Source organism: Gorilla gorilla, chromosome 12 (assembly GCF_029281585.2).
Source record: "Gorilla gorilla gorilla isolate KB3781 chromosome 12, NHGRI_mGorGor1-v2.1_pri, whole genome shotgun sequence".
Classification (NCBI taxonomy): domain Eukaryota; kingdom Metazoa; phylum Chordata; class Mammalia; order Primates; family Hominidae; genus Gorilla; species Gorilla gorilla.
In genome coordinates, this window is record NC_073236.2 from 51,973,272 (window position 1) to 52,095,298 (window position 122,027).

At 42.4% G+C, this 122,027-nt stretch overlaps 1 protein-coding gene and 1 long non-coding RNA gene across 6 annotated transcripts; one reads left to right on the plus strand and one right to left on the minus strand.

Annotated features, from left to right (window-relative positions):
• Positions 1 to 20,471: 20,471 nt before the first annotated feature.
• On the minus strand, positions 20,472 to 82,826 carry RPIA (ribose 5-phosphate isomerase A). 5 transcript variants are annotated; one of them, XM_063695723.1, is made up of 10 exons: positions 82,492 to 82,817; positions 75,982 to 76,042; positions 74,459 to 74,514; positions 39,027 to 39,086; positions 36,803 to 36,867; positions 35,682 to 35,750; positions 34,743 to 34,884; positions 33,341 to 33,440; positions 25,518 to 25,648; positions 20,472 to 21,422 (listed from the first exon to the last, which is right to left on the minus strand). In XM_063695723.1, exons 1-10 carry the CDS (start codon positions 82,774 to 82,776, stop codon positions 21,351 to 21,353), a joined length of 1,041 nt encoding a protein of 346 aa, XP_063551793.1. In that variant the 5' UTR covers positions 82,777 to 82,817; the 3' UTR covers positions 20,472 to 21,350. The 5 variants fall into 5 exon arrangements, with proteins under 5 accessions (XP_063551793.1, XP_004031424.1, XP_063551795.1 ...); XM_063695724.1 differs by lacking the exon at positions 20,472 to 21,422 and adding an exon at positions 21,440 to 22,049; XM_004031376.5 differs by lacking the exon at positions 25,518 to 25,648 and having other exon boundaries at positions 82,492 to 82,826.
• Positions 82,827 to 82,968: 142 nt separating this feature from the next.
• On the plus strand, positions 82,969 to 87,484 carry LOC129531664 (uncharacterized). The gene is made up of 3 exons (XR_008676973.2): positions 82,969 to 83,711; positions 86,149 to 86,312; positions 86,931 to 87,484. It is a non-coding gene; the product is annotated as an uncharacterized lncRNA (long non-coding RNA).
• The last annotated feature ends 34,543 nt before the right edge of the window (positions 87,485 to 122,027 follow it).

Consider the following 122,027-nt stretch of genomic DNA (forward strand, 5'->3'; position numbering starts at 1 on the left):
CAATGGCTATTTCATCAAAAACAGCATTTTTTTAAAGAAAACCACCAATGTTTTGATATCCAAGTGCATCCCAGTTAACTAACAAACATGAATGAAGCACATATCATTGATGTGTAACCCCTATAGAGAGAAGAAATGAGTTCTTGTGGTTTCCTGCTGTTCTTCTACCCTCTACTTCCAGTAAGCTCCAAAGCAGCAATAATTTAATCTTCTCTTTGAGTGGGAATATACTGAGTCTACATAAAGTGAGTTCCCTCAAGTTTCCTCATCAGAAACCTCCAAATTACCTAGCCAGCTACTTTCTTAATTTACACCATCCCACCTCACATTTTTTTGTAAATCTAATGTCCATTTCTCAACAATGAATATTATATTTTGATCTACAAGTTTAAATGTTCATCAAAGTTTTAATAAAAAATGTTTAAATTAAATTATATTTACTATTAAAAATTAATAAATTATATGTATAATTTAATTAAAATTAGGTGTATAATTTAATTAAAATTAGGCTTAAAATTTAATGTAATTTAACAATTAATTTCAAATTTATTTTAAATTATATTTAAATTAGTTATATTTATTTTCAAAAATTTTATTAAAGCATAGAAAATTATTCAGCTATATTCACTACCTCACCACCTTTTTTTTGTACACAAAAAATAGCATTATCATTATTTGATTGCTCTCATGGAGCACTTTTTATAATACCAATACCATTTGCTTTTTGTCCAGTTGCTGGTAGTGCTTTTCCTATTTAAAAAAAAACAACAACAAAAAGAAATCTTCAGAAAATGTTATATTTACTACTCAGTCAGTAATTCAAGAAACATTTTCTGTGTCTATAAATTCATAAGGTCTATCCTGGAAAATCTGATAATATGAATAAAATACTAATTTTATTTATTTATCAAGTGAAAAAAGAAATTTATAAAAACAAAAGCAGAAAGACACAATTCATTATTTCTGCAATTCAAGTCAATAAAATACAGTGACAGCACAAAGGCAATAACAATTATTTCTACTTGGGAAGCTTCTGAGACACCGCAAATTTAGGGTTCTATTTTTAAAACAGACAAGTGAAGAGTAAGAGTGTGAAGTGTTTCTAGTGAGGGTAGCATGTGCAAAAAAATAAAGCATGAAACAGCATAGCCAATAAGAAATACCACAACAACGTGGTAAAACTTGGACACAGACAGAGAAAGTGGGGTGGAGAGATAAAATGGGAGAAACAGGCCAAACCGCAAAATAAGAGTTATGCTAGAATGTAAATGTTTCCTTCATGTAATGAGGATCCAGCCATAAGCAGATGAGTTAGATCAAAGTAAACATGTTTAAGGCTGTTATTTAGCCTTTCTTTGCTTCAATTTCTTTATCAATAAAATATATAAGAGGATAGTAGCTATCCCACAGAACACTGCTGTGATGCTTACATGAGAATCTATGTACAGCATTTAGAACACTTTCTAACACAACAGCTCAATAATTTTTAGATATTACTACTTACAAAGACATTTTAATTAAGTAAAATGATACAATCATATCTACTTTGAGGTATCTATTAAAGATTAGATGTATCATTGTATTTCAGTCATTCTCAGATGCTCATTTTCTCACTATTCTCTTATATAAGCTACTGTTCTCTTATATATTAACATCTCCTGACATTGGAATACTGTTTACAATTCATTATTTATTACAATTATAACTGGCAACATTTTAAACGTTATCTTATTGATATATAAAGTAATGTGGCATCACACAATCCGTGATGCCTTACATTAAGTGGGATACAGTACATAGAACAGGCAGTTCTACTCATATAATTGGCACATAAATAAAGTACTGTGGAAAAAGAAGGCAAAAATAAAACACCAAATTTTTAAAACAAAGTAATTCTTACTTCAATTTTCAAAAAAAAAAATAATCCAAAGAAAACTCAGGATTCAAATGAATAGGTATGGCTCATTTTTTTCAATACTTACAGAATGTTACGTAAATTAGGTATTTGCAATGATTAATAGTAGTATTTGAGACTGTCATAAGTTTTTGAAATGGCAGTTGAAGGTTATCTTTTACTATTTTCTAACTTCAGAATTGCTTTTTTTTAAAAAAAAGGAATGAAAGATCCAATTGGGATTCAGTCCTAATGCTTCCATTTTAAATCTCTCAGCTTGCTCAGGCTGGGCAGGTAAACATGAAGTTGTTAAGGGTGGAAGAGTCCTGAGAGACGGTGGAATGTGTCTGCTACATAATAGGTATTCAGGTTATGCTTGATGAATAACTGGATTGAAAGAATGCATACATACAGTTGGGGAGTTTATTATGAAAAAAACTATAAATTAAAGCAGTGCTTTTAGAATAGTGATAATCACTTATATTTGCTCGTTTTCATTTTCATGAGGACACTGATAAACTAAAATAATTAATTTAAAATTGTTTGCATATATGTAATAAAACTATAATAAAAACCTATTTATATACTAAAATCTATGCATAATAAAATAATCAAGCACAAATAAAAATATTCCCTCTGCCTCTGAAGAGGCTAAAAGTTCACAGAAGATACCAATAAACAAAAAAATAAAAATAAGGCCAGGCACAGTGGCTCACACCTGTAATCCCAGAACTTTGGGACGCCGAGGCGGGGGGATCACCTGAGGTCAGGAGTTTGAGACCAGCCTGGCCAACATGGTGAAACCCCTCTTTACTAAAATATTCAAAAATTAGCTGGGCATGGTGGCGCACACCTGTAATCCCAGCTACTCAGGAGGCTGAGGTGGGAGAATCACTTGAACCTGAGAGGCAGATTGCAGTGAGCCGAGATCATGCCACTGCACTCCAGGCTGGGCGACAGGGTGAGACTCCATCTCAAAAATAAACAAACAAACAAATAAATAAATAATAAAATAAAATAGGAAGTAAGAATTATTTTTTTCTTTGCAAGATTTATATTTCTTCTTTTCCCAAGCATAATTTCATTAATAAAAAACATTTACTAGAAGTTTTAAACATACTGATCATTTATACATCACAGATAAGAAAAAATAACACAATACACCTGCCAGAAAAGAAGAAATGTTATATTTTGTACACATATTTGGCTTACAAACACCATAGACTGTTTGTGTGTATGTATAATCAAACCAACTTTTTTTCAAAGTACATCTTCACACCTCAACATACATCTGTATCTACTGACATCTGCAAAGGTCCCATATTGTTCCATCCTATGGATGCACTGAAATTTATTGATAGATTTATAAAATTTATAAAATCCATTATAAGGGGTTTTCCAAATACATTGCTATTTTAAGCAGTGCTGAGAAAAAAAATTGCATGTATCTCTATTTCCTAGAGATATTTTAGTATAATGGAATTGATGGGTGAAGCGCACATACATTTTTAAAGTGTGATACTTACCAACAAAGTGACTATTTGAAAAGTCATCAGAAACATAAACTTTAAACAGCACTATATGTACTGCTACTCTTTACCCTCACAAACTTGTGGATAGAAAACAGTATTTCATTCCTTTTTTAACTTAAATACCTTCTCCTCCCAGGAACACTAAATATTTTTTCCTATGTGCATAGGTTGCTTGAATATCTGAAAAAAAAATGCTTTGCTCTATTTTAAATGAGAGTTCTTGTTTATTTGAAGAATTTTCTGTAAAATGAAAATCACTTTTTTATCTAATATGTATATACACATATTGTCTTCTGTTAATTTTTTCTTATAAACTGAATGTTTTTTTTATTTTGCTAAATCAACCTTCAGAATGTGTGCTTGTGATGTTTGTAGGAATATAAACATGTATAAGTAGGCATTTGTGTTTTTTTCTATTATCTTTCTTACTTTGTGCATTTAAAATTTTTAATCTACACTCCATAACGAACTTATTTCTGTGACATAAAAATCTAGCCAGATTTATCCAAGTAGTTAGCAGGCACTTCATTTATGAGTAATTCATCTTTTCCTACTAATATGAAATGTCACCATTATCCAATTCTATTAGATTGGTGCAAAAGCAATTGCGGTTTTTGCCATTACTCGTAATTGTGGCAAAAACCGCAATTGCTTTTGCACCAACCTAATAAATTCTTACACATATTGGTATGTTCCTGGATTTTCTAACCTGTTCCGTTCACTGATTTGTTGTTTCAGCTGTTAGTAAATAACTTGTGGAAATTAACAGCACATTTTCATATCTAGAAAGGCAAGTCTTTTTTGACTCCATTTCAAAAGTTTTCTTAATGTCATCACAATAGTAAAAGACAGCATGAGTAATTCAAAAATGTTAACACTTTGATAACTTTATTTGGATTATGTAAAATTTATAAACACAGAAAGAGCTCAGAATTTTAGAAAAATGTGTCTTTCTATTCAAGAACACAGACCATCTTCCCACTTCAAAGTTTCCCTCTAAGGTCCCTCAGTGAAAACCACATTGACATAGGTGTCCATTGATATCAAATAAATATTGCATTTTTATCCAAAGAATTTTTAGTCAGGGAGTTGATATATTATGGAAATGATTTCTCTCATTATGCACCTTTCCATAAGGTATGTAACATTATGCTTTAAAATGTGTACATTAAAAATAAAATGCTGTACATGCTGAATTTCATTGGCGAAATCACTTTAAAATGATTTATAAAGAAGAAGCATGGTGAGTGATTGGAAACCAGCTGAAGTTTTGTTTTTGTTTTGCTGCTCGTGAAAATGGCCTGGGTGCTCACCCCCGCCAAGGTTTCCACATCCCAGGTGCGGCTGAGCCTGCCAGGAAAGAAAGTCCAGCCCCTTCGGTGACAGGACTCGCCCCCCTCACCTCTGCACCCCTTTCCCCCACCCCATTCACCCCTACACCTCACCCCCACCTCCAGTCCTCTATCCCATTGAACCCTCACCCCATCTCCCCACCCCACACTGTCCACACCCCTACCCCCCAAGCCTTCATTCCATCCACCTCAGCCCATTCACGCCCCCACCCCATGCACCCCCTACTCCCCACTCCCATCCCCCAACTCACTCCACACCCCGCCACCCCATATACCCCCACTCCCCAGGCCCCGTTCCACTCACTCCCACCCCAGCCAGGCACCCCCTAGCCTCCGTCCATACCCCGAGCCCCGGACCATCCGCCCCACAGCCCTCAGCCTGGAAGGGGGTACTTCTCCACATCCACAGGCCTCCTCCCGCAGCCCCGGCTCCCGGCCCCCATTACCTTTCCTCCTTGTCTCTCTCATTGGTGTCATGATACGCGAGCAGAAGGTACTCCAGTTTCTCCAGATTACCATAGAAGACAGCTCTGTGGATCCTCCTCAGATGAGACGATTTAATGTGGTATTGGGGAAATGAGAAGCCCTCCGAGCACAAGCGCTCCCTGAGGGTGGGCCACCTCTCCGGCTCCTAGTCTTCCATAATCGTCGGCTACAAATTGTAGCCTGGGAACGCTCCAGCCGTATTTCAGCTCTTCTTCGGGGATCGCCGCCTCCGAAGCGCAACAACAAGCAATGCAGTCTGTCCACCGACCTTCGCACAGACTCTCAGCCCCTCCCGCCTCTCAGCAGAAACGCCCAACAGAACCGTTAGGACCAGCGAGCACGCGCACCTTAGCCGGCCCCGCCCAACAGGCCCGAGGCGGAGAAACCGCCCTAGCAGCTCTCTCGCCCCGCCACGTGCGGGCGGCGGTTGCTGTGGAGGCGCAGCGGGCTGGCGTGGCTCCCTGGAGCGGCTCCCTGGAGCGCGAGGCGCGCCCTGCCCCAGGGCCTGTATGACTGTCGCCCGCGCGCTCTTCTCCTCTTTCACCGGCTCCCGACGCGCGGAGCCCCCCGCGCTGGGCCCTCTGCAGCCCAAGGATGGGGTTGAGTGGCGCTTCTCCGCCTGGTGCCGCCGCCGGGCCCACAGCCCGACTTCGCCACTGCGTCGCCCCCGGGTCCGCGCTGATGGGCGCGAGGCGGAAGGACTGGATCGGGGTTGCCACCGCTGCAGCCAGAGCACCACTTGCAGGTGGCAGCTGCGGCTCGGGCTCCGGCGGGGGCTGGCGGGGCTCACCTGGGATGGCCTCCTGGTCCCTGAGTGTGCCGCCTATCCGGCCGGAGGGTGCACGCCTTCTGCACCCCGGGCCGAAACCCATGCCCAGCGCTCCTGCCGCAGACTGCCTGACTTGCCGCTGCCCCGCTGGCCCCGGGGTCCGCGCGGCTGGAGGCGCAGTCCTGGTCAGGGATTCCCAATCCTCGGCGACCCCTGGTCCATGTGCTGATGGCGGCTGCAGCTGCAGCGCCGGTGGGCTGACGTGGCTTCCCGGAGCTGCGGCCCGCCGCGCCCAAGGGCCCCACAGGCTGCGCCGCCCTTGCCAGCTGCTCTTGACCCCTGCCCCGAGCGCAGGACCTGGGGCTTGGCACTCTGCAGCCACAGGGATGAGGCTAAGCGCCGGTTCTCGGCCTCGTGGCGCCGCTGGGGCCACAACCTGACTTCACCACCCAGTCGCCCAGGTCGTGTGATGGGCACGTGTGAGGAGGGGCAATCGGGGTTCCCATGGCTGCTGCCTGCATGCCACTCCGTGGCCACTAGGATAGGGCTGAGGAGCCGCCAGGGGATGAGCATGTCGTCGTGGCCATCGGGATGGGGTTGAGAGTCTATCTTTATCCTTATGCACCTACTCAGCCGATTTGCCGACAGCCACTACGGCAGCGTCCTGTCAGGGAGTCCTTGCTGCTGGGGCAGTGGTGGGGAGGGCGTGGAGAATCAGGGATGGTCTGGCCATTGCTGCTGGTGCCTGACGTGCAGGTGGCAGCTGCACCTAGGGCGCTGGCACGGGCTGGTAGGTCTTCTCTTTTGGATGCTGTCCAGGTGGCCCATTGTGCCGTGGCCAAGCCCGAGGGTCCACTACACCTTAGCCCGCACTAGGAGTCCAGAGGCCACAGGCACGGGTACTGCTGGCCAACCAGAAGGGGATCAGCAGCCAGTTCAGCTTTCCTGCCTCTGCAGGGCCTGGTTGACAGCGGTGGCAGTATCTGGTGCCAGAGTCCGCAGTTAGGGTCCTGGTTGGGGGAAGGGGTGGGCAGATGGTGGTTGCCTGGCCACTGCAGCCCAAGGGAGACATGCAGGTGGCAGCTGCACTATAGGTGCAAGAGCGGGCTAGCAGGGCTCCCCTGGGATGGCCTCTGGGTGGCTGAGTGTACTGCCAACCTGGCTTAAGAGTCCACTCCTACTCCACCCTTGCCTGGAGCATGGACGGTGGCACTGGGCACTCTGCAGCCACGCGCATGGGGCTGAGGGGTGGTTTCCTGGGGTGAAGCCACTGACACACCAACTGCCTGACTTCATGCCATGTGAATAATTGCAACCATGTGAATAATTTCATTAAATGTAAATTAAGCACATATATTAAAAGAACAAAGCTGGAGGCATCACACTACCTAACTTCAAACTATACTGCAAGGTTACAGTAACCAAAACAGCATGGTACTGGTACCAAAACAGATATATAGACCAATGGAACAGAACAGAGGCCTCAGAAGTAACACCACACATCTACAATCATCTGATCTTTGACAAACCTGACAAAAAACAATCAATGGGGAAAAGATTACCTATTTAATAATGGTGTTGGGAAAACTGGCTAGCCATATGCAGAAAAATGAAACTGAACCCCTTCCTTACACCTTATACAAAAATTAACCCAAGATGGATTAAAGACTTACATGTAAGACCTACAACCATAAAAATCCTAGAAGAAAACCTAGGCAATACCATTCAGGACATAGGCACGGGCAAAGACTTTATGTCTAAAACACCGAAAGCAATGACAACAAAAGCCAAAATTGACAAATGGGACCTAATTAAACTAAAGAGCTTCTGAACAGCAAAAGAAACTATCATCAAAGTGAACAGGCAACCTACAAAAGGGGAGACAATTTTTACACTCTATCTATCTGACAAAGGGCTAATACCCAGAATCTACAAAGAAATTAAACAACTTTTCAAGAAAAAAACAACCCCATCAAAAAGTGGGCGAAGGATATGAACAGACACTTCTCAAAAGAAGACATTTATGCAGCTAACAAATATATGAAAAAAAAGCTCATCATCACTGATCATTAGAGAAATGCGAATCAAAACCACAATGAGATACCATCTCACACCAGTTAGAATGGCAATCATTAAAAAGTCAGGAAACAACAGATGCTGGTGAGGATGTGGAGAAATAGGAATGCTTTTACACTGTTAGTGGGAGTGTAAATTAGTTCAACCATTGTGGAAGACAGTGTGGCTATTCCTCAAGGATCTAGAACCAGAAATACCATTTAAGCCAGCAATCCCATTACTGGGTATATGCCCAAAGGATTATAAATCATTCTACTATAAACACATGCACACATATGTTTATTGTGGCACTATTCACAATAGCAAAGACTTGGAACCAACCCAAATATTCATCAATGATAGACTGGATAAAGAAAATGTGGCACATATACACCATGGAATACTATGCAGCCATAAAAAAGGATGAGTTCATGTCCTTTGCAGGGACATGGATGAAGCTGGAAACCATCATTCTCAGCAAACTAACACAAAAACAGAAAACCAAACACTGCATGTTCTCACTCATAAGTGGGAGTTGAACAATGAGAACACATGGACACAGGGAGGGGAACATCACAAACTGGGCCTGTCGGGGGATGGGGGGGGTGGGGGGTTAGCAGAGGCATAGGATCAGTAGAAATACCTAATGTAGATGACGGGTGGATAGGTGCAGCAAACCACCTGGCACATGTATACCTGTGTAACAAACCTGCACATTCTGCACATGTATCCCAGAATTTAAAGTACAATTTAAAAAACATTTTAAAAAGAAGACATAAGAATTCTAAGTGGGCACATACCTAACATCTGAAATTTAACATATATGAAATAAAAATGGTTAGAACTGAAAAGAGAAACCCACAAACCCACAATTGTAGTTGGGGCCTCCATTATAGTTGGAGAGTTTAACACTTCTCTCTCAGTAATATAAGACAAGCAGACAGAAAATTAGTAAGGATGTAAGAGAACTGTATAACAATAGCACTTCACCTCAAAATAGTAAAATATACATTCTCTTAAGTACATATGGAATAGTCACCAAGATAGCCCATCCTGGGTCAGAAAACAAACCTAGATACATTTAAAAGAATTGGAATCATACAATATATGGTCCTTGATTACATGGAATTAAATTAGAAATCAGTAATAGAAAAATAAATGGAAAAACACTTAAATACTTGGAAATTTAAAAACTTCTAAATAACTGAAGGGTTAAAAGGAAATTTGAAGGGAAATTAGAAAATATTTTGAACTGAACAAAAAATGAAAATGCAACATATCATAATTTGTGGGATGTTAGCTAAAGCATTGCTTACAGGGACATTTATAGCACTAGATGCTTACATTAGAAAAGAATTCTCAAATCAGCAGTCAAAGCTCCTTCCTGAGAAGGCAGTGCTGCTTGAGCTGATAATGGTCAATGTGAGATTAAATGAGTTAATGTAAGGGAAGTTATCAAAATGATGTTATACATAGAAAGAACACAGTAAGTACTTTCGAAGAGTGGATGAGAGGTGGTGATAACTTAGAGAAGTGGAGGTGAAGATGAGAGATGTGGATAAAGATATTTGGGAGTAAAAATCAACAAAATCTGGTGATGGATTGGATATGGAGTGGGGAGGGGGAGGGGGGTATAAGCATGACACCAAGTCTCTGACTTCCACATCTGGATGGATGGTGGCAACATTCAGTAGGATGGGGAATATTGGAAGAAGATTAGGTTTGGAGGAGTTGACGTGGGCTTGGTTTTGCTCATGCTGAGTATACTGCTAACACCCAGCATGAAGAAAGTGCCTTTATTTCATCTGAACTTGGGATAAATGAACTTATGTTATGATAGTGATCCTCCCTCACTTCTGTAATACATTTTGCACAAAATCACTGCCACAAATGAGTCAGTAGGTGTCCTCCATGACCAAGAAGAGCTGAATTGCTTTCTTTTTCATACATAGAGCCTGCATAGCAAGATTATCCTAAGCAAAAAGAACAAAGCTGGAGGCATCACACTACCTGGTTTGATATTTTTTCCTGTACCTCTCCTTGTTCTCATATATAAGAACATAAAAAAATGGAATTTTATTTTGAATAATATATCAGAATAATGAAATGTACTTCATGAAACAAATTTATGTCAAATTTCCAAATTCAAAGTTATGGAACATATTTAGTAGCTGCACAGATATGCATGCTGTTTATGGAAGAGTGCTTCTTTAATAAATCTAAACCTAGTTATGAATAAAAAGCATTGTTGCTAAAACTAACTAATAAGACACCACTTCCAGTAATGGCTGAGTCAGCATCTCTTGGACCAACCTGCCCAGAGATAGCAACTGTAAACTCTGGGCAAAATAAAAAGCAACTACCTGAAGGCGCTGCAGAGCATTCAGAAGTGGGCAGACACTGTAGAGGAGCCTCAAGCCTTTAGTCCACTGCTTTGTTTTTTTTCTCTGTTTTCTCTCTTTTTTGTTCCTCTCTTTTCTTTTTCCCATCTTCCTGTATTAGTTTGTTTTCTCATGCTGCTGATAAAGACATACTCGAGACAGGACAATTTACAAAAGAAAGGTTTATTGGACTTACATTTCCACATGGCTGGGGAGGCCTCACAATCACGGCAGAAGGGGAAAGGCACATCTCACATGGCAGCAGACAAGAGAACAGAGCTTGTACAAGGAAAACTCCCACTTTTAAAACCATCAGATCTCGTGAAATGCATTCACTATCACAAGAACAGTGCAGGAAAGATCTGCCCCCATAATTCAATCACCTTCCACTGGGTTCCTCCCATGACATGTGAGAATTGTGGTAGTTACAATTCAAGATGAGATTTGGGTGGGGACAGAGCCAAACCATATCATTCTACCCCTGGTCCCTCCCAAATCTGATGTCCTCACATTTCAAAACCAATCATGCCTTCCCAACAGTCCCCCAAAGTCTTAACTCATTTCAGCATTAACTCAAAGTCCACAGTCCCAACATCTCATTTAAGACAAGGCAAGTCCCTTCCACCTATGAGCCTGTAAAATCAAAAGCAAGTTAGTTACTTCCTAGATACAACGAGGGTGCAGGCATTGGGTAAATGCAGCCGTTCCAAATGGGAGAAACTGGCCAAAACAAAGGGGCTACAGGCTCCATGCAAGTCCAGAATCCAGCCAGATAGTCAAATCTTAAAGCTCCAAAATGATGTCCTTTGACTCCATGTCTCACATCCAGGTCACACTGATGTAAGAGGTGGGTTCCCATGGTCTTGGACAACTCAGCCCCTGTGGCTTTGCAGGGTATAGCCCCCATCCTGGCTGCTTTCACAGGCTGATGTTAAGCGTCTGCAGCTTTTCCAGGAGCACGGTGCAAGCTGTCTGTGGAGCTACTGTTCTGGGGTCTGGAGGACGGTGGCCCTCTTCTCATAGCTCCACTAGGCAGTGCCCCAGTAGGGACTCTGTGTGAGGGCTCCAACTCCACATTTCCCTTTCGCACTGCCTTAGCAGAGGTTCTCCATGAGAGCCCCACCCATGCAGCAAATTTATGCCTGGACATCCAGACATTTCATACATCCTCTGAAATCAAGGCAGAGGTTCCTAAACCTCAACTCTTGATTTTTGTGCACCCACAGGCTCAACACCATGTGGAAGCTGCCAAGGCTTGGGGTTTGCACCCTCTGAAGCCACGGCCCAAGTGGTATCTTGGCCCCTTTTAGTCACAGCTAGAGTGGTTGGTATGCAGGGCACCAAGTCCCTAGACTGCACACAGCATGGGGAACCTGGGCCTGGACCATGAAACCATTTTTTCATCCCAGGCCTCCCGGCCTGTGATGGGAGGGGCTGCCGTGAAGACCTCTGACATTTTTCCCATTGTCTTGGGGATTAACATTTGGCTCCTCATTACATATGCAAATTTCTGCAGCCAGCTTGAATTTCTCCTCAGAAAATGTGATTTTCTTTCCTATCACATTGTTAGGCTGCAAACTTTCCAAAGCTTTATATTCTGCTTCCCTTATAAAACTAAATGCCTTTAACAGCACCCAAGTCACCTCTTGAATGCTTTGCTGCTTAGAAATTTCTTCCAGCAGAAACCCTAAAACATCTCTCTCAAGTTCAAAGTTCCACAAATATCTAAGGCAGGGGCAAAATGCCACCAGTCTCTTTGCTAAAACATAACAAGAGTCACCTTTGCTCCAGTTCCCAACAAGTTCCTCATCTCCATCTGAGACTACCTTAGCCTAGGCCTTATTGTTCATATCACTATCAGCATTTTTGTCAAAAAGCCATTCATCAAGCCTCTAGGAGTTTCCAAACTTTCCCACATTTTCCTGTCTTCTTCTGAGCCCTCCAAACTGTTCCAATCTCTGCCTGTTACCCAGTTCCAAAGTTGCTTCCACATTTTTAGGTATCTTTTCAGCAACACCTACTCCTGGTACCAATTTACTGTATTAATTCATTCTCACGCGCTGATAAAGACATACCTGAGACTGGGCAATTTACAAAAGAGGTTTATTGGACTTACAGTTCCATGTGGCTGGGGAGGTCTCACAATCATGGCAGAAGGTGAAAGGCATGTCTCAAATGGCAGCAGACAAGAGAAGAGATCTTGTGCAAGGAAAACTCCCATTTTTAAAACTATCAGATCTCATGAGACTCATTCACTATCAAGAGAACAGTGCAGGAAAGACCTGCCCCCATAATTCAATCCCCTCCAACCAGGTTCCTCCCATGACATACGAGAATTGTGGTAGTTACAATTCAAGATGAGATTTGGGTGGGGACACAGCCAAACCATATCACTTTCTGTGTGTCACTTGAGCGTTTTTTTTCTTTTTTTTTTTTTTTTGAGACTGAGTTTTGCTCTTGTCACCTGGGCTGGAGTGCAATGGCACAATCTCAGCTCACTGCAACCTCTGCCTCCTGCATTCAAGCAGTTCTCCTGCTTCACCCTCTCAAGTAGCTGTGATTACAGGTGCCCGCCACCACACCCAGCTAATTTTTTGTATTTTTAGTAGAGATGGGGTGTCACCATGTTAGCCAAGCCTCCATCAGTTCCCCCAGCCCTGAGACTGGCAAACTGTGAGTGAGACTCATTCATGGACTGTGACTCCATTTAGCAGATTATCAACCAGCATTAAGAACTGAAGCCATAATGGCTCACACCTGTAATCCCAGCACTTTGGATGGGAGGATTGCTTGAGGCTAGGCATTTAAGGCCAACCTAGGCAATAAAGTGAGATCCTATCTCTAGAAAACATTTCAAAAAATTAAATCCCAAGTATTCATTCAAGCTGAGCACCTACTCTCTCTCTGCCAAGCACTGGCAATACAAAAATAAACAAGACAGACATGGCCCCTGCCTATGGAGCTTGATGCGTAATGAGGGCAGTGGAGAACAGCCAAGGAAATCTGTAAAGGTGCCATGCCTGTCACGGTCCAGTAAGAAACAGAAACCATGATAGGTGCTTCATATGGAGGGCATTCAATACAAGGACTTGTTGACACAGTTGTTGGAAGGCTGGATGAACAGAAAGGGGCCACTGAACAATACAGAGAATAATAAGAACTCACAGCAGCTGCCACCCATCCCCAGAATCAGGGACAGAGGGGCAGCGATGCTGATGCTCAAACATATAGATGAAGCTGTCCCTGCCTTGCCAGCGCTCAGACCAGTGTGGGGGTGCTAGGAGACAGTGGTCACCCTAAAGAAAGGGCACTGGGACCCTCATTTCCAGCTGCTGCTGCTGATTCTGGAAAGACAATGGCAAGGCCTGGAAAAGGCAGCAGGAAACCCCCACTTCTCTCCTAACATCCCAGCCTCCCTCCAAGTCTTCCCCTGCCAGAACCTAGCAGGAATCAGCCACCGAGGGAGCCCACACCACACAGCAGAGAGATGCTGGGAACCACCTGGCCTGGCCCTGCATCCCTGGCCACTCCGGCCCCTGTCTGAACTTCCAGCCCTGGTCTTTCCCTGGCCGTCCAGCAGGACCATGAGCAGCCGTCCCTGAACCAGCGGCCTCTCTCAACTCAGCCAAGACAAACAACCAAGCACACTTTCAGAAGGCCAGCCCACCCAGAGAGGTCCACAGACTTGACGGCTGCCCTGAAGGAGCCACCGGCTGCTGACATGGAGCCTAACAGAGAGGCCCTGGGCAGTCTGACCCACTGGACCCAGGGCGAGCCCCAGGTAAGGAGCCTTGCCAGTAGAAGTGCTGGCTCACTCCGCCATTCCCAGGAGCTGTCTCCCTGGAGAACTTTCCCCTGGGCAGGGCAGATCTATGGGAGTCAGGAGAGGCTCCTGGAGTGTTGTCCAGATTGGCAACACTCAGGGCAAAGGGCCCTAGTGCGGAGGAGCTCGAGGACCCTGGCCTTTGCCCCCTCATCTCTTTCCAGCCCCTCCCCTGCCTCGTCCATCCCTGCCAGCCAGCCCCTAGCCTCGGGCCCCCTTTGCCTCCTGAAGAGACCAGCCTGTCCCTCAGTCACCACCTAGTCAGGCTCCCCCATCTCAGCCAGAATAGATGGCTGCTCAGGCCCCACACAGGGCCCACCTCATTGGACAGGACCAGCCCTTGTACCACGTTCCACAGCACTAGCTCCCTGTGGCACCACTTCCTGTCCCCTGGCCATAAACTGTCCCTAGAAGATACCAGCGGGGTCCCAGAATACAGCCTCAGTGGGATCCCCATCCAGAGGGGCCGAATATCATGGGTCTGGGACTCCAGTCTTCAGACCTCTTTCAAAGAAGGCTGGATTCTTTGAGCTTTGCTTTTTCACCTCGGCACTATTCACAGATCCCCCCACAAGCCTCCCCCCAACACTGCCCATCTGGACTCTCTCTCTGCCCCAGTGATATTGGGGGAGGTATGGAGGGGGATGTGTATTAATTTGAGCACCATCCTCTCTGACAGCACATATTTTAGTAGTGTGTCCTATGTACCAGGGCAGTGGGGCATCTCAGGATGACAAGGGGTGCCAGTGGGGTCAGGGAGGAGGCAGGGTGGTGGGAAAAGCCTTCCTGGGGAATCCTGAGGGAAGGTTGCTCCCTACCCTACTGGGAGAATTTCTGGGGCCTGGGAGGTGATGGAGCAGGAAATAGGTGAGGATGAAACAAATACACGTCTGTCACCATTTGGTTCAGGCTCCTGGCAGGAATGCTGGTCTGTGGCTGGGCCACAGTGAAAGGCCCAGAAGGCAGCAGGCGGTGCCACCTTCATGGGCATCTGTCCCAGGAAGCTGAGGCTGTGAGCAGCTAGTGAGTGGTGTGTCCAGCAGCCCTCTCCTCCTTTCTCAAGTCAGTCAGTGACATGTACCAAGCACTTGCTTTATGCCAGGCTCCGTGCTTTACTCCAGGGACAGAGACCTCAGGGCACAGTCCTGCCTGCAGGAACTCAGAGTTCCAACAGGAGGCAGGGAAGAGACAAAGAGAGACAATGAAAGTGGAGAGTGACCCTAAGGGAGGTATGCTGGGGGCTTGGTAGTCAAGGGTGGCTTCCTAGAGGAGGTGACATGGTCTGGTCCCTGCCTTTTAGGGTCTCGTCATAGATAGACTGGGGGTCAGTTGGGGACAGCAAAGCAGGCAATCCATCAACCAGGACTAAGTGACTTGGTGCCTAATGAAGGGCTCATCTGCTGGAAGCACAGATGAAGGTTTCAGTTCAAACTGAGGGTACTGAGTGGACCTCCCTGGGGTAGCTTTCCACTAGACTCAACTCTCTGTGGGTTCTAGAAACATCTTAAAGCTATAGAACTCCAGACTTGCTCCAAGAAATCAGAGCCTTAAATAAGCCAGAACAGGGGCTACGCGTGTACCCCTTGAATTCTAGCTCCATGCTCTCCGATGCCATAGCCACTCGCCATGAGTGACCATGGAGCACTTGGAAAGTGGTCAGTTCAAAATGAGATGTGCCGAAGTTAAGTACACATGGCATTTTGAAGACTTCGTACAAAGAAAAAATGTGAAATACTCCTTATGTGTTAAAATAGTAATATTTTAGATATTTTGTGTTAAATAAAATATTTTACTAAACTTAATTTTACCTGTTTCTCTTAACTTTTCCAGTGTGGAGACCAGAACATTTAAGATTATGTGGCTGGCATTTCTCTCAGGCAGTGCTGTTTCTATTCACACCTGTGCTGCTCTGGGTCCAGCTCCTTGTGGGCTCTTGCCTCGTGAGTGCTTCTCATGGGTTCACAAAGAAACCAGCGGCAGCATCACTGGCACAGAGGAACAGGGGCCAGATGCAGCTAAGCCCAGAGAACCAAGCCCTGGAACCTTCAGAACTCATCGGTGACTGGAAACTGGTCTCACCCTCCACTAAGAACAGCTTCTGAAATAAATGAGGATGCACGCCATTCTCCTATTTGAAACTCAAGCTGGAAAACCCCCAAACCTGAGTACTCTCAAAATGTATTCGCTCTGCCATCAGAGAGCATTCAGAGATATTATTGCCACTGCATTGAGGCTGACAGAGACGCAACCGGCCAGGACTTCAGTTCCGAGCTGCTTCCTCTCTCACCTTGCTGCTGAGCAGATGTTTCTCAGTGATTAGACATAATAGAATGGGGCTTCAGCAATGATTTTACTCATCTGTCTACATAATGCATTGTCTGCAGACACCAGGCTTTCCCTTCCTGGGAAGTCTTTTCCTTGCCTCTTTGGATTCTGCCTCCACTGCACTGGCCACGTGAACTGTCACACTTCCATTCCTCTCAAAACACCATTACAGATGTTTATTTGCTGAGGCCAACTTGGGCACATTTGAATACTAAGCTATGTTGGAGTGTTTTGCTGCCCTGCAATACAACCCGGTTACTAAAAAAGCAAAGGCATTGAACCTATGTTTAAAACCTCAGCTCATCTGATTACTGTTAGTGGAGAGTGAAGGCTGATGCAATCCTAAATCTGGCAGCTTCAGCTACCAGGTGCAACAGGAAGTGAGCAAAGTCAGGCATCTGAGAAGCAAGTCACAAGAAATGGTTGTTATGGCACCAGTGAAGTCTGAGGGCTGGAGTGACATCTTGGGGTATCTGGGACCTGACTCCTTCACCGCAGTGCCAGGTACACACAACTGCTCAATATCAGTTAGTCAAAGGAACTGACAAACTCAGTATCAGTTAGTCAAAGGGTGGAAGAGTTGATTATAGAATGCTCAGGCCCTCTGGATCCTAGGGGCTTCTGCAATATCTTCAGAGACAGAGATGTTGCCCCAGATGGCTGGGAGCTGGCCTGGCTCTATCAGTCAGGCCTCAGTGTTGCTACAAGCTGGCCTGGCACCAACAGCCAGGCCATGATGTTCTCGTGTGGAACACAATTTCACCAGTATCAACATCAGACAAGGCCACTCCGTGACCATGATGAAGACAAAACCAAGACTATAATCGCACAGACAAAACATATTGTCCACATCACAAAAATTGCCCAACATCATTAATGAGTAACTGCCCCTTCTTTACCAATGGTAGCTTTAGGTTCACTCCATTCTTCTTACTTTCTAGGTAAGAATTGTTAAAGATATCCAGTTATAGAAGTAGCCCTGCTTCCTGAAGGTATCCAATCCAGAGCTAAGCTCTGCTTCCTTGGGCCTAAACCCTCTAAGTCCTAATGCTGAGATAACTGCAGCTTCCCATGGCGTGTGATTTCCCTTATTCAATGGGTAAATAAATCCAACTTTGTTCAACTGTGTCTGTGTTCCTGAATGGTCTTTGGCTAAAAGGAATTAACAGTCCTCAGCCATAAATGCCCCTTCACAGGCTAGCAGTGCCTCTGGTAGCCACTGTGCCTAAATCGTAGGTAGAAAGGAGGAAAAAAGGAAACAGACAATGAGAGAGAGAAATCAATGGTTGTCAAGTTCCATTCCAGAGTGACAAATAAAGATGACTTCTACAAAGGGCACTTTCTTGTGGCCCACCCAAGGCTATATGCAATGTTCTCCTCCTTCCTCCTACCAAAGAAAGCGCAGCAGAAGACAGAAATGGATTATTATAGGATTAACCATGAGCCTACACACACAACCCAACCATTCACTAACTCCAGTACTTTAACAAATTACTTGTCACGCAAGTTACAATTTATGGACACAATTAAGGAACACAAACTATTCAAAGCCCTATAACCACCTTGAAGTAGGAACAAGGCCTAGAGCCAGAGAAGTCTGGTCCACTTTCCAGTGGGTGACCTGAACAAGTTACTTAAACTAAGCCTCAGTTTCTCACTCAGCAAATTATAAGAACAAACACCATAAAGATGCCATAAGCTAACAGGGCAAAAACCCAAATAGTGCCTGGCACACATTCAGGTTCAAATATGATAGCTCCCTGCTTCCCCTCCTTGCCACTTTAGGATAAAATTTGAAACTACTGAAATATAATAGTTCAATAAAAATAGTACATCAAAGCAAAGCCCAGTCCCTGAAATAAAAGGTAGCTTCTTGGAACGATTACTCCAAACTTAGCTTTTTTGTGGAACTTGCCTGTCTCCATTAGAATTTTCCCATAAAAAGTCACAACACGCCATCTCTGGCACTTCTTAAGACTAACATAAGAATATCCTCCCAGATACTACAAAACCCCCAACCTGAAGACCAGGGGTTCCAGGGCTGGCTCAGTCACTAACTAGCTCTGTCTGTGACAAGTGACTTATCCTATTCAGGCCTCTTTCTCCTCTGTAAACTGACAGCTTATTTAACTTTAATTAGAAGCACTTTAATGGAGTCAAAGCCAGCAAAGACTCCACATAGGAAGCTGTTGCCAGAGTCACCCGTCAGCCACTTTCCCCAACCATGACTCATCTCTTGCCCACCTGCCCACCATGTTCCTCCACTACATCATTCCCCTGTCAAGGTGCCTGTCAGGCTCACCAGGCTGGAAGCCTCTGGAGCACAGGAGGATCTTACTCATCTGTGTCCCACCCTCTCCCGAACTGGCCCATGATGGGAGCTCAAACAGTCTGATCAATGAAGAATATAAAAACTTAATGAGAGGTTGTAGCTGAAACCAAACTGAATAGATTTTATTCAAATCAGAGTGATTTTCCTCCTTTGATACCTTCCAGAAGTGTGACTGCTTACCTTCATTATAACCATTTCCCAAAAACCAAACTTACAGGTCACCCTTGCCCCTGAGATTCATCATTAATCACATGTACTGGCATGTGGGTCACAGGAAAAAAATTGTTTTTTCCATCTAATTTATTCCATCTAACTCCCCAGAAAGATCACATTTAATGAGCTTTAATGAAGAATCTTTAGTCAAAATGTACCTTGCTGTATGTGTGCCTAAAGCATAGCAGGTGTTTTGTTTTCTTCAAGAGAAGAAAACCCTAACATCGACGTTCAAAGAAACTACAGATCCATCACAGGTGCGAATGCCTGTGAAACCCACAGAACATTTACATGTGATGTGGTGCATGCAGGTGTTTTTCAGAAATTCAGAAACAACTTTGTTGTTTATCTTTATTCCTAAATTTAATCAATGCCACAAGAGCTTCAAAGGATTGTCAAAAGTTAGTTCTATCAAGATCTCAGCTAAGATGTAGTGCCCGTTTTGTGCAAAAATTATAACCCAAATTAAAAGAAAATAAAGTATTCCTAACAATAGGCTTCCTAACAATATGTGAGGCAACTATTTTTAAAGAGCACCTCGAGAGTGAAGAGGGAATTCTGAAAGAAATAAGCATCTTTAATGCCTTCTCTCCTGATTAACTTTTATTCTACAACTTGATTTAGCAAGAATTTAGATGCCAACATGTCTGATCATTATTATCCAAGCATCAAAATAGAGAGTAAAATGAGGGAAATGACTGTTCCAAGTATTCTGCAAAGTTAGCAAGGGGAAATCAGGGTTCTCAGGATCAAGACCCTTTAACAGCAGGATGCATTCCTTTGAGCCTTGTCTAGAATGCTCACTGAGCTGGTCAGGCCTTTCCTTTCCCTGTTATGAGGCTCTTTTCTGGAGAGCTAACTGTTTATTAAGCAGACTGTCTGCAGATTACAGAGTTGGGGGTGCTAATGAGGAAATTCAGGTTGGGAGTGCTAATGAGGAAATGCAGCAATATGATTTGCTGCGTATCAGCTTCCACGACTAAAGAAGGTTTGACTAATATAAAACGTGGAGATAATTTGTGACTTTTGTTCATCTGTGTTACCCTTCATGCATGAAGAAAATTAATACCTTGCCTGACAAAGGGCTATGACATATTTCCTTAGATAACTGACATATCTGGAAGATAGCTCCCCCAGAAATAATGAAAGTATTTACCTATTCTTTGATTCAAGATTTCTTGAGTGAATTCCACCCCTTATCACAGATCTGATGTACACTGGGTGGGCAAAACTGATTCCTCTCCCATCTTGGCTTTCCTTCTGTGGCCATTTAAATTTAAATTCTACAATAAAGACAAAAGAGTCAAAATGGCACCACACTGTTTTATTTAAACCTGCAAACAATATAAAGAGGTAAGGACTTCTGACGCCAAACCATGCAAGTAATAACAAAGGAACAGAGAGAAATATTAATAACAAAAAGAAAATCATTAAAAATAAAAAAACAAAGTACTTCACATTTCACAGCAGTGCTTTGGCAGTACTGGCAAGCATTTCTGGTCAACTGCTTCCAACAGCAGGAATATGAAGAAACCCCCAGATCCTAGCAAAAGTGTAACCACATTTTCTCCCTGACAGCTTACATTCCAAGTCATTCCATACCATACCGCTCCACTCCACAGTTTTATAAACCTGATCTTAAGATGTAACTAGGTACTATGTGTGCTCACAATAAAAACTAACTAAAAACAAATCAGAGGGTAGCAGACAAGTAAACAAAGTTTCCAGTAAGGCATCAGGAGATCACTGCTGGTGGGCCCCTCACTTTACCAGCTTAAAGAAGTTTTGATTTTTATTTCTCAGCAAACTCAATATTCAGAAGCTTTACCAGCAGACTCAAGTCAAAGGTTTTAAATACAGTTCACCTCTTTTTTTTTTTTTTAGGTAAATATTTCATATAAAACATGAACTCAAGTTCTACTTCATTTAAAAAACTGAATATTTTAATAGTAAAAATATATGTTTATATTTCTCTTTTTAAAAAGACATTTAATAACAATACTTCATAAGACTGGATTTAACTCCCCCTCCCACTCTTCCCCCCACCCCCCACCACAAGTTGTCCAGGCAGAGATACATTAAGGCAAAGGCTCCTGGAGAGGTACGTCCACCTTGGCTGTGGGCTGGAGACTCAAGGTGAACACACTCTGCTCCTTGCAGGGTCAACAGAAAGGCTTCTCCCTCATGTTCACTGAGCCATCCTGCATCCCAAAGTAGACTCTCTCAGCCATGTTGATGAATAGGCCTGTGTCCACCACACCTGCAGGACAAAGGACAGAAAGAAACATTGTTTCAGCCTCCCAAAGCAAAAAGAGACTCAAAGACTGCAGGGTCACTAGAAGCAACTGTCATACACAGCATTGGACGAATGACAAATCTAAAGCCTTTTTCTCCCACAGAGCAATGAAAAGAGATTCTGATTATCTTCATTTCTTCTTGCCACCTCTTTCTCCCCTCCCACTTTGGCCTTCTTTCTGTACCCAAACATGCTAAGCTTTGTCCTGCCCTAAGGCCTTTGTTCATGCTGTTCCCTCTGCCTGAGCCAGTCATTGTCAAGCACTTCAAGGGGCTGGCTCAGCTCTGTCCTTCAGACATATCAGATGGCAAGTCATCCTCTAGAGACCCTCCATGACTACTCCAACCAAGGAGCCCCACTACCAGTTATTTTCAATCACACCACCAGCCTTGAAAGATTTCCTCGGAATGGGAGGAGATATTTGCAAAGCATATACCTGACAAAGGACTCATATAAAAAATATAAACAATTTATAAATCATCAAGAAAAATACAGGATCCCCATAGAAAAATGGGCAAAAGACTTGAAGAAGTACCTCACAAAAGAAGCTATCCAAAATGGCCAATAAACATTTTAAAAGATGCTCATTCACTGAAAGGAAATACAAATTAATATTACAAGATATCACTACACACACACTGAAGTCAGTGTAATGAAATTCTGCTGGGATGCAAAGACACTCATACGCATTGATGGTGAAAGCTGAGCTGGCAAAAGCACTTTGGAAATGTTCATCTTCCAAAGCTGATGGATTCACACCTAACCACTCAGCAATTCTACTCCTAGATATACAACTGTTAGGCATACATTTGGTCATCAAAAGACATGTGTAAGATGTTGATAGTGGCACTTTTCCTATTAGCTAAAAACTGATAATACCCAAATGTCCATCACGAGTAGAATAGAGGCTGGGTATGGTGGCTCATGCCTATAATCCCAGCACTTTGGGAATGAAGCCCAGTTCAGTGGAGCTCCAGATGGAGCTGATGGAGCCCAGGAGTTCGAGACCAGCCTGGGAAACATAACATAGAGATGGCAGCTCTACAAAAAATACAAAAATTAGCCAAGCATGCTGGCACATGCCTGTAGTCCCAGCTACTCGGGAGGCTGAGGTGGGAGGATTGCCTGAGCCCAGGAGCAGAGGTTGCAGTGAGCCATGATTATGCCACTGTACTACGGCCTGGGTGACAGAGCAAGATCCTGTCTCTAAAAAAAAAAAGAAAGAGAAAAAACTAAAAGAGTAGAATAGATATAAACTTTTTTTCACACACATACAGATGATGGAATATGATTCAGCAGTGAAAATTAACTACTACACACGACCTTTACCAAGAATATTTACATATACTCACACATACTTCAATGACATAACACTTTAACTGTAAGAGAAAAGGTATAATGGACCAGGTATGCAGGGAAACAGATACCTGCACACACTGCTGGTAGAAGGCTAAGTGAATACAAGCTACAGACGGCAATCTGATACCATCTAACAAAAATCACAGACACATTAATCCTTTCATCCAGTGATTCCCTGCTAGCAAAAATCTGCAAACATAAATGACCACTAGTGGTGATCCAGTTAAGTAATAATGTTACATAGGTAAAGTGGAATACATGCAGGTATTCAGAAAAAAAAAGGAACAAGGAAGCTCTTTAATAAGCCAATGTGTAATAATCTCCAAGACAGGCAAGGCAGGAAACAGAACATGTATAAAGCAGGCTACCACTAGTGTAAAAAGGGGTGGGGCGGGAGGAGTTTCAATTTGTGTGTTTATGAAAGTCTATCTCAAAGGCCACACAATTTTGGTAACACTGGCTGCCTCCAGATAGGGTAACTAGTTGATTAGAAAAGTGGCAAAGAGGACTTGCCACTGTTTAACTCATAATTTTAAACTACACAAGTTCAAAAGGATAAATACAATGAAAACTTGCAGGAAAATGGCAATAGAAGACAGGATTAATGTGCAGCACCCACTTGGACAGACAGAACAGTGTGTGGAGACACACACTGTGAACTTTTGCTCCAAGAACCACCACAGGAACATACGAGGAAAACCAAAAGAATTCACAGACCCTTTGAACTGCAAACTCCATAAGACAGCCAAAAAACTGTGAGTTCCCAAAGTGTGAGAGGAGGAAAAGTTTGCCTCTGAACATACATCCCCACTGGGGAACCTGAAAAATCCAGATCACAGGAGACGGATTTAATCTTACCTAGAGCTGAAATGGATTTAGAGAGCTGAGCAAACTATAAAAGTAGAAGCAGCAGCAGGAAGAGCCCTGTAGACACTTCCAGTCCCCAGCTTGAGCCCAGGGAAGCCATCCCTGGCTTTATCTCACAGGGGTCCTTGGGGAAAAAAAGGCAGCCAGCAGAACTGGGGAGGGGCCACAGGGTGAAGGAAGCTTCTAGCTGAACTTCGTAATAATTTCAACTGAGCACAAATTTTCCTGAGCAGAATCCAGTGGGGGACAAATGGGAAGTGCAGATACAAATGAAGAACCCACAGCCGAAGGTGCAGGCAGGCAGGGAGGGGCGAGGCCTGAGAGGCCTGCTTGCTTTCTCAGTAGGGAGGCCTGTAGTCTGGGGCAAGATCTCATCCCTGCTCACCATGGTGGGGCATGGCGGGAGTGAAACTGGCCTTGCTGGCTGTGTGGCAGCTGGGTGGGGGTCTGTCACTGCCGGCTTTCTCCTACTTCCCTGGCAGCCTGTATGACGCAGAAGAGGCAGCCATAATCCCCCTGGGAACATAACACCATTGACCTGAGAACCACCCCCACACCCCACACAGTGGCCACAGCAAGCCCTGCCCAAGGAAAGTCTGACTCAGACCCACCTAACTCTGCCCTAACCTGATGGTTTTTCTCTACCCGCCCTGGTAGCCAAAGACAAAAGACATACACTCTTGGGAGCTTTATGGCCCTGCCCATTACCTAAGAAACCAAAATACTTATCCTGGCCAACGTAGACAAGCTTGTATCCCCGCTATACTACTGCAGCTGATGCTTTCTTGAAAGCACCACCTCCTCGCTGAAGGCCAACCAACTCAAGCCACTACAGAAACTCATAACAGAACAACCCTGCTCCAAAAAGGGAAAAACAACAGCTAATTCCACCGCCTGCAACATCCTGGCTAACCAGAGATCCTGAGTCTGTCCACATGGCAACTTCACTGCTAGCATAAACCAGCATTCAAGAAAACCAGTGCACTAAACAAAAATACAACCAGGGACTCCCACAGAGTCCACTTCACTCTCCTGCCACCTCCACCGAAGCAGATGCTGGTATCCACAGCTCAGGGACCTAAAGACAGATCACATCACAGGACTTTCTGCAGACATTCCCCAATACCACCCTGGAGCCCGGTAGCCGCACTGGGTGGCTACCCCCAGAAGGGCATAACCACTGCAGTCCAGCTCTCAAGAATCCTCATCCTTAGGGGAAGGCGAAGAACACCCCATCAAGGGATCATCCCATTGGACAAAAGAATCTGAACAGCAGCCCTTGGGTTCCAGATCTTTCCAATGAAACAGTCTACTCAAATGAGAAGGAACTAGAAAACAAATTCTGGTAATACGACAAAACGAGGTTCTACAGCACCTCCCAAAGATCACACTAGCTCTCCAGTAACGGAGCCAAACCAAGAAGAAATCTCTGAATTGCCAGATAAAGAATTCAGAAGGTTGATTATTAAGCTACTCAAGGAGGTACCAGAGAAAGGTGAAAACCAACTTAAAGAAAATTTAAAAGGACTCCAGAGAAACAGATATCATAAAGAAAAGATAATCAAACTTCTGGAAATGAAAGACACATTTGAGAAATGCAAAATACACTGGGAAATTTCAACAACAGATTAGAACGAGTAGAAAAAAAGAACTTCAGAGCTCGAAGACAAGGCTTTCAAATTAACCTAATCCAAGAAAGACAAAGAAAAAAAGAATCAAAAAAATGAACAAAGCCTCCAAGAAATTTGGGATTATGTTAAACAATCAAACGTAAGAATAACTGATGTTCCTGAGGAAGGAGAGGAGAGAGATCAAAAGGTTTAGAAAGCTTACTTGAGGGAATAATTGAGGAAAACTTTCCTGGTATTGCTGGAAATCGAGACATCCAAATAAAAAAGCTTGAAGAACACTCAGGAAATTCATTGCAAAAAGATCACCACCTAGGCATATAGTCATCAGGTCATCTAAAGTAAGACAAAGGAAAGAATATTGAAAGCTGCCAGGCAAAAGCATTAGGTAACCTATAAAAGAAAGCCTATCAAATTAACAGCAGATTTCTCAGCAGAAGCCCTACAAGCCAGAAGGGATTGGGGTCTTATCTTTAGCCTCCTTAAACAAATTAATTATCAGCCAAGAATTTTGTATCCAGCAAAACTAAGCTTCATAAATAAGGAAGAGATACAGTCATTTTCAGACAAACAAATGCTGAGAGAATTCGCCACTACCAAGCCAGTCCTATAAGAAATGCTAAAATGAGTTCTAAATCTTGATACAAAACTCACAATACACCTAAATAGAACCTCCTTAAAGCATAAATTTCACAGGACCTATGAAACAATATCACAGTGCAAAAAAACAAGGTATCCAGGAGACAACTACCATGATGAATAAAATAATACCTCATATCTCAATATTAACGCTGAATGTAAACTGCCTAAATGCTCTACTTAAAAGGTACACAATGGGCCAGGCTTGGTGGGCGGCCAAGGCAGGCAGATCACCTGAGGTCAGGAGTTTGAGACCAGCCTGGCCAATATGGTGAAACCCCGTCTCTACTAAAAACACAAAAAAATTAGCCAGGCATGGTGGCGGGCACCTGTAATCCCAGCTGCTCGGGAGGGTGAGGCAGGAGAATTGCTTGAACCTGAGAGGTGAAGGTTGCAGTGAGCCAAGAACATGCCATTGCACTCCAGCCTGGGCAACAAGAGTGAAACTCTGTCTCAAAAAAATAAAAAGATACACAATGGCAGAATGCATAAAAATCCACCAACCATGTATCTGTTGTCTTCAAGAGACTCACCTAACACATAAGGATTCACATAAACTTACTGTAAAGGGGTGGGAAAAGATACTCCACACAAATAGAAACCAAAAGCAAGCAGGAGTAGCTATTCTTCTATGAGACAAAACAGACTTTAAAGCAACAAGTTAGAAAAGACAAAGAGGAACATTATATAATGATACAAGGATTAGTCCAACAGGAAAATATCACAATTCTAAATATATATGCACCTAACACTAAAGCTCGCAAATTTATAAAACTGTTACTACTAGACCTAAGAAATGAGATAGATGGCAATACAATAATAGTGGGGGACTTCAGTACTCCACTGACAGCACTAGACAGGTCATCAAGACAGAAAGTCAACAAAGAAACAATGGAATTAAACTATACTCTGGAGCAAATGGACTTAACAGATATCTATAGAACTTTCCACCTAACAAGTACAGAATATATATTCTTTGCTTCAGCCTGGAACATTCTCCAACATGACAGGCTACAAAACAAGTCTCAATAAATTTTAAAAAATCTAAATTATATCAAGTACTCTCACAGATCACAGTGGAATAAAATTGGAAATCAACTCCAAAAGGAACCCTCAAAACTATACAAATACATGGAATACATGGAAATTAAATAATCTGCTCCTGAATGATCTCTGGGTCAACAATGAAATCAAGATGGAAATTTAAAAATTATTTGAACTGAATAATAATAGTGATACAACCTATCAAAACCTCTGGGATACAGCAAAAGCAGTGCTAAGAGGAAAGCTCATAGCCTTAAATGCCTAAACCAAAAACTCTGAAAGAGTACAGATAATCTGAGGTTACACTTCAAGGAACTAGAGTACAGATAATCTGAGGTTACACTTCAAGGAACTAGAGAAACAAGAACAAACCACACTCAAACCCAACATAAGAAAAGAAATAACTAAGATAAGAGCAGAACTAAATGAAATTGAAACAAAAAATACGAAAAAGAGAAATGAAACAAAAACCTGGTTCTTTGAAAAGATAAAATCGATAGACCATTAGTGAGATTAACCAAGAAAAGAAGAGAGAAGATCCAAATAAGCTCAATTACAAATGAAATGGGAGATACTGCAACCAATACCACAGAAATACAAAAGATCATTCAAGGCTACTATGAACACCTGTATGTGCATGAACTAGAAAATCTGGAAATATACAAGCCTCTTAGATTAAAGCAGGAAGAAACAGAAACTATGAACAAATCAATAACAAGCAGCGACACTGAAACAGTAATTTAAAAAACTGCCAACAAAAAAAGTCCAGAACCAAATGGATTCACAGCTGAATTCTATCAGACATTCAAAGAATTGGTAGCAATCCTACTGAAACTATTCCAAAAGATGGGAAAAAAAGGGAATCCTCTCTAAATCATTCTATGAAGCCAGTATTACCCTAATACCAAAACCAGGAAAGATCATAACAAAAAAAGAAAACTACAGACCAATATCCCTGATGAACATAAATGCAAAAATACTCAACAAAATACTAGCTAGCCAAATCCAACAGCATATCAAAAAGATAATACACCATGATCGAGTGGGTTTCATACCAGGGATGCAGGGATGGTTTAACATATGCAAGTCAACAAATGTGACACACCACATAAACAATCTAAAACAAAAATCATACGATCATCTCAATAGATGCAGAAAAAGCATCTATCAAAATCCAGCATTGCTTTATTATTAAAACCCTCAGCAAAATCAACATAGAAGGGACATACCTAAAGGTAATAAAAGCCACCTATGACAAACCTACAGCCAGTATTATACTGAAAGGGGAAAAGTTGAAAGCATTCTCCCTAAGAACTGGAACAAGACAAGGATACCCCATTTCACATACCCAGTATCCAACATACTATTGAAGCCCTAGCCAGAGCAATCAGACAAGACAAAGGGCATCCAAATCAGTAAAGAGGAAGTCAAATGGTTGCTGTTCACTAATAATATGATCATATACCTAGAAAACCCTCAGGACTCATCCAAAAAGCTCTTAGACCTGATAAATGAATTCCGTAAAGTTTCAGGATACAAAATCAATGTGCACAAATCAGTGGCACTGCTATACACCAACAGCAACCATGTAGAGAATCAAATCAAGAACTCAACCCCTTTTATGACAACTGCAAAAAAAATAAAATACTTAGGAGTATACCCAACCAAGGAGGTGAAAGATCTCTACAAGGAAAACTACAAAATACTGCTGAAAAAAACCACAGACAACACAAATGGGACACATCCCATGCTCATGGATGGGTAGAATCAGTATTGTGAAAATGACCATATACTGCCAAAAGCATTCTACAAATGCAATGCCATTCCCATCGAAATACCGCCATCATTCTTCACAGAACTAGAAAAAAAATCCTAAAATTCATATGGAAAAACAAAGAGCCCACATAGCCAAAGCAAGACTAAGCAAAAAGAACAAATCTGGAGGCATTACATTACCTGACTTCAAACTACACTATAAGGTCATGGTCACCAAACAGCATGGTACTGGTATAAAAACAGGCATATAGACCAATGGAATAGAATAGAGAAGCCAGAAATAAAGCCAAATACTTACAGCCAACTGATCTTCAACAAAGCAAACAAAAATATCAAGGGGGAAAGGACACCCTATTCAACAAATGGTGCTGGGATAACTGGCAAGCCACATATAGAAGAATGAAACTGGATTCTCATCTCTTATACAAAAAATCAAATCAAGATGGATCAAAGACTTAAATTGAAGACTTGAAACTATAAAAACTCTAGAGGACAACACTGAAAAATCCCTTCTAGACACTGGCTTAGGCAAAGATTTCATGACAAAGAACCCAAAAGCAAATGGAACAAAAACAAAGATAAGTAGGTGGAACTTAATTAAAATAGAGAGCTTCTGCACAACAAAAGGAACAGTCAGCAGAGTAAACAGTCAACCCACAGAGTGGGAGAAAATCTCCACAATCTATACATCTGAAAAAGGACTAATATCTAGAATATATAAGGAACTCAAATTAGCAAGAAAAAAAATCCCATCAAAAAGTGGGCCAAGGACATGAATAGACAGTTCTCAAAAGAAGATATACAAATGGCCAACAAACATATGAAAAAATGCTCAACATCACTAATGATCAGGGAAATGCAAATCAAAACCACAATGCGATACCACCTTACTCCCGCAAGAATCAAAAAATAATAGATGTTGGCATGGATGCAGTGAAAAGGGAATACTTTCACACTGCTGGTGGGAATGTAAACTAGTACAACCACTGTGGAAAACAGTGCGAAGATTCCTTAAAAAACTCAAAAGTAGAACTACCATTTGATCCAGCAAAACCACTACTGGGTATCTACCCAGAGGAAAAGAAGTCATTATATGAAAAGGACATTTGTACACCCATGTTGATAGCAGCACAACTTGCAATTTCAACAATATGGAACCAGCCTAAATGCCTATCAACCAATGAGTGGATAAAGAAAATGTGATATATATACACATACACACACAGACCATGAAATACTACTCAGCCATAAAAAGGAATGAAATAATGGCATTCACAGCAACCTGGATGGAGTTGGAGACCATAATTCTAAGTGAAGTAACTCAGAGATGGAAACCCAAACATCGTATGTTCTCACTTATATCTGGGAGCTAAGCTATGAGGACGCAAAGGTGTAAGAATGATACAACGGACTCTGGGGACTCAGGGGAAAGGGTGGGAGTGGGACGAGGGAGAAAAGACTACGCATTGGGTACAGTGTACGCTGCTTGGGTAATGGGTGCAACAAAATCTCAGAAATCACCACTAAAGAACTTATCCATGTAGCCAAACATCACCTGTTTCCCAGCAACTATTGAAATAATTTTAAAAATTTAAAAAAAAACTCCCAAAGACAGCTCCCAATAAACAAATGAAATGGAGTAGTGATCGAGTGACGAAAAGCCAACAGGCAGAGCAAAGAGTTGCTGAACACAAATAAAGGTCCCTGGCACCAAACTGTGCCTATGCAACTGGATCCTTCCAAAGATGAGCAAAGTAGCCACTCAAGACCCGTTTTCAAAATGTCTGCAATATAAGGAGAAAGCTTCCACTGATCCAAAAAACAGTTAAATCAGGTTCAGAAAAGGCTTTAAAGAAAGAGCAGAGATGAATGGGCAGCAGTCTAAGGTAAGACTTTAGAGCAACTTCTCTTTCAATTACTGAGATGCTGGGTGTGACTGACCTCCCCTAACTCCCCGATAAAATACAGTGGAAAGAGCAGAGGATGCTAAATGTGAACCTAGGGGAAAGAACTCCAGTAGCCCTGGCCCTTCAATTCAGTCACTCTGCTCTGGGTGGAACACAACAAAACATCAAAGGGAGTTGTTCTCTAAGCGTCCTCACATACTGTGTACGAATGCACATGGTAACAGAGATAAACAGGGAAACTCGCCCTACTTCTGTTCTCCTGATACTGGTCCAGCCGTGAATCTAATGGACTCAATCAGGAAAACAAAAAATGAGAAAAGATACAGCAAACCACTCTGATTGTCCTGTAGATATCACATTATATGATTTAATAGCTAGCCTCTTTTATCATTTTCCTCACTTTAAGTTCCTAACAAAACTCTGAACGTCTTTAGGATGCAGCTTCTACATACTTTCTTTTGAAGAATCACATATGAGGGAAATTTCCTTACAAAGGACATTTCAGAATCTTAAGAAGCCAAGAAAAGTCTAACCAGGAGCAAGAGTGACACCTAGTGGGAACTGCAAGAACTCCACCTATACGGCAGCCACATTGGTGGGCGCTTTCCTCCTGGGGCCCTGGGTTTGTTTGCATTATCACCAAGGGCAAGTTCTCCCATTTTACTAACAGTGATTTGCAAATCTTCTCTTCCTCCTACCTTCTTGGCTGTTTAGTTCTTCCACTAAAGAGAGAACACTAACCAAGAAAATGAGTATAAGCCAACTCATGTTTTTGACTTAACGTGGTAAAAGACTATCAATAACAAACTAAAATAAAATAACAAACTAAAGTAGAATTGGGGCCAGGCACAGCGGTTCACACCTGTGATCCTGGCACTTTGGGAGGCCAAGGAAGACACTGAGCCCAGTTCCCTGGACAACATCGTGAAACCCCGTTTCTATAAAAAATTCAAAACTTAGCCGGTCCTGGTGGTGCGCATCTGTAGTCCCACCTACTGGGGACGCTGAAATGGGAGAATTGTTTGAGCCCAGGAGGTCAATGCTGCAGTAAACCATGATCACACCACTACACTCCATTCTGGGTGACAGAGCGAGACCCTATCTCAAAAAATTAATAAATAAAGTAGAACTGGAAGAACTAGCTTTTCATTACACAGCTTATATTCACACTATTTTAAATCCCAACTAGCACAGGTGTATCTTAGAATCTTAGTATATTTAATTAATAGTAACAATAGTACCTTTCTTTCAAGGGATTTATTCATTCAACAAACACTTTCCCTTCTGCAATGGGCACTGTTTTAACTCATTTAATCCACCCAACAACCTTATAAGGTAGGCACTAGAATTAACTAGCCCCTTCTACATAGGAAGAAACTCAGGCACAGAGATGTTAGCTAACTGCTAAAAGGTAACACGCCAGAGCACAGCTGGGTTAGGATCCTTATCCAGAATAGTCTGCTCCATTAAACTGGCCTGAAAGGTCCTGTCAGCCAGTTCTGGCCCAAGAATACTCCATGATAGGGAATATTCCATTAGCCTCTTAGTCTCGCAATATCCTAAGAAGCTGATACCTCTCAAGACTGCCTCCTCCTTTTAATCCCCCTGTACGAGCCCTTGATACCTCCTCTAGCCTGGACCAGGACTCCAGCCTCGACCAGGACTCCAGCCTCATCTCATCTCTACACTGCCCACCCATCCTTCACGCAGGGCCATCCTGGCTCTTATTCCATCATTCCCTGGCACAGCTGCATTAGACGCTCCCCAAGGCTCTAAATGTTCATTTCACACAGCCTCTCCTCGCCTGGTGCTTCAGCAAGTAAGCATTAAACATTCAGGGTCTAGTGGCAGACAACTTAGGGTGCCCATCTTGGTGCTGTCTTTGGGCAAATGGCTTAACCTTTCTCAGCCAGTGCCCTCCTCTGTAACTACCTCATCAAAGTGGGAATCAAAGGAAATATTTTTAGACACTTAGCACCGTGTTTAACTTATGTTATGCCAAGGCATGGATGAAAAACCACCTCCACACCATAGAACATCCTAACATTCTCCCAAAAAGAAACTTTTTGTGCACTCTAGACTCTTGGTATTCCTCTAGTAGAACTGAGCACGTTCTATCTTATTTGTAGGCATGGCTTCTACACACACACACAGATTTCCCCAGGTTTACATCAATTCTCCTTGAGGACAGATTACAAGTCCTCCAGATGGAAGTATCCCCTGTAACACACAGCACAACATCTTGCCTTTGGCATGCATCCAATGAATGTGGATTAACTGAGTCATTTTCCCCCCTGCTTAAGAAGAGAGCCCACAAAAAAAGGCTGCAGTCCAGCTCCTGGAAGGAAAGGTTCTACCCAGAGACGATGGCCTCATTTCAAGGCAAGTCCCCTCTGAACTTCCATCAGCTTCAGGACTATCCCAACTCAAACAGGCTGTGAAATGCACAAGCAACAAAGCTGCTAGGTAAGCAACAATTGTTGGGGGAAGGGAATACGGCAAAGGAGGTGAAGTTAAAAACCCAAACATGGTATAAAGGGAATTCTTCTTTCCAACCAAGCCTTACAAAGCCCATGTCCATTGTGCCTTCTGTGGCCAGATGTAGGGGCCAGTTATGAAGGGCATGGGTGTGTATATGACTGGTGAACACCACTCATGTTACCTGGGATCATTTTGATAGCTGTGTTCACTTCACTCCATTTGTGTACCCGGTCAAACTTCCAGTCCAAGATAAAATTCCCATTATCTGTCACCACAGGACCCTAGAAGATAATTTTCCACAGTGACCAAGGATGCAGATACAGGTAGGCAGAGAAGGACAGGAAAGTAGAGGGGATAACCAAAGACAAGTATGCATTTTAACCTGCTCCCACCTTATGCTTTCTAGGTGTGCTGTGAAGTGGTAATAAGCAGGAGCTTTGAAATCAGAAAGACTTAGATTGTAGTCTTTTTTTCTTTTTTTGAGAGAGAGAGAGAGAATACAAGCCTCTTAACAAATGTATCAAGCTATTTTTACTCACATGAGCTCCCACTATGACTATGTGACCATGTCACAATTATCACCACATTCCTATCTGATTTCTGGTTCATTGTTCTTACTTCCTTTAGTCCAAAATTCATTGTTCTTATCTGCTTCCTTAAGTTACTACCTGGCTAATAAGAAAAAGGGCAAGAAACAGAGTCCAAAAGACAATAAGAACACTAGCAGCAATGTGGCTTTCAAATAAGAACTCTGACAGGGTCAAGGTTGAACGACTTCTCCATTTCGTGCTGCATTTCTTTCATGTGCCGACAATCTGAACGTCAGTCAGAGCACTGTACAACCACTAGGAACAGAACTACGGTTTTTTTTTTAAAGTCACAGAAACACTGGGGACAAAATATATCAAAATAAACATGTATCAGGGTAGGGTGACAGATCTTTTCGATATCCTCCAAAATGTTTACGTAGTTACACAGGTAACTGTGGTTAGCTTCTGGATTGCTGTCTTTACTTATTTGTTTATTTAAGTATAAAAAGAGGGAAAAGTTCTGCGCAATCCACTTTAGAAGCTAAAGAGAAACACGAAAAATTTGGACCATCTGGAGAATATTCCTGGGGAAGAGTTCACACACCCCAAGAAATTCTACTTCTTGTCACATTTAACCACAGAATGAGAGGAAAGAAGAGGGAGAAAAGAAGTTACACCATGGAACCTAAAAAACTTTCTGCTCCAAGCAGGTTCCCAAAGCCAGGGTTTCACAGCTGCCAATCAGGGTGTTCCAGGCCTCAGGCACAAAGGTCAGATCACCTGTGGGATGTCAGAACCTGAGGCACAGAGAAAGAATCATTCCCCTATCTGTACAAAGGAGATGCACTGTATTAAGTGTGGTCTTGTCTACACGAGTTTGAATGCAGAAACTAACAGGCCAACTCTCTGAAAATAAACAAATACATCAATTAAAAATAAATAAAAGCCAATTGCCTGGTGGAAGCACATAGGACCTAACTGCAACAGAAGGGAGGACACCACACTGAAAACCTGAGTGCACCCAGCACGCCCCCGGCCCAACTAGCCACTCACAGCCTTGTTGACAGCCATTCGAAGTTCAACCACGCCCCCAAACTTCTGGCTCACAGCTCGGCTCACTGGGACATAGGCCATTGGGATGACCTCGATGGGGATTCCCTTGTGCCACTGATCCCCGAGATTCTTCGAATCTTTCCTGGAAAGGAGTCAGAAAGTACAATAAAAGTAAATAAGCTCAACAGTACAGGCAAACACCAAATTCAGGAATGGGGTTAATGAGATGGTGGGAAGGCAAGGAAAGTGATCAAGGGCAATATACATGGGGCTTCAAATGAATTAGCTGTTTCACTATATAGGAAAAGAGCTATTCGAAATAAATATGACAAAAATGTTAAAATCTGATATTGCTGGCTTGTGGGTATGTAGGTGTTTAATATTCATGCTCGTCCTGTGGCTATATTTCACAAGTAAATATACACATACACATATTTGAAATTAACATGCTCAGCACAAGTGCTTTTGACTACATTCCTTGAAGGAGCATCTGAGAGCCTGGTCAAAGACTATCAATGACACCAGTCACCTGCGGCAAACCCTGACCCGAGAAGAAGCAGGGCATGCTGAGTCACTGCCCGTGGGCAGGGCACACACACCCTGCCTCCTCTGAGGCTCCCTGTGAGGATCCAGTAAGTGACATGACACATGAGAGCATGCTCTGCTAACAGGGTGACAAGCTGTTTCCCCGTTCCACTGAACACATGAAACAATGCTAGAGATCCTGGCTGCGGATAACAGTGCTGTGATTAGCAACATCTACCTTCAGCCTAGAAGCAGAACATAAGGTCTCCTAGACACTGTACCAAGTCCTAGCCATCAGTCTCAGAAAGTCAGAGAGTCCCTGCAGCTCTCATTTCCTCTTTCACAAAAATGGGGATGAGGCTTGGGGGTCCAATCTACCTCCTCAGTTGGCAGTTCAGACACCAGAAACTGTACCTGAAATCAGCGATCACGATGAAGCGACTAGCATAGCCAGCCACAATCTTCTCCTGGGTCAGGCAGCCTCTGCAGGAAAGAAGCAAAGGAACACAGGAGTAAGACAAAAATCTCAGTTTGGGAACTAAGGTTAAATACAGGAATCCCAAATCCACTCAATCCTGGCACTTAAAGAGAAACTTAACTTTTAATTTTTAAAGGGACATCCCCAGTCCCATCATGCTGCTCCTAGTAAATGGACTCTAGAAACATTACCCCTGTCTGGGAGAAACCTAGAAAGCAGACAAGGTTCCCATTCAGGCCAGGCATAATTCCATCCAAATGCATCTGAGAGGGAGCATTGTGTTCAGGGAGACGTCATCTGGACATGGCATGAATGGGAGGGTCTAGAAGCCGAGGAGAGCACGCTTTGAACAACCCGCCCAGTCAACTACTTGCCAATGAGGGTGATGAAGTGGAGAGAGCCCAGAGCACTGAGTCAGCAGATTTGGGTCCAGGTCTACCTCTAGGGTTTAGCAGCTAAACTATCTCACATCTGCAGTTGACAGGATTAAGTAACACGTAAGAAAATCTAATAAACAGTAAAGTGTGATTTTAAACAAATGCTGCATCACTCAATAGTCTGCTTGATTATAAGAACCAGCAGAACAGGATTTCACCTTTTTCAACTCACCATTCCCACCACTCCCCAAATCAGCACTTAAGAAATACCCAATTAATGTTTTCCAAAGGAACAAATAATATCCCTAACTGCTCACAGAAGTAAGCACAGCTTTAAAGCAAAAGTCACACACTGGTGCCCACAGACCTAACAATCTAGCCCAGTATTATTTTGATTTGGCCTTAAGTTTTTAAAGTCTGAATCAACAAAAGAACACAAATCCACAGAGAATCCATTACGATGAATGATCTCACTAAAGAGGCCCAGGTTCCTTGTCAGTAAATTGCTGCTAATGACCAGAAATGCTGAGTTGGGTCTAAGGCCATATGCTATCAATATCCTAGGAGAAAGACAAACTTGCATATGTCACAGTGGCAATTTGTTTATTCTGTATCCACCTTGCTTTGCTAAGGATTAACTGGCAGATACTCTTTAGCACAGAAGCCCCCACAACACTCACCCGCCACCCTTGATGAGATTGAGATCAGCATCTACTTCATCAGCACCATCGATGGCAAGGTCGATCTGTATTGGGGGAAAGGTAAAGATACAAAAACCACTCGAGGGGAGCCTCTGCTAATTGCCTGAGCATGCAATAGCTCATCAGATACTCAGCAGCCCTGTTAGCTAATTCTAGTACTCCCATTTAACAAATCAAGAAATTGAGCGACAAGAGGTTAAGCTGCTCCACTAGGATCAAAGGAAAACAGCACAGGACTTGGGACTCTAACCGGGATGCAGTTCTTACCCACAAGACTATGTTCCCTTTTCTCATTGATGGGCTTCTCTGTGGACAAGCTGGCGTTATTTAGAGCACGTGTTCTCAGTGTGGGTGCTATCACCTCCCCCAAGAGGCAAAAATTAGTTTTTGGTGGGGGAATAAAAAATCTTAGACATTACAATGAGTTTTGTCCCACCAAAGGGCCAATACAGTAATATCTGTGCTACTAAATTCCACTGGGGGTGGGAAAAATGCAAAAAACAAAAAACTGATTCAGAAGTCTCTGTACTAACTGTGAGCAACCTCACAGGCAATTTTAAGTGGACATGAAGATCAAATGAAGAGATACATAAGAAAGTTGATGAGTTCCCGAACTGGAAATTACTGGGGCATTGCCACTAAGACCCCACTTGTCTGGGCTTGCCCGCTCCCTCTATTAGGAAGCTCCACCACAAGCCCCAAAAGCAGCTGAGGGGCAAATGGGTTCATCTAGCTTTCAAAAATCAAAATCAAGAAAGTGACACATTTCTCATCACTCATGGTACTCTGCATGGACACTGTAGGAACCCCAAGTATATTTTTAAAGACAGCAAGCAGTATGCAGGATACAAATTCTATTCATGGTGCAGTTACTAAGTTGCTTGGCATGGCTGGCATGGCACAGGTATAAAAAATACAGTTTCATATGGGTCATGCTTACTTCCAGCCTTTTACAGATTCCAGCCTTTGTCTGAAGTTACAGCAGGCACTGCTCTCCCCAGGCCTGCATTAACCCCAGAGCCAGGCTGCACTGTGGCAATTCTCAGGGGTATGGAAAGTGGCAACCTTTTCTGTCTGGGCTCCAGGCCCACCTGCAGCCCAAACCACTCTCTTCACAGCTGCTGAACACATGATCAGCCTGTGCCCCTGGCTCTGCCCACAGAAATCCCCAAGTCCTTCCCATAGTTCTTACTAACCCCTGTGAGGCCCATGTGTATGACAGAAACTGGGCTACCAGATCACCATCAAGTCTCAACCTGCCTGGTTTTCCAGGTGCCATAAAACCACCCCCTTTTTCCTATCTAGCTTTGCTTTCCCTCTCCCCACTATGCACCAACGCAGTACACTCACTCTGTCCTATCACCCCAGCCAGTCCGAGCGGTGTCCATTTGCCCACATGGAGCTGTTCCTGTGGTTCCCATCTACCACTCTCTGGAATGTTCTCTCCTGCCCCTGCCACCTGGCCTTTATAGCCCAATTCAAACTTTACCTCTTTCCAAAAACCTCAAACTAGCATTAGTCTAGAAGAGATGTGCCTGAGTTCAAATTCTGATTCTGCCACTTAAAACCTGTGGCATTAGCCATATGACTTACCCTCTCTGTGCCTTTTCTGCATCTATAAAATGGGAAAATTATGGTATCCTATCTTCAAGAATACTGGAGATGAAACAGTTTAATACAGGTATAGCACTTAGCACAAAAGCTGGTACATAATAATGGCTCAGAAAATGCCAGGTAGGGTGTGTGATGCTGCTCACCCTCACCAACGTCAGTCTCCTCTGGACTGCCCCTGTGTTAGTCTTTACCACAAAACTTAGTTTTAATATTTTCAAATGTCCATGGCTGCCTCAGATGATTCTTCCTTATTTCCACTTAGTGGCAAGCTCCATGAGCTGGCTCACTCTTATACCTCTGCACAAAGACCTCAGGAAGCCCTGGATATAGCCCTGGGCTTGCCCACTTCCCTTCACTACATTCACACTGAGCCCTCGGGGTTAAACCACAAGGAATGTGGTGGAAAGGAACCACCTCAGCACTTGTGACCTCAGCCAAAATTAATACTCAAGGTCCCAGGAGAAAACTTGGTACAACTAACTGACATCTTCCCTAGATTTTACAAGATATCTGGAGCCCATGAACAAGTGACAGCCATAAAAAAGCGGAGAGAAATACGCAGTGGTCTGCCTCTGAGTGGCAATCTTACCTCTGGGTGTCGATCCAGATCACTGAGGGTCAAGCCATACTGCAGGATGAGCTGGCGGGCCTGCGGAGGACAGGGAAGAGCAACCACGATCATTTACTTGAGTTCATGGCAAGGATTCTCAGAATTCTTCCGGATTTAAGTGTCCCAAGTCCTACCCAGGCTCTCTCCCAAAGCCCAGCATGGCCCACCATGAGGTAGGAGATCTAGCCCCATGAATGGCAAAACTAACTGCTGATTCAACCTGGGAGCTGGGAAGAGGCAAACAGCACAGCAAAGACCCTGTTCCAATGCGAAGCTAAGAGCTCCTCGTCAGTGACTCGTGATGAAAGAGAATGCCATGGCATCCTAAAGCTTCTGGCAAAACAAGTGCAACAAAAAATTCCTAACATAGAACCAAATCCACAACTTATTACAAAGGTTTTAAAACAATCCAATGGTATAAAAACAGACTGAGGAAGATCATTATGAATGGACACGGAGTGGTTTCCAGCCCACACTGTTAAGTAAATATGAGGAAAAGAATATATACACTTAAAAATGCCAGAATCCAGAAAGACTAAGTGAGGAAGTCAGCAAATTTAGCACACTAGACTGGGAGAGATTTAGGATGTTTGTGAGAAAGTCAGCACCACTGACGTTATAGTCAAGCTTCAGAGCTAACCTTCTCAAAAAGGTGACAAAAGGGGAGAACAGTGGTTATAGCCATCAAATTTTGGCTCTGAGCAGGATTCGTAGCTGGAATAAAGGTACCTCAAACCTTCATGTTTGAATGCCCAAGTCCCAGTGATGTGGGTTTATGTTCATGTCATTGCTTATAATGCACAGAAACCAAAGGATGGAAAACTTTTTTGTAAAGACAAGCCTTCCCAACGTTTTCTGCTAAAAACAAAAAGCATCTGAGATTAAGAATCAGAAGGTCCAGGTTCTAATCTTAAATGAGCCAGCCCTGTGACCCTTAGCAATTTTTCTCATCTATAAAAAGGTAGGGACAGATGAAATGACCGAGGCCAACCTTCTAATCTAAAATCGTAAGACTCTAAGGCTAAAACATAAAGATCTTGAAAATTGTAATGTTGGATCCTGATTCAAACAAACTAAAAAATATATTTTTAAAGGATAAGACAATAAAAAAACTTTGAACCCCAGATTTGATGTTATTAAAAATTATTGATGTTATTAGAAATTATTGCTCTTTTTAGTATTGTTGTGATGTTTAAAAGACTCCCCATTTTCCAGAGAGACATATGAAATATATACAATGAAATGATATTATGCCTGGAATTTGTTTCTAAATAAAAAGAGTCAGGGGGATATTTAGGTATGGATGAAATAGGATTGGCTGTGAACTGATAATTATTGAAACTGGATGCTGAGTACATGGAAGTTCATTTATTGTTCTCTCTCCTTTCTAAACTTTGAAATTTGCCATAATAAAAAGCTAAAATAAAATGCTGGCTGAATAAGCAAGTTCAAAAAAAACCTTATGATTTTGAACTTATTAAAGGGAAATATATGCTGAAAAGGAAAACAGCAAAAATAGTATTGCTAGATTATTTCTTAATTCTTAGATTTCTCCAAAAGTACTATCAGAACTATGCAGCCGTTAAAAACAAAAAGAGAGAGAGATCACGTCCTTTTCAGGAGCACGGATGGAGCCAGAGGCCATTATCCTTAGCAAACTAGCGCAGGAACAGAATCCAAATACCACATGTTCTCACTTGTAAGTGGGAGCTAACAGAGGGCAACAATACACACTGGGGCTGACTGAAGGATAGAGGGTGGAGGGTGGGAGGAAGGAGAGGATCAGGGAAAATAACTAATGGGTACTAGGCTTAACACCTGGGTGACAAAATAATCTGTACAGCAAACCCCCATGACATGAGTTTACCTACATAACAAACCTGCACATGCACCCCTGAACTTTAAAGTTTAAAAAAGTAAAAGTAGTATTAGAGAAACCATCCTAACTTCAGATCTGAGACTATAAAAACATTGGAAAGTGGCCTCAAAGAGGGCCCCAATAATCCTCACCTCCTGACATTCATCCCTTTGGATCATCCCTTTCCATTGTCCCAGAGTTACTCTGTGTGAGTGACCAATGGCACAAAGCGGAGGTGATGATATGACACTTCTGAGATTAGTTTACAAAGAACGCTGCAGAGGGAGGGCAGGAGTAAGGCTGCAGACTGGCATGCTCCTCTCTCTCTCTCACATGCGCACACATGCACGCACGCGCACACACACACACGCACACACACACACGCACACAAGAGGTATTAAACCAATCATTAACACATCGCTAACAGCCATGCGCGGTGGCTCATGCCCATAATCCCAGCACTTTGGGAGGCCAAGGTGGGTGGATCACTTGAGGCCAGGAGTTCAAGACCAGTCTGACCAACATGGTGAAACCCCATCTCTACTAAAAATACAAAAATTAGCTAGGCATCATGGTACCTGTAACCCTAGCTACTCAGGAGGCTGAGGCAGGAGGATCATCTAAGACCAGGAGGTGGAGGGTGGCAGTGAGCCGAGATAGTGTCACTGCACTCCAGCCTGGGCGAGAGAGCAATACTCTTTCTCAAAAACAAACAAACAAAACCCCACACTGCTAACTGATAAGGACGTTTTAAAAATAGCTGTCATGTCCTGGACAAGGAGTTGGCTCTCCTTCCCCTAAAAGGCACATTATCTCTACTTCTTCTCTACCATATACTTATAAAATATTGCATACATGAATGTAGCATTAGTTCTTTGAATATTTGTGGAGTGCCAGGCACCACACCAGACACTGAAGATAGTAACACACACTCTCCATGCACAAGGGCCTCTATATTCTTATACAAATGAATATACCTTAAATCAGGGGTGTCCAGCCTTTTGGTTTCCCTGGGTCACACTGGAAGAAGAATTGTCTTGGGCCACACATAAAATGCACTAACACTACCAATAGCTGGTGAGCTTAAAAAAAAAAAAAATCACAGAAAAACTCAATGTTTTAAGAAAGTTTATGAATTTGTGTTGGACCACATTCAAAGCCATCTTGGGCCACAAGTTGGACAAGCTTGACTTAAATGATCACTACAACCAACTGAGCTATGCCTCCTCACCGCAACCACCAGCCGCCCACCCCAGTACCTGACCAAAGCCTGGCACATGAGAAGGGCCTGGTCAGTGAGCACTGTCTGTTTCTGCAGCTGGGAGGCCCACTGTGATTCCCCTGCATACCCCCATACTCCACCCTCAACTTCTGCAAGCCCTGAGACTCTCCCATCTTCCCCAACAAACAATAAGCAACAACACAAGGGGAGCATCTGTACTCCCTTTAAAACAGTTCTGTGCCCCAATTCACAACACGAGGCTCAGGAATTCTGCCAGTTTGTTAAAATGGTCAACTGAAGTCTGGGCCCCTGTACAATGACTTCAAGATCCCACTAGGAGAGAACACTTTAAGCCTGTTCCCATCAGCAAGTTCTCCAACTCTCCCTTCTCCCAACCTGTGACTTGCCTCCCTGCAGGAGTGGTCCAGCAGCTCTACAGAGAAGTCCTGATTACAAATGGTGTGAGCCTCATCCTTCCTGAATGTTAGGTTGAATTGTGTTCCCCCCAAAAAAGATCTATTGGAGTTCTAAGCCTCAGTACTTCAGAATGTGATGTTTTATGGAGACAGTGTCTTTAGAGAGGTAAGCAAATTCAAATGAGGCCATTAGAGTAAGCTCTAAATCAGTATGACTGATGTCCCTATTAAAAGCGGAAATTTTGACACAGAAACAAACAGGCCCACAGGGAGAACAACATGTGAACATGCAGGCAGAGATCAGGGGGATGGGCCTACAAGCCAAGGAACACCAAAGGATATCAGCAACCCACCGAGAGAGTTAGGAGGAAGGCACAGGACAGATTCTCCTTCACAGTCTCAGAGAACCAATTCTGCCAACACCTTCATCTCAGACTTCTAGCCTCCAGAACTCTGAGACAACTCATTTCTGTTTTTTTTTTAAGCTATCCAGTCTGTGGAACCTTGTTATGGCAGCCTTGGCAAACTGATTTGCATGGAGTTCAACAAACAGCATAAGGGTTTTGACCCACTACTGGCTCAGTGAGCATACGCAGCCTCTGGTGCTCCACTGAGATCTGCATCTGCTAGACACCAGAAGCTTCTAACAGGGAAGCAAAAGGGTCTCCAGAGCGTGTAGAGTAAACACCCCTGCCTGCCTCTTCTGGCCAGAGCTCTGGAAAGTGCAAGGAGCAGGAAAGCTAATGATTAGCTTGTGATTCTGAAGAAAGGCAAGAAGCAAACCCCACAGCTGGTACCTCTAAACGTCTCATGATTAGGGACAGTGGCACTTGGCAGGCTACTGGTACTTCTGCTTTCCCTTCATTTTACAATAAAACCTGAAAATGTAGTTTTATTATTTCACAAAATGTGGTTTTCAGGTTTTATGGTGCTTACATAGTAGAAGCGTAAACATTTTCCCTTCTACTACCTAATCAAGGTAGAACCGAAGGCACAGTGAGCAATAAATGCTGTTTTTGGTTTAAACCAGTTCTGGCTTTCAGGTACTTTACCTTCTTCCTTACCTTCTACCTTTAAAGTTAAAGGCCTTTAATTTTAAAGAGCAAATCCACCAAAATCATTTAAATGCCTACAGGTTTACTTGTTTAAAAAGTAGGGCATGAAACTGTTAGGGCTCAGGATACCCCAAAATAAAAGCCTCAGAACCATCCTCAGGAGCTGCCAGGCACAGTGGTTCACTCCTGTAATCCCAGCACTTTGGAAGGCCGAGGTGGGCGGATCACCTGAGGTCGGGAGTTCGAGACCAGCCTTGCCAACATGGTGAAACCCCATCTCCAGTAAAAATACAAAAAAATTAGCCAGGTGTGGTGCCATATGCTTGTAATCCCATCTACTAGGGAGGCTGAGGCATTAGAATCACTTGAATCTGGGAGGTGGAGGTTGAAGTGAGCCGAGATCACACCACTGCACTCCAGCCTGGGTGACAGAGTGAGACTCTGTCTCAAAAAAAACAAAACAAAACAAAGAAAAAAGAAAGAAACATATTCAGAGGCAAAAGTTTCTTTCAATTATTCTGCCCTCCTGACTCTGGCCTCTCATGCTCCTGAGGATAGCCATAGAAACTAGAATCCCTCCTCCCCAAAGCAGGTCACAGAAACAACAACCACTTTCCTTTTCCCTTTTCCCCAAAGCCAGACATAAAACTGTGAAAGGAAAATAAAACTTGAGGCCCCAAAATCACTCAAGGTGGGAACTGCTTAGGGCAAACCTGTCTCCCATTCTATTCAAAGTCACCCCTCTGCTCACTGTGATAAATGCATATCTGATTGCCTCCCTTGGAAAGGCTAATCAGATGCTCAAAAGAATGCAACCATTTGTCTCTTACATACTTATGACCTGGAAGCTCCCTTCCAGCTTCAAGTCTTCCTGCCTTTGCTTGAGTTGTCCCACCTTTCCAGACCAAACCAATGTTCATCTTGCATATATTGATTAACACCTCATGTCTCCCTAAAACGTACAAAACCAAACTGTGCTCTGACCACCTTGGGCACATGTCGTCAGGACCTCCTGAGGTGTGTCACAGGCACGTGTCCTCAACTTTGGCAAAATAAACTTTCTAAATTACCTGAAACCTGTCTCAGATTTTCAGGGTTGACATTTTGGTAACCACAGAGGGATTCTGAGTAGAGGTACCCCTGACCTTTGACAAATCTATCAGTGCTTAGTACCAGCATGAGCTAATTTTATGGCTCAAACCAACAGGACAATTTGCTGAGGTCTGGGAGTACACCCTCCAGAGAATCCCTGATCTCCCCAAATCTGGTCAAAATCTAAAGTTTATTTTGCTGTACAACTCCCCCCACCTTTTTGATTTTTGGAGTTTTACTTGCTTCCAACAAGGAATGCAAGATTTCCTGTTTCCATGACGATGGAAGGCAGGTAACTCCTTTATGGAATTTGAGCTCACTCCCAGCAGGGAATATGAGTTCAACATTTTTTGTTGTTTTTTTCCTCCTGCTTCTAGAGCGGCAGAAAGCAGTCTTTAGCCTGAGACCCATCCCTAGGTAAGTAGTTGAATTGGGGTTTTCTCTTGTCTAAAGTTTAACAACTAGTTGGTCTTAATCTCTCCTTACCATTAGAGCACTTGGTGATCATATTGTTAGGGTTTTTATTGTTGTTGTTGTTTGCAGTCTTTCTCCCAACAGATTTGACCAACTCTACCTGACTTGATCAAATCCAAGTAAGAATTCCAAATTATGGGTAACAAACCCTTTCTAATTTGGCTAAAATTCCTCGCAGCTGCAAAAGAGGGAAAAATAAACAAACAAACAAAAAACTATGCACTTGGTTTCTGTTTGCTTCCTGTCTTAAAAAAACAAACAAATGTTCTTTCATTTACTTCTCTTCCACCCTATACCTCCTTCTTCCCCCTCTGCCATCTGCAGTAGCAAAAAAAGTCTAGAGGTTTATAATGACTTGAACCCCTTGAAAGAATTCAGAACAAAGGTGCCACTCACCGCAGTTGGGGTGTTCTGTTTTCTTTGCAGAGTTTCAAGAGTCATGGGCAGATTCTTCTTAGGTCTAAAGCTCTGTTTTCCTGTATTGGGTGACCTGACCTCTTTGGCTGTGGGGGCACCAGAGATCACCTTGTACTGTGAGAGGATCTGACCATGGCATGTATAATGGCAAATGAGACAAAGGACTGTTACGTCTTTGTTTCAAAGCTAAACTACAAACTAAGTTCCTCCCAAAGACCAGGAATGAACAAGGACAGCGTAAAGGTTAGAAGCAAGATGCAGTCCGTTAGGTCCTATCTTCTTCACTGTCTCAGAATTTTGCAATGGAAAGTTTCATAACTTTAAATAATGACTATCAAACTTTTCATAAATAATCTAAACAATTAAAATAAGTAAATGTAATGGGATAAATACTTGTAGACAAACTTGTCATAATTTAGAATCTAAAGTTAAATTATAGATATTATTTGGGTATTTTCCAATAAAAATATATTGTAGGAAAATATTGTTTCAAAAATAAGTGTCCTTAAAAAGGTGAACAATTTTTGTTTGGTTCAAAGCTTTTTTAAAGGTTATGTATAAAACAAGTTGTAAAAGGAACCACAAAATAAGAGAGATGTAAAGAAAGCTATAAAAAAAAAGGGTTTTTTTGGTGAAAAAGCTTAAAGAGAAATAATTTTGTATGAGAAAAAATCTTGTACGGTTAATTTGGACCTAGAATAAAATGACTGGTTGTTTAAGAAAGAGGTATGTTCAGGACAAACCAGAAAGTCCAAGCATGTCATGAAGAGTCTAAGGCACAATAAAAGGATTTAAAAAAAAAAAACTTTTATAGATCAAGCTGTCTATAATTAAACACAAATTATAATGGTCTTTCTGGAGATTGGGTTTGATATTTAAAAAAACCATTTATATACTAAAGAATTTATTAGAACAGTAAGGGATTGATTTCTTAAGGGATCTACTCTTAATAAATTATTAGAGATTTTAATTATGTTTTTAAATAAATATATGTATTTAAAGATATATTTGTTATTAATATGTTTCAATACATAATTATAATTATATAATATATATGAACTCATCCTTTTTTATGGCTGCATTCCATGGTGTATATGCACCACATTTTCTTTATCCAGTCTATCACTGATGGGCATTTGGGCTGGTTCCAAGTCTTTGCTATTGTGAATAGTGCTGCAATAAACATGTGTGCATGTGGGGGGGGGGGGTGTGTGTGTGTGTGTATATATAATATATATCTAAAATATATCTATTATGTTTTATATTAACATATATTAATTATAATAAAACATACTAATAAGTTGTATTTTATATTATACTAATTATATTAATAAAATATGATTATATTAGTAATATAATTAATATATTTATAAGTATTAAAGTATAATTATTAAATTTATTTTCTTTTTTTTAAATTATACTTTAAGTTCTGGAATACATGTGCAGAACGTGCAGTTTTGTTACATAGGTATATACATGCCATGGTGGTTTGCTGTACCCATCCACCCATCATCTACATTAGGTATTTCTCCTAATGCTATTCCTCCCCTAGCCCCTCACCCCCTGACAGGCCCCAGTGTGTGATGTTCCCCTCCCTGTGTCCATGTGTTCTCATTGTTCAACTCCCACTTATGAGTGAGAACATGCAGTGTTTGGTTTTCTGTTCTTGTGTTAGTTTGCTAAGAATGATGGTTTCCAGCTTCATCCATGTCCCTGCAAAGGACATGAACTCATCCTTTTTTACGGCTGCATAGTATTCCAAGGTGTATATGTGCCACATTTTCTTTATCCAGTCTATTATTGATGGGTATTTGGGCTGATTCCAAGTGTTTGCTATTGTGAATAGTGCTGCAATAAACATACGTGTGCATGTGTCTTTATAGTACCATGATTTATAATCCTTTGGGTATATACCCAGTAATGGGATTGCTGGGTGAAATGGTATTTCTGGTTCTAGATCCTTGAGGAATTGCCACACTGTCTTCCACAATGGTTGAACTAATTTACACTCTCACCAACCGTGTAAAAGCATTCCTATTTCTCCACATCCTCTCCAGCATCTGTTGTTTCCTGACTTTTTAATGATAGCCATTCTAACCAGTGTGAGATGGTATCTCATAATTATTAAATACATTTCTATATATTTAAATAATATATATTTAAAGTATATTTAATAATGTATTTTAAAATAATTTAAATTATTTTTTAATTGTTTTAGAAGTTTGACATTTATTACATCTCACCATTTTCAGTTTTCTCTCCCCTTTTAAAAGGAGCAAAGTAATAATGTTCTCCAACTCATTTTCAGCTCATATAAGTTTTTTTCCCCTCAAGTTCCATTTGTTGTGGCCTGATGCTAACAATAATTTCTTAAAGGTCTAAAGGAAATGTTTTCTTCCAACATAATATTCTGTACACTGCAGAAGGTCTTTCCTTTTGCCTTTTGGTAACTGGCCTAACAGATTTTACGTTTTATGGAAATAATTCCTATGGCATTAAGTTTTGGTTTGCTTATGAAAAAAAACTGAGACTAAATTTTTTTTAAATTAAGGTTATTACATCCACGTATCTTTTTGTATGTGCTTTTAAAGTTCTTGTAACATTAAGTTACAGGGCTTTGACTCTTGGGTCTGAGAAGTATACCAAGTCCTGTAAAATCTTAAATAGTGACAGTAATTAAAGCCTCATCATCAGGCCCCATAGAAGATGCCAATCAAAATAAACTGCATTCCTGAGACACAGGCCAGAAATTAAAGCTATTCAACTCCTCAACGCCAAGGGACTATTGTGGAACAGGTGGGTGTGTGAGATTGTAAGGGCCAATTTTGAGAGATAAAATAAGTTCAGTTTCACTATAAATCAAACATTAATGTCAAAAGCACACTGATGCAAGACCAGCATATGGGCACCTGGGTCAGATTAACAAGGTTATCTTGAGGCATTAACCGACTCCTTAATAAAGGTTATAAAGTCTATAAAAGACTTATGGAAGTTATATCTTATATTCAAGATTAAAATTTTATAAATTGTTTATACATTTTGGAAAACAAATTTAATTAGCTTCATGTTTTTATTAGGGCTTATTGTTTGGAAAATTAAGTCTCCTCTCTCAAAAAATGAAGGTTTTTGACTTTTTTTTTTTTAAATCCTTAGGTTATCACTTTGGTTAAATGAATGACTTATTTTACAATGACCTGTGATCCTCTTTTGTGATATCAAGTGTTTTAAACCTTTGATATTTGACAATATTTCCAAAATCAAATTATAAATTATGTCTTTTTCTGACCTAATTAATCCTTTAAGATACCAGGTTCCCTAAAATCTAAAACAATGACATAATTTGGCTTATTTAAAAATTATACAGGAAGCATTGTCAAATATGAAATGGTGTTTGCTTTTCTCTGGGCTGTATTTGTATAAATGTTATTGGTATGTGTTCCAAAATTATGGGAAACTCCTATAATTCTGATATGACTTAATGTATGTTATCGGTAATAATTATAATTGTTATGTTAAATTACTATGTGCCACAGAGGTAACAAATTTCCTTGTCAACTGTGTCTTGACTATAGCTGCCCTAAAACTTTTTGTCATCCATGACAATTGTTGTCTTGTTTGGTCCTCTTTAGAAGGTGGCTTTATAATCAGCTATAAAACTCTTAACAGGTGCTCTTGAATACAAGTTTCTCACAACTTTAGAGATTGTAACATCAGAATACAGGAAAAACTTTCAGGACTCAGCTGAAATATTCATGAATATCAAGCAGAACAGTAATTAACTGCAGGGACTAAACTAATAGAAGTCTGAAGTAATCTTTTTAACGTTTTGCTTAAGACGTTGCTGATCCTTTCTTTTATTTTTCAGAGTCAAAAAAACTTCTTTTAAGCTATTTATAGCTTTTAACAATTTAGTAAAGTATACTCTTATGAACCAAATTTGGGGCATATTTGTTTTTCTCTACCTGATTTCTATAAAACTTGCGGAGTATTTGTGACTATTCTTACCTTATGACAATATAGTTATTTGCATAAGTGCAATAAGAATCTGTTTTCATTTGTAATGGGGCACAATTAAAGAAACTGGTTATTTTACCAAGGCTTTAACTTGAATGGTGTGTCTTCCATAAAGAAATCAAACTGACTTATGGAGCGCCTTGGAAAAACTGACCTTACACCTTTGCCTGTGCAGTCCCTGTACAGGATTCCTGAGCTGTGGTAAGTAAAGAATGTCACTTTCTGACAGGCCTAGGAGGCCCAAGTTTATCTTGGAACCTCAAGAGGAAAGGAATTCACCCAACTCATAGTATTTGATGGTACAAATCCATAATGGCTGGGCTCGGCTTTAAAAAAGGAGTCTTATCTGAGATTCCTTCTATGGAACAAAGTTCCATCAAAGCCAATTTAAAAGCCTATGTAAAAAAAGTAATTATTATTCTTGCTGCACTGTATACAAATAATAAGGCCAAGCATGATAAAGCAAATCAGTCCTACCATGATTTGTCTTTAGTAAAAATGGGAAACTAGAGAAAAATTGTTTCAAAAACTATAGCACACCTGTTGTTAGATTCTAGTCTTACCTACGTTTTTCAATTTTATTATTTTCTAAAATTTGAACCAAATTCTAATTTTTCTTGGCTACAACCCTGCAAAATAATGTTTTCAGGGGTTTTTTTCCATCTTTTTTCCCCACTGTTCTGAATTTGGAGTCACCAAAAACTAAGCTGTGCTTTCATAAAGCCCTGCAAACTGAAGCTAGACAACTTAAACTTCAGAAGAAAACAACAGCAACCTATCTACATACATAAGCCACCTTCATACCCGTCTACTAATGTATGGACTTTAGAGTAATGTGGCCTATATCAATTTTCCAGGATTGTTCTTTTGTTTGTTGTTGCTTTTCTCCCTTCCTCCCCCTATTTTCTCTTCATAGGACATGAGACTTGACAACTTGCTAAAAATGAACTTTCCTAATAACTCAGGAACTACCTGTCTAGGAATAAACAATCCTAGCCATGAGAGATCAGAAGAAACCTGAAGCCAAAGACTCATTTTCTTCTAAAATGCTTTCTCCAAAAGATTTTTTAAAAGAAAGGGGGGAAATGTAAAAGGAAAATAAATCTTGGGGCCCCAAAATCACTCAAGGTGGGAACTGCTTAGGGCAAACCTGCCTCTCATTCTATTCAAAGTCACCCCTCTGCTCACTGAGATAAATGCATATCTGATTGCCTCTTTTGGAGAGGCTAATCAGAAACTCAAAAGAATGCAACCATTTGTCTCTTATTTACCTATGACCTGGAAGCTCCCTCCCTGCTTCAAGTCTTCCCGCCTTTGCTTTGAGTTGTCCCGCCTTTCCAGACCAAACCAATGTTCATCTTGCATATGTTGACTGATGTCTCATGTCTCCCTAAAAGGTATAAAACCAAACTGTGCTCTGACCACCTTGGGCACATATCGTCAGGACCTCCTGAGGTGTGTCACAGGCACATGTCCTCAACTTTGGCAATATAAACTTTCTAAATTACCTGGGACCTATCTCACATTTTGGGGGTCCACAAAATTTAACAATATTACTCTAACCTCCTCCCTCCCTAATCTTTCTATGCTAAAACTGGACATAAAGAAATTATCTCACCTATTTTGTCTGACTGTAGGTCATAAGACCCCCATTCTAAAGATGGTTCTGCCCCATACCAAGGAGGGAGTGCTGCAGAGAGACCAGGAAGGATCTAAACCGAGGGTCTTGCTGGGTTTCTCAACTCAGTCTGTATCTACTAGCATTAAATCATATCCTTTTTGTCCAGTCGTATCTCTACATGGCTGTCCATACTTTGCTGAACCTAAGCATAAAAATGGAGAGTTTCCTCTGATCTTTGGATCTTCATTCTGAAGGCACTTGTGCCACATAAAACAATGATCAAACACATTTGTATGCCTTTTCTCAGTAATTTTCAGTGAATCTTCAGAGGGCAAAGGGGGAGTTTTTCTCTTGACCCCCACAAAATATTTTGACTTCCTTTCAACCATTTCCAGAGACTGTATCTGGCTAAACTTAACACAAAAATAAGTTTACGTTTGAGTGGGAAAAAAAGTAACCTGAACAAGTGAATTTTAAAAGGCCCTGTGAACTCTCAATGACTCCTCCACACAGTTAACCGGAATGGGCCAGCATTTTCCAGTCTGGATACACTGTTATCAATTATCACCATAAAACTCAGTTGGGTGAGGAGTGCTATTTTAAAAACACAGGATCAAACTTCCAGGTAAAGATGGCAGTTTGAACACCTGCATTTAGCTCAGCTCTGTAAACCTGTATCTGAGACAGGTCACAATCAATTTAGAAAGTTTATTTTGCCAAGGTTAAGGATGTGCCTGTGACAGAGACTCAGGAGGTCCTGATATGTGCCCCAAGGTGGTTGGGGTACAGCTTGCTTTTACACATTTTAGGGAGACATGAGACATCAATCAATATGTATCAGATGTAAGTAGGTTCAGCTGATAAGGCAGGACAACTTGAGGTGGGGAAGGGGTCTTCCGGGTCATAAGTAGATAATAGACAAAAGACTGCATTCTTTTGAGTCCTCAAGCGGCTATCCACTGAATACACAATTTAGTCTAGCTCAATATCTGCATTTGTACATAAACAATAGGGTAGAGGAAGCAATCAGATATGGATTTGTCTCAGGTGAGCCTCAGAGGGATGACTTTGAGTTCTGTCTTTTGTCCACAAGGAAGTTCCTTGTGGGCAAATTTTGAGGTAGGTATGTAGCTTTTTAATTTTGTAGGTATCTTATTTAGAAAGAAAATAGGAGGCAGATTTGCCTGACATAGTTCCCAGCTTGATTTTTCCCTTGGCTTAGTGATTTGGGGGCCCAAGATTTATTTTCCTTTCACAGCTCCTTCTCAAAACCTCTCTGAAACTACAATAAAGGATTTTTTCTTAAAGGAATAAACCTCATGAAAGAGGAGAAAATAGCAACGAATTTTAAAAGTTGGAACACTAATGGACAACGGTAAATGCAGGAATAAGAAACAAAAAACCTAGGCCAGTACTAAAGAAAGCTAAGAAGTAATTAAAATACCACAGAACCTCCCAAAAGTTTCAGGAAGCAGCGATATTTTCAACTCCAGGATGTGAAGCCATCCTCACAGGGTTAACAAGAATTCTGAACAAAAATATAGTTATAATTAAGCATTAATCAGGCTGCACTTTGGCCCACTTCCTTGTAACCAAAAGTCATGTAGCTCTAGATACTGATCACTTGTATCCTCACTGTTCCTATAGATAGAATTTCTGACATTAGAGTCATGGGCTTTTAAGAATTAATTGCATCCCCCATTGTTCTTATAGATGGGATCTCTGACATTAATTAGAATCATAAGGCTTTTAAGAATTGCTTATGATTTTGGGGAGGAGCCAAGATGGCCGAATAGGAACAGCTCTGGTCCACAGATCCCAGCGTGAGCGACGCAGAAGACGGTGATTTCTGCATTTCCATCTGAGGTACCGGGTTCATCTCACTAGGGAGTGCCAGACAGTGGGCGCAGGTCAGTGGGTGCGCGCACCGTGCACGAGCCGAAGCAGGGCGAGGCATTGCCTCACTTGGGAAGCGCAGGGGGTCAGGGAGTTCCCTTTCTGAGTCAAAGAAAGGGGTGACGGATGGCACCTGGAAAATCGGGTCACTCCCACCCGAATACTGCACTTTTCCGATGGGCTTAAAAAACGGCGCACCACGAGATTATATCCCGCACCTGGCTCGGAGGGTCCTACGCCCACGGAGTCTCGCTGATTGCTAGCACAGCAGTCTGAGATCAAACTGCAAGGCGGCAGCGAGGCTGGGGGAAGGGCGCCTGCCATTGCCCAGGCTTGATTAGGTAAACAAAGCAGCCAGGAAGCTCGAACTGGGCGGAGCCCACCACAGCTCAAGGAGGCCTGCCTGCCTCTGTAGGCTCCACCTCTGGGGGCAGGGCACAGACAAACAAAAAGACAGCAGTAACCTCTGCAGACTTAAATGTCCCTGTCTGACAGCTTTGAAGAGAGCAGTGGTTCTCCCAGCACGCAGCTGGAGATCTGAGAACGGGCAGACTGCCTCCTCAAGTGGGTCCCTGACCCCTGACCCCTGAGCAGCCTAACTGGGAGGCACCCCCCAGCAGGGGCACACTGACACCTCACAGGGCAAGGTATTCCAACAGACCTGCAGCTGAGGGTCCTGTCTGTTAGAAGGAAAACTAACAAACAGAAAGGACATCCACACCAAAAACCCATCTGTACATCACCATCATCAAAGACCAAAAGTAGATAAAACCACAAAGATTGGGAAAAAACAGAATAGAAAAACTGGAAACTCTAGAAAGCAGAGCACCTCTCCTCCTCCAAAGGAACGCAGCTCCTCACCAGCAACGGAACAAAGCTGGATGGAGAATGACTTTGACGAGCTGAGAGAAGAAGGCTTCAGACGATCAAATTACTCTGAGCTACGGGAGGACATTCAAACCACAGGCAAAGAAGTTGAAAACTTTGAAAAAAATTTAGAAGAATGTATAACTAGAATAACCAATACAGAGAAGTGCTTAAAGGAGATGATGGAGCTGAAAACCAAGGCTCGAGAACTACGTGAAGAATGCAGAAGCCTCAGGAGCCGATGCGATCAACTGGAAGAAAGGGTATCAGCGATGGAAGATGAAATGAATGAAATGAAGCGAGAAGGGAAGTTGAGAGAAAAAAGAATAAAAAGAAATGAGCAAAGCCTCCAAGAAATATGGGACTATGTGAAAAGACCAAATCTACGTCTGATTGGTGTACCTGAAAGTGACGGGGAGAATGGAACTAAGTTGGAAAACACTCTGCAGGATATTATCCAGGAGAACTTCCCCAATCTAGCAAGGCAGGCCAATGTTCAGATTCAGGAAATACAGAGAACGCCACAAAGATACTCCTCGAGAAGAGCAACTCCAAGACACATAATTGTCAGATTCACCAAAGTTGAAATGAAGGAAAAAATGTTAAGGGCAGCCAGAGAGAAAGGTCGGGTTACCCTCAAAGGGAAGCCCATCAGACTAACAGCGGATCTCTCGGCAGAAACCCTACAAGCCAGAAGAGGGTGGGGGCCAATATTCAACATTCTTAAAGAAAAGAATTTTCAACCCAGAATTTCATATCCAGCCAAACTAAGCTTCATAAGCGAAGGAGAAATAAAATACTTTACAGACAAGCAAATGCTGAGAGATTTTGTCACCACCAGGCCTGCCCTAAAAGAGCTCCTGAAGGAAGCGCTAAACATGGAAAGGAACAACCGGTACCAGCTGCTGCAAAATCATGCCAAAATGTAAAGACCATCAAGACTAGGAAGAAACTGCATCAACTAACGAGCAAAATAACCAGCTAACATCATCATGACAGGATCAAATTCACACATAACAATATTAACTTTAAATGTAAATGGACTAAATGCTCCAATTAAAAGACACAGACTGGCAAATTGGATAAAGAGTCAAGACCCATCAGTGTGCTGTATTCAGGAAACCCATCTCACGTGCAGAGACACACATAGGCTCAAAATAAAAGGATGGAGGAAGATCTACCAAGCAAATGGAAAACAAAAAAAGCCAGGGGTTGCAATACTAGTCTCTGATAAAACAGACTTTAAACCAACAAGATCAAAAGAGACAAAGAAGGCTATTACATAATGGTAAAGGGATCAATCCAACAAGAAGAGCTAACTATCCTAAATATATATGCACCCAATACAGGAGCACCAAGATTCATAAAGCAAGTCCTGAGTGACCTACAAAGAGACTTAGACTCCCACACATTAATAATGGGAGACTTTGACACCCCACTGTCAACATTAGACAGATCAACGAGACAGAAAGTCAACAAGGATACCCAGGAATTGAACTCAGCTCTGCACCAAGCAGACCTAATAGACATCTAAGGAACTCTCCACCCCAAATCAACAGAATATACATCTTTTTCAGCACCACACCACACCTATTCCAAAATTGACCACATACTTGGAAGTAAAGCTCTCCTCAGCAAATGTAAAAGAACAGAAATTGTAACAAACTATCTCTCAGACCACAGTGCAATCAAACTAGAACTCAGGATTAAGAATCTCACTCAAAACCGCTCAACTACATGGAAACTGAACAACCTGCTCCTGAATGACTACTGGGTACATAACGAAATGAAGGCAGAAATAAAGATGTTCTTTGAAACCAACGAGAACAAAGACACAACATACCAGAATCTCTGGGACGCATTCAAAGCAGTGTGTAGAGGGAAATTTATAGCACTAAATGCCCACAAGAGAAAGCAGGAAAGATCCAAAATTGACACCCTAACATCACAATTAAAAGAACTAGAAAAACAAGAGCAAACACATTCAAAAGCTAGCAGAAGGCAAGAAATAACTAAAATCAGAGCAGAACTCAAGGAAATAGAGACACAAAAAACCCTTCAAAAAATTAATGAATCCAGGAGCTGGTTTTTTGAAAGGATCAACAAAATTGATAGACCGCTAGCAAGACTAATAAAGAAAAAAAGAGAGAAGAATCTAATAGATGCAATAAAAAATGATAAAGGAGATATCACCACCAATCCCACAGAAATACAAACTACCATCAGAGAATACTACAAACACCTCTACGCAAATAAACTAGAAAATCTAGAAGAAATGGATACATTCCTCGACACATACACTCTCCCAAGACTAAACCAGGAAGAAGTTGAATCTCTGAATAGACCAATAACAGGATCTGAAATTGTGGCAATAATCAATAGCTTACCAACCAAAAAGAGTCCAGGACCAGATGGATTCACAGCTGAATTCTACTAGAGGTACAAGGAGGAACTGGTACCATTCCTTCTGAAACTATTCCAATCAACAGAAAAAGAGGGAATCCTCCCTAACTCATTTTATGAGGCCAGCATCATTCTGATACCAAAGCCGGGCAGAGACACAACCAAAAAAGAGAATTTTAGACCAATATCCTTGATGAACATTGATGCAAAAATCCTCAATAAAATACTGGCAAACCGAATCCAGCAGCACATCAAAAAGCTTATCCACCATGATCAAGTGGGCTTCATCCCTGGGATGCAAGGCTGGTTCAATATACACAAATCAATAAATGTAATCCAGCATATAAACAGAGCCAAAGACAAAAACCACGATTATCTCAATAGATGCAGGAAAAGCCTTTGACAAAATTCAACAACGCTTCATGCTAAAAACTCTCAATAAGTTAGGTATTGATGGGACGTATTTCAAAATAATAAGAGCTATCTATGACAAACCCACAGCCAATATCATACTGAATGGGCAAAAACTGGAAGCATTCCCTTTGAAAACTGGCACAAGACAGGGATGCCCTCTCTCACCACTCCTATTCAACATAGTGTTGGAAGTTCTGGCCAGGGCAATTAGGCAGGAGAAGGAAATAAAGGGTATTCAATTAGGAAAAGAGGAAGGCAAATTGTTCCTGTTTGCAGACGACATGATTGTATATCTAGAAAACCCCATTGTCTCAGCCCAAAATCTCCTTAAGCTGATAAGCAACTTCAGCAAAGTCTCAGGATACAAAATCAATGTACAAAAATCACAAGCATTCTTATACACCAACAACAGACAAACAGAGAGCCAAATCATGAGTGAACTCCCATTCACAATTGCTTCAAAGAGAATAAAATACCTAGGAATCCAACTTACAAGGGAGGTGAAGGACCTCTTCAAGGAGAACTACAAACCACTGCTCAAGGAAATAAAAGAGGATACAAACAAATGGAAGAACATTCCATGCTCATGGGTAGGAAGAATCAATATCGTGAAAATGGCCATACTGCCCAAGGTAATTTACAGATTCAATGCCATCCCGATCAAGCTACCAATGCCTTTCTTCACAGAATTGGAAAAAACTACTTTAAAGTTCATATGGAACCAAAAAAGAGCCCGCATTGCCAAGTCAATCCTAAGCCAAAAGAACAAAGCTGGAGGCATCACACTACCTGACTTCAAACTATACTACAAGGCTACAGTAACAAAAACAGCATGGTACTGGTACCAAAACAGAGATATAGATCAATGGAACAGAACAGAGCCCTCAGAAATAACGCCGCATATCTACAACTATCTGATCTTTGACAAACCTGAGAAAAACAAGCAATGGGGAAAGGATTCCCTATTTAATAAATGGTGCTGGGAAAACTGGCTAGCCATATGTAGAAAGCTGAAACTGGATCCCTTTCTTACACCTTATACAAAAATCAATTCAAGATGGATTAAAGACTTAAACGTTAGACCTAAAACCATAAAAACCCTAGAAGAAAACCTAGGCATTACCATTCAGGACATAGGCATGGGCAACGACTTCATGTCTAAAACACCAAAAGCAATGGCAACAAAAGACAAAATTGACAAATGGGATCTAATTAAACTAAAGAGCTTCTGCACAGCAAAAGAAACTACCATCAGAGTGAACAGGAAACCTACAAAATGGGAGAAAATTTTCGCAACCTACTCATCTGACAAAGGGCTAATATCCAGAATCTATAATGAACTCAAACAAATTTACAAGAAAAAAACAAACAACCCCATCAAAAAGTGGGCGAAGGACATGAACAGACACTTCTCAAAAGAAGACATTTACGCAGCCAAAAACACATGAAAAAATGCTCATCATCACTGGCCATCAGAGAAATGCAAATCAAAACCACAATGAGATACCATCTCACACCAGTTAGAATGGCAATCATTAAAAAGTCAGGAAACAACAGGTGCTGGAGAGGATGTGGAGAAATAGGAACACTTTTACACTGTTGGTGGGACTGTAAACTAGTTCAACCATTGTGGAAGTCAGTGTGGCGATTCCTCAGGGATCTAGAACTGGAAATACCATTTGACCCAGCCATCCCATTACTGGGTATATACCCAAAGGACTATAAATCATGCTGCTATAAAGACACATGCACACGTATGTTTATTGCGGCATTATTCACAATAGCAAAGACTTGGAACCAACCCAAATGTCCAACAATGATAGACTGGATTAAGAAAATGTGGCACATATACACCATGGAATACTATGCAGCCATAAAAAATGATGAGTTCATGTCCTTTGTAGGGACATGGATGAAATTGGAAATCATCATTCTCAGTAAACTATCGCAAGAACAAAAAACCAAACACCGCATATTCTCACTCATAGGTGGGAATTGAACAATGAGATCACATGGACACAGGAAGGGGAATATCACACTCCGGGGACTGTTGTGGGGTGGGGGGAGGGGGGAGGGATAGCATTGGGAGATATACCTAATGCTAGATGACGAGTTAGTGGGTGCAGTGCACCAGCATGGCACATGTACACATATGTAACTAACCTGCACAATGTGCACATGTACCCTAAAACTTAATGTATAACAAAAAAAAAAAAAAAAGAATTGCTTATGATTTTTTCAGATCCTGAATTCCAGCTGAATAGTTGACATCAACCAGTTTGAAGCCTCCCTTCCCCCCGAAGAGGAACAAAATCAGCATGAGAATACCGTTTCTTCCTCTCCTGTCCCTTGACTTCACCCTGCACTCTTTCCAATCATCTCCACACTTCAACCCATTCCAAAACCCTTAAAATCCCCAGCCCCCTACTACTCAGGGAGAAGGATTTGAGGATTCCTCTTGTCTCCTTGATTGGTGGCCCTATGGTTAAACCTTTCTCTGCTACAACCCAGTGTCTCTGCGTATTGACTTGCTGTGTGCATTAAGTGACGAACCTATTGTGTGGTTACAGTAGGAGTAAAAAAAAGAGAAGATTGGTTGAAAGGCTAATTTAAAACTTGTTATACCTCTAATCCTCCCTCTGTACTCCCAAAACAGCATGCTGATTCTCTAGAGAAGGTCAAACGCTGGTCTTAGGACTGAGTGGCCAAGCACATTTGAGGACAAGGGTACCCTATCAATGAGCTACTGCTGAACAGCAGCTATCCCAGAACACGGTGGCTGACAAACAAGTCACATGTGCATGCCCAGGTTCAGGAGATGCTGCAAAATGTTGTAGGCACTTTCTCTCATCTACCACAGGTATTGTGTTGAAAACAAGAGAATCAAAAGCAAGTTTACATCCAGAATACTGACAGACATCTTCTAGTCCTCTTTACCTACTTGACTCCCAGGTCATGGGTAGCCATGCATACCCCTCCCAAAAAGAAATGGGGCAGCCTTCTCTAGGACATCTGACCAGCCAGGGGAAAGACAAATGATCTGACATCAGGAGTTCTCCAAGGTAATGGCCTGACAGACAATCCTCATCTTGAGAGCTGGCTGACAATCAGGTAGCCCAGCACTCTTCAAAGGAGCAGACAGGGGCCAGGCACAGTGGCTCACACCTGTAATCCCAGCATTTTGGGAAGCCAAGGCGGGCAGATCACTTGAGGCCAGGAGTTCGAGACCAGCCTGGCCAACATGGTGAAACCCTGTCTCTACTAGAAATACAAAAAAAGTAGCCGGGTGTGGTGGCAGGTGCCTGTAATCCCAGCTACTTGGAGGCTGAGACAAAAGAATCACTTGAACCCAGGAGGCGGAGGTTGCAGTGAGCCCAGATCGCGCCACTGCACTCCATCCTGGGCGACAGAGTGAAACTCCAACTAAAAAACAAACAAACAAACAAAAACAAACAAAAAAACAAAACAAAAACAAAAAATGAGCAGATAGAGAACAGACATAATTTAATAGACCAAACTATCCAACAATATTTTCATTGTGTTGGTTGTTACATGACTGTGCTTGTCAAAACTAAAAATTATACTTAAAAGGAGTGAATTTTACTGTGAAGTGTACCTCCCATGAACTGGAAAAAACAACTGAGGAAATCTGTACAAGAAGTCCCTTAAACAAAAAATCATTAACATCCTCAGTGAAGAAATTGAAAAAAAAAAAATTAACCATAAAACAAGAACAAGATCCTACTACAAAAAATTTTCAGAAAACAAACAAAAAAGAGCTATTAGAAACTGAACACATGAGAACAAAGAAAGCTCAATAAAAGGGTCAGAAAAAGGCAAAGCTAAAAACGAAGCAAAGGGACAAAATAAGACTGTCCACAAGCACCAAAGTCACAAGAAGGGTCCCAGAAAGATGAACCAGAAAAAACAGAGGGAAGAAAAATGAAATAAACAATAGGGAAAATATTCCCAAAATTGCAGAGTGTGAATACGCATGATGAGCTGTCCCAGCAAGTGCCCAGCACACTGGACGAAAATAGATCCATACCAAGAGACACATCATGGTGTTTTCAGAATGCTGGAGAAAAACATGATAATAAAAGGGTACGTGAGTCCTTAGAGAATTAAAAATAGATTTCATACAAAGGATCACAAATCAGAAGGGTATCTACCTCAACAGCAAATTAAAAACCAGAAGACAACAGAGAAATGCCTACAAAATTCCTGAGAAAGTATTTAACATAGTGCTCTGTAGAGTCAAATGATGACTGAGGAAAAGTTGCATAAAGATATTTTCTTAGCCAGGTGTGGAGGCACACATTTGTATTCCAGCTATTCAGGAGGCTGAGGTGGGAGGATGGCTAGAGGCCAAGGGGTCAAGGCTGCAGTGAACTGAGATTGCACCACTGCACTCCAGCATGGGTGACAGTGAGAAGACACTGTCTCAAAAAAAAAAAAAAAAGTCCTACTCGTAGCTTGAAAAAAAAAAAAAATATATATATATATATATATATATATATATATATATATATATATATTCAGACATCCAAAATGTCATGGCCAACATAGTGAAACCTCGTCTCTACTAAAAATACAAAAAAACCAGCTGGGCGTGGTGGCGGGCACCTGTACTCCCAGCTACTTGGGAGGCTGAAGCAGGAGAATCGCTTGAACCCGGGAGGCGGAGGTTGCAGTGAGCTGAGATCATGCCATTGCACTCCAGCCTGGGTGACAACAGCAAGACACCGTCTAAAAAAAAAAAAAGAAGAAGAAGAAGCAAGGGCAACCCAAAACAAGAGAAAAGAGAAGGAAATTTCCTGACTGTGAAGGGAGACCCCAAGAGTGCAGCCAAGTATAGCGGCTTACAGTTGACCATCCCGGATGACCCAAACAGCCTTCACAAAGCAGATGAAATTGATGAAGTGGGATACCCACTGTGCTGGAAAAAACAGATTTCACCACTTTGGGGAAAACAAAATATTGGGCAGGCAAGGAAAAGTAATCATACATAACACACTGTGTGGTTCTTGCACAGTTACAATTCTGTAAAAACCAAGTAAAACCTAACTAAAAAGTAACTGTACTGGGACAATTAGGAGAGGAGAGGGAGGGTGAACTGTGAGAGCAAGGTAAAGAATAAGCAAATGTTCATCTTCCATTTATCCATTCAGAATTACAATTACCTAAAGTTGTCAGAAAAAGAAAATCTGAAAGAATTTTAAAAGCAGCTCAAGATAGCTGCAGGTTGAACACACAGGTAAAAGAAACTAGGCCTATGAATTAAAGATGAACTCTCACTTGCAAGGCTGGAATTTGCCAAACATTTCACTAACATGTGCTGATTGTAACCTTCTTGCCTATCAGATGAAGCACAAATGCAGGAGAAAATCAATCATTTCTCTCCAGATCCTGAGACACCTGCATACTGGTTAACTTTTTACCCTATATTCATTGTAAACCAAAAACAAAATTCTATGCCTCCCAACTGACTGATGGACCTCTACTCTCAGCCAGGGGCATTCCAAAGAAAACCTGAAAATCAAGTTCAGGTCATGATGGGAAAGGGGAGTCGGATATGCCTCATTATACCATCTTCCCTTTGGAATTCAGGCACAACTGACAAGCATTAACATTAAAACAGATTTTTGTTCTTAATCTTTTTTTAGAAATAGGGTCTCACTATGTTGCTCAGGCTGGTCTCAAACTGAGCTCAAGCAATCCTCACACCTCAGCTTCCCAAAGTGTTAAGATTACTGGCATGAGCCACCACTCCCAGCTAAAACAGATCTTAGGATGAACAAAACAAACAATTTGTAGCAATAAGACACCAAATTCCAACCTGATCCTAGTATAGAATCACATGACAGCAGGTCCTGAAAGAAACTGTATTTTACCCTAAAATGTATTTCTTTGACATATTTTGAAATAGCCCAGTAAAGCTGTCTCTTGTAGGGAAAAAAAAATCTACATTCTGTAAAGAATCCCCTTCCCTTTCCAGGTCTTTTCCTTGACCCAGGGGAGAATTAATTAAGACTCTGGCACTTTTTAAGTCTGATAAGAAACATTTACAATCTATTCTGACACCTGCTACCTAAAAGCTTCATGGGCATAAGTAAGAACCTTGGTCTCCATAACCCCTTATCTTCACCCAAACATTCCCTTCTATTGATTCCAGGTCTGTAGATAATAATTATTTCAACCAATTGCCAGTCAGAAAATCTTTGAATGCAGCTATGACCTGGAAGTCCCAACTCTGCCCTGGAGCTTCAAGTTGTCCCACCTTCCTAGACTGATTCAAAGTACATGTTACATGTACTGACAGATGTCTTATGTTTCCCTAAAACGTATAAAACCAAGCTATAGCTTGACCACCTTGTGGTGGTTTCTTTGACTAGCTGAGTGTTTTTCTTTTCAAAAGCTCCTTTGTCTGCACCAATCCTTTACATTCTATATAAGAGCAACAGAGATAAAAATTGCTTCGAATATAAAGGATGCTTGCGCCCACCAGCCCGAACCTCAGGTATTTTTAAGTGACAAAGAATCTTGCGGAAGGGTCAGAGGAGATTCCTCATGACATTTAGTGGTTCCAAAGGGCTTCACCATCAACAGGAAAACACTTAAGTTGTAATAGCTCCTCCAGGGAACTCTCATAATAGGCTGGTCGCCTAGCGTTCAGGGCACCTCACTGCTTCAGCAGGCGAGTTTCTCCTGAAACACCTAAGAGAGCAGACCAGCTCAGGGGTGAGCAGACCACCTCAGGGGTAAGAGCCCGAGGAGTGAAGCTCATAAGCAACACATTTTTGACCCTGAACACATTCTTAATCTGGTGCAGACAAGGGAGAAGGGAGGAGAGACATTTAAAACAAGACATCTGAAGTTGAAGCTATTGAAGGAGAGTTACCATCTTCCAAGACACCAGCTAGGCTTGTGACTAAAAATTATAGCACCTCATCTTATAAATTTTTTGACTCATTGAACCAACATCACTATAAATTAAATTAGCTTAACTTGGCCAAAATGGGGCTCATTCAAGGCCCCAAAATTGAATTATTTACGTGCACAACTGGGAGGAGTGGCTTAAAAATTAAACACAAAGAATGGGATAGTTACTATAATGGCTTTTAAAAGCTTCTAAAAGAAGTAATGATAAAATTGCTTCCATCCAGGAGGTGAACCAAAGATCTTGGAAACTTTCTTCACTGAAAAAATCGTCTCATGTTTCCACTGTCTCACCTCCTCCCCTCCACCTGCTCCTTCAGAACCCTCTTATTCTTTCCTTTCAGAACTGCCTTGGCTGGGCGCAGTGGCTCACATCTGTAATCTCAGCACTTTGGGAGGCTGAGGTGGGTGGATCACTTGAGCCCAGAAGTTCGAGACCAGCCTGCACAACATAGTGAGACATCGTCTCTACAAAAAATTTTTTAAAAGCTAGGCATGGTGGCATGCACCTGTAGTCCCAGCTATTCAGGAGGCTGAGGCAGGAGGATCGCTTGAGCCCAGAAGGCCGAGGCTGCAGTGAGCTGTGATCATGCCACTGTACTCCAGCCTGGGTGACAGAGCAAGACCCTGTCTCAAAAAAAAAACAAAAGAACTGCCTTACCCAGATCAGATGTTCCTTACTCCCTCCTCTACCCACAGAAGTTTTGATAGCACCTTTTAGAGAAAATCCTGACCCAAAGGGAGAACCTTCAGTAGTTTAGACCCCCAGGATGAGGCAGAACTTAGAGCCCCTACTAAGGGATTTCCAGAAAAAAAAGGGGGGCTATTATTAAGATTCCTGGACACTCCAAACTCAGCCCTTCAGAGAAAAAGTATTTTGTTGACGCAGCAGCCAAAGGCTGCTCTAACACTAATAGCAGATGAAACTATACAGGTGGCTATATTTTTTTTTAAATGAGCTCCATCAAAAAGGAACTCCAAGTGGCTCAAGAAAAGGGTTCAGAGAAGAAAAAGCAGATATGGCTAACAAAGGAGACACACCTTTCACCCACTTGCAAATTATAGTATGGACTCAACAACAGACTTGTTTTGCCTTTGGAAATTTCCTGTATTACAACATTTCTATCAGCTCACTCACTAGGGACCTCAGAAAATGACTGCCTAAGAAAAACAATATTACTGGAAACAGTCACCCACAATCGGCTCATAAGACTTATGCTAAATGTGCAGTTTGTCCTAAACATAATCCAGGACAGCCTCTTCATGGATATCAAGGGCATTTTCCTTTGCCCACCAGACCTTCTGATATCTGGCAAGTGGATTTTATCCAGTTACCTCCAGCCCAGGATTGTAAATAGATACTGGTTATGATTTGAATGTTCTCTCACTGAGTTGAAACATTTCCTTGCAGAAGAGTCATAGCACACGCAGGAGGAAAATATCGCTGAAGCAAATAATTCCCTCTTGGGGAATTCCTTCCAAATTACATAGCGATAGAAGAACTCATTTTACTAGAAAGACAGTCCACTCAATTTGTAAAATCTGGCCCATTTTCCAACATTTTCATTGTGTATACCATCCTTAGTCTTCTGGATTGGTGGAACAAATAAACGGAATAATAAAGATCCAGCTGGCTGGCCGGGCGCGGTGGCTCACGCCTGTAACCCCAGCACTTTGGGAGGCCCAGGCGGGTGGATCACAAGGTCAAGAGATGGAGACCATCCTGGCCAACACGGTGAAACCCCGCCTCTACTAAATATACAAAAAATTAGCCAGGCATGGTGGCGGGTACCTGGAGTCCCAGCTACTCAGGAGGCTGACGCAGGAGTACGGCATGAACCCAGGAGGTGGAGCTTGCAGTGAGCCAAGATTGTGCCACTGCACTCCAGCCTGGGCAACAGAGTGAGACTCCGTCTCAAAAAAAAAAAAAAATCCATTTGGCAAAATTAACAAAAGCTTTTCATACTGGGCCAAAGGCTCTTCCATTGGTTTTGCTTAACCCAAGAGCAACTTCTCTTGGATAACATCAATTACCCACTTACGAGACAATTACAAGTCAACCTATGAAACAGGATAGCAATTTATATGAACCAACTTTATTGAAAGGTGCTATACTCAGTTATTGTCAAGGCTTAACTAAACTTCTTTCCCCAAAATAAATTAATAAAAGATTCTTTTTACAGTGTACTCCTGGGAGACGAAGATCTTAAATACCATAATGTCTAGCCAAGGGACCTTTTTTTTGGAAACAACATCAACTAAAAAACTCACTTGAACCTCACTAAAGACTCACTTGAACCTCACTGGAAAGGACTCTATCAGGTATTGTTAACTAATTGCCGTGCAGCAAAACTTGAAGGAGCTGACTCCTGGATCCACACTTCTCATTTAAAGAAAGCTCCAACAACTAAATGAACTTATAAGTCCACTGGAGACCTCCAGTTAAAGATCTCTGAGATTCCTGACACCTCTCAGTATGGAAAGCAGACAAGACCTGATAGACAACATTGCCCAAATTACCAGACCAGGCCTGAACTGACAATGAATTTCTTCTGCATATACCTTTTGTTTTTGTATTTTCCTGCATGATGACTGAATTTCTACTAACACTCCCTCATTTGTTTGATCCCCATTCCTCTTAAGGGAAACTGCTAATCTAACTGATGTGAAAGTGGGACAAACATTTTTTCAATATCAAGAAGATACTGGAACCCTGACATCAATTTCTTAGAATCAGTCCAATGTTCCCATAGCCCATGGCACCACTTTTTCAGGCATAATAAACTATCAAGAGGCCCCCACTTAGGGAAAGATATCCAGGAAGTTCTTCCCAATTCCATGCCTGGGCTGGCAATTTTTAACACTTTACAAACAGATCACTATGTTACTGTGAATACAGATGATCACTTACTATACACTTACTATACAAACTCCTGGAAGACATTTAGCTGCAGCTTATGTGCCTTGCCATAGTATCTCTTGTCCTAGGAGTCAGGGACCTTGTTTTTGTGACTGGTCTACACAATTCTAATGAAACTGGAAATCAAATAATGAGAGCTACTTGGTGGACAAGAGTACCACCAGAGGATACTTGGGAATGTTACCAGGGAGAATGTGAGAAGCCTTACAGTGTACTCAAACTAAACTGTATCTAGGGTTAACTGCTGCTCCTCTCACCTCAACTTGGAGCACCCAACATTATTGGGTTTGTAACCGGTACTCAAATTGCACTTCCATTATAAATGCTCAATGGCAACAACATGTTTGGTGGATAAAACAGCACTAGCCAACTAAGGCAAAAAGAACCTTAGGTCCAATAAAGGCAGGACTTGAGATGTTAGGACAAGCTAAAAGTGTATTTAACAACGACAAGAAAAAAAAAATCACAAGAAAAGTCAATATTTACCAGTCTAAATAGATTAAAAGAAATATTCTTTCAGAAGGAAGGTATGGGTTGGGAAGCTACACAAAAATATAATGACACTATTGTTAAGAAGGTAAATCAACTACTCAACTAACAAGGAGCCACGCCAAAACCCAGTGATGGAAAATTGCATGCGTCCAAACTCAACAAGGTTTACTGACCATGCTAATCCAAATGGAAACTGAAGTGGCCTCTAAAATGTGCCCTACCATTTTGGATGCAGAAACACAAGGTATACATTTATGCACAAACATATGAAACCTCTTCTTCCTGGAAAATTACTACCAAGAATATGTAGCTTAATTCACTGTACTCTTACAGCATTAGCACCCCACATAGATAATAACTAGACATATAACATAGTGTTAGTAGGAGTAGAGATTTTTTTAAATAATACCCATTTTTCCCAATGGGGAGTTGAAAGGCCATATTAAATAATACTTGGAGTCCAATTTCAGTTCTACATTGTAAACAAATTCAGGAAGTTGGTGCTGTCCCCAAAATGTTTGGAATCCTGAAATCATATAAATATGACCCTTAATTTCTTTTTTTTTTTAATTTAAAATTCCAGGATACATGTGCAGGATGTGCAGGTTTGTTACATAGGTAAATGTGTGCCACGGTGGTTTGCTGCGTCTATCAACCCATCACCTAGATATTAAGCCCTGCATGCATTAGCTATTTACCCTGATGCTCTCCCTCCCCCACACCCCCCAGACAGGCCCCAGTATGTGCTGTTCCCCTCCCTGCCTCCATGTGTTCTCACTGTTCAGCTCCAACTTATAAGTGAGAACATGCAATGTTTGGTTTTCCGTTCCTGTGTTAGTTTGCTGAGGATAATGGCTTCCAGCTCTATCCATATCCCTGCCAAGGACATGATATTGTTCCTTTTTATGGCTGCATAGTATTCTATGGTGTATATGTACCATATTTTCTTCATCCAGTCTATCATTGGTGGCATTTGGGTTGATTCCATGTCTTTGATATTATGAATAGTGCTGCAATGAACATACACGTGCATGTATCTTTAGAATAGAATGATTTATATTCTTTTGGGTATATACTCAGTAATGGGATTGCTGAGTCAAATGATATTTCTGGCTCTAGGTCTTTGAGAAATCGCCGCACCATCTTCCACAATGGTTGAACTAATTTACATTCCTACCAACAATGTAAAAGCATTCCTGTCTCCACAGCCTCCTCAGCATCTGTTGTTTCTTAACTTTTTAATAATCGCCATTCTGACCAGCGTGAGATGGTATCTCATTGCGCTTTTGATTTGCATTTCTCTAATGATTAGTGATGTTGAGCTTTTTTTCATGTTTGCTAGCCACATAAATGTCTTCTTTTGAAAAGTGTCTGTTCATGTCCTTTGCCCATTTTTTAACAGGACTGTTTGTTTTTTTCTTATAAATTTGTTAAGTTCCTTGTAGATTCTAGATATTAGAACTTTGTCAGATGGATAGATTGCAAAAATTTTCTCCCATTCTGTAGATTGTCTGTTCACTCTGATGATAGTTTCTTTTGCTGCGCAGAAGCTCTTTAGTTTAATTAGATCCCATTTGTCAATATTGGTTTTTGTTGCAATTGTTTTTGATGTTTTTGTCATGAAATCGTTGCCCGTGCCTATGCCTGAATGGTATTTTCTTCCAGGGTTTTTATAGTGTTTTTCATTTTCTAGGGTTTTACATTTAAGTTCTTTAATCCATCTTGAGTTAATTTTCATATAAGGTGTAAGGAAAAGGTCCAGTTTCAATTTTTGCATATGGTTAGCCAGTTCTCCCGGCACCATTTATTAAATAGGGATTCCTTTCCCCATCGCTTTTGTCAGGTTTGTCAAAGATCAGATGGTTGTAGATGTGCAGTCTTATTTCTGAGATCTCTACTCCGTTCCATTGGTCTGTGTGTCTGTTGTACCAGTACCATGCTGTTTTAGTTATTGTTTTGGTTACTATAGTTTGAAGTCCAGTAGCGTGATGCCTCCAGCTTTGTTCTTTTTGCTTAGGATTGTCTTGGCTATACAGGCTCTTTTTTGGTTCCATATGAATTTTAGGGTAGTTTTTTCTAATTATGTGAAGAATGTCAATGGTAGTTTAATGGGAATAGCATTGAATTTATAAATTACTTTGGGCAGTAATTTGGCCGTTTTCATGATATTGATTCTTCCTATCCATGGGCATGGAATGTTTTCCCATTTGTGTCCTCTCATTTCCTTAAGCAGTGGTTTGTAGTCTTCCTTGAAGAGATCCTTCACTTTCCTTGTTAGCTGTATTCCTAGGTATTTTATTATCTTCGCAGCAATTGTGAATGAGAGTTCATTCATGATTTGGCTTTCTGCTTGTCTATTGTTGGTGTATAGGAATGCTTGTGATTTTTGCACATTGATTTTGTATCCTGAGACTTTGCTAAAGTTGCTTATCAGCTTAAGGAGCTTTTGGGCTGAGATGACGGGGTTTTCTATATACAGAATCATGTCATCTGCAAACAGAGACAGTTTGACTTTCTCTCTTCCTATGTGAATACCCTTTCTTTCTCTTGCCTGATGGCCCCGGCCAGAACTTCCAATACTATGTTGAACGGGAGTGGTGAGAGAGATGACCCTTAATTTCTATACCCTGCTCAATATAATATATGGTACAGAGGTGATATGGTTTGGCTCTGTGTCCCCACCCAAATCTCATCGTGAATTGCACTCCCATAATTCCCATGTGTTGTGGGAGGAACCTGGTGGGAGACAATTGAATCATGAGGGCAGTTTCCTCCATATTCTTCTCGTGGTAGTGAATAAGTCTCATGGGATCTGATGGTTTTATCAGGGGTTTCTGCTTTTGTGTCTTCTTCATTCTCTGCTTGCTGCCATCCATGTAAGATGGGACTTGCTCCTCCCTGCCTTCCGCCATGATTGTGAGGCTTCCCCAGCCACATGGAACTGCAAGTCCAATTAAACCTCTTTCTTTTGTAAATTGCCCAGTCTCAGGTATGTCTTTATCAGCTGCGTGAAAACAGACTAATACAGTATATTGGTACCAGGAGAGTGAGGCGCTGCTGAGAAGATATTCGAAAATATGGAAGTGACTTTAGAACTGGGTAACAGGCAGAGGTTGGAAAAGTTTGGAGGGCTCAGAAGACAGAAAAATGTGGTTAAGTTTGGAGACTTGTTGATTGGCCTTGCCCAAAATGCTGATAGCGATATGGACAATAAGGTCCAGATGGAGATGAAAAACTTGTTGGGAAATGGAGCAAAGGTGACTCGTTGTTTTAGCAAAGAGACTGGCAGCATTTTGTCCCTGCCCCAGAGATTTGTGGAACTTTGTCCTTGAGAGAGATGATTTAAGATATCTGGCAGAAGAAATTTCTAAGCAGCAAAGCATTCGAGAGGTGACTTGGGTGCTGTTAAAAGCATTCAGTTTTAACAGGGAAACAGAGTATAAAAGTTTGAAAAATTTGCAGCCTGAATGCGATAGAAAAGAAAATCCCATTTTCTGAGGAGAAATTCAAGCCAGCTGCAGACATCTGAATAAGTAAGGAAGAGCCAAATGTTAATCCCCAAGACAGTGGGGAAAACGTCACCAGGGCATGTCAGAGGTCTTCATGGAAGCCCCTCCCATCACACGCCTGGAGGCCTAGGAGAAAAAAGTGGTTTTGTGGGCCAGGCCCAGGGTCCCCGAGCTGTGTGCAGCCTAGGGACTTGATGCCCTGCATCCTAGCCACTCCACCCCTGGCTGAAAGGGGCCAATGTAGAGCTCGAGCTGTAGCTTCAGATGGTGCAAGCCCCAAGCCTTGGCAGCTTCCATGTGGTGTTGAGCCTGCAGGAGCACAGAAGTCAAGAATTGAGGTTTGGGAACCTCTGCCTAGATTTCAGAAGATGTATGGAAACACCTGGATGCCCAGGCAGAAGTTTGCTGCAGGAGTGGGGCTCTCATGGAGAACTTCTGCTAGGGCAGTGCAGATGGAAAATGTGGGGTTGGAGCCCCTGCACAGAGTCTCTACTGGGGCACTGCCTAGTGGAGCTGTGAGAAAAGGGCCACTGTCCTCCAGACCCCAGAATGGTAGATCCACTGACAGCTTGCACCATGCACCTGGAAAAGCTGCAGACACTCAATGCCAGCCCATGAAAGCAGCCAGGAGGAAGGCTGTGCCCTGCAAAGCCACAGGAAGGGAGCTGCCCAAGACCATGGGCACCCACCTCTAGCATCAGCATGACCTGGATGTGAGACATGGAGACAAAGGAGATCATTTTGGCGCTTTAAGATTTGACTGCCCATCCTGGATTTCAGACTTGCATGGGACCTGTAGCCCCTGTGTTCTGGCCAATTTCTCCCATCTGGAATGAGTGTATTCACCCAATACCTGTACCCCCAGTGTATCTGGGAAATAACTAGCTTGCTTTTGATTTTATAGGCTTACAAGCTGAAGTGACTTGCCTTGTCTCAGATGAGACTTTGGACTGTGGACTTTTAAGTTAATGCTGAAATGAGCTAAGACTTTGGGGACTATTGGGAAGGCATGCTTGGTTTTGAAATGCAAGGACATGAGATTTGGCAGGCTCCAGAGCTGGCTGCAGGCTGCCAGCATTCTGTCCCCACCCAAAGCTCATCTTGAATTGTACTCCCATAATTCCCATGTGTTGTGGGAGTGACCTGGTGGGAGATAATTGAATCATGAGCGTGGTTTCCTCCACACCGTTCTCATAGTAGTGAGCAAGTCTCACGAGATCTGATGGTTTTATCAAGGTCGCTTTTGTGTCTTCCTCATTCTCTCTTTGTCTGCTGCCATCCACGTAAAACGAGACTTGTTCCTCCTTGCTTTCTGCCATGATTGTGAGGCTTCCCCAGCCACGTGGAACTGTAAGTCCAATTAAACCTCATTCTTTTGTAAATTGCCCAGTCTCAGGTATGTCTTTATCAGCAGCATGAAAATGGACTAACACAAAAGGAAAAGGATGCTTACATTAGAAAGGGAGGAAAAATGAGACTGTAGCTGTTTTAGATCTTACTTGCAACCAGACAACATTTGATTTAAATTATACTGCCATTTGGTACAATACTGGGTTAACAGGAAAGTTACTTTTATGATGAAGTAATACTTTTGATAATAAAAATTCAAAAATTGGAACTCAACCCTCCTCAAATTGTACTCCCAGCAGAAAATGGACAAGCAATTAGACATTATAAATCATCAGTTAATTACAGTTATAAATGCAAAGATATCATAAAGTACAAATACAAAGGGAGAAAATTTATCTAATTAGTCACAGACTATCAAAATCTATGTTCAAGATTCTTTTCTATGATAAGTGTTTCTTTACTTCATTGTCTTTACTTCAGTGGACCTCTAAGTTGCTCATCATATTGTTGATTATCTTTCTAATATTCCTACGTTACAAATATTATAAATACTGCAAAAATGTTACCAAAATAATAAAACTCCAGCTAAAATTATGTTAGCTCATCAATTTGAACTACAGCCACAGAATGTATGTAAGGGTGGCCCTCTATTGTCTGTTTTATCCAACATACTCTTTCCTCTAATTCCGACCTACTGAATTACAACAGAAAGGGACACGCTCCCAGTTTGCTCTGAGTCTGTGTCCCTGATCTATAGTCCTCAAACTTGGCTCAGAATAAAATTAACTTTGACTTAAATCTATAGTGGCTGTTATTTTAACCTTTTGGGTCAACCTAGTTCAGAAAAACTTAAAAACAGCAAGAAAAGCATGTAGTTTCAAAATACCGGAGCAAATATCCAATCACCTAAAAGAGCTAAAAGTATGTCCATGTAAAGAGCAAGAAATAGTGGAGGTCAGGGGTGGGAGGTAATAAGAGTGTGCTTTCTAGGTAGTGGTCATCTAGGGGAAAGTGAGGGTAGTGTGCTTTTTTTTCTTTTAAATAAAAAGACTTGAATTATTTGTTTCTTCAATCCACATGCATATATAACTTTAAAAATAAACACCAATGTAATTTATTAACTAAGAAATAAAAATACTTGATGATCAAGTCAGTTGGAAAAATTAGATACTTAGCTTTTCAAAAGACTAAGAAAATCCATCACAAGCCACTGAGGCTTTAAAAGCATCGCCTCAAGAACGCAGGATTTAAAAAAAAAAAAAAAAAGCAATATAAAACACTTAAGATATTGCCTTCAGTCCCCTGGGTGGCCATCCACCTTGTTTAAGGTCTCCAAGAGATTTAACATCAAGGAAGCTCCAACAGTATGCACTATCCAACTCCCTAACCTGTCTACCTGGAATCTCTGCCTTACACCCTACTGTTAAGCTGAGGCCAGTCTGGTTTAGAAGGAACCTTAACCTCTCTCCCTTCACCAGAGCTGGTTGCAGGCTGCCAGCATTCTATGTCTCCAGGATTGGGAGGGTTTCCTAAGAAACCCAGCTATCCAAGCCTAAGTCCATAAAGTCCCAGGAGCATCAGTCACTCATAAATCTCATCTCCTACCCCAGTGCATAGTATCATCTTGACTAATCCAGCGAGAGATTATACACACACTCCTCCCTGCAATGGCCAGATGAGGGATGACAGTTGGCTCCATCTGAGCAACTGTCTTCCCTTCCACTTCCCAAAACCTCTCTTCCCTTATCTCTCCCTATATTTAACTGGCTCCACTGCTTTCCTCCATCAGCTCCTACTATTTTATGATGTACTTGCATTACCAACACATTGCTTAATTCCTTTTAGCCTGATTTTTTTTTTCTTGAGACAGGGTCTCACTCTGTCGCCCAGGCTGGAGTGCACTGGCACAATCACAGCTCACTGCAGCTTGGACCTCCTGGGCTCAAGGGAGATCCTCCCGCCTCAGCCTCCCACATAGTTGGAACTACAGGTACAAGCCACCACACCCAGCTAATTTTTGTACTTTTTGTAGAGGCAGGCTTTCACCATACTGCCCAGGCTGGTCTTGAACTCCTGTGCTCAAGTGATCTGCCTACCTTGGCCTCCCAAAGTACTTGGGATTATAGGCATGAGCCACCACACCTGGCCTAGCCTGATTTTTTTCACCTATAAATAGGAATAATATTCCTTGAGGAGAGAGACCACCTGGCCATCTCTGCATACTCCGTAGTGCCTAAACTCAACATGCACTGAATTATTCACCATGTGATTAAACAAATGCACCTAAAACTACAATTCCAAGAAGGAATCCTTGGTCAATAAACTCTCCTATTCCTGGACTCTCTGACCTAGAACAACCTTGAGGTACAAGACAAGGCCATAGGTCCACAACCCCGGGGAACCAGAAGACACAGCAGAAGCTGTCACAATGCAGATGGAAAGCAGGACATACCTGGAAGGAAGTGGGAATACAGACGAGGTTCAGATTCTCTTGCTTCACCCTTTCAGCTGTGGAAACAAAAGCCATATTGGCAGTTTTTCACTCTCCTTACTTTATTTTTCTTGTCATACGTGTTTGCTTGAATCCAACAGACAAGGGAAGGTCTATTTCCCAAAGACAGCTGCCTTTCATCCTGTGTCCCCCTCCTTGGTGGGAAAGTTGGTGACTGTACCTCACACATCAGAAGATAGGGACACAAGAAAGCCTGGAGAGGTAAGTACTGACCACAGAAAGCAGTGTCAGTGTTTGCCATTGTTATGTGCCTGACAATATTCTAAGAACTTTGTATATATGAACTCTTAATCCTAACAACCCAAAAGGTAAGTTAAATTATTTTCCACATTTTGCAGATAAGGCAACTGAGGTTCAGAGAGGTAATGTAACTCGGTAGTTATACCGCTAATAAGGGACACAGCTGGGACATGATCCCAGGCCATGTAGCCACACAGTCTTAACTCCCCTATATTGCCTCTTCTAGGAAAAAGCCAGAACTTTACTTTTGCATTTTAGTAAAAAATATACTTATTTGTAGGCCCCAGAGAGTGGCTAAAGGAGATTTATTTTTTCAATTTGGATTTGTACCTTTCAGGAAAGTTTGATTTAAAAAAAAAAAAAAAAAGACTTCAGGAAAAAATTCGTATTAAAATTTCAAGTCTTTTTAATCACTGAGTGCATCTTGGGAGGTTTGGGTGCCACTATTATAAAATCCATAGTAACTCCTGTGCCCTGAAAGTATTCTCCAGATACTTGGTTAAGATTGAAAGGTATATAACACAAAAGCTCCTATTTGGCCAGTGAGAAGGCTTCCAGAAGCCATCACACCAGCACTAAAACCACTCCTTGATAACAAAGTGTTCCTGGACTTTACCTCCTGGGCTCTGCCCCTTGGCACCTAGAAGAATTCAGCATTCAGGCAGGCCTCTCCTCTGGGCTTTGTTCTTACAAACAAAGAGCAGGGCAGTAAAACCTGTTGAGCAGCCATAGGGGCTGATAATTCCTGAGCCTTTCCTAAGCATAGAGACACCCTAATCAGTGTGAAATGAGCACCTGCAGGAACCAGCCATCAATGGCAGGAGTCCCACATCCACTCCAGGGTCATGGACAGGGCAAACCCACTATGGCCTCAATTATCTGCCTGAGGAAGTCTGAGCTCACGCAAAGAACTCAATGGTAGAATGCCATCGACATGATTAAAATTATATTAGGACCTCAAGCTAAGCCAGCTCCTCCTCTCCAGCTGAGCAGAGTAAACAAAGGCAAGGGCGTCCTTCAAAGTTGGATGAAGAGGCCCAAGATTCCCTCTCTCCACAAAAGAGCAGAAACACTCAACTGACCTCAGGTAGTCCCTCTCTCCAGCTCTGTACTGCTGAAGCCAAAAGGGCAATGCCAAACCTGTGTGCCACTTCCTCCCTCTCCTCTACCTCCCTACCCCATCATCACACACAAAACATCCAGTAGACAGTGAGAGAGCATACCTATTCGCTGCACAGCATGGACAATTGTAGAACCACTTCCAATTCCCAGCACTTGGTTATTCTGCCAAAAAACAGGGAAGAAAAAACAAAACTTATTAATATCATATTTTACTCCTTTGTCAGCCTACTTCCTAAAGCTATAAAATTATTATGAACAGCAATCCACCAACACAGGTGCAAGACAGGTACTGTGCCTATTTTATAGGAACATAAACACTGAACCTCAATGCTGTACTTTGGCCAATCCATGGTGGACAAATGTTCAACAAGGCCCTCCTCTCTTCATTTCTGACACTGTCAACACCACCACTTCCTCCCTACATTCTACCAAACAATTGGTGCAATTACTTGCAACTGAACAGCAACTTGCGTCACCCTCACAGAAATGGCCTGCATATAAACACTTAAAGATTCCTGACATTTCAAGCCAGCAACAGTGTGTTTAAAAAAGAAAGAAAGAAGAAGAAGAAAGAAAAGAAAAAGATTCCTGGCCAACCCCAGGGAGGCAATTAGAAAAACACCTAAGAATAAACAATAGAGTCTGGAGCCTGGGTAAGGGAGGAAAGCTAAGGCTTCTGACTTCAGTGTCTTCCATAGGCACCTTCAAGTTGGTAGCACCACAAGACACATCAGGCCCACCATCTAGAGCTCTCCCAAAGTCAGCAGATAAAGGGAGGGCCTGAAGTAACCTCAAAATAATAAAGTATGTCAGCATCTGCCTAGGTGACACCAAGGGGTGCTCATTTTGCATGAGCCTGCCTCAGAGAAAATGGGAAGAGGGCAAAGGCTTAGTTAAGAACATGGAAAACAGTCTTCATCTGCAATAGAAAGGATCATAATAAATGCAGAGCACTTCCTGAGTACAAAGTACAAGCAGACATCACAATACTGAGCCTACCTACAAGCAGACCAAACAAGAAGAAACAAAGAAGGTACCTACAAGCAGACCAAACAAGAAGAAACAAAGAAGGTACCTACAAGCAGACCAAAGAATAAAAGCTCAGCTGAGTCTACTAGACCACAAAGAGCAAAACGAGGCCAGGGTACTAACAGTCAGGAACTAATATGCAGCTCAGTGCCTAAGCAACTTCCTGACATCTATCTCCTGCCGTTGCAAAGCAAAGCCAAGTGAACACCAAAGCAGCAGCTACCATTTATTAAGCACCTACCAAGAAGACTTATAAATGTTAATATAAAGCCAAATCTCACAACAATCACTTATGACCTACAGAGCCACTATTCCCACTTTATAGATGAGTTCAATATTGTAAGGAAAAACTTAAGACTTTGAAATGAGCAAAAGAGACTACTGGATATCCTTCCAATGGGATGCTGGAACCTGCTTGTATTGTCTGACTCTAAGAAGGTATGTGCCTTTGTCTTTAAGATATATGACGACTGTATAGAGATACACTTTAACTTGCAGAAAACTGTTAACAAAGCAAGTAAGTTTTGTTCATTGAAATGCAAATTAATAGTGTTCTGTGAGATACAATTATTAACAGATCTTAATTCATTTTAAGATTTTTTTTACTACATATGAGTTTACGGTTGACTTCTCCCGTTATGCTTTGAACATCTCCACCAAAACTCATGTTGAAATTTAATTGCCATTATAACAATATTAAGAAGGGGGACCTTTAAGAGGTGATTAGGTCAGAGGGCTCCACCCTCATGGGTAGGATTGGTGCCCACCCATAGCACTTCAACATCTGTCTCTCTCACCAGATGCCAACGCCTTGATATTGGACTTCGTAGCCTCCAGAAATATAAGCCAAAACATTTCTGTTCATTATAAATTACTCATTCTCAGGTATTCTATTACAGCAGCACAAAATGGACTAAGACACCTATGAACAGGTTCTAATAACCTTTCCAGTTCCCTCATTAATTTAGTGAGTTAAATAAAATCTTTGACATATATTTGTTTTATATATGTGTGATTTTACCTGTTTTAAATATATATAAACTATCAATGCCCCCCCACACACACACACAAACTCATCTTCAAACTCCTGGGCTCATACAATCCTACTGCCTCAGCTTCCCACATAGCTAGTACTACAGGAACATGCCACCATGCCCAGCTAATTTTTTAATTCTTTTAAAAGACACAGTCTCACTCTGTCAACCAGGCTAGTCTCGAACTCCTGGCCTCAAGTGATCATCTCACCTCTGCCTCCCAAAGTGCTGGGATTACAGGATGAGCCATTTCAATCGAATAAGCAACTTCAGGAAGTTCAATTTGCTGAAACATCAATCTATTTCAAATTTCTTAAGATTTCCAACAGATTAACAATTAATTTATTTAACAAAGGAAAGCCCATAGTAAAACCTTCTTTTTAGGAAGAAGACAAGTCCTGAAGGGCCCTCAGGACAAGCAGGGCCACAACTAAAATCCTTCATTCCCCACAGGACAAAGGCCATAGGAATACTTAAAGTCAGCCCCTAGGCCTCACATTAGATACAGTCCTTCTCAAAGCCTGACTACATCTATAACTAGAAAAGATTAGAAAGAATGACCAACAAGTAGAGTTACCAAAAATAAAAATTAAAAAAATCAAATACTAATGTCCCCACAACCACATACATGTATACTAAAAATGCTACTATAGCCTCTCCTACCTACAGAAGACTTTATCCAACAACTTTTGTGTTATTGACCTGGTGGAAACTGCTTTTACTAACTCACAGTTCCAAAGGCACTGAATACATCAGGGGCTTGGGCTGTCAGAACAGGGCTCGCACTAGGTCAGGATTCCACCTATGCCAATGCTCTCAAGAAGGCAATGTGTCTAGTAAAGTTGTTTAGCTACCTCGACAATCCCCAAAGGCAAGGACTTCAAGACAAGTAAATGATACATCACAGTACAGAAACATTCAAAATGGCTAAATATCTCACATATAAAAATCTTCAAGGAATGAGAAAATGTCTTATCAAGGCCTATGTCTGAGTGTGGAAAAACTCAAACTTTTTCCTCTGCTCCCACACCACAACAATCATCAACACAGAAGACTTCTGTGATCAAATGTATGGGGATTTCTCCCCGTATCCCAAGCAAGCAATCTACTCTGCAGCAGACACCAGCTGGGTATCCTCCAATTCAATTTCAACACTCTCTACCTGGAGATACCATAAGGTTCCATTGGTTGAGGGCTGAGCTCCCAAGATTGCCTCCTCCTTCCTACCAAATGCAAGTCCAGGCCTCCAGAACTTCTGACTTGACAGCTTCAAGTTGGAGTTTCCACAACACTCTCTTTGGGTTTGATTAGCTTGCTAGAGTGGCTCACAGAACTCAGGGAAACATGTTTACCAGCTTATAAAGGCTATGATGAAGGATATGGATGAAGAGATGCATAGGTAAAGGCATGTAAGAAGGAGCACAGAGCTTCCATGCTCTCTCTAGGCACACCATCCTCCAGGGACCTTCACATGTTCTGCTCTCCAGAAGCTTCCAAACCCTGTCCTCTTGAGCTTTTCTTTTTCTTTTTTTTTCTTTTTTTTTTTTTTTTTTTTTTGAGACTTTATTGAATAGGTATGATTGGCTCTTGGAAAAGACCAGGAATTGCAAGGGCCTAGAAATGTGACTGAACAAAAAGGGCATGATCCAATACTAGCAGACTGACTGGGGAAACCCTGCAACGGCTGTCTGTTCAGATTCTTCTTCACCTGCAGCATTCCTTCCTCCAGGGTATGGAACAGGAACCCTTCTGAAATGGGGATCTTATGACGTACAAACAGACAACATAGGTCACAGAATTTCTTTACAGCCAGCTCCAAGACAGAAAAGCATTGGGGAGAGAAAGGAGCAAGTGGAAGGAGGGAAGGAGAAGGTAAGAGAGGGAGATTCTGTTTTCTAAGGCCTGCTTTGGGCCCTAAAGCACCCCAAATATAACAAAAGACTGTAGCAAGGGCTCTGAGCGTTATGAACCAAGAGCCATGGATAAAAACATTGTGTGTGTGTGTTTAAAATATCACACTAGATAGACTTAACCTGACCTTCACATATGACCTGAAGCTAGGAACTCTAGCTTTACAGTAATTCAATCACCAAATTCCTGGTTACCAAGCTTAGCCATACATTCATGTCACTCACAGTCCCCAGCAGGCAGGTGGCACAGAGGTGAATTTGGATGAATCAGACAAGCTCTGTATAAGGCTCGTTCTTTGCCTTTTGAAAGAGACCAGGAATTGCAAGGCCCTGCCAGACCTAAAGCTCTTCACCCATGTGATCCCTGCTGCCTTGGAATCAAATGACCGGCCCAGGAAATCAGTGCCCTTGCCAAAGCCAACCAGAGGTGACCAAAGGCTGCCTATGAGGTGGCCCAACAGCAGAAGACTGCCAAGCAGGCCCTGCTAGAGGAGTGGCCCCATTCTAATGGGCAATATTAAACCACATGTATGTGCAACATCAGAACTTCACTCAGCGTGTCGAATGGAGTAACTTTGGAAATACTACTTCTGCTAACCAACTAGAACCACTGCCCATCAGCTTCCTCAACCAAGCCAGTAAAAAAACAAAGCCCAGGCTCCAAAGAGAACAAAGGGATGAGGCTACAGACATTCAGAAGAGCCTAGTTCTGCATGTCGACCCATCCTGGGTGGCTACACCCACAGAAACAGACAGAGCTGGGCCCAAGGTGGCTATACAAAGGATTCACCTGAGAACTCTCCATATTTTCCATCCACTCAGACACGGAAGTGGTCACCATATTGGAACTCCAATGGACTAGAGAACAGGAAGCCCTACTCCCCAGAGATTCTACACAAAGAACCTCCAATAACCCCAACACTTTCATATTTGTGTCCACACTGCACACAATTGAACAAACATGTACTTGGCAGGACCCACTGTGACCAATGCTAAATGAAGGTTAACTACCCTCCAGGAGCTTACCCTTTAAGGGGCTGGAAGAAACGAACACACAGATGACCAAAACATGAGATACAACATAAAGCACATAAGAGGCATGAAGTGCTACAGAATCACGGAAAAGAAATCTTCCTCTCCTTAGGATGCTAAGGAAAAACTGAAAGGAGGAAATGGCCTTTAAGCCAAACCCTGAAGGGCATATATGATTTTAACAGGTGCCCCCAAAAGGTCACTGTAGATCTCCCCAAAATTACCTAACTTCATGAAATGATGTGGTCAGAATCCAGTGTTTTGGGGCTCTAGCCTAAGGTCAGGGCTTGCAGATTTTTATTTAATCAAATACATAACTATAACACAAAGGTCAGGGAGATGAGCCACCAAATATTAATGTAAATTCATTAACAGGACAACTTAGATATGGGGCTTTTCTAATTGTATTCTCATGTGGATTACATTTACCTATTAGCTATTCACTGTAGCAGATATTTTGAAATTTCAGCTTATTGTCTCAATTTTACAACTGAGGCACTGAATCCCAAAGGTAGGGTCAAATTAACACATTTTACATTATCTCTGTTAATCCCCATAGAAAATCCTATTGCCAATCAGACTTACAACAGGCTACACCAGAACAGGGTAGCAGTGGAAAGGGTAGAAGGTCACACTGGAACATCCCTTCTACAGAACTGGCTGAGCCACAGGTTACCACATTGTCCACTCCCACTCAAACAGGCTGTGGTGAAGCTCATCCAACATCATCTAAGCAAAATAATTTTGTAAAGCATTAACAAATGTAAAGAACTATTATCGGAGAAGAAAAGGGACTCTAATACCACTTTCTAATAAGTAGAAATGAGAGATAAAAAGCCAATAAGACCAAAGAAACTACACCACAGGGCAGACATACTCCACTTGGCTTCCTTATTATAATTAAGATACTTGATTGGTGACAGCAAAACCACTTGGATTAAAAAAACTCCACTAACAGCACCACACCTGTCACTTAACAAACAAGTAGGGACCACGACCTGACTGAATAACAGCTAAACATCTCTGCAGCCCCGCCTTAAAAAATAAACCAGCATCCTCCAGACTTAGTCCACCCTATGGAAGGAAGGAAGTTTGAAGCCCCGGGTCTTCCCTTCCCTCCAAGAGTACACTCAGGGGCCGGCGCGCACCAAGCCCAGAACCTCCTTCGACTGAAATTTCAAAGCACTAGCAAACTAACTCTCCGCCGGCTTCCGGGTCAGTAAAGAGAAATGAAAACCTCTCCGCAGCCCCCAAAGCCCACCATTTTCCATTTATTGATAAGGAGGCCACAAGGCAAGTGCCTCTAGCCCCCATTCCAAACATCAGACAGCACCAGGCTCCACTTTGCAAACTGTTCCAGCTGGACAAGGAGTCTTTAGAAACCTCAAGTATTAGAAGATTCGCCCCCAACAGATTCCACATCTAAAAGGTCTTTAAGGAGCAGGGAAGAGGGGTCTAAACTCGGGTAAAGTGCACACCCTCTACCCTCTCACTCAGCTCCCGCCCTGCCAGGAGCTAGGCGCGCCCCGGCAGCACCCAGAACGCGCAACAGTAGCCCATCACGCCAAGGACATGCGCCCCGCGCCCCACGTTTCGAAGTGCTCACCCTCACGTGGTTCTCCACAGCCGCGCGGCCCGCCAGCTTCTTGGCCTCCTCGGCCTTGGACATCGTGGAGGGGGCCGGGCAGATGCTGCTGGAGTCCCCGCAGCTAGTGCTTGTGTTGCCAGCACCGCCACGGGTCCCAGACTGTGCACGCCCCGGCAGCCGCACGTGGGAACCCGGGAGGTCCCAGCTGTTCCCTCCTCCGCCGGAGGCCGCGCCCCCGGCCCTCCCGGGCAGCGGGGCCAAGACCCGCCCGTAGAGGGTGCTGAAGGGCCCGGGGCGCTGCATCCCGACGCCTCGCTCCGGCCTCCGCTGAAGTCCCGCCCCCGGCTCCCCCGGAAATCTGGTCGCTTACGCACACAGTCTGCGTGCCCTGGTGCGCGGGTCTTGCTGGGAAATGTAGTTCTGTGGCTTCGAGGAACCCCTATCTGCGCCTCAGTCTGGACTACCAATCCCATAATGCTTTCCGCGACGGAATGCGCAATCGCCGGCGACGGGCTCCGGCACTTCGCTCTGTGAAGTGCCAGTAGCCGCGGGAATGTCAGTGTGGTGACTCCTTACCCTGGGGAAGTGTACTTAGGCCACGGCTAGGTGAAACCCAGGGATATTTCTGTTCGCCCATGCATCCGAGAAAGGAGTGTTAGACCTGACCCTGTTGTTTCTCCCAGCAGTGAGAACGTGGCCATGGACAAGTAGTGGCACTTCTGTAGACGACGCGGCCCTTTTGGGGTTACTACAGCCCAGGAAACTCACATGCGACACGGCGCCAGCTGAAGTCCATCTAGACCCCCGCAGACCCCAGGTCACAAGTTGAGAACCCCCTGCCGTGGACATTCTTCTGCACCTAGTGGTGAAGCAGGTGGAGCTGCACCTTGCTCCGCCCATTTGGAGACTGGTTCTGCACATATGGGTGTTCCCTGCAGCGATCCTGCAATCCTTCGTGACTAACAAGGACTTTCTGTGAAAACAGATTTATCTTTTCTTCTCTAACTTTAAGGTTTCTTGCTGTTGAGAATAGTTAAGGGACGAGGAATTCTTATTGCCCCCATTTTACAGGCAAAGAAACTAATGCTGACCCCAACCTTACCGACCACTTGGAGGTCTCTAAAAACACATGACCTTTGTGTTTCTCGGCTGTTAGTGGAATCCTTTCTCTCTGCTCTTGAACTCATCTTCAAACGCATTCCAGGCCTTCAGAACTCTTCCGTGAGCGCAAGTCACTGGTATGGGCCACTGTTACTGCTGGTTATCACCTAGATTTTCTTAACTATGCTTTGCCCCCTGAGGCCGTGAGCTCTTGAATCTTCACCTTAGTCTGTAGGAGGAAAAGTTGTTTGAGATGATATTTGAATCCTTCAATTTAGGCCAAATTCAGAACATAGCAAAAGGTTCTGGCTAACATGCAGAACAGTATGGCTGGACTCCCACTACTGTTGGTCTGCAAAGTTGAAGGCTACTCTAGGCAAATGTGTCACCTTTAATGTATCTCCTTAGGAGGAGTCTTTCACCTTATTCATGCTCCTCAGCACCCACACCAAAAGATTCTTGAAGCAAATGTTACCTAGTCTCTGCTTTACCCTATTACCCCTGGCCTGAGGACCTTTGAACCGTTTTAAATGCTCTACCTGCCAGCCTGGCCATCTGTGCACTGCTTGCTCCATCCACCCTTCTGACTCAGCTGAAATACCACCTTCCCAAAGAAGTCTAAGTGACCACCTCATCTAAATTGGGTTTCCTGCCCACCCCTCCTCTATCACTTTGCGCATGGTTGTATTTCTATCACAGAACTTCCGTCCATCATTCGTATCCTTCGTTTTGTACTTGTTTATCATATATCCTCTGTAGAACAGAACATTCTGAGAAGACGGACTTTGGGTGTCTTTCTACAAAATCCTCCATTCCTAAAACTGCCTGACCTGTAGATGGTCCTCAACAAATATCTAAAACATTTTAAATAACAAATAGATGTCATGCTTTAACCCTACACTCCACCTTCAGCCGTACAGAATTTTAGTCCCTGCGTCCATGCTTTTACCTCCGTGTTTTTGTACACTCTGTACCCTTCTAACTCTCAGATATTCTTCAAGACTTCATTCTGTTACTTGTTACTCTGCAACTCTAAACCCCACTCTTAGTTGAGTTGGCTGCTCTTCGGTGCTCACAATTACCTGTAACCTCTCTGTCATAACCATCTCACTCTATTCATTTGACTGTCTCACTCAAACGACACGTCCCTTGATGGCAGAGACTGTTGCTCATAACATGGACAGTGCATTGTTCAATTACTGTTTTGGGGTGACAAGGTCTGTCTGTGCCTCTTTGCGTTCTCTTTCCTTCTCTCTTTTCTCCATGTTGTACTTGTCTTTCCATTTCTGCACCCCTTTTAATCCTTTCCTTAGGTTGTTATTCATGCCTAGTGATTCTCATGGACATTCTGAAATCCCGGTTCTTAGGGCTGAAGACTATGCTGATCTTTGAAATAATATGAGTATCACATTCTGATGATACTTCATTTGCATAATTATTGATAATAGTGCCAGGTACAATGCTAAGTGCTTTGCAGACTTTATCACATTTAATCCTAACTTCAAGAAGTGGCTGTTAACTCCTGGCCAGGCACAGCAGCTCTCACCTGTAATCTTAGGACTTTGGGAGGCCAAGGCAGGTGGATCACCTGAGGTCAAGAGTTCGAGACCAGCCTGGCCAACATGGTGAAAGCCCGTCTCTACTAAAAATATAAAATTAGCTGGGTGTGGTGGCACACACCTGTAGTCCCAGCTACTCAGGAGGCTGAGACAGGAGAATCACTTGAACCCGGGAGGTAGAGGCTGCAGTGAGCTGAGATGGCACCACTGTCAGCCTGGGCAAGATGTAGTGAGACTCTATCTCAAAAAAAAAAAAAAGTGGATACTGTTATCCTCATTGGCATAAAAGAAGTCCTCACTTTGGGAGGCCAAGGCAGGCAGATCATGAGGTCAGGAGTTCAAGTCCAGCCTGGCCAACATGGTGAACCCCGTCTCTACTGAAAATACAAAAACTAGCTGGGTATGGTGGCAGGTGCCTGTAATCCCAGCTACTTGAGAGGCTGAGGCAGGAGAATCAGTTGAACCCAGGAGGCAGAGGTTGCAGTGAGCCGAGATCACGCCATTGCACTCCAGCCTGGGTGACAGGGTAAGACTCCATCTTAAAAAAAAAAAAGTCCTCACTTACTCAAGGTCACACTGCTTGTAAGCGAAGCTGGGATACAAACCTTCAGTGATTCTAGGACCAAACACTGACCTAATAGAATCACCTAGATGGGGATTTATTAATTGCCCCACCCCACCCCCAATATAGCCATGAACTTTGTATAAACCACACAGATAATGCCTTTTCTCTTTAAAGCCACATGTAATAGCAGCAAATCTTAAGACGAAATGGTTAAGAGGGGAAAAAAACTATAAATGAGGAAGTACTAAATGAAGGGAAGTGCACAGGTTTTGGATGATGGACCAGATTCAGGATCTGATAAAAGTAAGATCAATCTACTTTATAACTTAATAACCCACTAAAAAGCCTTTTTTAAATTATAAGGGCCATACTAATCTCTGTATCTTGCCAGTTTTAGTATATGTGCTGCCAAAGCGAGCACTGAAAAGTCTTTTTTTTTTTTTTAACTAGATTGCACTAGGAAGAACCACATGAGGTTTATTCTTCCCTCTTTCAAGAAACCTAATGAAATTGGGCTGAGATTCCAAGGAACTCCTGGAAAAGAGTTATCAGTGCCAGAATGAAGGATCCTAGAGGCAGAGCCCACCGTTCTACTCTATTTATAGTGGTGAAAGGTAAGGCCTGCACCTGCATGGGCTTTAAGTATTCACTCCCATGATAGTCCCAGTGTGGTCCAGCCTTAGAGGAAACAGAGGCAATGGGCACCATGGCAATTCACTTAATGCTGGTGTATTAGTCCGTTTTCATGCTGCTGATAAAGGCATACCTGAGATTGGGCAATTTACAAAAGAAAGAGCTTTAATGGACTTATAGTTCCACATGGCTAGGGAAGCCTCACAATCATGGCAGAAGACAAGGAGAAGCAAGTCACATCTTACATGAATGGCAGCAGGCAAAGAGAGAGAGCTTGTGCAGGGAAACTCCCATTTTTAAAACCATCAGATCTCATGAGACTTACTATCACAAGGACAGCACAGGAAATACCCACCCCCATAATTCAATTATCTCCCACCAGGTCCCTCCCACAATACATGGGAATTATGGGAGCTACAAGATGAGATTTGGGTGGGGACACAGAGCAAACCATATCAGCTGGGATGTAGGCACCACCAGGAAGATACATAGCCATCATTGTGTTCCTGCCCAGGCTTCAGTGAAGCAGGAAAAACTCTTGCTTTTTCCACTTCCTCATTTCCATTTCCTCTCCTTTCTCACTCTTATTTTCTTCAAAGTTTGTACATTTTGAAGATGATTTCCATGGAAGACTGTACAGAGCTACAAACTAGATGTTGGAATGGATTTGAGGATCCTGCCAGAGACTGAAGATGCTGGCTCAGATATATCTCAGAATAGAGTTTGGCTCTCCCTACTTTCATTCAACAGCTTCATTCATTTAGACCTAGCAACCCAACCTCACACCCTCCACTCTCACACCGTTAGAATGTCCCTTTGGAGCCTCAACTTTTGACCTGCGTTGCTCCATCCCCTTTTCACAAGGGCAGGTTTATTGTCTACTGGCAATCTTGACTAGGGCCTTGGAAGAGGATTGGACCTTATTCACAGTGGTCTAGTGATCAAAACAAGTCATTGTTAATACATCAGTGTTACTACCTTGCTATGCATGTAACGCTGGAAAACAGCATAGTGCAGTCCATTTACCAAAACCAAATCTTACTGCTAGTTGACCAACACCATGTGGTACTGAGAAAAATGTGTATAGAACAACCCCTTACTGCTGTATAAAACCATTCCTTGCTTAAGGATCACCTGACTTTTGATATCTTTACACCAGTGATTGTCAACTTGGAATGATTTTTGCCCCTCCCCTCATGGGGATATTTGACAATGTCTGGACACATTTTTTATTGTCACAATTGGGAGAATGCTACTGGCATCTAATAGGTCGGGGCCAAGGATACTGCTAAACATCCTTCAGTGCACAGACAGCCACATACACAAAGAATTTTCCCAACCAAAGGTCAATAGTGCTGATATTGAGAAACTGCCTTAAAGAATCTTCAGGTGAGATTACATGGGAGGTTCTGTTAGCAGTAGCAAATCCATACAGGTCTGCAGCAACCTCAATTCTTGACTCCTCAGAAGAAAGAATTCAACCAAGGAGGCATTAGGCAATAGGAAAGACCAATGCAAGTTTTAGAACAGGAATAAAAGTTTGTTTAAAAGCTTTAGAGAAAGAACAAAAGGAAGGAAAGTCCACTTGGAAGAGGGCCAAGCAGGTGACTTGAAAGACGAGTGGTTTGACCTTTTGACTTAGGGTTTTATATGTTGACAAACTTCCAGGGCTTGCATTTTATTCTCCCCTCATTCTTCCTTTGGGGTGGGCTGTCTGTATGTGCAGTTGCCTGCTAGCCCTTGCAAGGGGAGCATGCATGGTGTGTTTACCGGAGTTGTACACATGCTCACTTGAGGCGTTCTTCCCTTACCAGTTGAATGTCCCTAGGAGGCCAGATACCAGTTCAGCTCCGCCATTTTGTCTCTTAATGCACATGCTTGAGCCCACTCGTGCAACTCCTGAGATCTTATTGGGAAGCTGTTGATTACCAGTTTCAGGTTTTTTCTATCTGTTGGGAGACTTCCTTTCCCTGGCACTGGCAGCAACCAATTATTATTTTAGAGAGGCAATTAACAGCTGCCTGACCATCACCTGTTGGTCACCTGACATTCCTTGTAGGGGTTTGGGCAAGTGCTCTCCTGCCCTGTTCGTGACCAACTAGCTACCCACTGTAGCATTTCTCCCCTCAAGATTCCAAGACCCCAATTCTTTGGGAAAAATGGATGATCAGTCTTCTGTAAATCCCTCCTGCTGATGGTGGGGCAGTGGTGGTTGTTCTGTGGGTCTTGGCCTGTTGCTAGCTGTCAGGGAAGGAGAGTGGCTCCATGGGTTGATGAGAGCACTATCCAGCCAGGTCCAAGGGAGGCAGGGGCAGAATTTTATCTCCATCATGTATCCCTGATGGACATCTAGGGGTCCCCTGTAAGAGGGTGACTCTTGAATATTGAGAGGATGGTATCCCTCTCTCAGGATTATCTGGAGCTTGATGGCCTGAAGATGAAAATAGACAAATTGAGTTATTAGATTTAGTAGAATGTTAAAATGAAATAAGGAGATGAGGACAGCTCCAAAAAACCCCAAGCCTGCCAGCACACCCATGTAACTGGTGGCCATAGTCATGCCTGCCAAGACTTGGGTTTATTGGGTTGCTAGCCAGTTCCAGTATGTGCCCAGAATTAGAATATTGATCCAGATTTGTACGTTACCCATCCCTTTTGTTTCTTCTGAGCTGCAGCCAGAGATCACTAGCTGGTTCACAGGAATGAGGGTTAGTCTAAATTGCAGAGAAAAATTCAGAAACAGCTGATGAGACTAGAATCTAAGAACAGGTGTACCATAGTTCTTGAAACATAATTTTCCAGACATGGTGGCTCATGCCTGTAATCCCAGCACTTTGGGAGGCCAAGGTGGGCAGATCACTTGAGTTCAGGAGTTTGAGACCAGCCTGGCCAACATGGTGAAACCCCATCTCTACTAAAAATACAAAAATTAGCTGGGCGTGGTGGTGGGTGCCTGTAATCCCAGCTACTCAGAAGGCCATGGCAGGAGAATCGCTTGAACCCAGGTGAAAGAGGTTGCAGGGAGTCGAGATCATGCTTCTGCACTCCAGCCTGGGCAATAGAGTGAGAGACTCCATCTCAAAAAAAAAAGAAAAAAGAAAAAAAATAAGAAATAAATAGAATTTTTCTCTCCAGTCCTCATTTTTATTAAAAACAAATCATGACAGGACAGATTTGTTTGCAAAATAAACTTTAGTCTTCTTATACTTGGCCTAATTATTTGCATAAAGCACAGCAAGAATAATTATTTCCCATATAGGATCCTTTTTAAATTGGCTTTGATGGAACTTTGTTCCATAAGGAATCTCAGATAAGACGTTTTTAAAGCCTTAAGCCCAGCCATGGGTTGGTGCCATCAAATACCTGTATGAATTGAATAAATTCCTTTCCTCTTGAGGTCCCCAGATAACCTGGGGCTCCTGGGCCTGTCAGAAACTGATATTCTTTACTTACCACAGGTCAGGAACCCTGTACAGGGACCGTGTAGATAAGGTATGTTTTCCTAGGGGGCGCTTTTATTGGCTATATAAGTCAAATTTGATTCCTTGAAGGAAAGCACACCATTACAGTTAAAGCCTTGGTAAAATAACCAGTGGCTTCAATTTTGTCATTGCAAAAGAAAACAGATTCTTATTGCACTTATGCAAATTACTATCTTGCCATAAGTTAAGAATACTCACAAATTGTTTCCAAATTCTGGGGAATCTGGAAGAGAGAAATATGCTGCAAATTTTGTTTACAGGGGTATACTTTGCTCATTTGTTAAAAATTGTAAATGGCTCAAAAGAAAAGCTTTCTAGGCTTTGAAAAACAAAGGAGCAGCCATGTTTTAAGCAAAAAGTAATAAGAGGATTGTTCTAGTTTTTTATTAGTTCAGTCCATGTAGTTAACTCCTATTCTGCTTGATATTCACAAACATTTTAGCTCTCCATGAGGGTCCTGAAAGTTTTTTCCTCTACTCTAATGTCACAATATCCAAAGTTATCAGAAACCTGCATTTAAGAGCACCTGTTAGATTCCCATAGCTGATTATAAACTGCCTTCTAAAACAATCCTTTAACCATCTAAAGTAGGCAAAAAAATCCATATTCCCATGAGTTCTTATAACTTTTTCCCAAAAGCACATTCTACCTTGCTTACACACCTTCCATGTAAAACTATGTTTCCAATAGCCTCAAGTACATGTTACACTGTTGAGTCTTAGCAATTTTTACTTTTGGTGAAAAACCTGGTAAGTAGGTGATTTTAATTATGTGCTAGGTTTGGAGCCTAGGACACCAGACAGAAGTCCAGATAAGGTCTGACTGTTTTCAGCATAGCTAGGGGGCATGGCTAACTCTGTATGTTCCCAGGCCTTACCTAGCTTTAAAGCAGGGAATTTGTACTGTTAAGAGCCATAGTGGCAGTTTGTGAAGCATTTAGAAGGCATAGTAACCTTTAAAATTGTGTAGTAGTTCTTTCATAAATTCCCTTTCACAAATCTTTTTTAACAACTTACACAGACCACCTACAACATGCTTGGACTTTTTTACTTGTCCTAAACATCCCTCTTTTTAAACCACCAGTCATTTTACTTTAGGACGAGAATTTACCATACGAGGTTTTTTTTGTCCTACAAAATCTCTTCTTTATAGCCTTCCTTACCAGAAATACCACTTTACCTTTATAACCTTTGAATTAGACAAAAGTCATTTTCCTTCTTTTAGAAAGTTAAGGTTTGTACTGCATGTTGCTATGTGAGTCCTGTGGAGGGGGAGCAGATAAGGGTGTTATCTACCTACTGCAGAAGTTATCCCCCGCTCAAGAGTTTGCTCAGTTAGATTTTCACTAGAACTTGTCTGAATAAATGTGGGCTATTTCTAAACCCCTGAGGTAGGACTGTACAGGTTAAAGTTATTGGTTAAAGAATTACTTAATTTTGAGGGGAGAGATAGGGCTATCAGAGAGAAAGATGAATTCAGAGGCTGGATAAATATTGAGTGAGCACCCATTTTGGAAAGTATATTTTTGCCCCAAAGAGGTGAGAGGACATTGCCAGGGACTGGTGGGAGAATAGTAATTGGTCCCTTAACTAATATAAAGGGGTGTGAATCTTTTCTTTTGGAGGGGGGTGCCATTTGCCCCTATTGCCTGACAGGATTTGGAAGAGAGTTTCTCAGAGAAAGATATTAGCACAGAGTAGGCAGCTCTTGAACCCAAAAGGGAAATTTATAATTTTACTTGCCACCTGCAGAGTTGCCCTCAGCTTTGTCCTGTTGATGATGATGTGTGATTTGGAAGGCAACTAGAGCAGAGAGCACCTTCAGCTCAAGGTTATCAGGGGTTGGGATTCTGTCCCAAGGGCCCTTTGGCCCGTCAGGGCGGTCTCATTTCCAGTGGCCAAGCTTGTGGCAGAGAGGCAAGCCATTAGAGGCTTTTTCCCATTTATCCCATTAGGGCACTTTGCCTTCCAGTGGCCTGGCTTCCCACACCAATGGCAGTTACCTGGAGGAGTGCCCTTAGGGCAACCTGGAGGGAGTTGGTGGGCTTGCAGAGCAGCCAGTACTTGAGCCCACCTCCTTTCTCTATGTTTCTCCTTTTTCTTAGCCTTGTCCTCCTTATTCTGCTCTCAGTTATAAAAGACTGAGGAGGCTAATCTGAGGACCTCCTGCACAGGGGTACTGAGTTCTAAGGCTGACTTTTGCAATTTCCTCCCAGTTCATTCTTAAGCCAAATAGTATTACAAAGGAAAACTAGTTTTTTGTTTTAAGGTTTGGGGGAATCAGACTTTTCCCAGTTTTAGGGGGCGCCTCCAAGGAGCATGATCTTTAATTTGGAGATGCTATTACCCATCTGCAAAAGGCAAACAGCGGAGAAAAAGGGGGGTAAAATTTTTCCTCCGCTTTCCTATTATTCTGAATGAGGCATCCTCCATTGTCCTTAGGGTTCCAGAATAAACCAGTCTTACCGTGTACCCTTGGTCCATCTCATCACAATTACCCACTTGAAAACAGAAGAGATACTGGAGTGAAGAGTAGGCCCTCTGTTCATCCCTGAGGTTCTGGAATGAACTGGTCTTACTGTGTACCCCTAACCTTGCCTTCATCTCTGTTCTAATGGTAATCTGTTAGCCTAGGGCTAAACTTCATCTCTGTCCAATAGGTCTCTTGCACCTGCTGCCTTGGGCCAGCCTATATCCTTGTCTCCATGACCCTATAGTGACTCTCACTTCAGCATTTAGCAACAAAATGATTACCTATTTTATTATATTCCCATTTCCATGTTCTTTAAGTAGATGAGAAGCCTGTTTTTCAGTTAACTGCCCCAAGGGGCTAGACTTCCCTCCCTGCAAATATGACCTTGAAGGTCTTGATGTATGTTAAGAAGGGCATGGAAGTGATTAGAGAAATGGAAGCTACAGGAGGAAGTGGGAGGAAGCAAGAGGAATACTCGTGGAAAGCCTTCATATCCTCACAAAAACAGCAGCCCTTGGATTCAAGGGGGCAACATTTATTTGCCCTCTTGACATAAAGGAGTAAACTCCAGGGGACTTGGGGCTTGGGGTAAGAACTCGCAAATGGCAAAGGAAGAATTTATTCTCCTCCCAATGGGTGCTTACTTAAAAAAAAAAAAAAAAAAAAAAAAAGCAAGTAGGCAAGTAGGTGGGATCCTTAAAGGGCCAGAGTGAGGTCCTATGCAGGCAGACAAATTGCTTCAAAAGCCACTGGAAAACTTGGCCCTGGGGTGTAACAGGAACAAAAAGCATATAGTAAGTTATAAGGAGCTGGCAGAGCTACAGTTCCAATTAGTGTCTGTCCCAGCAGTGTGCCAGCAGACAGGGGAAGGGTTGGAAGTCATCTGAGCTGGTAGGATAAAAAACGAGTATAAATCTCAGGGGCTATCTGCAAAGGAGCCTGTGTCTTTTCTACCATGAAAATTCAGCAAGAGCCACGGACACATGAATAACAGGGAGTGTGTGTTTAAGAAGTCATGTGGCATGTGAAGTGAAAGCAAAGAGCCAGACTTGCCCCCAAGGCAGACTGTCTGGCTGGGTGTTCAAGGCCATTTCAGAACACACAGAGAAAATAGAAGAATAGGCAGTGCAGGTTCTTGGGGAAAAGCTGATTTTAGTTGAAAAAGCAGAGGAAAACCCAGACATTGCACAGTTTTAGACTTTAGCCCTACCACTTTCATGAGCCTCCTGCCCAGGAGGGCCATTAGTTCTACTCAGTGTGGACCCCAAGGTCCTTCCCACTCCCGTGAGCTACCCATCAGGGTAAGCTGAGAGATCAGCTGGGGGGAGTAGAGCCACTGTAGCTGAGAGGAATTGTTTGTGGGGTTGGTTAGTAAGCAAGAGAGCAAAAAGGAGGAGGAAACCATGTAGACGGGTTGAATGCCTCCAGCTGAAGCAGGCAAGGTGTATAGGTCTTGTACTACTAGGGAACTTATCCGAGTCATATAGCACCAAAGTATGTTAGCAGTGGCAAATTCATACAGGTCTACAGCAACCTCAGTTCTTGCCTCCTCAGAAGGAAGAATTTGACTGAGGAGATGGAAGGCAGGAGAGATCAAGGCAAGTTTTGGAACAGGAATGAAAGTTTGTTTAAAAGCTTTAGAGAAGTTACAAAGGGAAGGAAAGTCCACTTGGAAGAGGGCCAAGTGGGTGACTTGAAATATCAGTGTGTGGTTTGACCTTTTGACTTAGGGTTTTATATGTTTGCATAATTCCAGGGTCTTGTGTTCCTTCTCCCCTGATTCTTCCCTTGGGGTGGGCTGTCTGCATGTATGGTGGCCTGCTAGCGCTTGGGAGGGGAGCATGCACAGTGTGTTACTGGAGTTGTAGGCATGCTCACTTGAGGAATTCTTCCCTTACCAGTCAGATGTCCCTAGGAGGTCATATACCAGTTCAACTACACCATTTTGCCTCAATGTGCATGCTTGAGCCCAGTCACCCAACTCCTGATATCTCATCTTGAAGCTGCTGATCACCAGTTTCAGGTTTTTTCTGTCTGTTGGGAGACTGCCTTTCCCTGGCATGGGCTGCAACCAATTATTTTAGAGAAACAGTTAGCACTGCCTGAACATCACCTGATGAGCCCCTGACATTTTTGGTGGGGGTTGTGGGGAGCCTCTCTTGCCCCGCTCATGCCTGACTAGCTACCCACTATAACACCTCATCTATCTTGTGCAGCTTGTTTCATCTGTTTCATCCATTCCCAGAACTCCCAAGTGATCACCTTCTCCAGACCTATCTTACCCCCAAGGAACTCCCTAGCTCCCAGTACCCCCACCCACATAGATTGTTCCTTGTTTGCCAAAGCACTCTCTGGAGCTCAACTCTTTGTCAGTGTTGTCATTTAGTTCCATCCATTTGTTTTCTCTGGATGGAGCTGGAGGAAACTTCAGATCCATATGGGCGGAAGAGGAGAAAGATGAAGGAAACCAAGCTTTGCCGGTTTGGTGAGGTAGGGGTGAGGAGCAGACATTCACAAAAAAGATCATTCCTTTCCACGCTGGCAGAGGAATCAGCTCTAGCCCTGATGCCTGCACTGTTGCCAAAGGGCTCCATCTCTGTTCAGTCTTGAGCATCAGCCTAAGTTACCAATTACCAAGCCCTGAAAAGAGGGAATGGATGTGCATCCCACCTCAAGGAGGAGGTGAGAGGAAGAAAACAGACTATTCTGCCACTTGAGTATATACATTCTGTAGAAAAGTCAGAGGGGCACTTTCTAAGACTGGACCACACATCCATGGACCTTGTTGAGTCTGAGAAAATGATACACCAAGATAAAGGTTGCAGAAGAAAAGTTTTCTCTGACCTTCTCCTGCCCTCCAATCTCTGGCTGCTCATTCTCCCCCAGGATAGTCACAGAAACTAGAATCCCTCTTCCCCAAGGCAGGTCATAGAAACCAGAACTCCTTTCCCCGAAAGCAAGCCATAAAACCTAAAAATATTACTCCAACTTTCCCTCAGCTTTCTGTGTGAGAAATTGGCCATAAAGAAATTACCTGACCTACCATGTTAGGGATAACCATTCCAGAGAGGTTCCTGCCCCATACCCAGAAGGAAGGAATGCTCCACAGAGAGACCAAGAGTCATCTAAGCAGACAGGCCTTGCTGGGTTTCCCCACTCAGTCTGTTAGCATTAGATCATAACCTTTATATACGATCATATTTCTACATGGCTATCCATAGTTCTTAAACCTAAGCATAAAAATGGGCAGTTTTCTCTCTATTTTTGAGTCTTCATTCTGAAGGCTCCCATGTCGTGTAAAATGATGATCAAATACATTTGTACTCCTTTTCTCCCATTAATCTGTCTTGTGTCTGTTGATTTTCAGTGACCCTTCAGAGGGTGAAAGGGAAGCTTTCTCTGGGCCCTTAAAACCTTCACAAGGCTGGCTCCCTTACCTTATTCAGGTTTAGCCACAGAGGTCTTCCCTGATTTACTAATAAAGTACCACTGCCCCAATCCTCAGCCCTCCCATCTCCCCCTCACTCCCATCAAATTATCCTATTGTGCTCTGTCATCACCTTGTTATCAAGAAAGAAAAATAGCTTAGAGCTCTTTGAGGAATGTGAGGTATGTAAAATGTATCAGGCCCAGAGAGTATGGGACTTCAGTCTTCCCATCTTCTCCTGCACCCATTCCCAGAGGCAATTGTTTAAAAGCATTTTGTTTTTTCTTTCCTTTCCTGTAGTTTCATAATGTAACCCTCACCCATTATCTTCATATTCCTGGAACTTGTCATGCAAAGAACAACATATAGGCACTCACCAATCAACATTATTTCTGTAAACCAATGAGAATCCTTGACAAACAACTTCCTATCAGTCCACTCCTTATCCCTCCTTTAGGTCTATAAAAACCTGCCTGTTAACAAAGGTTGGATGGAGCTCACATCCAAGGTTACTTGGGTCTGAGTCTTCTGGGCAGCTGTCCTCCTCATGGCTCAAGTAAGCTCTTTAAAATGACATTTTGTGCCTCACCTTCTTGCTTTAAATCAACATTATGTTTTTATTTATTTACTTACTTATTTATTTTTGACACGTGGTTTCACTCTGTTGCCAAGGCTGGAGTGTAGTGGCACAATCATGGCTCATTGCAGCCTCTGCCTCCTGGGCTCAAGTGATCCTCCATCTCAGCCTCCCTAGTAGTTGGCACTACAGGTGCATACCACCATGCCTGGCTAATTTTTGTATTTTCTTTGTAGAGATGGAGCTTTACCATGATGCCCAGGCTAGTCTCAAACTTCTGAACTCAAGTGATCCACCCAACTCAGCCACCCAAAATGCTGGGACTACAGGTGTGAGCCACCATGCCTGGCTGACATTATGTAATCTTTTGTTTGTTTGTTTATTGCCTATACTTTGCCATTCTAAAATATAAGCAGAAAACTCACCTGGATCCCAGCATTTGCAGAATGAATGAACTCAGGGTACCAGCCCTTAACACCTCCTTTCTTTCATCCTCCAACTCCCCACCTTCAGCCTCATGCTACCTCAGTCAGCCTGGAATTTCTTGCTCTTTCTAGCTCACAAGCAGTTTCACATTTAATAATCCTACCAAGAAACTATGATTTTTAAAAATGGACCGAGATAACTCCATCCAACATGCTTCTCCTTCTGCATTTCTGGAACAGTTTGCCATTTATAAAGCACACCATTGAATCTATTGGGTGCTCTATACAGTGTTTCTGATATCTTTTACAGCAACTGTTTTCTTGCTGGTCTCCCCAACATCACGCCCAGTGAGAGCTTATAGGGAAGGAGTTGCTAAGGCCACTGGGCCTAGGGCAACATCACACAAAGGCAGGTGCAAGTTAGAGAGGAACAGACCTGAGGTCAACTATCTTTGTTCTCTTCACTAGAAAAGCAGGGCAAGTCTTGATTGCCATTTAGATATGGACTGACATATAGTACTACTCATGGAAAAGGAAGATTCAGGAAATGAAAATTGTTTTTATTATTTCAGGGAGGATAAAAGCAAAACAAATTGCTAGCTCTCTCAGGATGTTTTTCTTATGTTGTTTAGAAAGTTCAGGCTCTCTCAGCCTTCAATTTTTATGTCAACTTCCCACCATGACTTTGTACATTTTTTTAATGACCAAACATTTGTTAGAGATAAGGCTAAGTGTCTAAACATTTAATGCTGTTAAGGAAAAAAATTACTCATGCCACTTGTGAAGAATGGTAAGGCAGACTTTTTCAAGAGGAGCCATGGTGATAGGTATAGGGACCACTGCAAATGGGTCTTGCAGTGGGAGAAGGAGATTGGACTCAATTCCAACTCCAAAAAGGACAAGCAGTGATTTATAATCAAGGAGCAGGGCCCGAGCATAGTGGCTCATGCTTGTAATCCCAGCACTTTGGAAGGCCAAAGCAGGAGGATCCCTTGAACCCAGGAGTTCAAGACTATCCTGGGCAACACAGTGAGATGCTGACTCCACAAAAAAATAAAAAATTAGCCCGGCATGATGGAGCATACCTGTAGTCCCAGCTTCTCAGGAGGCTGAGGTGAGAGGATCACTTGAGCCCAGGAGGTTGAGGCTGCAGTGAGCTGTGATCAAGCCACTGCACTCCAGCCTGGGTGACAGTGAGACCCTGTCTCAAAAAAAAAAAAAAAAGGAGCGGGGTGGGAGCCAGTGGATAGAAAATTACTAAGGGGAAACATCAAGGATAAGGGTTTCTGGCTAAATTGACTTGATAGGATTATTGCTGAAGGCAGGCTAGGGTGATAAGATATTGAGGGTGGTCAGATACCAAGGGTGCATAGTTTTGCTAAACTGACTTGGAAAGTTTCTTGCTCAAACTAGATTCTATAAGCACAGAGGAAAAAGCCCAAGGTCAAACCTAGTCAAAAAGGACTCTAGGAGCCTCAGTAAAGTTTTGGTCAAAGGATAGACCCTTTGTAAATGCTATTGCCTCAGGAGAGTCTGTTTTTAACTTTTGGAAAATATCAGGGAGGATAAGGAAGCCAAGTGGTCGAGGAACTTTTTATTAACCATCTCAGTTGATTATTATAATATGTTTAGTTAGAGCACAGAACATGGTGGAGGTACTTCAGGGTGGTTTAGGTTGTAAAAGGAATAACAAATGAAGTCTGAGAAAGAGAGAGGACCTAGATGTTTTTATTTTCAGCACAGCTACTGACTGGCTTTGTGACCTTAGTGAAAGCCCTTCATCTCTCTAAACCTCACCTTCCTCCTATTAAATGAGAGTTGAACTCATACAAACATAGAGTTCAAGGGTGGTGGCGAGTGGGGTATGGGGGAATGAAAGTTGAAGTAAATTATCTCTACGGTCTCTTCCAACATTAACATTTTACACAACTGTTTCTGATAGATCATTCCATTTAACCCATATTTACAGAGGATAAAGCATAGGGTGAGATGTAAAGGCAGAGTGTACCCTAAGTCCCATCTCTGAGCTATAGGGGATCCTGCTTTCCCCAGTCAGAAGAATTCATCACTGACTCCTTACCTGTGACATAATTCTGCAAATTCTGCAGGACTCCAGATGGGGTTCCCACAGCCCATTCTGCTGAATATTACCCAGGAATAAAAATGTATACAGTAAACTTTAAAAAACTTAAAAGACTAATACAAGTGTAACAATGGCTATTCACTGCAAGAAAGAAAAAAAATGATAGAGTGTAGGAGATCCCACCATCATTCCTTGTAATGCTCTCAGCCAGCTTCAATTCCCATGAGACTCAGTTTGAACATTTTGAGGCCCCAAATGTGAGTCTCATGTTCAACCTGATCCCTAATGCATGAGCCAACAACTTCACTTGGTGCTGGCGGTGTGTTAGTACCTGGAAGAAAAACTGGCTGCTGTGGACCTAAGGAGGGCTCAGCAGGACTCTCCAGCATGCTATTTTCAGGGGAATTTTCAATATTAATTTTCCTGATAGTTGAATTTCATTATCTGCACTGAAATTAGAATTTAAACCCTGGTTAAAATGAGGCTCTACTATTAGCCAGGCATGGTGGCAAATGTCTGTACTCCCAGCTACTCAAGAGGCTGAGGCAGGAGAATTGCTTGAACCCGGGAGGCAGAGGTTGCAGTGAGCTGAGATCTTGCCACTGCACTCCAGCCTGGGCAATAGAGCGAGACTCCAGCTCAAAAAAAAAAAAAAGGCTGTACTCTATGTCCTTTATTGCTCCTGCTGCCATCTTCAATAGCAGTTCGATTCCAGTTATTTTCTGTCACTGTAAAAGTCGTCAGAATCGAAATAGAGTCACTTGTGTTAAAAACCCTGAGAAATGGAGCCAGGGAAGGCCGCGAAAGGAGGGTTCTCACATACAAATGCCAGATAACAAGAACTCTCACAAAATAACCCTGAAAAAAGCACAACTTTGCAAAAGGGCCATTGCAAACTTTCACAGAAGTATTTTGTGTGTGTGTGCCCAGCAATTGTCTGTCCCACCTCATTGTTGTTATTGATCCTTGTAGCCAAGGATAATTATCTCAAGACAATTCTGTAATCCTCATTTTTCTTCTAAAAACTATCTGTTCTTCTAAATATGCTCAACTGCCCAGGCTGGCTCATGTGATATGCTCTAGATAACAAATGATACAGCCACCAGCAGGGGAAGGGCCCCAGGTGTCCTGGCCCTTGGAAGTTGAACACAAGTTTCTGCCCGTTATAAAGTCCATTGTTCCCTCTCCTTAAGGAAATCTCCCCTTCCTTGTTCCCATAGAGAACAATGTCTTCTCTCTCTCTCTCTCTTTTCCTCCTCAATCTACACAGCCTAAGCAGAAGGTTTTCATTCAGTTGCCTCATCTATTCATTCAACAAACATTTGTGGAGCACTTACTACATGCTGGGTGCAGCTCCAGCTTCCAGGAATACAGCAGGGGGCCACAGAGACAAATGCAGCCGATTTTAAAGCTCACATTCAGTCCTGTGCCTCAGTTGCCATGGCCTAGGCACCTTCCAGTGGAAATGATTCTGTTCCCTCACTACCTCAATGGTGGATAATGCTATTGAAAGAGAATTTCTTTAAGACAAAATATAACTCTCATACAGATAAAAAATAAACACATGTTAATACTTTATTGAACTCATTAATAAGGAATCTGGTGAGGTGTTTCAACTAGTTTAAAGAAGTTCTAAAAAATCACAAATTATATGGAATAAAGAAATGTTGAAACGAATGTGCCAATTGGGGAAACAGAGCAAGCTTGCTCTCTGTATTAGTCTGTTTCCACACTGCTATAAAAATACTACCTGAGACTAGGCAACTTATAAACAAAAGAGATTTAATTGACTCACTGTTCCACATGGCTGGGGAGGCCTCAGGAAACTTACATTCACATGGAAGGCAAAGGAGAAGCAAGTACCTTCCTCACAAGGTAGCAGGAGAGAGAAAGTCCAAGGAAGTGCCACACTTTAAAATCATCAGCTCTTGTGAGAACTCACTCACTATCATGAGAACAGCATGGGGGAACCTCCCCCATGATCCAATCACCTCCCATCAGGTCCTTCCCTTGACATGTGGGGATTACAATTTGAGATGAGATTTGGGTGGGGACAGAGAGCCAAACCATATCACTCCACAATAAGACAAGGAATTCAACTGAACCTCTGCCATACAAAGCAGATGTTGCATGTCTTTAGATAAAAATTATTTCATATTGCTGTTATTTGTTCATAATTTACAAAACTGAAAAATAGCTTTCATGGAATGAGATAACCTGGAAGGCTGTCCTGCACAGTTCAGATAAGGCAGTTTTCCACTGAAGTACGAAATTTTCCCTACAATGCCAACTTCAAGATTCCCATGTACCTATCTCTTCAAAGCTGCAGGAAGCTATTAGAGGATTTCACAAACTCAGCAGTATGCACATTTTGAGCAAGATAATCCTTTTTTTTAATTAAAAAGACTTTTTTTTTTTTGAGACAAGGTCTCAGTGTGTTGCCCAGACTGGCCTCAAACTCCTGGGTGGAAGGGATCCTCCTGCCTCAGCTGGTATTTTACAGTAAACAAATGAAAGCTGATTTATGATGTTATTCTAGTTAAAGTCTATCCCAAACTACATCAATTCCTTGGAAATATCTGTATTTCTTTGAAGATGATAGATTTAGGTAACGAACAAGCAAAAACTGTTTGCAGTGAATGAATGTACACATTCCAAGCCAGGGTTCTAGGAATAGTCCTCTCTTTCACTGTATTCCATTAATCACATTCTACCTACACAATCTACCTCCTTTATAACCCTCAGACCCAGCCCTTGTATTTACATCCAACTCCAGCTGCTCAGTGCAGGCATTTATCAATTCATTTTTCTTTTTTCTTTTCTTTTCTTTTTTCTTTTTTTTTTTTTTTTTTTTGAGGTGAAGTCTCACTCTGTCGCCTAGGCTGGAGTGCAGTGGCACAATCTCGGCTCACTGCAACCTCTGCCTCCTGGGTTCAAGCGATTCTCCTGCCTCAGCCTCCCAAGTAGCTGGGATTACAGACACGCACCACCCCCATGCCTGCCTAATTTTTGTATTTTTAGTAGAGACAGGGTTTCACCATGTTGGCCAGGCTGGTCTTGAACTCATGACCTCAAGGGATCCACCCACCTCGGCCTCCCAAAGTGCTGGGATTACAGGCGTGAGCCACTGCACCCAGCCATCAATTCTAGATTATTACAACAGCTTCATAATTTTTCTCCTTTCCTCCAATTTCAATGCCCTTCTTCAGCCATCAGAGCAATTTTTTTAAAAAAAATCTGATCATGTTATCCTTGTTTAAATCTTACAATGCATCTCACTGTTTTAAGGTTAAAGTCCAAGCTTCTTAACAAGGCATGCAGGGGCTTTTCCGTGAGCTGACCTCTTTTTCCCTCAGCATCATCCTCCTTCACCAGCCCCCTTTTACCACCTAAACTCCAATTATAGCCAGCCACTCAAAATTTCTGTACGTACCATGTTTTATTATGTCTTCATGCCTTTGCAAGAACCAGTGCCTCCGCACAGAATGTCCTCACTATAACCCCTCATCCTCCCAGTCTTCATCTTCATGTGGCTAAGCCATCTTCTAAGGCAGACAAATATATATGTATATATGTATGTAATTGCTGCACCAGGGTACAAGATGGAAAAAGAAATAATTGCTATGCCTATTTTTGCCCACTAGAGGGCAAGCTCCTTGCGTGCAGAGCCTGCATCTATTATTTTTTACGTCTGTATCCTCAGGGCTTTACACTGGCACCAGTATGAGGTTACTGGATGGATGCATGCATGGATGGATAGATGACGAATAGATAAAATCATCATGTTAAAAATCCCAGTACAGCGTGATGGCTCACGCCTGTAATCCCAGCACTTTGGGAAGCGAAGGCAGGCGGATCGCTTGAGACCGTAAGCTCAAGACCAGCCTGGCCAACATGGTGAAACCCCGTCTCCACTAAAAATATTTAATATTAATACGAAAATTACCCAGCTGTGGTGGTACATACCTGTGATCCCAGCTGCTCAGGAGGCTGGGGCATGAGAATCGCTTGAACACAGGAGGCAAAGGTTGCAGTGAGCCGAGATCATGCCACTGCACTCCAGCCTGGGCAACAGAGTGAGACTCCATTTCAAAAAATAATAATAAATAAATAAAATAAAATCCCAGTACAACCCAGAAATTGTATAATTGCTTACAGTTTATTAAGATACGATTTAATGGTTGTATAGTATAATGGTATAAAAGTGCATGGTATAATAGATAATGGAAAATAAAGAATTGAGTTAGAAGAACCAATTTTTAGTCCTCTCTTGGTCACAGACTGGTAGAGGTTGCCTACATTTGTTGGCTCATGGCTCTTTCTCTGCATCACTCCAACATCTTGGTTCCACGGTCACATTTCTACTCACTCTGATCTCCTGGTTCCCTCTCACAAGTGTCCTTATGATGACACCCAGCCCACATGGATAATCCAGGATCACTTCTCCATCTCAAGAACCTTAAAGTTAATCACACCAGCAAAGTCCCCTTTGCCATATAAGGTAACATTCGCGGGTTCCAGATATTAGGACATAGACATTATTCAGCTTGCCATTGATAAGTATAGGCAAAACTAAACAAAACAAAAGGTTGGGTGCGGTGGCTCATGCCTATAATTCCAGCACTTTGGGAAGCTGAGGTGGGCAGATCATTTGAGGTCAGGAGGTCAAGATCAAGGCTGCATTGAGCAGTGACTGCACCACTGCACTCTAGCCTGGGCAACAGGGCAAAACTCTGTCTCAACAATAAATAAATAAATAATTTTAAAAACCACTTAAACCTCACACTTTATACAAAAATTAACTCAAAATGGATTACAGATTTATTTATTTATGAGACAGGGTCTTGCTCTGTTGCCCAGGCTGGGGTACAGTGGTGTAATCTTGGCTCATGACAACCTCGACCTCCTGGGCTCAGGGGATCCTACCACCTCAGCCTTCCAGGTAGCTGGGACTACAGGCGCATAGTACAGGCACTAATTTTTGTATTTTTTGTCGAGAGGGGGTTTCGCCATGTTGCCCAGGGTGGTCTCGAACTCTTGAATTTAAGCGATCCACCCACCTCAGCTTCCTGAAGTGCTGAGATTACGGATGTAAGCCACAGCTCCCAGCCCCAGTTCTGTATCTTGATCACAGTGATGGTTACGTGGATTTACCCATATCCTGTGCCAATATCAATGTCAGGTTTTGGTATTACACTCTAGTTATATAAGATGTAACCATTTTTGCAACTTCCTGTGAATGTATAATTATCTCAACATAGCAAGTTTAAAACATACAGGTATATTGCATGTAAACTATACTGCAATAAAGTTATTTGTTATAAAGTGATCTGTTAAATATGTGACAAAATGCAGTGTAACAGCCTGAGATCATACTTTGGAGCCAGAAAGAACTGAGGTCAAATCAACTGTGCCCTTTATTTTCTTGTTTAATCTCGGAGAAACACCTTAACCTCTCTGAGTATCCATGTTAGCATCTGTAAAATTTATATAATATTATCCATGTTACAAGGTTGTGGGAGAAATCTATGTAGACGTCTAGTTCACATGAATATTCTGCAGATTTTAGTTCTCTTTTCCCTTTACCTCACCCTATTGTGAGATTTCTCATGTACAATAATTCACAAACAATTTTAAAATATTATTTGTGAAGTTTATTTATTTTAGTGGTTAAAAATACAGTCAAAATCTAAGGCACCTCCAGCCCTTATAATTCTATGCCCAATTAATTCACCCAACACAGGAATTGTGCTTTACCAGGGAGCAATGTTATGAGTTACCATCAGGTGGCAGACCATCCTCCCTATTGACCGATCAATTTGGTCAACAGAGGTAATGGTAACCACCTATACTTAGATTATGAAGTCTTTCTGTTTCCTGCTGTGAGGAATTTCTGGAACAGCCCAATTTCTTCAGATTTTCTGGCCCTGAAGCTTTAAAAGTGATCTGATAATATACTCAGCTAAACTCGGCTCAACCGTTTATCAAATCTTTATCAAGCTCAGACAACAGGTGCTGTACAAAGGATTTGGAGTCAAAACAATATTAAATGTTCAGTATGTGTGTCACATTTGCTTTTAGGGGGTGTGTGTGTCTGTGTGTGTGTGTGTGTGTGTGTGTGTGTCTTGCAAGGTATTCTTCTAACAAATCCTCCTACATAATGTCATCCAAGGTATTGCAAAAAGTATTTGTTTTTCTTTGGTATCCAACTTCTATGACTTAGACAAAGCTAAAGAGAATTAAATTGAATGGTCAAAGGTGATTCAATTGGATTTTTCACTGTTGAACTTCCTCAAGAGATCTCAGATCATAGGGTAACCAACTTGTCCTAGTTTTCCTGAGACTTTCCCAGTTTTTTATTTGAAAACCCCATATCCTATAAAACCTTGGGAATCTGGGACAGTTGGTCACACTACCGAAAGATAGGCTCTCTTTTTCTCCCAGTCCAAGGAGTATCAGAATGAGAAATGGGAGTGGATTTCAGAATGATCTTGTCCTGTCCTTTCACTAAACCTGTCTTGTCATGGGACCTGCCAATCAGGACACGATGTCTAACCATCAGGCAGACCTAACGCTGCCCTTTGAATCTTGGGACAGCATCCAGAGCAAATATGAGTCAGTAAAGCCTGGAAAACTCTGGTGATAAAGTGGAGAATACATTGGGGTGGGGGGGCTTTAGTTTGGGTCATCAGAAAGCTACTCTGAGGAAGTGACATTTGAGCTGAGCCCTGAAGGAAGGGAAGGAGACAGATATTCGAAGTTCTGTAGGGGAAGGCATTGCAAACAGAAGAAGTAGCAAGTGCCAAGGCCATGCAATGGGAAGAAATGTAAGATGTTGGTGGAACCAAAAAAATGCTCAGTGTGGAGTGTGGCTAGAGCAGAACGAGAAGGAGAAGAAGGGTAGGAGGTGAATTTGTCAGGGCAGGCAGCAACTGGTCCATGGAAGGTCTTGTGGGTCTTGGTAAGGAGTTTGGATTTTGTTCTTAGTAAAGAGAAGCCACTGGAGATCTTAAGAGAGGGAAGGACATGATCAAGCTTATGTTGTAAAAAGATCCCATGGGGCTAAGGTGGGGACAGGTAAACCATTCAAGAGGCACCCACTGTTGGAATCAAACTCATGGTATCAGACTGGTGAGAACCCCTGCGCCATCATCTGAGAGGACATGCTGCTGTAGGGGAGAGAAGGTAACAGCTTTTCCTCACCCATCACAAGGTTCATGACTGATCCTCCCATGACAAAAGACAGATTAACAAGAGAAAAGCATACAAGTGTATTTCATATAAGTTTTGTATGAGAGCCTTCAGAAATGAAGATGCAAAGAAATGAAGACAACTGTATTTTTATGAACAGCCATGCAGAAGTATGATTAGAGAACCAAAGTGTATGAGCTGATAGTAACAAACTGAGGGAAAACTTAGCAAGGTTGGTTTGTTCAGATTCTTCTTGGCTCTCCTGTGTAACATTCCTTTTCTCCAAGTGTAGGATGGGCACCTCTCACATGGGGATGTTAGGACCTGCTTCAGGAGAAGCTCAGCTTAGTTTCCTGATCTGCTTCAGAGGATAAGAGGCGAGGGGAAAGTAAGAGTGGCCTTCTTGCTTTTACTGTTTTCTCAAATGCCAAGGTGCCACATTTTGTAGTAGCGTGTCCTGAACCTCATAAGTATCAACAAGGAAAGAAGGCTGCCACTAAGAACAGCTACCCAACCAGAATCTCACCCCAGTTTCCCACACCCTGCTTTAGAGCCAAGAAGCAGCTCAGTCACCCAGCATTAGGCCTCACCAAGAGCAAGGGATGACTCCCCAGAGACAGCCACGAAGCTCCTTGGACACTACTGTCTATATGTCTTTACCCTGAAAGCATGCAGAAGAGGGAGAGATGAGAGAGTAGTAAGGAGATGTGGTCAAAAAATGAGAGAAACTGTAAAAGCATGAGCACTCTTTAGTGCTCTTCATCCTGAAATGCCTTGCAATACACACTCACTGTGTCATCCCACTAGTTTTCCTCTTCCATCCATCTGATGCTGGAGCTGAGTAGAAGACTATTGGAAGTGTCTTGCAGGATCTCAGAATGCATCTACTATCATTCTTGAAATGAATAGGAATGTGAATGCGAGATCAGCCAGCCTCCTCTAGCAGCAGCATGGGCACATCCTGACATGCCAGGCTATTGGGGTGTCAAGTTTTAAAGAAGAGTAAAAATGGTGACACCGGCTGCCCCAGGTAGGGGGCATTAGTGAGAATTCTGGTGGCAAAGGCAAGATCTCTGAGAGAGAGAGGTAGATAGATAGATAAATAGAGAGAGATCTTCAGCAGGTCCTCAAATGATCATACCACCTGCTCTTCTGGGCACCCCATTTTACCCTTGGATTGGACATAGGCATTGATTCAGGAATGAAACTTGTGGGTGAGAGGAAAGAGGAGATGAACTGGTCAGCTCGTGTTAATAAAAACACTCAACTATACACATTGTTGGTCTTCAATACTCCACCCCTCCAAGGCCAAGAAGTTTGTGAACCACACAGCTCTGCTTTCTGCTATAAAGAGTGCTGAGTTAAGCTTGGTTAAGAGCTGCCACCAAATAAATGCTTGGAATGAGTTAGGGTGATTGAGGAAAAGTGATTCACCTGCGCCAAGAGGCTCTGCTGGGTGATGTCTGGTAGGAGTGCTAGGAGTGTGGGAATTCAGGGACAGTGAGGCCAAGGAGGGAATAAGCCCTCAGCATGGGGTCCAGCGAGTGTGTCCACACACAGCCTGTACCTTAACAATGGATTTGCTGCGGAGACTGGGCCAAGGTTCCAAGGTAAGCAAGACTCATGGCCAACTGCATCTGTGGCTAGTATGTTTGATCTGGCAGGGACCAGGGTGGGAACAGACACAGGCATCCCATGAGCATGACTCATACCTCTGCTATTGACAGCACCTGAGAATGAGGGCCCCTGAGAGGAGCAGCAGCTGGGGAGGGCAGGAGGGCTGCCACCCAACCACCTTTGGAGAACCTAGATCTGGACTGGGCTAATCACAAGGTATTGTTGGACAGAGTCATTCTTTCCTCCATCCTCACTGGGGTAAGGTTATCTTACCTGTGATACTTAGGTCTATAAAGATAAGACTTCTGGCCAGGCACCGTGGCTCATGCCTGTAATACCAGCACTTTGGGAGGCCGAGGTAGGCGGGTCACTTGAGGCCAGGAGTTTGAGACCAGCCTGGCCAACGTAGTGAACCCTGTCTCTACTAAAAATACAAAAATTAGCAGGGCATGGTGGCACACACCTGTAATCCCAGCTACTTGAGTAGCTGAGGCACGAGAATCATTTGAACCTGGGAGGTGGAGGTTAGCCTGACATAAAGTTTGTGTAAAAGATAGTGGATAAATTATTGAATCTTCCTTTTGATTTATAGGACACTGTCACTTCCAACATGGTCCCAATTGATAACACCCCATCATGATATTTCTGCCATTAAATTTGATCACCAATATATTTATATGTCTCCCTTCCCACTCACCTGTGAGCTTTTTGAGGGCCAAAGGATGGTGTCAAACATCTCTGGAACCTAGCACTCTGCTTGGCACATAATAAATACCAAATGATTGTTGTATAAGTCAATGACCGTATCCTAGTCCAGGACTTTCTGTTTTTTACCTTTATGCTGCTACCATGGACTGCTTCCAAGTGAGAATTTATTTTCTCCTCTCATAATCCTGAGTCAGAGACTCAATGGAGGCTTCTTAATAAGAACAAAGCCTATGTCCTCCAAACTGGACACTAGACCAAAGGATCTCCATGTGACGTGGGGGCATGTGGGCCATGAGGTTGCACCTTTGCTCAGACCCTTTGGTCTAGTTCCTGCTTGCCCAGCTGTGAACAAGCTCTCCTTCCTACACCTTATATCACAGCTGAAACATGCAAACCCAACTTCAAGAAGGACTGGACAATCATACCCAATACTTTGTTATGAAGACACTTTATTCATTTATGTAAAAAAAAAAAAAACTTGCCAATATCTACTTGTTAGTAATTGGTTTGTTGTTGTTGTTGTCTCACTCTGTCGCCCAGACTGGAGTGCAATGGCGCGATCTTGGCTCACTGCAACCTCTACCTCCTGGGTTCAAGCGATTCTCCTGCCTCAGGCTCCTGAGTAGCTGGGATTACAGGTATGCACCACCTTGCTCAGCTAATTTTTGTATTTTTAGTAGACATGGGGTTTCACCATATTGGCCAGGCTGGTCTCAGACTCCTGACCTCAAGTGATCCACCCACCTTGGCCTCCAAAAGTGCTGGGATTACAGGTGTGAGCCACTGCACCCAGACTAGTAATTGTTCTTCTAGTATTTGTTGCCTAATAAAATTCATAATGAAAAATTAATAAGTTCCCCAATGATTTAAAACATATTTGCATTTTATTAATCATGCTATTTCTAGATTCATTAGATTGATTGTCATATGTATGTGTGAGATATATTGTTTATTCAGCCCATAGCCAAAAGCTTGGTGATCCTGTGAGTTTTCCAAAGCCTTGTCCCTCTCCAAACTTCATATCCTGATAACTCTGGTCCCTTGAATCCCAACCTAAGGGACCACAGAGTTATAAAAAAGAAGGCAGCTTGCCTAAAAGATAAGGCTTGACTCCAAACTCAGGAGACCCCCATTTATATGAGATTCTAGGAAAATAATACCACTCAGGAAGCTTCCCTTCTTCACCTCTCAACTCTTCGTTCTTCAGTATCAGCCCTGGGTCTCCCAAACCTTCCAGAAAGGTGTTCTTTCAGGATCCCCCAAAGACATATTTAATAACTTCAGTAGTTCTTAGGGGTTGGATGCCAGCCCCAAGGTCTTAGTAAAAGACAGTCTAATATAAAATAAAACTAAGCAAAATAAAAGATGAGGACTTTCTCATATAGGGAGAGTTCCACATTCTTTAAAAAACTCTAGCCGCAGTGGCTCACACCTGTAATCCCAGCACTTTGGGAGGCCAAGCCGGGCAGATCACCTAAGGTCAGGAGTTCGAGACCAGCCTGACCAACATGGAGAAACCCCATCTCTACTAAAAATACAAAATTAGCCGAGCATGGTGGCACATGCCTGTAATCCTAGCTACTCAGGAGGCTGAGGCAGGAGAATCACTTGAACCCAGCAGGTGGTTTGTGGTGAGCTGAGATCGTGCCATTGCACTCCAACCTGGTCAACAAGAGTGAAACTCCATCTGAAAACAAACAAACAAACAAACAACCCCTAGATATTGTCATGCATGTCCATAAGAATTCCTCTACTACTTTTCTCCTTGTAAGCTACTTCTATTTTGACCTCAGTTTTACCTTTATTCCAGATGTTACTTTTGACTTATTCAATGTTACTGGTTTGCTATCTCTTGTTATGACACCTGGTGTATTGGTCAAGAAGCTTCAGAAAACAGAATCCACTCTAACTAGCTATATTAGTCCTATATTAACTAGCTGTATAAATGAATATTCGAGACTGGGTAATTTATAAAGAAAAGAAGTTTATTTGACTCACGGTTCTGCAGGCCGTACGAGCATGGTGCCAGCATCTACTCAGCTTCTGCTGAGGCCTCAGGAAGCTTACAATCATAATGGAAAACAAAAGGGGAGCCAGCACATCACATGGCAAGAGGGAGCAAGAGAGCAGGGAGGTGCCAGGCTCTTTTAAACAACCAGCTCTCATGTGAACTAATAGAATGAGTGCTCACTCATCATTAAAGGGATGAGGGATCCATCCACATGACCCAAACAACTCCCACTAGGCCCACCTCCAACACTGGGAGATTACATTTCGACATGAGATTTGGAGGAAACATCCAAACAGTATCACTAGCTTATGCAGAAAGTATTTAATTCAGGGTATTTAAAAGCTTACAGCATTGTTGGAAGGTTTAAAGACATAGAGTCTAGATGGAGCATTCAGAAACAACTCCCAAATTTGAATTAATCAAATAGGTGGCCAGGGGCTCTGCTCCATTGGGAGGCTGTCACACAGCCCTCCTCCCATTCCAGCCAGTGCTAGCACTTCTAATTTTGCCGCCTTTCCCACTTAACTCAGTTCTGAATTCAAATGTCACATACGTGCTTAGGATTAGTGGAATGAGAATGAGATTCAGAGCCCTACATGCAAGGGGAAATGTTTTTAGGCTCCTTGCCTCTGCAATACAGGAAGGCACACAGGAAGAGGCCAAAACAGAAGTTGGGGAGCAAAAGCACAGAATCTCCTGCATGTAGACACCCTTCATCTTGACTTTACCCCTGATTGGAGGTCTTGGAATCCTACCCAGATTTTCTGGGACTTTGCTAATCCAGTGTGATCTGTGGACTAGTAAGTTAAACACCTCTTGGGAGCTTTTAGAAATGCAGACACCCAGGCCCCATCCCTATGTCATTAGAATCTGCATTTTAGTAAGATCTTCAGGTGATTTTTATGATATTAAAGCTTGAGAAGTAACAGTTTGGTTCTCAAACTTGACTTCACATTGGAATCACTGGGGAAAGTTTAAAAACTACCAATGCCTGTTTCCCATCTTCAGAGCATCTAATTTTATTGGTCTGGGGTAGTCTGAGCATCAGCTTTTTAAAATATGATATGCTCAAAGTTAGATAACTACTAGCCTAAGAAAACAGAAACCCTTGCTTTGGGCTTTGCACACTAACCTCGGTGCTGAGTGTTCACCGTGCTTGCACTTCACTGTCTCATGGAGTTTGAATGCCAGGACCCTGTCAGCCTGCTAAGGGTCTCAAGCAATCACAGAGTTGTGTTACTCTTCACAGAATTTTCTATTTAGTTTAAGAGACCACGGAAATCAGAAAGGTGCTGAAAACTAAAATTTCCAAATTACCATGAAAAATAAATTCCAAGACAAAGGAGTTGCAAACAAGACTACACCCTTTTCTTAAAGGCTCCTCCTTGGATATTTAACACAACACCTAGCACATTACATATGTCCATTTAAATGCCACAAAAGACTGGGCACAGTGGCTCACACCTATAATCCCAGCACTTTAGGAGGTCAAGGTGGGAGGATCACTTGTGGCCAAGAGTTTGAGACCAGCCTGGCCGATATGGTGAAACCCCATATTTCACTAAAAATACAAAAATTAGTTGGGTGTGGTGGCAGGCACCTGTAGTCCCACCTACTTGGGAGGCTGAGGTAGGAGAATCGCTTGAACCCTGGAGGTGGAGGTTGCAGTGAACTGGAGTCGTGCCACTGCACTCCAGCCTGGGTGACAGAGCAAGACTCTGTCTCAAAAAAATAAAATAAAATAAATGCCACAGAAGTGATTTTGGATACTGACAATGTACTATGTTTGTTAATTGGCACAAATACTTCCACACTGGTCAGATTCATAAGAGTATTTACTGTACAATTACAAGTTGGATTAGAACAAACTTTCATTGTGATGAGACTCTTGGGCTCCATGTCATGGGGCACAGTAAATGTGTGGTTCATTGCATTCTTCAGCAGTTCAACTCTTGGTTTAGTTCCAAGACAGACCCATATTATAACAAAATTTTTTAACAAAATGACATCCAAGAAACATTCATTGAATTGAACATGTGGTGTTATGTGTTTTACAGGATCTTCGTCTATACAATGTCTTTTCTAGTATAGATGCTCAGAAATATTTGCTGGCTTTGGATATGATTGGTTTTTCATTCAAAGCTGGTAAGATTGCATCTACAAAGACTGAAAGGTGCAGCTACATAGGTGACGAATATTGTCCATTTCCCAAAGTGTACAGACATGTCCCCTCCACCTCTCTGGCATTTACATCACCGTGGCCTTCCACAGTTCATAATGAGATCATTTTTTATCAGACAGTAGAATTAGGTGGCTCACTGCTCTAATCTTCTTTATACAGTGTTTAATAGGCAGAATTAGAAAGGTTAACATTTCACAATGGACTAAGATGCCTGAGCTAGTTTATCTTGTAAAGTGAACAAGTAGTATCAAAATTAGTTTGGGCGTCGGTCACCAAGCACCGTTTAGTGACAGGGGCCTGGAAAGGTTAGGATTTCAGAATGGGAAGAGGAGAAAGAAATAAAATTTGGAGAATATTTGGTAGATCAAATTATGAGATACCAAATGACAGTCTTTATGAACCTGAGGTTGAGAGCCTAAAGGTAGGTCTAACCAAATCACTATGGTGAAAATATTCTGTGCCCCTATATGGACCCAGAGTCTGATACAGGTTGCCCCTCGCCTTTTGTCCCACCTGCCTTTCCCAGCATACATTGACATCCCCAAACCTTCCATGAGTCTTTTCATTCACTCGTTAGAGTCTGGAGTGATTAGACGGTGTGGTTGCCTCTGTGCTATTGACTGGCAGCCAGTAACTTATTCTCCAGTTCCATGTTGGCTTTCTATTGAGATTTTAAGAATTAAAACTTGTATTGTTTCAAGCATGAAGAAACACTTTGGAAACAAGGACTTTAGAGACAAAACTACAAAATGTCATGACAACTAAGGTTGGTCTACTTTACATACCACCTTGGCTGTGCCTGAGTTAAGTGTTTAGTTAGGGCCTTACCTCCACGGAAGTCAGATGACAGAGAAGGGCAAGCAGCCTGAGAAGAAAGTCACTCCGAGTGACCGGGAGCCTGGCAGATTGGGTCCAACTCTACAGTACATCTGAGGAGGTATGAGGGTTAATTTTATATGTCCACTCAGCTAGGCCACTGTACCCAGCTTTTTGTCAAGCACCAGTCTATGTGTTACTGTGAAGGTACATGTATTTTAGATGAGATTAACATTAGAGGTTGAGTAAATGAGATTACCCTCCATTATGGGGTGGGCCTCATCCAATCAGTTGAAGGCCTTAAGGGAAAACACTGAGGCCCCCCTAGGAAGATGGAATTCTGCCTCCACACTGCCTTTGGACTTGACACTGCAACATCAACCGTTCCTTAAATTTCCAGCCTGCCTTCCAGATTTCAGTCTTACCAGCCCCAACAATTATGTGTGACAATCCCTTAAAACCTATCCTTCTCTCTGACACACACACCCTCCCCCACCTGCGTACACACATACATGCACATTCTGTTCCATTTATCTGGAGAACCGTAATTCCAGAGGAGACCCTCCTCCAGGTCCAGTTCTCCTCCATCACTCACATCTGGCATGCCAGTGTGTTGCTGTGCTTCAAAAGTTTCATTTCAGAGAGAAGATTCTTCTATTCTCCCATCCTCAAAGAGTCTTAGTTGGGATTTATGTCTGTCTTCCTTGCTGAGCTGCTTATAGCTCCACAGCTCATTCAAGTGCATGATGTGTGTCGCCTTTTGACTTAATTCTGGCCAGGCATGGTGGCTCACGCCTGTAATCCCAGCACTTTGGGAGGCCAAGTGGTGGATCACCTGAGGTCAGGAGTTCGAGACCAGCCTGACCAATAAGATGAAACCCCATCTCTACTAAAAATACAAAAATTAGCCAGGCATGGTGGCATGCACCTGTAATCCCAGCTACTCGGGAGACTGAGGCAGGAGAATCGCTTGAACCCCGGAGGTGGAAGTCGCCGTGAGCCGAGATCATGCCATTGCACTCCGGCTTGGGCAATAAGAGTGAAACTCTGCCTCAAAAAACAAACAAACAAACAAAAAACAATTCTGAGGAATGTGGGAGGCCAGAACTGTGTATAGAAACTGCCTTTCTTTCTGCCTTCTTTTCGGAACAAAGAATTTTTCCTATCAAATGGCAGTTCTCCCTACCCCCAACCCCAAAGAGAGAGGTAGCAAGGGAAGAAGGTGGGGGAGGCTCCACTTTACAGCCTCTCTCTGACCTCACTTTTCCAGCTTCTGCCAGTTCTCCCGGAATAAACTGGTAAATAAAGTCATCTGATCCTCTGAACCCCACCCATGAGCAGCAGGCCACAGCCGCAGCTGCCTTAGGCATTTCAGAAAAACACATCAGAGTCACTACTGGCCTCTCTCAAGGGTCAGGTTACTGTCACTCTACTGAAAACACAATTTCCAAGCCAATCAAGAAGAGCTTATTATAAGCACACGTTTCCTGCTTTTGGGATTCAGGAGCTGCAAGGAAGCTGCTTTCAAAGTGAAAGAAGGATTTCAGGAAGCTGCAGACGGCTGGGAAAGGATAGAATATAAACATCTTACCTAAAGTACAGCAGCAAGAGGGGAAGCCCTTGTTCCTGTAGATAGACACAAGGGGCAAACTTAGCAAGCCGACCACCATCCACTGCAGCTGGGCCCTTTATTGATCATCTCACTCAGAATGTGGTTGGTAGAGGAAGGCATTAAAGCGTGGGATAGTACTGGCCTTTACTGAACTCCTTTTTTTCCTGGAAATCCTTTAGCTCAGCACGAGGAGAAGAGTGGAGGCCCCATATTCTCAATTCCAGAACAAGTCCAGGCAAAAACTCTTCGTTCCAGTCATTCATTTCTTCATTTGTCATTTATATTGTCAAATATTTAAGGAGTACCTACCATATGCCAGATGGTGCATAAGGACTGAGGACACAGCAGTGACTCAGAAAGCCTGGAACTCCCAAGTCATCAAGTCCCTTATCTTCCTGAATGGAATGTGGGCCATACCCTGGCAGGGTGCAGCCCTGACTTACTGGGCTTTAGAATTGGCAGTATTAACCAGTCACCATGCTGCCAACAAAGAATGGATATGCAGGTCTTAGGAATGCAAATAGGTGGAAATGTAGAGCCACGTGACCTTTGTGTCAGAAAGGACTGTCAAGATTATCTCTCAACTTCTCCATTTTCTGATTCCCAGCCCTGTATTCCTTCTGTTATACTCATGAACATGACACGACTGGCTCATAAGCAATAACATATCCACTTTGAATAATTTTTCTAGCTCTATATCAGCACTGATTTAAACTATTTTTACCAACTGCATTACTTTTTGATTCACTAAATGGAAATTCTGTAACTGTAGACTGGTGAAGGGTGGTTAAACGTTCCTATAAACATTCAAAGCTAAGGATTAAACACATGTTCTTGATAACATTAGTGCTCTGACCTTATTAAAATAAATGTAGATGTCATAGGAAGAGAAGAGATAAGGAGGAAACGGATAAAGAAGTTGAGCTTTCTAAAAAAGCCAAGATCTTGCCACAGTGACTCAGGATGATTGCAAATAAAGCAAGATTGGAATTTTAAAATGCTGTCTCCTTGCCTTCTCATAACCACTCTGCCAAAGATTTTCGATCTTTCTGAAAACTGATGACTAATAATAACAGCCATCCATTCTCCAGATCTTGGCAACCAAGCTTCAGAATGCAAAAACAAGAAATTATGCAAAGTGCCCAAAGTGGCATCAAAATTATAAATGAAAGGCACATTATACTTTCTATTTTTACATTTTGGCTCTTAAGAGAATAAAGGACCTTAGGAAAGTATAATATATTTCATATATATAAAATAAATAAAAATATAATAAAATATAAGTATATTTTCCTGTATATATTATAAAAATATACAGGAGGCACCCAGAAAAGTCATCTTGAAGTTGCTATTTAGCTAGAATTTATTTTATTGTGTATTTAAAGATATCCAAGAAGAAAATTCTGTGGCTTTCTGGATAAATTACTCCAATATTTAGTAACTTCCTTAACATTCACCGAATGTTTCTCTAATATATCTGGTTTTATGATCAGAAGTGGTACTATGCTATATTTTCACAATTCAGCATCACAATGCAATAATTATCAATGGGCAATACAAGCCTCTGAAATAGTGAGTTGGTGGTGCAGGTGAAATGGGAAGGACAAAAAAACAAAACAAAGCAAAAAACATAGTCCTTTGTAACTAGGCCAAGGTATGGAACCTTCTTTGGCAGGAGCAGGTAGCAGAGCTCTTCTCTTGCCTTGAGGTATTGTGAGTTACTGCACATCCTCCTGTCCAGAAACCTTTCATGTTCTGTCTTATTAGTTTCAAGTATATTTTTTAATGTCTGAGGAGTTTTATCTCTGTTGAACAGAAAAGGCCGGCCAGTCAAATGTCCTCTATTTCTCTAATGTAGCCTTTGCTTCTCAGGCTTCACCAACCAAAAAAAGTCAAGGGCCCAGGTTACTCTCCAAGGCCCACCTAGTCTTTCTGGAACCCCAGCTCCATAGCTGCCCATGCTAAGGCCCCGCCCCAGAATTCTTCCTCTTCTCAGTAGTAGACATCTGTTGTTTCTGCCTGCCTAGCATCCATCTCCCTATTTAGCTGATAAAGGAACCCCAATTTCCCTTAGGAACACTCCCCTCCCCACCCACTCTGTGTAGTCATGAGGGGACTATTGACCAAGGGCCCTGCCCTCCGCTAGCTAGAAATAGACTCACAATCCAAGCTAGGTCAACAGTCCATCTCTCCAGGGAATCTAAACTTTGATAGTGTAGCCCCAGGAAAGAAAATTGAGGTGATTCACTCTTGAGAGATTTATCTTCCTATATTCCAAAGCTGCTCTGGTTCCTGTACTTTTGGAGGCTTGGTTGTTTAGCTTTTTCTTTAATTTTGTGAGCTATCCCATATCCTTCCAACAACAATATATCCCTAAAATTTTTCTTTAAAATGGTTAGAGTTGGTTTCTGTGGCTTGCCACAGAAGAGTCTGGACTGACATATTCCTCAAAGCCTTAGGGACAATTATCCTAAGATAGAACAAAGTATGACCAGCCACAGAATCAGAACACCATGGAAAGACAGCCTTGTTGTCCCCTGGCTGGGCAATTCACCTCCTCCAGTTTCTCAAAGGCCTGGAGCCCCTGGCAGGATAGTGCTGCTGACTCACATTCACATTCAGTCCACTCCAGACCAATGCTTCTGGACGGCTCTGACTCTCTCGGGTCTCTTGTGACAACAACAATCTCTCTCTACACCACAGCTTGTCCCAGCTCATTTTGCCTCAAGTAGGATGCCATCTAGGAATCACCATATTTTCTACCTGGTCAGGAATGGCTGACAGTATAGGCCTTTTAGATTAATGTTTATTTTAGCAATTTAGGCCAAGCCTCCAGGAGCTTAGCTGAAAATCAGTTCCAACTGGAGTTGCATGTGAAATGAGAGTAAGATTCTAAAGACAGAACTAAGGCAAACCCACATAGGACTGAAGGACTGAAACCACCCTATGCAATGGAATGCTCTATGGCAGTGAAAAAAATGAGGAGGCTTTCTGTGAGCTGGAACTGAAAGATTTCCAAGATACATTATCTTTTTAAAATTTTTTATTGTGGAAAATTCCAAACATGTACAAAAGAAAAGAACCCAAAATAGCACAATGAAGCCCCATAGACACACCTCCCAGCTTCAACTGCCATTAACTCATGGCCAATCTTTTTCCATCTATACCCTTACCCACATCCAACCCTTCTCTTCAGATTATTTTGAAGCAAACCTCTAACATCATCTATATGTAATATATATGGTGTGTTTTGATATATATGATGCAAATATATATATATATATTTTTTTTTCTTTTTTTTTTTTTGAGAGAGAGAGAGAGAGGGTCTCATTCTGTTGCCTAGGCTGGAGGGCAGTGATGCAGTTATGACTCACTGCAGCCTTGGCCACCTGGACTCAACTGATCCTCCCAACTCAGCCTCCCAAGTAGTTGGGACCACAGGCACAGGCCACCATGCTTGGCTAATTTTTGTATTTTTTGTAGAGACAGTGTTTTGTCATGTTTCCAAGGCTCTTCTCAAATTCCTGATCTCAAGCAATATGCCCACCTTGGCCTCCCAAAGTACTGGGATTACAGGCATAAGCCACAACACCTGGCCCCTCAGCCATATTATTTTACTCACAACAATTTCAATATACATATCTCTTAAACACAATCATAATACTATTATCACACTTGAAAATTAATTACAATTCCTTGGTATCATTAATATTGAGTTCAAATTTCCATGATTTCATTTGTTTGACTCAAATTCCAACTAAGGTGCTGTGTCCAGGGTCCCCAAGATCACCCCTAGGTTCAGGTGGTCATTAAAAGCACTCACAGGACCTATACTCATGACTATGATTTATTACAAGGAAAGGATACAAAACAAAATCAACAAAGAGAAAAGGTGCATGGGATAAAGCCCAGAGTAAGCCAGACTTAAGCTTCCAAGAGTCCTCTCCCAGAGGAGTCACAGCAGATTCACTTAATTCCTTTCGCATCAAATCATGACAAGCGTGTGAAGTATTGTCTACCAGGGAATCTCGTTAGTGATTTAGTGTCCAGAAGGAAAGCAGGTATTCACCATAAACCATATTGCACAACGGTTTAGGCACAATGAGCCACTCTTACCATGTAGGGGTTGGTAGGAAACTTCATGAACTCCAAGTTTCCATATGCCAGCCAATGGCTAACCTTACAAGGGGACCTTTCCAAGAATAGCAGTCTCAGGCCTGCTGTGTCAACTTTTTTCTTCACAGGTGCATACACTGCAACAGGTTAGTATCTCTTAAATCTCTTTTAATCTATGGGATTCTTCTCCGTTGCTTTTTTCCTCCTTGTAATTATTTGTTTCTCATAGCCTGGATTTTGTTTACGCATTTTTGTAGAGTCATTTAAAATATTCCTCTGTTCTCTATCTTTCCCGTGAACTGGTAGTTGTATCTACAGATGTAATCCAACATGGGTTCTCTGTTTTTCCTTTTTGGGGGGTAGTAAGATGACTTCATAAGTGGTGTTTTGTACTTCAAGAGGTCTATTGCATCATGCTGCCTCTCTGTTGTGATGCCACTGGCTCAGCCCTTTGTCCATTAATTCATGAGGGTCCAGAGCAGTGATATTCTGTCATTCCTTCTTCATTAGCTGGAGTATTTCTATAAAGAGAAACTCACCACATAATACTTGATGACTCAGTGCTATAGTTTGTATAGAAATGCTTGATTCACCCTCTTATTTTCCAGTTTTGAAACTAATGATGTCCTCTAGACCCCTCCAAAGATGACATATTTTTGAATATCATTACGAAATTAAGGACTTAGACGTATTTGATGAGTGCCAGACGCAGTGGCTCACGCCTGTAATCCCAGCACTTTGGGAGGCCCATGCCAGTGGATCTCTTGAGCTCAGGAGTTCAAGACCAACCTGGGCAACATGGTGAAACCTCGTCTCTACAAAAAATACAAAAATTAGCCAAGCATGGTGGCATGCACCTATAGTCCTATCTACTCAGGAGGCTGAGGCACGAGTATCGCTTGAACTGAACCCAGGAGGTAGAGGCTGCAGTGAACAAAGATCACCCCATTGCACTCCAGCCTGGGCAACAGAGTGAGACTCTGTCTCAAAACAAACAAACAAAAAATTAAAAACTAAACATAATTGATGGTTTTCAATCTGTCGGTGTCCATGTTATGCTGTTGCTGCCCATGATGAGCCTCTACAGTTTGAAACCTGAAATCTTTACATATGATTCTACTGGTCTTTGAGAGCTTTCTTCCTTTCTTAGGACACAAGTTATTCCTGAATCATCTTGTGTATTTCCTGTCCAAATCTGGAATAAGCAGTTTCTCCAAGAATTCATGGTTCCTTTAAGTGAAAACTGGTATTTAATGTTTGCAATCTGGGTGCTAAGATGCCTAAATATTCTTACATTAAAAAAAAAAGGTGCAAAAATATGTTAATATTTGTGCAAAGAGGCGGAAAAAATAAAAAATATTTTCATTAGCTGGACTTGTATAAAGAAGTTCTGGGGGCTGGGCATGGTGGCTCATGCCTGTAATCCAAGCACTTTGGGAGGCCAAGGCAGGTGGATGACTTAAGGTCATGAGTTCAAGACCAGCTGGGCCCAACATGGTGACATCCTGTCTCTACTAAAAATACAAAAATTAGCTGGTTGTGGTGGCACACACTTGTAGTCCCAGCTACTCGAGAGGCTGAAACAGGAGAATCGCTGGAACCCGGGAGGCGGAGGTCGCAGTGAGCCAAGATCACACCACTGCATTCCAGTCTGGGCAACAGACTGAGATGCCATCTCCACACCCGCCTCCCCCAAAAAAGAAGTTCTGGGAGATGTCACAAGACTCTAATAAAAGTAGTATCTATATGGAGGTAGGAGGAAGGAGTAAGGAGTAATAAATGGATTTAAAAATCACCTTTGAAAAATCCCTCAAATACCACAAAAACAGTATAGAGATATATAAGCTCTTAATAAGTCAAACATGGTCAGTGTTGAAACAGATTGCTGTTTCCTCAGATGAACACCAGATGAAGTTACAGGCTTAAGTTTGGGGGTCATTTTGAGTGACAAATATGTATCTTTAAACACTAGAATCACACTCAGCACAGTATGAAGTCACACTAGGAACAGTGAGTTAGAACCCAAGACCAGCTGCAGAGATTCCCAACTCTAGCTGCATATCAGAATTACCTGGGAAGCCTTTACAATCCTGGTGCTCAGGCCATACCTCTAACTAACTGATTATATCAGAATTTCTGGCAGTGGGTTCTAGGCACCTGCATTTTTTTTAAAAGCCCACCTGTTCATCCCAGTGCAGTCAAGGCTGAATCCCACCACACTAAAGGTAAAATTGATGTTAATTCTTCCTTCTCAAGCTTATCAGAGGCAACCCTGAGTGGAATGTTAAGTAGAATAACCTGTACATTAATAAAGATATATGAAACCTGCATTATTTACATACTTATTTCTTTTTTAAAAAAATCTATTTTATTTACTTACTTTTTTGCTTTTTTTTTTTTTTTTTTTTTTTGAGACAGAGTCTTGCTCTGTCATCCAGCCTGAGTGCAGTGACACGATATCAGCTCCCTGCAACCTCCGCCTCTCGGGTTCAAATGATTCTCCTGCCTCACCCTCCCGAGTAGCTGGGATCACAGATGTGTGCCACCACTCCTGGCTAATTTTTTTGTTTTGTTTTGTTTTGGTTTTGTGTGAGACGGAGTCTCGCTCTGTCGCCCAGGCTAGAGTGCAGTGGCGCGATCTCGGCTCACTGCAAGCTCCGCCTCCCAGGTTCACGCCGTTCTCCTGCCTCAGCCTCCTGAGTAGCTGGGACTACAGGCGCCCGCCACTACACCCGGCTATTTTTTTATTTTTTTATTTTTTGTGTTTTTAGTAGAGACGGGTTTTCACCATGTTAGCCAGGATGGTCTTGATCTCCTGACCTCGTGATCCGCCCGCCTCAGCCTCCCAAAGTGCAGGGATTACAGGCATGAGCCACTATGCCTGGCCTATTTACTTGCTTTTTGAGACAGAGTCTCACTCTGTCATTCAGGCTGGAGTGCAGTAGTGCAATCTCAGCTCATTGCCACCTCCACTTCC

Excerpts from the sequence above, each read along its gene's own strand:
- RPIA (XM_063695723.1), bottom strand. The coding sequence starts at position 82,776 with ATGCAGCGCCCCGGGCCCTTCAGCACCCTCTACGGGCGGGTCTTGGCC. Across the intron at positions 76,043-82,491 it reads CTGTGGAGAACCACGTGAGG|AATAACCAAGTGCTGGGAAT; the intron begins GTGAGCACTTCG and ends GTTTTTTGGCAG. Across the intron at positions 39,087-74,458 it reads GTATTCCCACTTCCTTCCAG|GCCCGCCAGCTCATCCTGCA; the intron begins GTATGTCCTGCT and ends TGTCCTCCGCAG.